This window comes from Biomphalaria glabrata, chromosome 15 (assembly GCF_947242115.1).
Source record: "Biomphalaria glabrata chromosome 15, xgBioGlab47.1, whole genome shotgun sequence".
NCBI classification, from domain to species: Eukaryota; Metazoa; Mollusca; class Gastropoda; family Planorbidae; genus Biomphalaria; species Biomphalaria glabrata.
This window is the reverse complement of record NC_074725.1, coordinates 18,544,486-18,663,469: the sequence shown is the minus strand read 5'-3', so window position 1 is coordinate 18,663,469 and position 118,984 is coordinate 18,544,486. Positions and strand designations below refer to the sequence as shown.

General features: G+C 35.1%; 2 protein-coding genes across 6 annotated transcripts; both read right to left on the bottom strand.

Annotated features, from left to right (window-relative positions):
- Nucleotides 1–10,642: 10,642 nt before the first annotated feature.
- On the bottom strand, nt 10,643–24,444 carry LOC106056386 (DNA replication licensing factor mcm7-like). The gene is made up of 16 exons (XM_013213101.2): nt 24,308–24,444; nt 22,047–22,126; nt 21,717–21,881; nt 19,435–19,565; nt 18,970–19,150; nt 17,984–18,121; nt 17,613–17,717; nt 16,691–16,768; nt 16,480–16,561; nt 16,212–16,343; nt 15,960–16,043; nt 15,560–15,771; nt 14,250–14,431; nt 14,015–14,098; nt 13,566–13,844; nt 10,643–11,134 (listed from the first exon to the last, which is right to left on the bottom strand). The coding sequence occupies exons 1-16, from the start codon at nt 24,336–24,338 to the stop codon at nt 10,927–10,929; spliced, it is 2,172 nt and encodes a 723-aa protein (XP_013068555.2). The 5' UTR covers nt 24,339–24,444; the 3' UTR covers nt 10,643–10,926.
- A 1,875-nt stretch (nt 24,445–26,319) lies between these two features.
- On the bottom strand, nt 26,320–109,820 carry LOC106056384 (myosin-VIIa-like). 5 transcript variants are annotated; one of them, XM_013213097.2, is made up of 50 exons: nt 109,692–109,818; nt 100,158–100,266; nt 81,176–81,243; nt 71,686–71,946; nt 70,311–70,495; nt 68,550–68,671; nt 67,793–68,049; nt 67,441–67,594; nt 67,252–67,328; nt 66,490–66,743; nt 65,248–65,458; nt 63,587–63,722; nt 63,104–63,210; nt 61,982–62,119; nt 61,136–61,381; nt 60,070–60,249; nt 59,680–59,775; nt 59,220–59,342; nt 58,628–58,735; nt 58,411–58,542; nt 57,156–57,179; nt 52,354–52,422; nt 51,512–51,721; nt 51,289–51,375; nt 51,053–51,148; nt 50,176–50,420; nt 47,848–47,965; nt 47,295–47,423; nt 46,919–47,092; nt 46,166–46,351; nt 45,719–45,760; nt 45,343–45,549; nt 44,329–44,537; nt 43,966–44,135; nt 43,556–43,743; nt 43,087–43,202; nt 42,514–42,668; nt 41,376–41,467; nt 39,369–39,430; nt 39,068–39,223; nt 38,223–38,328; nt 36,233–36,347; nt 35,496–35,582; nt 34,981–35,087; nt 34,685–34,803; nt 34,289–34,355; nt 32,845–32,961; nt 32,170–32,253; nt 31,534–31,653; nt 26,320–31,007 (listed from the first exon to the last, which is right to left on the bottom strand). In XM_013213097.2, exons 3-50 carry the CDS (start codon nt 81,191–81,193, stop codon nt 30,930–30,932), a joined length of 6,540 nt encoding a protein of 2,179 aa, XP_013068551.2. In that variant the 5' UTR covers nt 81,194–81,243; nt 100,158–100,266; nt 109,692–109,818; the 3' UTR covers nt 26,320–30,929. The 5 variants fall into 5 exon arrangements, with proteins under 5 accessions (XP_013068551.2, XP_013068549.2, XP_013068550.2 ...); XM_013213095.2 differs by lacking the exon at nt 100,158–100,266 and having other exon boundaries at nt 109,692–109,820; XM_013213096.2 differs by lacking the exons at nt 100,158–100,266; nt 109,692–109,818 and adding an exon at nt 99,398–99,794.
- Nucleotides 109,821–118,984: the final 9,164 nt, after the last annotated feature.

The window sequence follows — 118,984 nt, the reverse complement described above, 5'->3', positions numbered from 1 at the left end:
GTTGCAAAGGATTTTTCTAGTTTTCCTCCATCTGGCCATTCGATAAGTATTCCAGCTCCTCCATTTGTGGTGGCTTTATGGGATGAGCCATCCGTGTAAACTCTGATCCACTGATTGCTAGGGTAATTGGTATGTAGAAAACAGTTCACTATTTCCTTGAGCTCTGTTGGTCTGTAATCAGATTTTCTTTTTATGTTTTCAATATGGTCCCTTATAGTAGGAAGAGGGCTTTCGTCCCAGGGTGGAGATTCATTATAGTGTATCGAGGATTCCAGAGTAAATTTTTCAAGTTGGTGTTTCTTTTTTAGGTTTAGAGATTCCTGTATGAAATTGGTCCTTTTGAGACGGTTTTTTGTGCCAGTTTTGTGGATTTTTGTTCTGAGTGGGTGCCTCTCCAAGGTTTCCAATTTTGTGAATTGGGAAAGGATTTTTATTTCTCTTCTTTCATCCAGAGAGATCAGGGCAGCGGTTTCCTCCATAGCTCTTATGGGTGTTGTTTTGATTGCTCCTGTCATTATCCTTAGACCAATATTTTGAACCTTGTCTATTTTTCTAAGGTTGGTTTGGGCTGCTGAGCCCCATGCTGTGGCACCATATTCTAGTACAGGTCTTACATAACTGGTATAGGTCTTTTTCAGGATGTTGTGATTTGCTCCCCAATCTGTGCCAGCTAATTTTTTCAAGAGGGATAGTCTCTGGATGCCTTTACTCTGTGTTTTATCTATTTGGTTTTTCCAGGTTAGTCTCGGGTCATAGGTGACTCCAAGATAAGTAGGGCTGTCATTTTTTTCTAAAGCTTCCTTATCTAATGTTAATTTTATTGTTTGTTGTTTTGTTGACAGTGAGAATATGGTATATGTTGTCTTTTTTGTGTTAATGGACATGCCCCAGTCTTTGGACCAATTATTGAGTTTATCAAGAGCATCTTGTAATCGAAATTTCGATGTTCCTACATATTCTTCTGTGCTAATTAAGGCAAGGTCATCTGCATACATGCTGCTCTTAACTTTTTTGGGTAGGTTTTGATTTAGATCGTTTATGAATATTAGGAAAAGTGTTGGGGATAGGACTCCTCCTTGGGGGACACCATTTTTTATACCCACTGTGTGGCTTCTTTGTCCTTGCATGCAAACTAAGGCTTTTCTATTATTTAGGTATTCCTTTATCCAGTTGTACATTCTGTGGGATATGTGATGCTGGATTAGCTTGAGCAAGAGACCTTGTTCCCAGACTTTGTCAAATGCTTTTTCTAAGTCAACCCACACAATTGTTGTTGGTTTCTTTTCTTGAAAGCCGTCTTCTATTTCTTGTGTGATGAAGGCAATTTGATCTTCTGTTGATCTGCCTTTTCTAAAGCCAGCCTGGGCTTCAGTGAGTAGGTTATTTGACTCAAGGATCCATGTCAGCCTTCTGTTTATCACTCTTTCCATCAGTTTGCAGGTACAGCTAGTGAGGCTGATGGGACGGTAGCTATCCAGTTTATTTCTTGGCTTGCCGTGCTTTAGTATAGGGATCATAATGGCTTTTTTCCAGATGTTTGGAATTCTGCCAGATTTCCAGCTAGCATTGAATAATTGTAGCAGTTTTCTTTTGGCTTGAGGACCCAAGTGAAGAAGCATGTCATTTGATATTTTGTCTGGGCCCGGGGCTTGTTTTGGTTTGAGGGCTTTTAGGGATTCATCTAGTTCCTTCATTTTAAGATTAGTGGTCATTCCCAAGGAGTAAGCTGGATTGTTTTCTTTAAATTTATCCTGGATTTCTGAGTTTACATCTTTATTTCTACTTTCATTAATTTGTATTTGTCCTACGCTTTGGAAAAACTTAATGAATTCATTTGCTGCTTCTTGGCCTTTCAGGGGTTTGTTGTCCTTTTCTATTACTATAGGAGTTGTTCTGTTTTCTTCCTGGTTGAGACATTTGGCTATACGCCAGAGTTTGTGGCCATCTCTATCTACGTTTAGTTGTTCTGTTTTTTCATGCCAACTTTTCCTCATGGCGGAAAGGTAATTTTTCCTGAAAACTGCGTTAGCTGCTTTTAGATTTATGTTATTTTCTATACAAGGGTTATTTTCTACTGTGTTTCTGGCTTCAATAGTGGCATTGTGGAGTTGTTGAAGGTGATCAGACCAGTTGGGGATATAATCTTTTCTTGCTCCTCTAGGAATTGATTCCTTAGCTGCTAGGAGTATTGCTTTGGAGAAAGCTGAGAATGACTTATTAACCTGATTTGTTTTGCAGTTTATTGAAGTTGTATATAGGTCTGTGAGCTTTGAGAATAGGTGCCAGTTGGCTTTTTTGTAGTTCCATCTGGGGATGGTGGAGTTTTCTGATATTTTGAAGGAGGTATCGATACTGATCAATATGGGTCTGTGGTCGCTGGTGGCTAGCTGGTCTGCAACTTCTCTAGTGCACTTTTTGGATAAGTTGTCTGTTGCAAAGGCTAGATCTGGAGTGGTTGATGTTAGCCAGGCTCTTGAAAAAAAGGTTGGTTTGTCCTCAGGTTTATTTAGCAAGATAAGTCTGTTCTCTGCTTGCCATTCTTCAATTTCTTCTCCCCTGGCATTTAGGTCTGGGTATCCCCAGCTCTGAGAGTGACTATTCATATCTCCTAAGATTAGACAGTCTTCTTGGTCAGGTATTTGAATGTGGTCAATCTCTATTTCCTTGTCTGGTGGGAAGTAGCAGTTAAATAGATTAATATTTCCATCTGGGAGAATTAGCTTAGTTCCCATTATTTCTGATTCTGAGGAGTTTGGCATAATTGTGTCTGTGGTAGGGATATCATTTTTAATGAGGGTGAGGATTCCTCCTTTGGGTCTGATTTCTCTATCTTGTCTGATGCAGGTGTAGCCTCTAATGGAGAAACGAAGATTACTGTTCAAATGAGTTTCTTGGATGCAAGCTACATCAATTTCTTCCTCATGCAGAAATATTTTTAGAGCTTCTTTTTTCTTTTGGATGCCCTCTGCGTTCCATTGTAAGATTTTTAGACTTTTGGTCTTGGAGTGTTGGCCAGTAGTATTTACTTTCTTGTCCCTGCTCCTGGCTCCACAGGCAGAGATAGAAGAACCACCAGCTCGTTTGTGTGGGCTCCTTCGAGGCGGAGAGCCCGGCCCCCTACCTGCGCGGCGGGATTCCACAGGCAGGACGCCACATCTATTAGAATCGTTACTGAACTCCAACATAGATGAGGTTGCGTGTCAATGTGTTATGCGCCAGGAGGCCCATTGACTCCGACTTCAGCCTGCTTTTCTTTCTGGGTGTGCTCCCATAGCCTTTGATCAACCAAGATCATCTGCAAGGCAGCAGGTGTTTATTTTCGGAGTTTTCTCTCCTAGATGAACTGCTATCCCTAGCTAACGGGTTTCATCTACCCGGGTTTAGAGTTAGAGCGCCCTATACTCGCTTTTTGCAATCATTTCCCTGGATTTCTGAGATGTTTTTAGTAAATATTCTAACCACTGGAATACTTCACCTCATCCTCCATGACTGCAAACCAGTTGGTCCGCGGCTGTTTATTTGCTATTCACAGCTAACCCTTATATCTAAGGGTCTTTCCCCTATCCGCCACCTGGGGACGCGCTTGGTAGAAGGTGGTAGCTCCCCCAAGTCAGATAGGCCGATTTGGACTTAATCTGCACACTTCACAGAGTGCAGGTATGTAACGTGGACAAGTCTTGAACCAATTTCTTCCAAAACTTTAAATTTATAAAATATGGACTCAAGATCTACATAGGGATTTTATTTTTGTAGTTGTTGCCTTTATTTCTATTTATTCATCGAGTGCAAAGGAACGACTATAATTTATATTTATAACATAAGATTGCGAAGGTAAGCATTGAGTATGTAGCCTAATAAATATGTTTATATAAGGCTATACATCTATGGGTTACTTGATCTACTCGTAGGATCAAAAGTTATAGTTTGAGTTAATACATAATAAAATAATAATAATACATATACAGCTAATTGATGGACTTTCGACATATGCAGCTTTCTACCATTCGACACCTTCATTTTTATACGCACCTGAATCTTTAATATTGTATACTTTACATATATTCAGCCAGTTGTACTGATTAATGTCATTTTGCTTAAAGATGTCAAATGTAAAAATAATTTTAAAAAAAGACAAATTGGTGCATAGATAACAGAAATGCCATAAAATAAACAAAGAAAATTAGGCTTAATTAAAATTGGCGTTTTCCATTTTGAATGACAACCCAAAATGACAATTTTTTGTCTATATATTTCAGCAGATTTCCATGACTTTTTCGTATATTTTGCACTCTCAGGAGATTTCAAGGAGCTCCTGGTAAATCAGGAGGCTGCGGGAATTCTGTTATATGTTATAAAATGGTTTAAATTCATAATTTACACCTAGAATTAGCGCGGGTCCTTTGAAAGTGCGGGTCCCACTGCGACCGCATAGGTTGCATTGGCCTAAGGCCGGCCCTGCAAAATAACGCAGTGAGTCGACTAGCTGCATATACTACGACTACGTGGGTGTGACTAGTGAGAGACAAAGACTGGCTGGCACCACTCCCACCCCCCTTGCTCTCTGTTCATCGACAATTTAATTAAAAGTAATCTAAATAAATACCAAAATCCGTTTACGAGAAAATACTTTCTCACCATGGAAACGAAATCGACGTAAAATAAAAACAACACTGCCCAAGAAAGCTATTGCAGAGAAATACGGTATTAACAGGGGGAAATAATTTTGAAGAATATCAATCTTATACGGTGGTTTTCCTTGTAAATCTAGCACTGATATTTCGATGGCACATTGAATTAAGAGAATTCCAAAGTTCAGATCCTCTGCAGTGGACGTACAAATCACGAAACTATACCGGAAGTGGATGTTTTGCAGATTCAAGATTGTACAGTATATATTTTTTTCCCGAAACATAACCTGTACATAAAAAAAAAAAAGGAACGCATGGGTCTACCCTGTCAGATCTAGCGATCTAAAGGTCGAATGATGTAAAGGTCATCTGTTTCTATGGCCAACGTATAACGAAGATGTCATGAGGAATATTGTGGACTCGGTGGCGCCCTTAAAATCCCGAAATTAAATTTCCCCGTCTTCACCGAGATTCGAACCCCGGACCATTCGGTTTGGATGGCAATTGGGCTACTTTACCATTCGGCCACCACGCCCGCTATAAAAACATATAATATAGTTTTTATTGTGGTCTCTGGCTACTTTCATAAGACTTCATTAGTTTCGTAACAAATTTGGTCAAAAGAAGAAGCAAGCAAAATATGAAAAAAAAAAAAACTTTAAAAAGAACATATCTAAGGGGGAAGAAATCCGCTCTTACAACTATATCTCTCAATAACGTAGAACATATGGGTGTAGGAGAAATAACGTGATTTGTAACTAAATGGACAAGACCCTACATATTTAGCCATATCTGTTAATACTGAATGTTTAATTTCCCTTGTTGGTATCAAACAAAATAATTAATTACCAGTAATAAATTGACCTTTTTTATATTGATTCATGTGTTAGTAACGCCACTGACTAGTTGTGCAAAGTTTTCACCATACAGAATTGTTATAAGATTTGTAAAAAGAAATAACTCATTAGCTTCCATTTCTATTAATTCATACAGGTATCTATCAGACGACAATGAGGCAATTGGCTGGTCAAGCAAAGGAAAGCAGAAAAGAGAAACGACAAAGGAGAACCGAGTTTTTAGAAATTAAGAGGAGCTTCTGGAAAATTACTTTTCCAGTCATTTGTGTATTATTGGCATTGGTTGCTTTCATTGTATATGCGAAAACAAGGCCAAAAATATAATCTATCGAGTTCAATATAATGTTGTATTTATAAATAGGCATACGATTAAATAAATTATTACTTTCTCAGTATCGTTTTGTGTAGGAAGAAATCTATCACTTAAGTATCGCCTGCCACGTTGCTGTGCATGATGGGGGTTGAAGCCTGGTGCGAAAGCTTGAAAAGAATGTTCATGTATCCATAGTCTATATGTGCCCAGCCTTTTCCGGCCTAGAAGTCACATACGTTTTCCACACATATAGGCCTATCATGCCGCACCACAGAAAACAAAATCTACTCCAACTGAACCGTTCATTTGCAAAGATTTTTGGCTCGGTAATGGCCCCAACTGGGCCAGCCAATACTAACCACATGGGACCCATTCGCGGGATGAACAATGGCCGAAACGGGGTTCATTAGAGTTGAAATTTAGCTCACTCTCGGGGGGAAGGGCAGACAAACCCCTTAAAAAAACCTTTTGGGGTTAGTATGACTTGTGGGTCACAAGAGGGCCAAAGATACTTGGCCCTTTGGAGGGAATTAATGAAAGCCCAAACGGGGGAGAGTCTGGCACAATCAGGGGGCCCTGACAAAGACCTGATGGGGCCAGTGATGGGCAAACATTGAGGGGCCTGCAAGGGCTAAACACATAGGCCCCATTTGGGGGATGAACGTTGGTCAAAACAGGTGCCCTTAGGGATGCGTCTGGGCTCAGTTAAAAGGGGCCCAGATGACGCTCCGATGAAACCCTCATGGTGCCAGACCTGGGCAAACATTGGGTGGCCTGAAATCTCTTTTAAAACAAAAAATTAAAACCTGAGTCATAACTTAAAAAGTTAACGTTTCACTCGTCACAAAACAGGCGAAGATAATTCGAAAAAAAAAAAATGCGTATGTAATCCATTAACTAACTCAGCTTACTGGAGTTATTGAGAATGGACACATTTTATTGCTTGATTATTAGGTCTAAAACTTTTTTTTTTTTAAGATAAGAATTTGAAATAGCAAAACTAGGTCACGTGAACTGAAACGTGCAACGAAGTGGGTCAAAAAAGAACAAAGATAACCTCATTAGCCTTAGATCTAGCACGAGATTCTGAGTTCTTTTAGAATTATAAATATATTTTTTGACTAGACCTAAATAAATGACCAGCTGCATATAGGCTATAGCACATCGTCAGGCTTAGTCTATACGTGGGGGGCTAGGCCTATATAGGTTGATTTTCTGTATTGGACTGCCTCACGGTACAGTGTCAATGCATGTAACAGATGGTTACTGACATCTAGTTTTCAATCCATTTCAACAGAGAATGGGTTAGTTATAAGCCTTCTTTTGTTGTTGCTGTCCTGGGGGTACTGACTTACACGGTTTGCCAGTAATATCAACCTTTAAGGGGCCAGTGTCGGATTCCGATGAGAAAGTAGGGAATTGGGTAAGAAAGCACAAACATAGACGTACACAATTGTATTTGTTTTACCCAACCATCTCTAATACACCGTTGGGCAACTTTTTAAATCTCACGAAGTATCAGACCATTATAATGTAGGGCCTACCTATTAAAACACTTGTAGATTTACATAATATGCTAGATGCTATAAAACAAGCAATAAAAAAAAGCGTAATAAATATGATAACCACACCACAAAAAAAAAAAAAAAAAAGACAGGATCACATAGCATTTGGGCCCCACGATTTCCTGCTGACCTCTGCAAAACAACAACAAAAAAACAACAACACGCAAACTTAAACTGTATGGCCATATTAGGGATCGCAAAGACCTTCCTGAAATAAACGGTAGGCAGTCTGAAGTAAAGATGAAGAGGCAAGCTGCAGGCAGACAGAGAAAGCGACAGAAAAACAACAGCAAAGAATGGACGTCATTCACCAATCGTAAACAAACAACATTTAGCCACGTGGTTGTCTCTCTTCTATACAAATTACGTAATACACACAGGCTGTCACGTGACAGTTTTTTCCCCATTGTTTTATCAATATTATCAAGTGACTAAATGTTGTTTGTTTACGATTGGTGAATGAGGTTTATTGATTAGGACGGTCTATGAATGACAGTAAGAAAGGCAGTCAACAGAACATGGGTGGTGCCCCAACAGACTAAAGGATACCGGTAGGGGAAGGAGAACTGATTACATATAAAAGGTCCCGCACCGTAAAGGTAGTTCCGAATTCCCCCCAAGTCACGTGGTTGTGTGTATACAACGCGCACCGTGCTTAGTTTTAGTTAGTTTGTAGTGGGAATCTGAAGCGTTTTAAGTCAATATTTAGTGGTTTCAATTTACTTGTTAGCGCTAAACTATAATTTGTTAATAACAGGATAATCTAGAGATACATTTTTAAATAGTTTCAACTAAAACAAATAGTTAAACCTTTGATAGAAAGTACCGAAGCGTTGGCCTATAATCTGCCATACTGAGATCAAGATTTCTTGATCTACAATGAATGACTACACTTACAGTTCTTAGCATTCGGGTAACCAGTCCTAGAAAAAAAAAATAACACTTTCACCCCCCCCCCCCTTTCCTCTCTGCCCAAAAGTAAACAAGCTTGAACTTGAGTAGAACACTAAAAGTTGGACAGCAGACCAGTGTGTATTGGTCAGATAGCTCTAGGGCTAGTGTGTAGTCGATATGTCGACTAGTTGTTATAAAAGATAAAAAGACTGCCATGTGTTTTCCTTGTGCGTAATAGGCTTCAGTTGTTTAGCGAACAAATAACACATCTGATAGTCAAGGATAAATCTAGATCGACTCTTACAGTTACACATGTAGTGGAGTGGATACCTTTTCAGGAAACACCGGCCACCCCGATATCCACGTGACCCTTCCCCCTAGATGGCACCTTGTGTCCGCGCATAAAAAGGCAGACCAACGTGGGCACTGTCCATATGACCGGCATCTCTTGTCGCTGTAGTGTCCGTATGCTACTGGACCTACGTCGTCTCCACTCCCTGTTTGTGTCTTGTTCTACACCATGTGTTTATGTATGGCTGCAGGTCTTTAGTGTGTAATAAACAGTTTGAAATCGTCCTACGAGTTCCTTTCATCATTTAGAATTTAGTTGTCTTCTGTGCCAAACCCACCACACACAGGCCAAATGTGTCTTACCCCGCCCTTTCATTGTTAAATTTGGTTTCTTAGTAATAAAATGGATCTAGATCTATTTCGTCGACGCATTTTTGAAACTTTAATGTAACATTTTTTGAATTTCTTAAAAATGATAGAACTTTTAATAACATAATAATACATCAAAAAAATAATTCTTAATGTTATCGATGTGCATAATGTATTAACAATTAGCGGAATATGAAATACATAGCGTTAAAAAATAGCTGAAGTTTATGAAAATAACAATGTTTCAACTAATATGTATATTATCCCATATATAGGCCTATAAATATAAATAAATATATATATATATGTGTGTGTGTGTGTGTTTTGTGTAGTTTATACCAAGCCTTTTTTTTAATCTTACAAGAACGTTTGTAAAAACATCTTCTTCTGTATGTGAATGTATCATCGGCAATGTGTTTACGCTTGTTGTGGACTATAAAGGAAATATCATTGATAATTTAAAACCATCCTTAAACAGTTCTTGGCCCTTTATGAAAACATTCGTATAATTATTTGAACATTCAGGGAGTTCGTTGATGTACTCTGTATATTTTAAAATGTTTGTAAATGTAAAATTTCGTAAAAATAGAGGAGCAACAGCAATGGAAATATAGGAAGACAAGGCCATTTTCCTCTTTGTTGTCCAACAATCACGTGACTTTGGTTAAAGTAGGTCAGAAATACAGAACTACCTCATTGAGACACGGGGGAAAATGGTGCAAGCGAGGAACGACCCGACGTATAGGCCTAGCCTATATACTACTTGTTAAGCGAGCCTCTTTAATCTCCCATCACATGACGTATAGGCCTAGCCTAATATACTACTTGTTAAGCGAGCCTCTTTAATCTCCCATCACATATGACGTATAGGCCTAGCCTATATACTACTTGTTAAGCGAGCCTCTTTAATCTCCCATCACATATAACGTATAGGCCTAGCCTATATACTACTTGTTAAGCGAGCCTCTTTAATCTCCGAACACATATGATAGCCCAAACTGTGACCTTCATGAACTACACAGGCCTACTCGGTACTGAGGTAATTAAACAAAATGGTAATTTAAATATATAGCCTGCAGCTCATATTTTACCTTATATAAATAGCATTAAAATAATACATTAAAATTGTAAAACCACAATGAATTGGCCAAATCAAACAAGAACCTAAATTTAAATACTATTTGACTGTTTGGGACCCCATAAATTCAAGAAAACAGAGATTTTCATACATGGAATTAATTATAAATAGCTAACTTTTTGGTGTAATCTGGTTTATTTTATAGTTCTGCTATGCTGTTTTTTAATGTCACAGACCTATATATATATATATATCCACCCGTCTTTCATGAGACACGACTTCTTGAGCCAACCTCCAAACTAGAGAACTTAGATCATTTGCTGATGATTTGTTGGATGCTTTTCTCAATGTTGTCTCCACTGTCATGTTTCAGCCTGCTTTATGCATTTGGCATGCTAAACTTAGGTATCATTATATCAACTTTTAACTTTAAGACGTTTATCAGTTAAAAGCTAATTTGTCCAAATTTTGTTGACAAGTAATGAAAAAAAATTTCTTTTTTAAAGTCTCCGATGGTTTTTCAAATTTATATGTTATTGACATATTTGAATTCTGCATAAAAAGTTGTAATAATCATACCATTTTTAATTTAGATTTATAATTGATAAATTAGTCAATTCTTCACATCTATAACAAAACAACTTGAGTGAGAGAACACTTAAAACATTTATTCAAATGCAACTAGTTATAAAACAAAGAGCTAATATAAAAAAACTAGTTGGATCTTATTAATGTAGATTTTTTTCCTTTATTTCACATCAAGAAGTTTAACTAGAATGAGTGTTGGTACAATAAACTGAGTCACCAACATTGTGGGAACAAAGTATCATACTAAATTTGAACACAAGATGAATGAACATAAATAAGTACAAACCAGTACACTAACAAATTTCAAAGTAAATTTCAAGTGGTCAAGTTGGCAACATCATAACTAAATGAAAGTCAGCCTCGTTCTGGCATTGTTCACTTGCCATACATTAAGGTCCTCATACTCTTCAATACAAACATGGATCCTGTCTGGCTTGTAGCCTTTGTTTGTACAGGTCTCAAGGATGTCTGAGATCTTGACAGACCTGACTCCTGATGTGGGAACCATCTCTCTGATGATCTGGTAGATCTGATCAGTTGGATTTATACTCCTGAAAAAAAAAAGACATTTGAAATTCAGGGATGATTAACCCTTTCATCACTATGCAGTTGCCTACCAATAACTGCCCCATCCCTAACAAAAGGGGCATAACTCCGTATTTTGACAACATATGTTTTTTTAAAAATTCACAGAAAAAAAAACAACTAATGAAGCAAATTAAGTCAAATTTTGAAAGATTAAAGACAAATGGATAAAGTTTAATATAAACCAAAAATAATGCCAATATAAGACAAAAGTACAAAAAAAAATGTTTATGGAGCACTTGACGTTAAGCATGACTTGGAAGTGTCAGTGAGTTATGAAATTTAGAGAAACATTCTCCTTTACAGAGTCTTATTTGACAGAGATTACATCCATAAACAGTTTCATGTGCTCTATTTCTTTTTCCAAACTGTTTGTTCTTCATACACCAATGGCAGGCGCGTTTGTTCCCCACCATTCGAATGAGCCTATGTTCAAGAAGATCACTCATGCTAACTCCTTGAGTTGATGGTTGGAGATTGCTTTGCTTCCTTTTACGAACAATGTTTCCCTTTATAAGGGCTGTGCTTATCTCAAGCCGAAACTCTAGACGTCCTAGTGATAGGCTTTTGGGTCTGGGCCTGTGAGAGGTAGCATAAATGATCCAGCTGTTGATGACAGCAGTCTGGAGGAGAAATCGAAAAATGTATCTCCACCATTTGACAGATTTCCTTCCTACTGGATAGTAGGATGAGAGCTGATCAAATCTGTCAACACCTCCCATTGATTTGTTGTAGGTATTAACAGCAGATGGGACTTTCACTTGAAAGTTGCCACCTGGTCCTCAGCGAGTAATTTCAGCGGTACCTGAAGTGGTGTTGGTACTCAAAAGAGTGACACAACGTTTATCCTTCCAGGCTATAACAACAAGATTCCCTTTCTGCCTAACCATGACGTCACCCTTTTTAAATTTTTTTAATGCCTTGGGTTTGAGATCAAGAGGCCAACCTTTTCTGTTAGGTCTTATTGTTGAACAGCAATAGGTTTGCTGACACAAAAGGTCCTCTGCTAACTGAACTAAGCTAAAATAATTGTCCAAGAAGAAATGATGTCTCTTTCCTAAAAACCTTTCACCTAATTCAGTAACTATATAATGTCCAGTTCAATGAGGCATAGGAACCTCAACTTTACTAGTATAAATACTGAAATTCAACAGATACCCCGTAGATGCATCTGTTGCGCACCAGACCTTGATGCCCCAAGGGTTAGGTTTTCCTTTGATATACTGCTTCCACATGAGTCTCCCATTGAAAAGTATCATTGCCTCATCTAGGCTAATATTTTTGACAGCAGCAAATCTTGTAGCAATATTAGTCCTAATTAGGTCTAAAATAGGTCTGACTTTGTGTAGGGGATCATGGCCAGGGTGACCTCGAGGTACAAATGTTGTCGCATCGTTGAGGTGAAAATACTGGGATCGTTTTTCAAATCTTGTCTTTCCCATAGAACCAGCCACCCCATCAACTCTCAGGCGTTCATCTGATGCCCAGTACATTTTGTATTCAGGTAAAACATGAATACCCATAGTAATGTAGATATGAAACAGCAGCTTGATTTCTGAAGCAGTTGTAGGCTGCCATGCTCTGTCGACTTTGCCTTCTTTTTGTTGACGATAATTGGCATATAAGTTAGTTTGCACAGCTATATGCTCAAAAAAGTTTTCAGGTATTAGAAGGCTAAAATAATCAAAAGGAGTAGCATCATATGGTAGATCATGTGTAGGTCCACATATTTCAGTAAAATTCTCTACCACATCAGTAGTAGTAGCACTCCAATCTCTACTGTCATTGTTTAGATCTACTAGATCTAGGCAAGTTTCATCTTCACTATCACTAGAATCGGACCCAAATGGCTCCAATGAAATGTCAATATCACTTTCCCCATCATTATTTTCAGGTTCTAGATCTAAAACTTGTGTATTACCTTCGTAATCGTATCCAGTATAGTCTCTAAACATACTCAAAATATCTTCCATTTTCGCCCGATGGCAAAAAAAAAAAAAAAAGACAATTTTCAAAAATTCACAAAAAGTCAATCGTTTAAGCTAGAATCATCAAATAAGCATGTAAAAATAGCACTGTTATCGCTCTCTAATGTCAGAGTTAGAAAAGGTATAAAATAAATTATTAAAAACTCGAAATAGCGCCGGTAATGAAACAACCTAAAATCGGCGACTCCAGTTGTCTACCGGTAGAGGCGACTCTAGTTGCCAAATGGTTAATAAGCAATCACTAACGCAGAACTCGGGGGTAGAGCAAAAAAAAAAAAAAAAAAAAAAAAAAAAAGATTGTAACGTTTCTTCTTATTCTCCAAAATTAACAAAATAGAACAATATAGAATTAAACATTGCATGTACCTAACTAGTGTCAGTGATATAGAATCGACAAAGCCCAACTTACTTAGAGTGTGTATCATGTGTGCTATTTAGTGAATCTCTGGACATTTCCATCAGCCTCATGGCCTCATTGACATCTTCTTTCTCAACTGTGTCAGCAAGTCGAAGCCTGGCAAGGGCAGTTGACAAACGCAAGATGGCCAAAAGTGTACGTGCGGAGGTAAAGGTCATATCTTTGTTATTCCGAGCTTCCTTCCTCATTTCAACATATGCTCCAGTGATGTAATCAGCCAGCGACTCAGGCACAGTGGGACTTCTTGATTTGCACAAACTAATGTAACGTCTGATGAGAGGAAAAAAATTGGATTTTTACAGTTTGTTTAAAAAAAAAATGTATGTGAAATCAATTGAACTCATTGCACAATAGCGTCAGAAGAACTAAATATTTACACATTGATATAAGTTTATTATAAAGTTACGTCTATAAAATCATCTCTGAAAAGAGATCCCTACCTCATCAGTTTCATATCTAGTGGCTGGAAGGTAAGAGGTGGATGCACATTGTGTTGGTGGACATATGTGATGTGTTGAGCAAGCCTACAAAGCAAAAATTACACAGATGGAAAAATGAAAACTTAAAAATAAAGAAATGCATAAAAAAATAAAACAAAAATTGAACACAAATCTCAAGTTGTCTTCCAAGAAGAACACACACACAAGATTAAACTAAATGACACAAACAAGATACCTGAGATCATTATCCCTCTCTGGTTTGTCTTGAATCAACCAAAGAAGGTCAAACCTTGACAGCAAAGCTGCAGGAAGTTGAATGTTTTGCTCCACAGACTTTCGTGGATTATACCGCCCATAAGCTGGATTAGCAGCTGCCAAAATTGACACCCTAGCATTAAGACTTGTCATAATACCAGCCTGAGAAAACACAAATTAGGGATTATTATATAGCATCCAAATAGTAAGGCCTTATGATAACACAAATTGAAATAACTGGACTGGACATTAGGCTAAAATATTCATCCCCTTTGGCCACAACCAACAGCCAATCGAAAAGTTAGCATGCCTCTTTAGTAAATAACTTTACTAAATTATGGCCTCCTTCAGTCTCAAAGCGACTATGGTTCTGCAAGGGTGTAGCACTGGGTGCTGCAAACTGCCTTAGGGTCGCCAGATCCTAATTTTTCCTCAGGGTTGACTTCCGAAGCCTTTCCCATGATTAGGTATAGCTACAATCAGCATAGGTTTGAATTCAGAGTTTTCCTTCTCCAAACCAGCCATGGCTAATGAGCCCCTAAGCTATATTAATAGCTATTAATCATACAAACTAAGCCTGAACTCATAATGTGTATCAATAATGACACCAATCTGACAACTGAACTACTCTGCATGCCACAAAAAGAAGGACTCACTGTTTAACAAAATCTAAATAATTTGTGTTATAACTTACTGCTGTTTGTAAAGAAGTTATGACAGTTAACTATTAAACATAACAATGATATGATGAAATCTCAGGATTAAAAACAATTTAAACAAGGTTCTCCACACATCAATATATAATTGATTGGCTAATCTTTCTAATATAAATGACATTAAAATTGGTGATACAGATTCAAATAATTAAGTCCTTTATTGTGATTGTGAGTAGAGATGAATTTTAATTTCCTGAAAAATAAAAATGTCCTCTAGAAATAAAAAGTGTTAAGATGATACTAGTAAAAGTTTACATGTTTTTATAGCTTTACAGCTGTTAATACTTGAAATCATGCCTGATTCTCAAATAAATACACACATTCTTGATTTGCAGATGTGAGGAATATATTATCATAGTCAGCGTTTACAGTCAATAAATTGTTATCTAATTAAATCTCATTGAGTCTGAAATGGTAATTAGCTTTTGAATTTATTGAATTTTATCTCTTTACTTCCTACATAATTACTAGAATATATTTATTCTGTAATGGATTTTCAAATAGAATGACAGCAGTTGCTTTTATTAAAGTTCTTATAAATAAATGCAATTAGAAATTAATGAACAGTATTTACTTTGGCAATGGAGATGGTTTGCTGCTCCATAACTTCATGTATAGCTGTCCTGTCTGTGTCCATCATCTTATCAAACTCGTCAATGCAGCAAACACCTTCATCTGCTAATACCAACGCACCTCCTTCAAGCATCATTTCACCAGTGATTGGATCTTTCATGACAGAAGCTGTCAACCCAACACCAGAGGAACCTCTACCAGTAGTGTACTGACCTGATAGATAATTTATATGGATTATTTAAAATTTATGACAAATACTTCATACATATATCTTTAAGTTACAAGCTAACGCTTTCATTACATTATTTATTACCCTAAACTCTGATAGGCGATGAAACATTTTTTTAACAACAAAATATTGTACATAATTCTATTTGATTAATACTTTAATCCAAACTTACTGCGATGAGCTAATCTATCAATGTAAGACAGTAACTGTGACTTGGCAACACCAGGATCTCCCATGAGACAAATATTGATGTTTCCTAGATAATAGAAAATAATAATAATACAAAATTTTCCCAGTAAGGAAACTGGATTATTGAATGAAAAAAAAAAAAGCTTGAGTAATGACAGATTGGTATAATACCTCATTCAAATTTCAATTTTTGTTTAGACTAAATTCTAACAATGAAGAACAGGTACACACAAACCTCTTATTTTCATGCCTCTTGGGGACTTGTCAACTCCACCCACCAACAATAACAGAAGAGCTTTTTTAACATCAGAGTGACCATAAATTTCTGGGGCGATGCTACTTGCCAGTTTGTCATAAAAATCATCCTCTAAAATTAATCAACAGCTTCAAATTAATAGTTTTGTTCAGCCATTAACATGACTGATAAGGTTTATATTAAAATTTAAATGTATTCCATACTATTCCATTTCAAAAACTAAAACAAATCTGTAATTATTACTGACCAGCCACAAGTTTCAATTCTTCTGGTGTCAACTCTTGAACATCATTTAAATCATCTTCAGTTTTATTCATTTGTACAATTCTCTATAAATAAAGAAAACAAAAAGGAAAATTTTAAAAATGTTTTTAAGAATCAAATTAAAAGCAGATAAACAAAATTTAGAACTTATTCTCATCATCCAATGGTCTTTTTAAAATTAAATATATTTTTACATGAGCCTCAAGAAATGTATCAGACATCAGTCCCTGTACTATCTGTTGGAAGCCTTCACGCATAAGAGGTAGGAATATCTATGTTGAACCAGTTAAGAAGCATTTTCAAGAGAATATATCTAAATCATGTATACATATCTAGATCTTGCATAAATAGGTAATCATAGGGGCCACTACTTCAACAAAGCAATACAATTTTACAGAAAAATTCTTGTTTATTTACTTTGTCTCTGAAATTATTTTCATCTATCCCTTTAGATAAGTAAAGTACCCTTTTCAGACCTTATAATATATAGAACAGGTAATGTTTATGTGGCACAAAATTAACATGGGTGTCATGTAGCCAGCACAATGACCAAACACTTTAACTTTTGCAGACAAAAGCCAAGTACCCATTAGAGCTGGATGGACTCAGGGGCACCCTTAATATCCCAAAATTAAAAATCCATCTTCACTGGGATTTGAACCCTGACCCCCCCCCCCACCACTTCAGAAGCCAAGTATTTTACCACTCAGCCACCGTCATTTTTAAAAATAATTTTCTTGTTTGCTAAAAGAATAATTTTAATTTGATAAAGAAGAAAACTGAAACTCAGTAATCAATACAAGATGCTAAAGGTAGCCAAAAAGATGCTAAAAATGGTTCAACAGCAGCATGTTGAAGGATTAGTGAACAACATAGGTGACAGTTTAGTGGCTTGCTACATGTGTTTGAAAAAAGACCTAATCACACTTAATTTTCTCTGTTTTAATTATAATAAACCGGGCACAACTATTTTTCTTAATGTAAAAAGGAAAAAAAAAAATAAAGAAGATGAAAACAACAGCGACAAAACAATGAAGGGAATTAGGCATTCAATAAGAAGGCTCCCACTATAGTTACACTGATAAGGCAAAAAGTCAAGACTAGTTAAAAGGATACTCCTGTCACGCTAACATGATCTCCAGGCTGACACTTTCTTGTTGTCTCCCCTCTACAGTAAATGGTCATTGCTCTGGGAATATTGCCAACAGGAACTTGATCACTCTGAAAACATTGTGCATAAAGTAACAGCAAAACTGAACAAGAATATAGTGGATTTCAATCTACTCGGCTATCTACGCCTCTTCATGCAATATGCATACATATATTTATGTGTAACTAACTAGCCATCAGCAAACATTTTTTTCAAGAGCACTTGCAACGTTAAAATGTCCAATTTTTTTACAGTTTTAAAACTTCTTTCTTGATAATACATAATAATTCTTTTCAGAATAATGGATAATTATATTTTTTTAAAAACTAAAACTTACATGCTCTTGGATTTTGACTTCTTGAAATTTCACAAATTTAGAGCCTCTAGTCTGTAAGTAAAGTCTACCTCCTGATCTGTTAGTAGTACAGACTTGACTTGGGCACATTAAAAGTGGCATGAAAGCAGTACTGCTGATCTAATAACACAAAAGAATAAAGATTATCTTTTCAAGCTTTATGTGCTCAAAAAAATTGTCCAGTGGTGGGTAAACATTTTTAGAAGGAAGCCAAAAATTACAAAGAAAAATTAGAGAAGCAATAAATAAAATGCAGAAAGTAAGAGATTTTTTAAATTTTAATATCATATTAAACTAAGGAAATATATTAATTTGCAAATTTTTTAAAGTATAGTTTTAAAATAATTTGAAGGTAATTAAACTTAAACTGAAGTGTTCATCTATCAATCAATTTCTGACAGTTTTTTTTCTTTGCTTCTTTATTGAAAAAAAAAAATGCTTATAAATATATGAAGATGCAAATAATGCACACATTCTTTAAACACAAGATATTTGAAACACCAAATTACCAAGTAAATGTCAAGAAAGTCAAATCCAAAAGGAAACTTAAATTTATTATTGGATGGATATTTTGGGGACCACCCACCTGAGCCCTGACATCTGTTGGAGAAAATGAAGGCACATGTAATAATTCTTAGTCCTGCAAACAGTAGAACCCCAAGGAACCTAGTCCTATAATGTGTTACTTTTATTGCACAAGAACATAACGCTAAAAGTGTCATTCCCAGTAAATCCAATCAACATTATTTTCAAAACATTCATATGGACTAATTGCATCAAAGAGGCTAAAAGGAAGTCACTAGGCATCTAACCAGCATATTTTGTTTTCAATAAATAAATCCATTTTCATAGCATTAAACTTAAATATTAAAGATACAGCCGTTTACCAGCCTCCAGAGTATAAAATGCTTCTTTAGTAGACTTTAAAAAAAAAAAAAAAAAAAAAAAAAAAAAAAAAATTGACTTACTGGTTGATATGTTTCATTACCACAGGTGTCACATGTGTATGTAGCTACCACCATCATTGGCTTAACCTCGGTTGTCCTAGTCACAATGCCTTTTACAGAGACCAGTTTACCTATAGAACTAGCTTTTATTTCTCTGATGGAGGCAAACTTCTGAGCAGACGGAGCTTTAAAAAATATTTCACTGTGAAGAAACAAATGCTAAATAGTAAGTTTAAGCAACCAAAAGATGAAAGAAATTTTTTTCTCTCTCTTTACAAACTGCTATCAAAATCTAACTAGCTGCTAAGCATAAAAAAAGGATTTTAGGTAAACAGGTTTACAGTTTATTAAGTAAAAATTTACTGTGCTGAGTATTCTTAAATATTAGCTAAAGAAAATTTTATGTTCAGTCATCTTCATATGATTACTAAGTGTCAAGCTTAACAACTAGGCAACACAAAAAAAAAAAAAACAATATAAACATACTATCTTCTGATTAGTTCTGGTGGATATCTTGTTCTGGGATCTCTTGTGGCATCTGACTCCTTTGGGTGATTCTTTTGCTCCATGAGCAGCCTATGTTCAATATAGACATCTAGAGCATCTTTGTTTTGAACCTTAGGAAAAAATAAAAGAGGAAACAAATATCTTTCAGTTCTTCAAACTTTGATATTATTAACAGTAAGGGTAATTACACTTATGTAAAATTTTCTTTATTGATTTCTCATCAGATTTCAAGACCATACAAATTCATTTACTTATTGAAAAAATGAAAGCATTGAAGATTAGTTCATATATAATACTATGGGCTTATGAACTTTCGACATAAACACCTTAAAGGGTAAGGGTTAACAATGTCATGTCAAATGCACATATAAGTTAATACAGGGGTGGGCCCTTGTGGTTCATTTTAAACAAAGAAATGGTAATCAATTTTCGTAGGGAAAGAAGGAAAATGGTGTTGTTTCTGTAGCTGGAGAGAACATTGAAATAGTGCAAACTTTTAAATACATTAGACAATAAATTAAATTTTACTGTAAAATACTGATTATATATCAGCAAAATGGGCAAAAAAGATTATGATTACTAAGAAAAATGCCCTCATTCAGTGTTAGAAAAAAGTTGTTGGCAATGTTTTATCACGCTCACATCTGCAGTATTTTAAGTTTCAGTATCACTGCCAGGTATGGCAATTTGAATATTAAAAATAAACTTCATAAAATCCTAAATACTGCTGGTAAGGTCATTTATTTATAGCTTTTTTTTTTTTATAGCGCTACTTTCATGCTTGTAGCATGCTCAGAGCGCTTTGATCCAATCTCATTTGTGGACCAGTGGGGGGGGGGGGGGGGTATCTAGGAGTTGGTTTTCCGTGCTGCCTTTAGGCGCTCAGTAAACACAACTCTGCCCGAATCGGGTGTCGAACCTCGAGCCCCCTTCTAGGTAGCCAAGCCAAGCCAAGTTCAAGAGCACTTGGCCTCTCGACCACGCTTCATTGGTAAAAAACAAACCCCATTTGGACAACTGTTTGAGAAAAACATTCAGAAGAAAGCTGAAAAGATTTCATAAATAAAAAAAAAACACCCTCTGAGTCAGGATATTGTGATTTGACCAATTGCAAATACAGACACAAAAACCTTTGTTCCACTGGTAATCAAATCATTAAATACAATTCAACTATCTGATATAAACATTTCATATGTTACTTTTGAGTGAATCTGACTTGAATGTAAATTTTGTTTTCTATAGTTATATTTTTTTTTTGTGTCACGGACGATGGTAAGACAAATTTCCTTATGGATAATAAAGATTATTATTATTAACAATATGAAAACAAGATTTTAGTCAAGCTTAAAGAAGAATCCCATTTTGTCAAAGAAGTGTAGCAGCCTTGGAGTATGGTACATATTACTCAAAGTATTCAGGCTCTTCACTTTGGTATTCTGGAAATTTGTTTATAAAGAAGCAAAAGATAGGTTACTAAAGAGATTCCATAAGCCTATGGGCTACCATAGTACTTTGTACACTAATCCTAAATACACCTTGCCATTCCTCCAGAGGTGGCATGATTTGGAGTCAGCCCGTGACAATTATATGGTGGCACAGATTTGGTATGAGAGAAACCTGCAGGTGCTCTACCACCCCAGCAGGGGAGAAAAAGAGGTTGGTGAAGAAAAGTTTTCTCATTTCTGACCATTGTGATAAATCCTTCTTTTCTCAACAAAAGTTATAAATCTTAAAACAGTTGTCATCTCAGCAATATTAAGAAAGTCAAGAAAGTGATTTCATCTGAGTTGGTTGATAATATAAATTTAAATTATTTTTTTTTGCTAAATAGTGCAATTCAGTGGAAGTGCTTACTTGTCAGAGAGTGCAGACAAGACATCACAAAGTTGAAGCAAAGAAAGTGCTAACAATTTTGATTCTTACTACACAAGTCATCAATCTAGGTATAATATCAAACTTTGCAGTGACTAATATTTAAATCTTCAAAGTTGCTTGGGTACAAACAACAACAAAAAACTAAGGCACTGGGAATTTTAATAATAAAAATACTTTAATTCTGTCAACATCAATTGTATAAAAAGAACTCAAACAATGCTGGTTAGAATGACTGAGGTTCATTCTCTGAAAGGAGTCAATCAGATCACATTTTGGTGGAAGCCTTCAAAAAGTAAAGATGCACTATTCTATTTTTGAAATTACTAGGAGAACTAAATGACAGCCATAATTAGCTGAACTAACAAGGATATTAACAGAAGAATTACCTCCTTTCTTTTATATTCTGGTAGCAATTCATGAACAGCATCCCCAAATATATGAACATATCGTCTAGCATTTTCCACAATAGACTCACCCAGGTCCGGGTCAAAGTCTGCAACATCATCTATATTGATGGTTAATGCTATTTGCTCTCTGTGAGCTATATTTGTCTGGAAGAAATAAAAATGAAAAACATTTTGGCTACACAGACATTTGAGCCACTTGTAAAAAAAAAATAATAATTTAGTACACATCACGCAATCTTTTATTTTCGTTAAAAATAATTTTGAGTTACATAAAATTAAATATGTACAGACTGGGTTCATATTACTTACTAACTGATCTGCATAGACAAAGTCCTTTCCTCCATTGTCATTATCTTTATAGTACTCCTTTAAAAATGTGGTTATTTTTCCTATTTAAGAAAAAAAGGTTCCAAGAAATACATTTAACATGAAGCAATAGATCTACATTATACATCAGATATATATATTATATTGGAACTTTTGAATTTGATTTAAAAGCAGGCACTGGGACAATTCAACTTGATTACTTGGTCCAAAATAAACAATGTTGATCCTAGATATCTATAGACTACAGAAGTATAGACTGTGACAGTCACCAGTCACTAATCAACAAGCATAGCTGATGTGTAATGCCATAATAGTCTATACCACTTCACTAGACCTAGAGAATCTAGTAAAGCATAAAGGAATGTCCAAAAAATATATTTAATTACAATATATAATGTAGTATAATATAGACTATTAATCTATTATATAGAGTCTAGATCTAGAAATCTAGTCCAATATCTAGACTAAATCTAGAACAAAGAGATCACAAAATGATAAAAAAATAAGGACAACACTGCACTGATTGATTCAAATCTATTCACTTGATCAAGAAACATGTCTGGTAGCTCAATGAACTCTTTATGTTGTGTCTGATGGTTCTATTTATGTTTCTGTTGTGTTGTTGTTTTTTTATATTTATATATATATGAGAAAAGACCTCAAAAGAGTCCTGTGTTCTGAGTCTGAGGTCAATGATAGTCAATCTAGTCACAAATGTTAACTACAACCTATTCCAAACTCTAATTAAGTCTAATAATACTCTAAGAGGTCTATAGTCTATACTAATAGCGCTAGGGTCACTAGAGAAGAAGAGGCATTTGTAATGATTTGTAAAAATTTGTCATAGTGACTCCTAGCATATGGAACAAGGAATGTCTCTTGATCTTTGTGTCTTTCTGAGTATTTTATTAGGTTTTGTTTTTATATTTCATTATGGTTCAGTGTTTTATGTACATAATTAACATAATTGCTACATTACTTACTAGATCTAGATTTAGATCTAGATCTAAGTCTTCTATTCTGAAGACTCTATTCTAAATTTAGTGCTTTTACTAAACTAAAGGTCACTAAGACTAAGGTGTTACTCTCTATTCTAGTTCTAGAATCTAGTCAAATGTGAATATTTGTTTGTTATGAATCTCACTGCTCTATTTAGATTAATTTTGTGTCTAATACACTAATACTATCATACCTACTATGATATCACTATCTGACTGTGACTTTCTAGAATCCCTAGATTCTAATTCTAGATTAATCTAGATCTACTTAGACTAATATAGACTTGACTTTACTACCAAGGGCTAGGGTCTAATCTAGAGTAGATCTACATACAGTATCATACTTTTTTAAAATTATAGTGAATCATAGTGTTCCACTTCTTAATCGGTTTTCTTGAGTGAGTCTACTCTAAAGTCTAGTTGAAGGGGTCCAAAACAGAGGATGCATCTAAATTCTAAATCTGATATTTCTATTAATTTAATTAATGGCCTAACCAAAAGTTGAAAAAGACTCATCAATTCAATACATTACAATTTAAATATAATTTAATATAATTAATATGAATATGATGGGGATTCCATGAGACAGTTTTTCATTTGATTTATTTAGAATTAATACTATTAATTTAATTAATAGTCTTAATAGAATTAAGAATACCTAGAACTAGAATAGATTTATAGATCTATCAAATTATTTTATTATTCCTAACCCTAATCAAATCGGTATACCATCAAATCTATGGAATCCAATCATAATTTATCATAAACTATAATCATTGTGATTGTTGAACCACATAATCAATCTTTAATATCTTAGATTAGACTTTCTTAGTCACACTTAGTGACTTACACTTACTGACTTAGTGACTTACACTTAGTAAGACTTAGTGACGTCTTACTAGTCTTAGTCTTACTCTTAGACTTAGTAAATAAAAACTAGTAGTAGTACTAGAAGTAGTATTAGTCTTATATATTATAGATCTATAATTAATCTATATTAATTATAGATGTTCTAGTTAAGTTAGTAAATTACATGTAGTTGTAGTCTAGATCTATCATCTAGTTAGTAACATCCATGACTCATTGACTGTCAGTATCACTGTAACTGTACTGTGACCAATTAATTTTTGAGTTTTTAGTCTGTGTAAGTGTGTTACTTACTGGTTTGCCATAAATAATACCATGAATCTAGATGTACATTACCATATCAGGTGGATGAAACAACATTCATTAAAATATCCTAACCTTTTTCCGCAACATAATCCTTGGGAGCCATTGTTATTATTGAAATTCAGAATAAACAAAAACCAATGTAAATAGACAGTGGCACGGGATAACGCGCCAAATATTGGTCATGTGATCTTTACTTCCGTCAAGCGGCATTACTCAATTGCACCCCCCCCCTTATTTTAGCGGCCCTAAAGGGGAAAAGACGCTAATCGTTTTGTGTGAACTGTTTGTCCGTCCGTCCATCCCGTTTAGATCTCGTAAACTAAAAAAGATAGTGAAAATCCCACATCATAGTATTTTAGACCATTCAATTTCTGATGCAACGGCTACTTTTTATTTTATGAAAGTGAAAAATCTAATTTTTAAAATCAACTATGCAAGCAGCTTTTTCATAAAAATACACCTTTTTTTTACAACTATTCACTATTAACTATTAATAGTAACAAACACGGGCGGCTTTGTAATAAACATTAGCAAGGGAGATGGTAATTTACCATATTTTAAAAACATAGATTTTTTTGTAAAATAAATAAATAAATATATTGTTACAACATTTAAAGGAGGCAACTCAACGAGGTATGGGAACAAAGTCAATACAAAGTTTAATCAAAATAGATCACCAAAACAAGGACCAACCAAATCTTCTCGCACTTCCTCTTCCCCCAGTCATTTAGTCCATCCTCGTGCGCTGGTGCGCGGCCATAGAGTCACTACAGAACATGGTCATTACACTGCCCCCTTCTTTTGTCTGTTCGTCCCGAACTGACTCTGTTCCTCTCTCCTCTCCACAATACCGGTTCAACCGATCGACGTGTACCACCTTGCATTTAGTTCGAGGACCCCTCTGGATACGGTATACCACGTCGTTGATTCTCTTCACAATCCGATATGGACCTAATAGATCTCTATATCTAGAGACTGACATAGAAGAGATCCACCTGGTTACATGCGGCCTCAGAACGAGACAGCTGGAGCACACTCACAAAGGCCGCGGGATACACATTTGAGACCAAAAGAAAATCCGCTGCCGAGGACAGACGTAGACGGCGCAAAGAAAATCTAAATCGACCACCGGCGGACAATAGTTTTGCAAAAAATGTAGGTCACAGCTGGGGCTGCATAGCCACGGGAGATACTGCATTCCTCAATCTTCGGACTCGAAGACTAGCCTAATTATATCTAGATTTAGATATAAAATTAGATTTCCCAATTTCTTTAATCGCACTCTAATAGATTTAGATGCACAGGGTAGGCCTACTTTTAGTCTTTCGGAAGCGTGCTTAATATTTTTTTAATGAAATATGCACATTAGTAGGCTTACACTGGCGAAAGATGGAGACATCGCCATCCCCAAAATTATAAATTTGCCACTTTTCGATTATTATGCCTATTTGTAGGCCTACGCCTACCTAATTGTGTGATTCAGTATTGCGATTAAAGCTTTTGGTTTAACCGTTATAATTGTTAAAAATATTTTTCAAAAATATACCATTCATTAGTTACTGAAAAAAATGTAATCGCTCTAACAGAAAGTCAATCAGCTTCATCACCATCATCCGTCCCTTGACTTTCATTGTAGAGGTGCTGTGACAGTTCGCTGACCAAACCCCTCTATTTATCCCGGTCTGCAGCTGTTCAAGTCAAGTTGTATTAGATCTAGACAAGCCGACTCGCGGCGTAGCATACACCGCTATTTAGTGACGGGTGAACACTTCCTGAAAGACACAATTTTCGATATAAAATCTATAGCAAACTACAGTCTACGTATTTCCGTGAGCTTAGCCAAAGGGAAATTTTGAGTTTTAAACTCCCTCCAAAATTTTTGTGTGTGATAAACCCCCCTTTTCAATATAAGACTAAACCTTACAACAGTCACTTGATACGATGAGGGTAGCTAAGAGGGGTTTTGTGTTTAAAAACTCCCTCTAGAGGGCTTAAAGTTAAAACATCAATCACAACACACAGATCTACACAAAGCTAAAAATAAACATAAGAAACAAAATAAACCAGCAAAAAAAAAAAAAAGATTTTTTTTTTCTCATTAATATTTTTAATATTTCATAATGAAAAGTTGTTTCTGTGGCATAGTTTATTGCAAAACTGAGTGAAATCAGTTGAAGACATGTGAGCCCAATAGACCATTAAGAATGAGTACAACAGTGACAATGATTGAATGATTGATTACTTTACAAAGTGTGACATCAGTGACAAATGAGCTTACAGACAGATACAGAGAGGCTCCATACAATGACATTGAAATTGCATTCAACTTCTCAATAGTTGTTGTACCACAAAAAACTGAGCAAATTTTGAACATTGTTTTTTGTTTTCAGTTGGCCTGGAAGAAAGAGGAGAAAAAAAACAACAACTTCTGAAAGAACACACAAAGGTATACATGTTCTACACACAAAGGTATGTCCACTTTTGTAGGCAAAATAAGAAAAACAAATGTGTTACTTGACTTGGTACAAGATTATTGAACAAAAAAAAAAAAGATACAATGATCTTTTGGTCGAAACTTAACTTTGAACTGGTAAATAAACAACTACTTAAATGATAGAAACAAACTATCAACAGAATTTCCTAAGTTCATCAATGGCATGAGTCTGAATAAAGAAACTAACAAAAAAGCAAAACAAGATAACAAATTGAATAATTGTAAGGGAATGATGGGTACACAATAGAAACAAATAATGTACATGTTTAAATTAATGTCTTAGTTAAGTGTAAGGTCTTCAATTTCAAAACTACGATTTTATCCCTTTACTATCATCAGATGTCTAATATTTTTCTGTAGGTGGTGTAAACCCCCCCCCCCCCCCCTAAAAAAAGAAAAACAAGAGAAAGAAACAACACTTTTCCATCGCTTCTATTGTACGTAACATGAATCCATGAGAACTTGTAACATGAAACCATGAGAACTTGTAACATGAATCCATGAGAACTTGTAACATGAATCCATGAGAACTTGTAACATGAAACCATGAGAACTTGTAACATGAATCCATGAGAACTTGTAACAAGAAACCATGAGAACTTGTAACATGAATCCATTAGAACTTGTAACATGAAACCATGAGAACTTGTAACATGAATCCATTAGAACTTGTAACATGAATCCATGAGAACTTGTAACATGAATCCATGAGAACTTGTATGGTTACATTTTGAAAGAAATATAAGACAATGAAAGTGACCAGTGCTTTAATTTAATATTTTTTTTTTTAGACCCACTATTTCAGCATATTATTTTTACATTAGGCCTACTTTACTTTGAATATTATATCCATTCAGATCAAATTTCTTAACTAAGGGTTTAGGCCTATTGGTAGGATAACAGTTACGAAATAAAATGTTCTCTAACAAAACAAAGGCAATTTCTTTACAGAACAATAACAACACACCCAGGTAATTTATTTATAGAAGCACATTAACCCAAAGCATTCCTAATCTCTTAATCACTACAAGCAAAAGCTTGAATTCTCTCAGGTGTTAGGCAGTAGTGGATTAAAAATCTTACAAAGCAAAGAAAAAGAAAAGCTGGAGGAACAAAAAATAAACCTACACAAAAAGTCATTAACACAGAACCAATGACCCTGTAGGCCAAAAGAAGTTTGTAAATACAGACAGACAATAGTACAAGTGGAAAAACTTTGCATAATGTTTGCATTTTTTAAAGTCCACATTTGAAGAGTATCTGACATGTAGATTAAGGAAATTTACAGAAAAAGTTGATTGAAAAAACAGAACAAAACAGCCATATTAAAAATAAAGACCACTTGAACTAACAAAGGCACAGCAAAAAATTATATATGTAAATATTATATATATATATATATATATAAAAATATAATTGTATTAATGAGTGAAATGCTATAAGTGTATTTGTATATAAATTGTATAAAGTGTATGCACTTAAAGTGGGTTTACAAAACTGATAGGATATGACCAAGTTGTACATGACCAACTTGTACAAACACATTATGATACTACATTAAGAATGTCATTCAAGTCTTACTTGAACTATTGTAAATAAACTATACATTGAACGTTTTATAAATACATTCTTTTGAAAAATTAACATGAAATAAAACTAATTGGATATGTGAAGTCAGCTGTAAACATAATAAATAGAAAGTCTTCAGCTAATAGTGTAAATAATTCAATCATAAACATAAACAAAAGCTCCTCCTTTTGAGATCTTAGAAGTTGATATGAAAGATAGACAAGATTTTGCAAGCACAATTGTCCTAATTAATATTTAATACCCAATAGATTCACAATGGCTTGACTCAGGATTATTTCTCCAACTTTGATTTTCTATTAGGAAGATCAGCTTCTGTAGCTGGGTGCCTCAAATCTGCAGCCAAGACGCACAACTTCCCAAACATCACACATCATATCCCAATACTTGAACAGAAGTGGCTATAAAAAACAGACAAAAAACAAAAACAAACAAAAATTTGCCAGAGTCATTCAGAATGCACAAACCTTCTTTAATGCAAACATTGGGATGACCTTTTTTCTGTTTAATTTAGAAACCGGTACCAGTACAAACAATTTCTCACAGCCTTGACATACAAAATATTATGGAAACCTTGATTTCACAAAGTTGATAATCTCTTGTTAGTACCAGTTAGAACTTTTTGCATGTACATTAAACAAACTATTCACACACAAGTTTTGTCACACAAAGAGGCCAAAACTGGAACAAAAAATTTCTTTTAAAAATTATATATTAAAAAAAAAAAAAGATTCTTTCTAAAAAAAAATTGTGGTTTATAATTTTTTTTTGTTTTATTTTGATTGACACACATTTCTTCTTGAAAATATGGCTACATTAGGATTGTCACAACTCTTTGATAAATAAGATTATACAGTACAAAAGGAATAATTGGCTTAACTGGAAAATATTTAGATTAAACAACCATGTGTACAGTCACTAATTATATGCCAACTTTTCACTGGTAATCAATAAACTGAAAGATAAATAACTACACACCTAACCACAACGCCAATAACAAACTATTATTTGGCAATTTTATAAATAACATTACTGTTTATCATAGATATAACACAAAAAACAACAAAATAAATCAAATTAAAAAATGAAATCAATCATTCACTTCACTAACCATGAACAAAACCAACATGCTACTATATGATTGTTAAGCATGGTGGGTTGTTGGTAGAACAAAAGTATGAGAGAGATAAAGACATGAAGTTGAATGTTCCATTGAATCAAATAGATGAGAGATGCTGGTCAAGAGACAGAGCAATGCCATATATAACAGTGTGTTAACTTGGTCTACTTTGGTCCAACAAATGAGCAGGAATCATTCAATTAACTACCAACCAATAAAACAAATAAAGTAAGCAACATAACAACCAACTTGCCAGCAATTCAGATGCTATACCAACATTCTTGTCATCTATAAATAGCCCTCCCAAAAAGTTATTCAAGATTGAACTGAAACCTACTGCTATGTACTGGAATGTTTAAACAAAATAAATCAATAAATAATCCTTTAATTCTTTCTCTCCTAATTGACGATGCCAATGTTAAATAAAGAAAAAAACATGAATTCCCCTATAATTCGATACCAAATATAACATTTTCTGATAACAAACAAAAAAGTTATTGAAGTTTAATCAAATCAGGATAGTGAAATATAAATAAGCAAAATGAATAATTCTATCGGAACGAGGAAAATAATTACAGAGAGAAAGAGTTAAAGTCCCTCTGCCATCTCACTCAGCCCTCAGAACATAGAACTAACATCTTTTTACCAGAAGTAGAGCCTCAATTCAACTCCTCAGTTACAATTGATACAGTGTACATATTTATATAAATGATGTATGGTTAGAATAAGAAAATAGAGACTGTGTATCAAATTAGGGGTAGAAATAATTCATTGCAGTTGATTACAAATCCAGGATCATCATGTGACAATCAACATTTATTTTTAACTTGTAACAAAAAGTCTAACATTTTAATTGAGTAAGTAGAAAAGATTTATGTAAAACAATTGATAAGATTATTTCACAATTGATAAGATTATTGCATTAAATATAGATTGCCCATATCAGAATCATGATATATTACTGCTGTACAGTTTCACCCCAAGAGTACACTATACCCAATTATTGAATGGTTAATGCTAGGAAATATTGAAAAAAATGTTTTTAAAATTATTAATTTTAAAAGGAATGTTAAATTGAATACACTGTTTATAATATTTATATAAAAAATAAACATCATAAATTTTTGATTGAAATTTTCATGAGCCTTGATGGTCGAACTAATCAAATACAATAACAGGAAGTGGATCTCTTCCATTCATATAGGTTACAGGAAGAAGACCATATCCTTTGTCACAAAAATGAAACATATTGATCATATCTATTTATAAGTGGTAAGTACTATAGTGAATATGTACAGACACTTGCTGAGATGGCTCTAAGTATGCAGACACATGTACACTGAAAATCAACTTCCCAAAGCAGTACTTCTCAAATTTACAATGCATTTACACAATCCTATATATATGTTCATCCCTTGTGTTGGACACTTGTCAAGACAAACAAGCCTTCTATCTGCCTTTCAGTACAGTGGTAGAATGAGAGGTGTCCCAGCTCAAGGCTTTCTCTGTCTATTGAGATTGTTTAACATAAGACTAATGTAGGAAGTCAGCAGGTCATCCATTTTGTAGCCCTGCAGAGAAAAGAAATTGTATATTTTATCACACTGGAAAAATATTTAGCCCTAAACATTTTTTTTTCCTTCAAAAATTTATGAACATATTTCTTTAGTACCATTAGCAATTGCACAAGACATTCACATTTAGCTAACAAGCACTGCCATTGATAAAGGGGGAGATCTGAGTCTTAGTTATGGGCTTTTGTCATCCAGATGACAATGTCAATGTTTTTTAAGTAATTATTTTAAAGGATCCCTAAGACTTTTTTTGTTAAAAAGAAAAGCACACAATATCTTGCAGTGTACCTCTTTGCTGAACTCTAGGATAAGAAAAGCTGAAACACAACACAGAAAAAAAAACATGACAAAACAACACACTTAAAAGACAACCTTAGTTTACAGATAATAAAAACATTAGCAAAAAAAAAAAAAGCTTTTATATGAAATAAAAATATTAAAGGGATAACAATCCCCAAAGGTTTAAGTGGAAAAACTATAAAAAAAAAAGTCTTAATTTTCACAGTACACTAAAGCTACACACCATTGATGTTTCACACAACAGTTTGCTTCCTTTGACTAAATTACCAATAGTCATATGGAAATAGGTATTGCCGCTGCTCCAGTTGGAGATCTTTGAGAAGGGATGAGTTGCCAGTAATTCCTTTGGAAGGAAAAACAAACAGATTAGGTTTTTGTTTTTTTTACTGTCTTGGAAACTGATTTTTGCAAAATATAGTTTCTATTTATTTTTTTGATAAAAAATTTCAAAATTCATTTGTACAAAAGGAATGCCAATGAATGAATATCTAGTTTTTAAAGCTCACATTCTTGAGCTTTTAGGTTTAGAGAAGAAAGGATGTCATCAAGTAGTGATAATTATGACATAAATAAATCTGTCAATTTGTTAAAAATCCTTGTGAATAATCTTATTTTTTAAAAATTATTAAATATATAAAATTTAAAATACTGTATAGCTGGCTACAGAGCGCTTCATTTGAAAAATAAAAAAATAATAAACTTTAAAAATGTAAATCGTCAGAAATCTTCAGGTCTAACATTTCTTTGAAAGAAAAGTTAACTAAGTTTACACATGAACAAAATATTTATAAATGTTGAAAACTGTTTTGTTTTAGAAATATGGTGTAGTTAAGAAACAGATCTAAATAACAGAAAGTACCTTAGTTTGAGGATGGATCAAATTGACTCCATTTTTGTTGATAGCAATCAGGAGATTTTCTGGATAGTTGGGTTCAGTTGTTTGCTAGAAGCAATAAAAACAAAACAATGAGAAATACAAGTATAAGAAAGTACTTAGACGTATACTGGCATTAATTGATTAATTTTCCAAGTGTTTAATGTGCAAAGTTACTGTACTATGTAAGACCAATTCCTAGATACAGACTACACTCACTAAATAAAAATTGCATAACTGATATATCTCAGGTTGCTGATGAAACCATGGACTAAGTCAACTTTTACCATTTGTAAGGTCAAAAGAAGTGGATTACTCAATATTTTTAGTTATACTATACAAAACACAGAGCTAATGCTGAAACATAGAAGAAAGCCATTTGAAATTCTAGCTGAAGATTGGCTCTCTCTAATGTACCAGTAGTTATGTGTCATTATTTATAAGTTTTATGGTTACAGTTAATGCTTTAACAGCTGGCTTAGCAGGTTGATGTTACGGTGCTTTTAATGTTTAAAAGAACATTTAGAATGAAAACAATTTTCTTGTGTGTGTTTTGACATATTAATGTACTTGTGTTTCTGTGGGGGCTAAAGAATATAAATTTGAGATTTTTGTTTCTCTACAATAGTCTACAAGAACAAGCCACAAGAGTTGCCTCACCTTGACATCGAAAAATGCTGAACCAAAAGTTGGCCAGTTATAAATGAGTTTCAGGAAATCAATCTTGGCATCATTTGAAGACTTCCCAGCATCTTTATTGTAGTAAGCTATAATGTTCTGTTAGAGATAAATTAATGGGATGAATAAATTCTGTGCTAAATTGACTATTTCATTGTCATGTATTTTCTGTAAATAGAAATCTGCTAGTATTTGAACCCCCTAATGCTCTCAGACATTCTTGGTATGCACTAATCAGAGTTTATACAAACAGAGGAGCTGGTATACTAATAAAATGGGCTAATAAAGATAATCTAGAAAAGTCCATTTCAACTGGTGATCTTTCGAACAGCAGCAGGGCAGAAAGAGAAGCACTAGAGCTAGTAGCTACAATGCTATTGGGGGTTCCCAAGCACTCCGCACAGCCAGGGCAGTCCAGCAAGACCTGAAAACTCAGATGCTTCCTCTATAAAACAACTCAAGACAGCTCTTGTAAACCTAAACAACAGCAAGGAAACTGTAGTCCAAAGGATACCAGCACATGATGAAATAGAAGGCAATGAAAAAGAAGACATAATGGCCAAAGATGGGAGAATGACTGACCAATCGAAAATCCCTCTCTATGCAGAAAATGAAAAAAAAAACAGAGAGTAGAATAAATTAGAAATGGACCAGCTTTCATCTAAATTTCAAGCAAAAACAATGTCTATTACAAGTCTAACTTACATAGCAAACATACAATATTTTGTCTCAGACCTTGACACAATAGAATGACTCGTGTTCCAGAAGCTAAAAATAGAGACTAGTGAGATTAGCCCTTGTGGAGCATCACCAGAGAATGCTGTGTCCTTCAATGTTTCATACTCTATTGATTAGCCCCCAACAAGACAATGCAAGACAATGTCCCCAATAGAACAAAACTATATGGAACTGGAAATCACAGCGCAGTTCATTGTGGTTGAGAGGCCAAGTACGCTTGAACTTGTCTTGGCTTGGCTACCTAGGAAGGGGGTGCGAGGTTCGACACCCAACTCAAACAGAGTTGTGTTTACTGAGCATCTAAAGGCAGCACGGAAAACCTTCTCCCAGATACCACCTGCCCCCACTGGTCCACAAATGAGATTGGATCGTAGTGCTTTTAGCATGAAAATAGCGCTTTATAAAAGCAAAATTTATTTAAAATTTAAATATTGGATTACTGAACCCTCCAACATAAACATGAGAACAAAGAAGTGAAAAATTTACAGAACATTATTTCAGAGGTGAAAAAAAAATCAAAATAAATGAATTGCTTTAAGATTAAAATCTATTAATGAACACTTTTTTCTCAAATGGTGCAGTGTTTTCAGCTATTCTAATTTCATTTATGTTGTGGTTGTTTTAAAATGTATTTTTAAAAGAGCACAACAGAGCAGAAAAAAAAGCAAAAACTGAAATAAATAATTACCCTCTTCCAATCTTCAGCTGATTGAGCTTTCACAAGGTCTCCAGGGATCAAACGATTCAAAAATTCCCTGAAAACAAAATTTTAAAATATATTTTAAAAAAATACAAAAATTCCCTGAACAAAATTTTAAAAATAAATTTAAAAAAAATACAACAATTTAAACATTCCCTGAAAACAAAATTTAAAAAAAAAAAAAAAAAAAAATACAACAATTTAAAAAATTCCCTGAAAACAGAATTTTAAAATATATTTTAAAAAAATACAATTTTACACAAAAACAATCGCTAATAGTTTATTTTCAGAAAATATAACAAGACTTGTTTCGTATTGGTGATAATGCAAAAATGAAAAAAAAAATCCATGGCGCTCAGCCTGCCAAAAAGGAAAACAACTTACGGTATTTTGGTCAAGTTTGATTTGTCCTCTCCATTCATGACTCTGTAGATGGTTGCACCTAGTTGAGCTGCTTCCTCTTTTGTACAGCGATGGTAACCCCGCAAATATTTGGGCAGTTCCTAAAGGATGTAAGTGGCAAGTGATATCAATATCAGACATTAAAAAGCTTAACTCTACATTAGAAATATTTTACTATTATGTGAAATGCTAATTTAATTATAGAATACCATTATAAACAGTTCCTACATGAGAAAGTCTTACTGAAAGTCATCTAATGAAAGCCATCAATAACCCACCTGGTGGTAATGGAAAATAAGGTCAGCCTGGACATCTTTCCCTGGTACAGTTTTGATCCATAATTTCTTCATAAAGAAAACTTGGTAGGTAAAGGAGGGTTGTGTACCTGAATTACAAATTAGGATTCATTTTTAGAAACAAATTAATCATGAATTTATATATTTTATACACATGTATTATCAAATGGACACCCAGAAAGCACAAGCTGCAATAGACTTATAAGGACCTATAGACACAAACTCAAGATACTTTAAAAGTATTTTCTCTATTTTACTGAATAAGATATCAAAATACACTATTACTTTTGATACAAGATAAACCAGTGGTTTCTAAATAAAATATTACACTGTCCCCTCATTTCATGAATAATGTTTTCAAATGGCACACTTATATCTTTTTTGTACAGTTAATGCTTTAATATACTTTAATAAAGCTGCAGCTTCACTAGGTGCAGCTATGAAACAGTTGGGAAATCAGAGAAATAAACTATTTCATAAATGCAAATTTCCCACACCTTCTCTAGTAGGTCTAGCTTTACGAATCCAGTCTGTCAAGTGGCGTACAAAGTCAAAGAAGAAGTCTCCTTCGGGAACACTAATAACTGAAACAGTCAAAAGCAAATGTTAAATACAATATTAGAAAGAAACTTAACTAATGTTGTTGAACACTAAAAACAAAGTTTAGAAAATGGTGGCTTAGTGGTAATGCAGTTGAATCCTGGGATAGTGAATTAGAAATTTCTACAGATCTTAAGACATTTTGGAGCAAATCATCTTTTACTGATAATATCTCCCTTAGTTGTTATAGTGGCTTCAAATACAATAGTAAACTGCAAGCTAAATGAACAGATGAATATTATTTTTTTTTTATGTGCACTTTTTATTGAAACACTAAAAGGAGTTGTTTTTTTTCTATATTAAAAAGTTTAACTTGTAAACTTATAACCTTTTGTTCTAGAAAGGCAAAAATAAACAACCAACAACAAAAACAAACAAGTAAACTGTATTCTTAATCATAACACAAAAAAAGCTATAAGAATGTGTTAAGAAAAAACACAAACTATTTTTTTTTTAAATCAGTGAATATTTTCTAAGTCAAGACATTTGTGTTGAAACTTGGGTACTGTTGTGTCATTTAAACACTTTTTTAAATTTTTGTTTACATAATTAACTTATTGGATGTCACCTAGTTTACTGGAGGTGCTGTGAGGCATTTAGAGTTCTTACATTCAACTACAGTTCAAACAGTTACCTTTATCTACAATCTTGACAAACAAACTAAATCCTTCAGCAGACTTTAATCCCAGTTTGTTGGCAATATTCTGACAGAAATCTTTTGCTCTTGTGCTGGACTCTACCTCAAAACCCTGTCAGTTCAAAAGTGCTTTTTAAATAACATTTCAGTGATGTCAGATTTGCATAATTTTGATTTTTTTAAATAAAAAGGCACATTAGGAAATTTTGTTTGAGGTAATCATTCTCTCAGCATGTTTTGTTTACAACTAATTTTAACAAACAATTTATTTTGAGAATTCTATTTTCAAGTTTAAAAAAAAAACAACAACTGCTGTTAACTAACTGGTTCTAGGCAATGGCCATTTTCTGTTGCAACATTTAAGGATGCAAGATAAATGTTAAAGTTCTTAAAGAATTGAATATAATTTACAAACACACTATAATCAATATTTAGATAAATTAACTCTTTGGCTCCGTAATAAATTCGGAATTATTTGCCACTTTTGGACGGAATTAATTTTCCCGCCATTTCAGAGTGCGCTACTTTGCTTCGATATAACTTGTATAACTTTTTTATTTATTATTGGAAAATAATAAACTTGATATAGAATTAAAGAGAAATGGATGCTCTTTCCATTTCTTATGTTTTCTAGTTTGCAAATTATGTTGTTTTTGTAATTTTGGGTTTTGAATATAAAAATTAAAAATGAAAAACTCACCAACTGACATTGAAAATATCCATCCAAGTGCATGTTTAAAGAAATTTATTCTTCAAATTGAATTGAAATAGCTTTTTTTTCTCATTTTTATCCATTTGTTTACAGAACACCACAGAAGAAACAGCAATAGATGCAAAAAATAATAAACTGGAACTAATAATCCAATGTCACTACTTTAACGAAAAAGCCCATAAAAAAAGCAACACTCTTGGAACAAAACACTTTTACCCTAAAACTAGTCCAACTGTACAGCATATATATATTTATAGTATTTTCTTTTAAAGTTCTTCGTGTACTTAGTATATAAATATTCCTTCTAGTTGTGATATTCATGGAAACAGTCAATATGAATGTGTGGGTTCGACTCCCATCCAGCGCAAACATAAACCGTTCTCCCTGACCCAAAGTGTTTACATACTCTGTCTTTCTTTATAGTTATAGGTCTCCATTCTCTGAAAATGGATCTTATTCTAGCAGGGGTGTTCCATTTAATCCTATGGTCAGCATAGCTATTTATTTTGCTAACAAGACTATCAACAATGTGATTGTCAATGAAAAAAACATTCCATCTCAATAGATGCAGTTCTGACTAAGTCTAGGTTGACAACCCAATTTCTTGGTGGAACAAATCTGAAATTGTTCTGTTAGGTGCCTAGATATAGAGATCTACATCTATCTGATTAGATTTAGATCTAGATAATGTAGAGACAGCTAAACTAGTTCTAGATCTACATTGAACATTAGCTGGGGGTGGAGCTGCTTCATCAGCTGATAAACTTCATCATTACTAGACCTAGGTCTAGACCTATAAATTAATTTACTAGATCTAGATCTATATAATTAGATTTATCAATATCACCATCAGATGAAACAAAACCACTGTCATCTGAATTCTTAATACTTCTTTATCAAAGAAATATTTAGATCTACAAAGTTTATATGGCCTTGGTTGAAGCTCCATGTTAAAAAAACACGCACACAGAAAAAATAAATGTCATCTCTTTACAAACTTCGTACAAAATAAAAACACGTTAAATGAAGGAAATTCCGAATGTTTAGCAAAGGGAAACTATTCTAGATAAAAAATTAAGCAATAAAAAACAAGAATTGGAGAAATGGAAACGAAAAAAATAAATTTGAAATAGCCGATGCCCCCAGCGTTGGTCTGACTTTTTTCCCCTTTTTTAAAATCAACGTCCTGAGCGTTGTTGCGGAGCCAAAGAGTTAAAACTAGGTCTTCAGAGACACAGAACTGATATAAAAACAAACAACTAATGCTAGTTTCACCTCATCTGAGTCATCAGGGAAGTAGACTTTGTGTAATATCTGGGTTGTCTTGTGTTGAATAGCCTCTACTTCCACTTGGTGTGGAGGATACTTTCTGACACCATTCCTACAGGGGAGGACATTGTGTGCTTCATTAGTCTCTTATATTATTAAAATGCTGTTTACAAAAATATAGAATCTTGTATCCACAAATGGCAAAGTTTAATCATAAGCCCATGACTTCTAGAGCCAAAAGAATATCTACAACTGAGTAGGAACTATTTGGATGGATAGATTTGTCTTATCACACGTTAGTCGATAGAGCACAATACTGTTCTAACTGACACTCCCTCTTGTAAACAAGCAAAAACTTAGCAGGAGAATTCTGCACACATGGTAAACATATTGTTGTAACCCCGCTCCCGCGCTACACTAATGGTGCGCATCTGAGCACTACTGAACACACTAGTGAACGACATATAGAGACAGGAAGAAGGACTGTTGAGAGCCGGCTAAAAGTCATGGGAGTCTGAACAGTCTAGTGCTGAGTGCTGTCCTGTGTGATACTAGGAAACTGTGTGTGAGACCTGGAGCGACACTGGGAAGTGTGTCGGTGGTCTGTTCTGTGTTCTGGTATGAAGTAGGACTCTTAGAGCTTAAGACATATTACTCCCTGTGACTTTATAGCAGACGTCCAAGTCTAACTAGTAACTATTACTATTACTCCAAGTAACTATTACTATTTGTTGCTGCTTATACTAGTTATACTAAATAAATACATCATTTACTCTTGTCAACCTGTCTTTCGTTGAGTGCCTGCCTTAGAGAGTTACAACAATATGGTTAACTATTAAGTAATAAATCACCTCAAACATTTCTGCAGCCTGTTCAAACTATCTGCTGCTATGCCAATGTGAACTCTTGTGCGTAAAAAGGCAGTTAGTTCTTTGAGAAGATTGGTGCTTGGTGGGAAACATCCTGTGGCCAGCCACATCAGTTCCCAGCCTCTCTCTTCACTGACACTGAGACCAGAAATACAAAGAACCGTTACAGAAGGTAGAAGAAGTCATCATTCACAAAAATAAATAAATAAAAAAAAATAAGAACAAGCTTTCAAACTGATTTAATTTTAAATTGGTTAGAATGAATAATCTTATTAATGCTTACGGAGATTTGTTATCTGTAAGTTGCTTCATTAACTGGCAGTAAATTTCATCTCTTAAAATCTCCTGGTGTAAAAGAACAAATATTTATGTAGACTCAATAAAATGATATAATAAAAACTTAAAATATTAATACAAAGAAAATATTGATAGGGTTAGGATAGGATTGTTAACATCATTACTTAATGGTTCAAAGATTGTTAAAGGGAAACTCCGATTGTTTTTCAAATTTGAGTTAATGACATATTTAAATTCTGTGTAGTAAAAAGTTGTAATAGTAAACATTTTACCATTTTTTATTTAAATGCTTAGAAACATTTATATTTAATAAATTAGTCAGTAAATTCTTGACATCTCAAAAAAAAACGGCGTTCTATGAGATTTTGTTTTAAGCTAGTTCATACGTCACTTCCCACAACAATACTGAAATAGAAACCAGATTTGACAGTGACCCGTCAAAACAGCGTGAAATTTCCCGACAAAATAGCGCAAGACAAAATAGCGCGGACTTATATATGATGTGTATAAAAGTACCGGATTATTAGTAATTTGTATGACTATTGCGAGGACAACTATATTGATCGCCAGAGACGAGACCGCACAGTGACTCCAAGATTTCGATAACATAATGGAATGTTAGAGATCGTGTGCAGGACAATCTACTACGAACAAACAATTCAGTGGAGAGAAAGTACCATGCATTCAGCTGTCTATTGACGGTCATCACCCCAATGTGTACAATTTAATCTCTCACTTCCTCAGAGAACAGGAGAACACTGAGAACAAGATTCTGAGGTACAATGCTGGAGAACGAAGTAAAGCTGTAAGACAAAGTAAAGTACCTCCAACTTAACAAATGACTTGAAGCTATATTGCCAATGTACGGAAACAAGCCAGTGATGGAATTTCTACGTGACATTTCCTACAATTTAACTTTGTGAAAGTTTGTGTGTGTATGTGTAAATTTGACAAGTGTCTTTGCATGTTTTTACAGTACACTTTTATAATGTAAATAAATGCTATATTTTGAAGTAATTCATTTGACCTTATTATGATTTTTGCCTATTTATGTTTGAAGATATCTCAAGTGTTTTCTGCAAAAAGACTAAAATATTTTTTTTTCTGCGCTATTTTTGTCGGGGTACCAGATTTGACCAATCGTATCGCTTCATTCTTATAGTAGCTGTTAGGCTTAGTGACGGCCTAGTCCAGAGCTATGATACAGTTATATATATATATATATATATATATATATATATATATATATATATATATATATATATATATATGTGTATATATATATATATATATATATATATATATATATATATATATATATATATATATATATATATATATATATATATATACATGTATAGATAGATCTAAAAGCATTAGGACAATCAACTCGAGAAAAAGAGTAACATTTTCATCTAAGCCTCTCTCTCTGTCCTAAGCTGTAAATAGATCGTGTGTCTAACTGATTCGAACAAACTGGTCAGTGTAAGGCTAGTCGAGACTACGTGTAGTCGGTCATGACAAGACAACCAAGCGATAGTGCTTGTTGTGTTGAGTGGTCTGGCGTGAAAATACAGACTGCCTGGGTTAGTCAAGCATGTAAATCTACTTTTAATATGCATTTTTTCTTTGCTTACAAGATCCTAGATCTAACTGCATAGACCAAGATATATTTCTTTTACGAGAATGTAAACTTTGCTGTATGGTCTTCTGTTATACAATAAGTCAATAGATTAAAACACATTTGTGACGTCACATAGAAACCCGGTGAAAGTCTGTTTTGGATGCGCAGGAAAATTACGTCGGAAAAACATCAAATACTAAGTTATTATTGCAAAGAAAAAAAAAGAATCATATATTCATTATCTGTAAATCAAAACACATATTATATCAAAAATTGTCAAAACCATCAGAGTTTCCCTTTAATCTTTCCCCACTGAGTCACAAAAGACATACTGTCTTCTACACAAATTTGAAACATTACCATACTTACATTGGTAATGGGGCTGCTAAATATCTGGTCAGTAAACTCATTGGCGATGCGACTTCTCTTACTTGGGTGGTCTCCCATGTATTTTAGGATAGGTAAACTTTGGAGTTAAGAAAAAAACAAAGACAAAAAACTAATTTTATCCACAAACATAAATGAAAAGTCTGAATTGATCACACTTGTAGAAGCTTTTGCAAACCTGATTGACACACAAAGACACCATTTGCTAGACATTCTGAAATAATAATGAGAATCATGAAAGGAATAGAAGAAGAATACTCTGAAGAGCATTACTTTTTACAATGCTTATATCAACTGTCTGTCTAGTAAAAAGTTTGCAAATGTTATTTCTTCCACACCCAATTTCAGATCAAAGGAAAGAAATTATACTTGACTGATGTGGTGGTATAAGTTGAATTAGCCCCCTTATATACTTTGTAGGTTGCTGCTTTAAAGTTTCAAGCTGACAACAGATAACTAAAACCTTAAATTTTCATAAGCGATTAGCTGGTGGAGTGGTTAGTGAATTGGCTTGAGGAGTCCTTAGCTTTCGAATTCAGGTCATTCACTTATTTTTTTATAAATGCATTTAAAAAACAATCACTGAATACCCCCATCTTGGATGGCTGCCTGGTCGTGTGGTTTGTGCGCTGGACTGTCGTTCGGATTTATTGATGGTCGAGGGTTCAAATCCTGCCCGCTCCCATCCCCCGTCGTCCTGCGGGAGGTTTGGACTAGGAAGTAAACTATCTTCAACTCTGAAGGAACATCCGAAATATGTAAAACATTTTACAACAAACATCTTTCTCCCCTTATCCCTTTCCAACTGATCCAGACAAGTGATAGGGTCATAGCACATTGAGAAACTAATTGGTAAAAATATTTGTAATGGCACAAATTTATTATTATTAGCGTAGATCTATTACAAATTTAAATACCTGAGTGATCCAAACTAACTGATACAACTATGCTTAATATAAGCTTTGTTGTTGTTTTTTTTAAAGTATTTTTTATGTATTTTTTTGTTTAATAATCAAATGAAAGTATAACCCTGAGAAGGGATTTTGTGCAATAAGATACACTTTGAAGAAATTATTTTCTATTAACATTATCAGCTCAAATATTACAACAAAAAGGATATCCATGAAACATGCACAGGCATCTGTACTCTGCTGCTCTTTTCCAGTGAGTTTCTTCAGCAATGGTTGTTTCAATGGTTCCTTAGAGTGTCTCCAGAGTTCTTTGTTCTTCTGTTGCCTGTTTAATGTTCCCTGCAATGTGCGCTTGGGGGGTGTCCTAAACAAAAAAAGAGAAGCAAAAAAAACTTATTAAAATGAAATTCAATAAATGCAACATATATTTATAGATATACATTATCTAATTAAAATGTTTCTCATTGTTCTGTAAAAAAAAGAAACAAACTTGTATTTTAAAGTAAACAGTTTAGGCTTTGTGAATGAAAAAAAAAGATGTCTGAATTTGATAAATGGTAACTTTTGATTGGGACTTAATTTATTTGTATGTATTTTTTTCACTTCTTTTACATCTAAATTATTTATCAAAATCTTTCTTATATATCAAAGGTACCAAAATATAAAAAGTTCAAAACAAATATGAACATTAAAGCTCATTACTAATGGTCTGCTTAAAAAAAAAAAGAAATTCCAACACAGCAATTAGAAAGTTAAAAGAAAAGGGTGTATGGGGTGTCTACCTAAAATGGTCATAAGAGTACTGTTCTAACGTATGTAAAGAGGCTGATTTCTCAAGAGCTGCTTCATCCTCTATGGGGTATTGGTCATTCAGGTTGCCAGATTGAACAAACAGATTCTATAAAATTGATAAAAGTAAAAATTAATGAATTGTAATGAATTATACCATGTAATTTCTTAGAAAAATAAGCTTATTAATAATATAAAATCAAAGTTGTCATTGAATGCCTTTTAGGACAAATTTTTTGAATAAAAGAAAAAAAAATATTTCACACAACTAAAACACAATATCAATTAAATCTACACTATCAAGTATTCTGAAAAAAAAAAGTTGAATATTAAAGCATTAAAAAAAAAAATAAAACAATGTATAAGAAATATACACAACTTTATAAGAAAGAAAAAAAAAACTATTATAACATAGAACATGGCATTTCAAAGAACATATCACTTATGAAAGTAAGAACTCACTAAAATTTCCTGTGGAGGCTTTGTGATAGTTGGCAGCACATAGACACACTCTGCTGGGAAATCTCCTTTTTTATTGCTGTTGACATTTTGTCCAAAGCACCAGCCAGAGTTTAAGACAAGCTCTCCATTTGAAGCCTGGTCCAAGATGATCAAATCACCTTTCTTGAAGGACAGGAATGAAGAGTCTTCTATTGACATAAACAAAACAATATCGATGAATGGTCAATAATAAATGTGGTAAGTGTAGGGTACTTGTTAGAACTGGATGGATGACTAGTAAGTATTCTTTGCATTAGGTCTTGAAGTGTGTGTACGCATCACAAAGCAAGACAAATCACAAAAAGGTATGGCCATCAGCTATGTCCCTGTTACCAGTAAAGTAAGATGCATATAAGAATAAGTCAGCTGACCTGGTGAAATGTAGTCCTGGATAGCTATGACATATTTAGATCTTTTCTTGAGTCCTTCTAGGAAAGTGACCACCAGTTCCCTGATATCTTCAGCATTGGGTGATGTAAATGTGTACTCATCTCCCTTCACAGTAGCCAGTGTGAAACTCTGACCATGCATCTTGCCAGTCCTATGGACAAATGGTTACAAAATATACATCAACAACACCTAACAACAGTGCAGCAATCATTTCAAGCATATTTATCTTCATTTCTTTTTTCCCCTTGTCTAACAAAATAATCTTTTCTTGAAATCAAATCCTTGTTCTGTATGGTCCTCTAGTCTCCATCGACTTGCTTGTAATGGCTCTTTGTAGTACATACCTGCTGCTTGAGACTGCAGTGATCTCAGGGAAAGACAACTCTAGCAACACTTGTTCCTGGTCATCCACCACATAGACTCCTGTCCAGTTCACTGCAATGATGACATCATTCTTGGGCAAACTTGGGCCGGAGAACTTGTATGCTTCATAGAATCTTGAAAACAGCAATGGCCACTTGTATTTGGCATAGCTGACTATATCTTCTTTAACCTGCAAAAACACATTCATCTAGTACACAACATGATTTTAGACTTTCTGTAATAGCACATTCATCTAAGATTGCTAGTAACACAGACAAAACAAAAAGCCTATTCATCCTTGAAACCCTTAACTCTATGTCACTTCTATAACATAATTTGTACTATGAGTTTTACAGTGTTTGCAAATACTGACAATCTAAGGTAAGCTTTAGGATCAAAAATCAATCTAAAGGGGAGTCAATTCATATCTATTGTATCTCATGAATAAATGGCTTGAAATGGGAAAGAGCTAAAAAATACCATTGATCATCATGGTGATAACACATTCACATAAGTAACTTTTTTGGTGAGACAGTATGAGCTGGAGGAGGTTTTGAGGTTGTATTGTCTAAGTATATGGGTCTTTCTTCTGTCTCAAGAGACAAATAATGACTGGTATTTTAGCACCAGAGTTTCCTCTCAGAGACATATTCTTGGGACATGAATGAAGAGAGAATGGATTGCTCAAGCATCTAGGTCCCTCTCTCTGCCTTGTCAGTGTGATCCAAAGAAATGTTACCCATTATATTTGGCCCTAACTTAGTAGCAGGAGCTTCCAGAGGGAATATTATTGCTGATAGTCCCAATGCCCTAGGAGTCTGACTCCTGATTTTGATTTCTTAAAGTCTAAGTACAGTTGATTTGTTATTTATTTGTTACAAACTCTTTGTTTAGCATCTTTTAAGTAGCAGGCAATCCATGGATGTGTACCTAAAGCTTCAAAATAATGATCTATCTGAAAATATAAATGAAGCATTGGAACACAATGATGTCACCTTGATAGCTTCTATTCTTGGGTTCTGGAAGTATGGGCTCTTCAGTTTGTTGATGATGGCATTCACCCACAAGTTTGATGAATTTGTCTTTTGTATGTATGCATCGGGTATGTAAGAAGACAATAGACTTTGTAACCTCTGGGGGTCAATTTCTAGCTTATAGTCAATGAAATACTGCTGTGCAGCGATCATGGCTAGATCTTCATCCTGGCATTAAAAGTGAAAGCAATATGTGAGTACAAGTTTTGAAAGCAGAAGAGTTCATCATGTAAGAACACTTTGACATGTTGAAAACAAATTGTAAAGAATTAAACTGTACAACTTCCTTTCCAAACTAGTGGAATAATAGAAACAAAACAACAAGATGGTCTCTTACTTTATCACATCTGTATTCACCAAACTTGATTCCTCTTACAACCTGTGTTAAATAATTACAAATTATGAAAATGTATTACTGACAATTAGATATTTCTAGATAGTATTTTATGGTGCTTTAAAAATTATTTAAAAGGTTTGCATTAAAATCTGCTTGCTTAGAGCAATTTGAGTTCTTTGTGTCAAACCGCTACAACTACCATATTCAAGCTGATTTAAGTTTACTTAACTATTGGGATAATCTGCTTCATCTTTAAAAAATACATGAAGAAAAAATCTACAGCTTATCTTTGTTGCTTACCAAAAACTTGATGTACCAGTATATTTTTTTTTTTAACTAAAAAAAAAATATTTTTGCAAGACTTGTATAGCATATATACAATTATCAAGAGCTTACTTAGAATGAGAATGTTGACAGAATCACTGCCTTATCACTAAGACAACAAACCTGCTGGTAGATGAGGTGAGTTGCCACTTGATCTTCGCTGGGATCATGCCAGGGAGCAAAGATTTCCTTACGGAAGAACAGTCTCCATGGAGCATTTCTTTCCTGGGCACCTTGCTCTTTAGCATATTGCTCACACTGAGAAATGGCATCCATAACATGATCCCCTCCGCTGCCAAGTGACGACACCTGCATACAAAACACATTACATTAGTCAATATTTATTACAATATTTAAGTATTCATCAGCATGGAACAGTAAGTTTTAACAATAGCTTTATAGGAATAGTACATTTTTATTTTATTAAATTAGTTAGTATTTAAAGTTCTCAATAATACTGACAACATAGTTCAGCATCCTAAAATTTTGTTACTAGGTAAGGTTTTCTTTGCTGACACCTGTTTGGTATAAGTCTGAAGCATTGTTGGTATGTAGTTGGATTAAATGGTCAATTATATTTAAGAATCAAACTAGCTAAAAATTCACCAACTCTAAGTGCACAACTGTATCTGATTATTAGGCATGATAAGTTTATCATATGCTTCCATGGGCTAACAATTTTGATGCTGTGGTAATGTGGCAGTGGTACTTTGTATTCAAATCTTTCAAGCTCTCTTTTGAGTTGTATGACTAGATGAGAACATATTTTAATTGTGTGGTATATATTTTTACTAATTTAAACAAAAAGTCCTAGGTTACTAAAAAAAAAGAAAAGCTACAAAGAGTTCAAATAGTACAAATAAAAAATGTGCTTACTTTATCAAAAAGGGCAATGTAAAGAGAGAAGCCAAACTGATCCTTTAGCCCAATCTTCTCTGACAATTGCTGACAAAGTTCTCTAGCTGTGGTGGCAGAGTCTGCCAAAAGTGTTTTAGAGTTACTGTCCATGAAAGTGATAGGTAAAATAACTGGCTTCTTGGATTTGGTGGCCTGATGCGAGACAGGAGTAAACAAAAAATTGTCATTTAAAAAAATCATTGATAAAACAGGTTTATTTTGTAAAAAGTCCGTTATTTAACAAGGTTTTCTTCTTATGACTCATGTTGATGATGTCATCACCAGAAAAGAGTAATGTTTCATTGATATTTCTGTATGTAAGGAAAGTTGATTGCAAAAGTCTTATCATCCTTACCTGAAGTTCTAACCAGCTAGGGGGTTGATTTCTGGCACCATTGATCATGGTCCTTCTCAAATGGTCTTCACAATAAGGAGCATAACCAGGAGGACCGCCTCGAATAAAATTGATCAGGTAAGGTTTCAACTGCAAACATAAACCCTTAAGGTTAATTTTTGTTAAAGCAAACATCAACACTTAAGGTTATTTTTGTTAAAGCAACATCAACGAAAAAAACAACAATAAATAAAATAAAAATAACATTTGCTTCTTGTATATTTTAAATTCAGATTACTTAATTCATATATGATTCTATTTAAAATAAAGAATATACTTTACATTTTGTTTTTAGAAACATTTTACAACTGTTTATTTAAATTATTAAGCCTTTCACTGACAAGCAGTGTGTATATAGACATAAGGCATAAAAAAAAAGAGCTCACATCTCTGTATTCAAGCCCTTAACAAAAGCAAAGCAAAATAGCTACAATTATGCCAAGATATTTGTTTTCAGTGAGGAAGACAACTAAAAAAATGAGTTTAACTTTGTGATGGATGACTGTTGACGAACCTTTTCAGACGGAGGGAAACAGCAAACGCAGAGACACAACAAGATCCAACCTCTAGCATGGGAACTATTGTTGTTGTTGTTGGTTAACTGTTTACAGATCTGACAGTAAATCTCATCTCTGAGAATACATACAATCATAAGATATATATTAGTAAATTCCTTGGGAGATACATTTTGACTACTAATTTTTATCTTATGTAGATCACATTTAATCAGTTATTTCAACTAAATATGTATGTCTCCTAATATCTTATCTTATCTTATATAATACAGACGTTACTTCAAAAAAGAAGATGATTACGTCCTACGCGTCATGCATTTAGTCATGCATATTAACCAATGACTTAAATTCTGCCAAGTCACTGGTTTTCCTGGCTAGCTCAGGCAACCCATTCCATGCTCTAATAGCACTAGGGAAGAAGGAGTATTTGTACAAATTTGTCCTAGCATATGGGACGAGGAATGTGCCTTTATCTTTGTGTCTTTCAGAGTGTTTTATTAAATTTTGTTTTTGTATTTGAAGATTATGGTTCAGTGTTTTATGTATGATTGCTACTTTACTTTTGAGCCTTCTGTCCTGAAGGCTTTCTAAATTTAGTGATTTTACTAAAGGTGTTACTCTAGTCAAATGTGAATATTCGTTTGTTATGAATCTCACTGCTCTATTTTGTGTCTGTTCCAGTTTCTTAATGTTTTCTTGAGTTGAGGGGTCCCAAACGGAGGATGCATATTCTATTATTGGCCTAACCAAGGTTAAGTAACATTTTAGTTTTATGTTCTTATTTGATTTATAGAAATTTCTTTTAATAAATCCTAATGCTTTGTTTGATTTTTTTGTAGTTTCATCAATATGTGGATTCCATGATAGTTTTTCATTTATTATAACACCTAGGTATTTTGCGTTTTTAGTCTGTGATACTGGTTTGCCATGAATAAGATAAGTGGAATTAATTTGTTTTAGTTTTTTTGTTACTCTTAACAACTGACATTTTTCTGGGTGGAAAGACATGCTCCAATTTGATTCCCATTTCTGTAATTCATCTAATTCTCTTTGTAAAATATCTGTGTCTTGTGTTGTTTTTATTGTTCTATATATTATGCAATCGTCTGCAAATAATCTGACTTTTGTTCCTGAACTAATGCAATTTGGTAAATCATTTATGTAAATTAAAAATAGTAGTGGACCCAAGACTGTACCTTGAGGTACACCTGAGTTTACTGTTATCTGTGTTGATTTAGAGCCATTTATTATTACAGTTTGTTCTCTCCCTATCAGAAAGTCTTTAATCCACTGATGCAGTGGACCATTAATGCCGAAATATTTTAATTTTTTAAGCAAACTATGGTGGTGAACTTTGTCAAAAGCCTTAGAAAAATCTAGTAAGATAGCATCTATTTGTTCACTATTATCTAAACCTTTTGAAAAATCATCAATTAGTCCTATTAGTTGTGTTTCACATGATCTATATTTCCTAAAGCCATGTTGGTATGGTGTGAGGACATTATGTTTGTCTAAGTGGTTTATGATGTTGCTACATATTATGTGTTCTAGGATTTTACATGTGATGCTGGTAAGTGATACTGGTCTGTAGTTCCCTGGGTCAGATTTTTCTCCTTTTTTAAATAGGGGGGTGACATTAGCTTCTTTCCAGTCCTTTGGTACTCTGCCCTGGTTAAGTGAAGCCTGAAAGAGTATTTTGAACACTGGGGCTAGCTCATTACTTAGTTCTTTGAGTAATCTAGCTGGAATACCATCAGGTCCAGAAGCTTTATTTGGTTTGGTGTTGGCTAATAGTTTTTGAATTCCATTTTCTTGTACTACTATATCTTCTATGTTGTCTACTTGGTTCAAATTCAGTAATATGTCTTTGTCTCCTGGGGCTGAGAATGCTGATGCAAAGTATTTGTTTAGAATGTTTGCTTTAGTTTCATTATCATTATGTATTATGTTATGTTCATCTTTTAATGGCGCTACGCCTGTTGTTTCCATTTTCTTAGACTTAATGTATGACCATAGGTTTTTGTTGTTATCTTTAGATATTACATTGTTTATGTTTATGTAATATATACAGATTAGTAAACATGCATTTGAATTGAATTAAATATGAAAATAAATGTAATTAGATTATTCATGTTCATGCATCTTAGAATATTATTATATTAGAATATATTTAATTAATATTACTTTTAAAAAAAGAATGATATAAGTTATTCGTGTTCATGCATCATAGAATATTATCATATTAGAATATATTTAATTAATATTACTTTTAAAAAAAGAATGATATAAGTTATGAACAGCCAATAATATTAGTCTGTTGAACTGACCTTAGTTCTGGTCTCAGGATGCCATGTCCAATAATGAAATGAAGTTTTTCTAAATTGGACATTGGTCTGTCCTCTAAAAGTGCATTGCCACCACCACTGACTCCACCATCATAGCCATGCTGCAGCCTGTTGGCTACATCCTCTGTGATTTTAGACCTCTTCTTCAAGGTCAGGGACACTATCTTTTTTCGGGTGGATTTCTTGCCAGCATTTCGAGCATAAGGAACATTGGAAGCTTCTTTCTCCTGGAAAAAAAAAGGTATCTATTCTTAATATATCAGAAAAAGGAAATTGATTATTTTAACTCAATGCACAAACTGTATCAAAGAACGATGTGACCAAGTATAATAGTGTTGTTGTTTTTTTATAACTGAGACAAGGGAGGTGAGTTTGATCAGTGGACTAGACTGGGATTATTACTTTGGAAGATGTCCACCAGGTGAAAGTGAGTAGTTAATGTGGTGGTCCCATTGTTAGTGGAAACAGGAAATCTTTCACATAGACTTGAACTTACAGATTCAACTAACACCTTGAAAGTCAAGACTACAATTTAGAATGTTCTATATTCTAAGAAATGAAAAGCTTCAGATAAAAAAGGGGAGAAAAGCAAGTAATTTTAACATAGCTAATTGAAATAAGTCTTTTAATACCAATGTAAGAAACAGTGATGCATTTTCATAGTGAAATGTTTCACTGATTACTTTGACAGATACTACAAGAAATAAAGAAAACTTAGATAAGACTTGACTTTCTGATGTATTTACCCTGGAGCTGAGCAAATGTTTGGCCTTTGTTTTGAAAGTTTCAACCATCTTAAACAGAGAAGTGTAAAAAGAGCTTTGGGAAGAACTAACAATGTGATTAGAAAAATTCTCACCATTTCTTCTCCCATCTTCATTGCTTCCTCCAGATCTTTTTTGCTGAACTTTCTACCCAGAGTGGAGTAAATCTTGGTCATCACTGGAGTACTGTCCTGTCAGAAGTAAAAAGAAACTTTCCAGCAACTTTTAAAGCTGTGCAGTTAGCTTCAAGGATTCTCTGGTAAAATCTAAATGATCTGGATTACATAACCTTTCTAGCTCACCCTAAACTATGATGACACTATTATCTTACCTTTGTATCAGCAACTGAAGAATGATACCTTGGCTCTGGTAGGTCAGACATAAATCTCAGTATAACTATCCACACAGCCAGAGCAGCCTGTAGCACAGGTTAAAAAACAAATGATGTAATACACCAATAACAAGTCTTATGATTTTAGTTCACTTTCAGCAATGTAATTATCTAAATTATAAAGGAAATAAAATCAATGGCTTTCCTAAGACAATAGTCATACCAGCTGATCTCCTTCATTGCTGAGACTCAGCAAAGGCTGCCTCAAAGCTTTACGTATGTGTGTGTGTGTGGCGTTGCCCTGGAAGTACATAGCAGCAAACTTTGAAAACTTGAACTCAGAAACATCCATGTCATCCTCCACCAGGGCAGGAAGATCCATTGTGCTGTCGGCGATGTATCCATTGGAGTGAGAATTGTTTGGCAATAAACCCTGAAACATTTTAAAATTGTAACAAAAATCACAGCAACCATTTTTTTGTTTTTTTTTATTGTGTATGTGGGAGTTTATTAATTGCATTGTATACAAATTAAATTAAAATATTGGTTGGTCTGACTTTGCAAAACTGTGAACTGCAATTTGTTCATTTCCTTGACATTATTTAGAATATAGTTTTTTCCGGAAAGAACCAAGTGTCAGAGTCTATGTGAGAAACACTTTTTTTTGGTATGGATGGATAGAAGAAGAAAGGAAAACTAAATGAAAAGTAAACTTATTTAAAAAAAAAAGAATTCGTTCACATTGTCAGATAGTAAAAAAAAAATGACCAAAGGTTACATTGGCAATGGAGAGAACTAGTTAAGTTAGCAGGACAATGTTGCATCAGAATGATGAACCTAGCCACATCACAAGTGACAAAGAAGAATAAAATAGGTTTAATAACATTTTTAGGAGGTAGTGGAGTCTACCTTGTGCTAGAAGGCTAAACTACAATGAATATTATCAATGATCAGCAGATGAATTGTTTAGTTTGTTCTTCAAAGTGTTGAGTGTATTTTTTTTGTTTTGTTTACAAATCTATTATAATGAAACAGACTAGACAGATAAAACATTTCCAAACTTACTCCAAAGACATCAGGTGCTTGGTCTGATCTATTTTGACCTCCTTCAGTGAAATTAAATAGATCATCAACCTGGAAGGTACAGTTCAGTCATTTAATTTTTCAAAACCACAAAATCAAGGCGCATGCAAAAACATAGATTACATAGTTTATAATAGATTAAAAAAGGACAAATGTGGGGAATACTAAAGAAAAAGTTTAAACAGAATTAAATTTGAAAAATACAAAAATAATTCAATGTCTTTAAAAAAAAAAGAATATAAAATAAAAGATATATGATCTTCCTTTTGGAAGTAACATCTGTATTTTATAAAATATGATTCTAAAACATAAATTTTGTTATAAGTTTCGTAAAAAAAAATGTGCCATTTCTGAAATCAGTAATTGGCTCTAGTTTTTAGCCAACCAAAAAATTTAATTTGACCTAATTATTTCTTAACTATGAACCAGACTAAGAAGATTACTACTTGATTCTTGACATTTGCCTTCAGAACTTGGTGGCGTGTATTATTGGTTGTATGCTAGATTTTTTTAATGTTTGTTAACAGCGCTTTATAAATAGATTATTATTATGACCTTTTATCGGTTAAAGAAGCATGACAATTTTTTGTTTCCTTTGCCCTTTCTTTAAAATGCTTAAAAATATCCCTAAAACTATATTTGGCTCCAAGCTTAAAGGTAAATCCAGCACTGAATAGCAGACACTATTTGCTTCATTTACATAGGTCTGAGAGATAATTAAATATATAAGCAAAAAAACATGTCTAAAATATACTTGTATACAATGTGGTGATGTAATTTGTAGCTTACTTTAGCTAGGAATATCTAATATAGGTATTCCTTTAGTACGTGTGAGGGGCTATGGATTAGTCACCAATGCTGTGATTTCTATGCTGCCATACTTCATAGTTTAAATCAGGAAAACTAGAGCCAATACTGACTTTGAGAAAGTGCTAGGTCAGGCTTAGCTTAAACATATCAGCTCTAAGTTATGATAAATAACATAAAATATAGCTAGCTGGGGGAAAAGGTGTACACACATAAATGTTTTAATGTGTGTGTTTACTGACACACATATATGTCTAAAGGAAACAAACACACAAAGCAAGATTAAAGGAGAATCACACTGGCTAGGCCTTTGAGCAGGAGCTGTGTAACAATGGTACAAACAAAACAGGAAGACATAAAACATAACAAAAAAACAACAACATTGAAATGACACAGATGCCAGTCTTAACATGATCATTAAATTTCATTCAACATTATCATCTTCAACCATTTGAGACTTGAAAAGCAGTGATGCATTGCATGTCCAGGCTGTAGGCCACACTGAAAATGGTGCATAAATACTTTGTGATTTGGACATTCAGATTCAAAAGTGCTCTGCAATTTAGCAGGGGAAATAATAACCTATGTACCAATGGTGGGCCACCAAGAAAAAAATAGTCAAAAAAATATTCACGTGACTGTGACAATTCTGATCAACTAAGACACTCACTAAGAATGTGCAGTGTTGTATTGTACAATTAAGCCAAAAAGTTTAAGTTCTTTTCTTTTTATGTTGTTTTTTGTTTTTTTTTGCTTATAAAATGTTTGTACAAAGTTTTACATGGTTCGGATGTTCTTTCAGAGTTGAAGATAATTTACTTTAGTCCAAACCTCCAGCAGGATGACGGGGGAATGGAGCAGGCAGGGTTTGAACTCGGGACCATCAATAAATCTGAAAGAGAGTCCAGCTCACAAACTGCACAACCAGGCAGTCCTCCTTACTTAGCCTCTTGAAGTGTGTTCTATCCAGATATACCAAGTCCCTAGCAATAAATCCAAAGTGTGCTCCATGAACTTTCAAACATTTCCCATGATTCAAAGTAAGCTTTTAGGTCATGTCTCAAGACACTACTTACATAAGAAGAAAACTTCAGATTGATGGACTAATTATGTTTCAGTAACTAAGAAATATATTTATGTGATATATCTTAAGCAATTTAAACCAATCAATTTATTTAACATAGTAAAAATTACATACATATAATATACAAGAATTATACACAGGGTATAGATTAGGGGTGCACCGGATAGTCGCTCTGTCTCCGGCCAAATATTCTGCACTTTATCACTATCAGGCAATATCCGGCTCCAGTCAAATATCACTACCAGATAGTAAAAACTACAGTGTAGTACCTATATTTCTATTAATATTGTTAGGCGCCTCCGCGCTTTGTCTTTTCCAGATACGCCTAACGGAGGTAACACTTAAATATCGAAACAACACAGGCGAAAGGCAAACAATATAAAGGTAGTCGACGCTGATAAACGATGTCCAACAAGAAGTTTAAACTAAATCTCCATGTCAATAAAAATATACCAATATTCATAAAGTCATAATGTATTTTTTTCCCTTGTATTAAAACTTTTAGAAAGAAAGCTAATTTCATTGTTAATATATAAAGCAAAACCTTACCTTCTATAGTTGGTTTTCCTAATGCACTTAGATCTATATAACAGTAGATCTAAACACATATATCAATAATAGGCCTACAGACTACAATTAAATCTAACATTTAGAGTTCCTGCTGTTAATAAAATATCGTTTGCCACAAATGGATTAATAAATATATGACCTACTATGCTTCAGATTCCAACTATTAACTAACATCTATCAGTATTAAGCCCTTGAAGCCAGAACCAGAAGCAGTCTTTGGACTTAAAATTACAAGTCTGATGACCAGTTGTTGGTCAGAAATTCTTGAACACATACATCCAACCACCATACAAGCCAGATGAGAGATTTACATTAGTAACTAGTTAAATATATACTAACATATTTTACATTGACCCTCCAACATACAGCCTTTATGGTTGGTGGCCTCGTACATACACACAGACATGCTAATGCTACACAGATTAATTTCTGTTTATAAATACTGTTAATCTTTAATAAATCAATCAGTAACAGAGTTTAAAACAATAAGGTATATACAAGAAAAAAAAAAAACAAATATAGGTATGTTATTTAACAGTTTCGTAAAATGTTCAGCAATACAAGCTATTTACAAGACACTTAGGTATTCGGCTCCGGCCGAATATCAAATTTTACTATCCGGTCGTATCCGGCTCCGGCCGAATATCAAATTTTACTATCCGGTCGTATCCGGCTCCGGCCGAATATCAAAAAGTACTATCCGGTGCACCCCTAGTATAGAGTACTATAGATAGGTACATATATGGATCTGTTATCTAGCTTACTGATCATTTCTCTAACTCATGACAAGATGGTATTATTATTACACCAAACAAAGTATAATTGTCTAAGTATAGTACCATATTAGCATGTGTTTCCAAAGCAATGCCAGCTTTTCTTTTAGAAATAATAAGTGAAGTTCATTCTAAAAACATTTTTTTTAACATGTTTCATTGACTACCCAACAACCTAGACAACAGTTATGTGGAGAAGAAGAGACCAAGTACAGAGCATGCTGTTAATTGGGTCATATTAGTAGAGAATCTTTTTTTAAAAAGAAAACAAAATGATGAAAATAACAGAACCCTAGAGCTAACAACAAAATACAATAAAGGGAAAAAAATATCTTTGAGCCCATAACAAAGAAAGGCTATCGACATCTCGCATCTCATCAATTTTAATAAACTAGCAATTTACTTAGACATGAAATTGTTTTAAAACCCTTTCATTTCACAACAAAACCCAACAGGTGACATGCACATGTGATGAAATAGCCCTCAAACATATCAATACAGTAAAATATTTAATTGGGTTTTGCTGTGTTTGCCAAATAGCAAATAAACTACATTTATTAAGAGTATTTTTCCAAACAATATTTTTTCATATGCTACCAAAAAAATATCTGCATACTTAGGAGAGGTTTTCTCCATCTGTTTTAAAGACATTGAGCTAATCCAGATAGTGTCTTCTCTACAGATAACCAATAACATAATAAATAGTAATAGCAGTTCTCTGTCATATTGTTTTATAAAGTAAGAACTAAGCATGTTATGTTTTATTAACATGCATGTATAATAGGAGGCTTTGCCTAGATATGATCAGATATGGGTACAGATATAGACTAAATATGTGATTATAAAGATTAAGTGAACATATAGAACATACATTTCTCTACCAACTAACAGATCACCAAACTTGTACTCTACAATCGTAACAAACATATTATACACATAGAACACTGAACTATTTAAATTAATTGTCATATAGGGATGGCAAGCTGAAGTTGGGTTTTTCATTTTATTCATGAAAACAAATATCCTAGTTGGCAGCAATGAATGGAATTGAAAAAAGCTATTGGCCAAGATGGGGATACACGCAAATATAATGTAGGCAGGACTGGTGCTTAATGTTCAGACTTTAGTAAATTGAACTTACTTTGATATTTATTTTTAAGACAAAACTAAATAAAATCTTATTTCAGACCTAGAACAACTTGGGGGATATACACTTTGGTATTTGTAGCAGAATACTTATCAATTATGAATTGTTTTATTTTGCTTTTTTTTTCTTGAAAGAGTAAAAGAAAAGTAAAAAAAAAACAAAAAAAAAAACAACAACAAAACATTAATTTAAAGATTGAACTAAAAACAAAAATTCCAATCCCTTTTTTATATGTTAAAACAAAATTAATTTAACAAAATAAAAATAAAAAATCAAACATTAACAAAATGAAAATAATAAATAAATTGAACCTGTTGACATCAGACCAAACAACTAATCAACAAAACAATTGTGACATTTTGTATCTGCCAGAAAGAGCTGGTAATGTAAAAAAAAGTCTTACCACTCCATCATAATCAACTTCCCCCTACAAAACAAAAAGAAATTGACAACCAAAAAAAAAAACAAAAACAAACTACAAACCAAATAGAAACTACAAAAAGAAAATGAAACAAAATTAAAATAATAGAAACTAAAGTGTCTATTGTTTTCAAAGAAAATTAAAAGCAATGAAAATAGCAAAGATAAAAGTAACAGAATGAATCAATGTTTCTTTTTTTTTTAACTAAAATTATTTCCAGGAAATTTGTTTTACATATTTGTATTTGTCACAAAACATGTTTGAGTTGAGTCTTCATCAGAAATTGCCAGTGCTTTGTGAATTAAGTATCTAATACATGTTCTCGTCTTCTTGTCGGCAACCAACTGGACTAGGGTGTGGAATAGCTCGCATGCGATCCAACCCCTAGACAACAAGCCAGCACAACCACGTACTGCACATTTTTGGCAGTAATACTTCATAGACGACAAAAGGAAACAAGAAGAAAATATCACAAATATATAAATATGAGAAGGCGCTGCTTGTGCATTATATCACTATTGCTGGCTGTATGTGCAAGACATTAGGTCTTTATAGATATTTGGTGAATCCAGTATAGGCTCTGCCTAATGTGCAGTTGCTAAGTCTCATGCTTTACAGAAATCAAAACTAGAACTTTTGATTAGGACTAGGTTTCTCCCTTTAGTTTTAATATCAGAAGAGAATGTTTAAATAATAAAAGAAACAAAAAAGAACCATGAAATGTGGGTGGCATGCGAGACAAAGCGGGTCCTTGCAGTAAAAGATAAGAGAGATGATGATCTCATTCCTCATGTTGTTCTAAAAAGAATTTACTTAACAACGACAATCTTTATTCCTTTGGTTTCAAATCAAGCGCAACATTTTACTTTTTTTTCTCCTAAACAAAATTCAACATTCTGATACGTTAATATTTATAACAAAAACTACATCACATCAGACAAAAAAAACTGGTTTCTTAGAAATATATATAGCTAGCTTTTAAAAAAAAAAAATTAGCTCTACATATTTTATTAAAGGAAGAGAATTCAAAATTCTTTTGTTCAAAAAATGTTTTTCTGTTGAGTTTCCATTTAGAGTGGATACAAATTTTAACAATCCATTATTATTTTTTGTTTATATTTCACCATGATAAATCAGTATAACAGAATGTAATTGAGAACCTACAACTGGAAAGTAATTTTTCTAAACAATATGAAGAAAAGACAAAAGTAGAAACTAAAGAAGACATATGACATACCAGTTTAGAATCATTCACTGGGTCATTCTGTCGCCTGATCACATCCTCAAACTGTCGACTCTTCTGTAAGGCACCAATTTTCATCTGCTGCTCTCTCTCCTCAGCTTCCCGCTCTATCGCTATCAGACGTTCCTGAAAGTTGTGAAGAATTATTTAGACAATAGTTCAGGAAAAAAAAAGCTTAATCCTTATCAAGTCTGCTTTGGTATTTTAATACCTGATGGTGACGCTCTGCTTCTTCTTTGGCTTTCTTGGCATTCATCTTTTTCTTGAGGGCTGCTTCTTCTTCAATTCTAAGTCTCTCAGCCTCCATCTTCATATCAAACTGTAACACACAGGAAATAACAAGTTATATGAAACTGTAATACTGACAGAACAAAAAGTACATATATATTTTTATATTTATGATAAAATTGACTGATGGAGGTTGTATACAATAAAATAAAAAAAAATTAAAGCAGAGACGTAAATTTAGGTAATTGCTTTTTATTAAAAGGATTTAGTGTGTGTGTGTCTATTTTTAGTCTCCAAGATATTTCTTACATTTTATTCACAAATGCAACCAAGCATAAAATTTATAAGGCCAATAGCAGTGAAATCACATTAATATGAAAATCTGGATTAACCTGGATTTCTTTATTACTTTTCAAAGTATTTGGAAGAAACAGAGGTTGAGTGTGTATATTATTTATTGTTTGATTTCATTTTCTAAAAATAGTGTATGAATACATTTCTGATTTACATACATTCAGTTTTATTATACCATCAAAAGTAACACAATACAAACAGATTCTTTCTCATTCTCCTACCTCAATCTTTAATCTCCTGAGTTTCTTCTGAGCAATGATTGTCCTGATTGATGCCTGGATCTGTATGATAGCAATCATTCTCTTCTGTACCCACTGTCTGACAAGATAACCACGACAAAAACGCTGCAAAAAAAAATAAAAATTTTAAGGTAAAAAAATCATTCTATTTTAAAAGTGTAGCTGATTGCAATTTTACTCCCTACACAATGTGAAGTATTGCCAGACAAGAAGAACTGACTCTCTCAACTATACAGACATCATAGTGGTAAGGAAAACTATCATAATATGAACATAAACTGACAAGATTTAGATGTTTAGTTTTTCTCCATAGTTTTGTGTTTAGCCTCTTTCCTAACAAGACTCACACACTCACTTAAACAAATATTTTAAAGCATTTTTTTTTTACAAAGAAATTTGACTATAATAAAATAGAACATGGACAAGAATAGAGTTATCTAACCTGAACATTGAGGGCCCAGCCCCGAATAAAATTAAATCTGGCAGTTAGAATCCTGGACCTGATCATAGCCTGCAGACGCATGTATCCTTGCTTCATCTGATGACAAAATATGGTCAATAAAGATACATAATGGTAAAAAGATAAAACACAAACATTAAAGTAGTTTTGTTTTGGCAGAAAGCAGAAAAGTTTTAAGTGATCCCAAATACACAAAATGAAACACATTTTTAGATTCTTTAGGCCACTTTGTTTTAAGTAATAACATTATATATTTCTATTTAATTGAATTTTTTCTATTATTATATGCATAAAAATTGGAGATATAAAATTGTAATCACATTAAATATAGCATATAGCTTGCGTAGGACAAAAATGAAAAAGTGACAGTACCACAAGGAAACGCTTTCTGTCCTGATAGGCCCTAACAGTGGACTGTACAGTCACAATGCATTTCCTCATCTTCAAGAACCGCCTCCTGTAATGCCAAGACCTGACCATCTTCTGTATGATTAAGATCTTCTTGGTGAGCATAATCTCCCTTTGCTGCTCTAGATAAGCATCTTGTGCATCCTGTTGAGTAGACAGTGTCATTAGAAAACTATGTAGACAAATGCAAACAAATGACCACCTGATAACAGCTACAATACAAAATTATATTAACAAGTTGTTCAGATAGGTAAAGCTAATAATTTGACACAATAAGAACTACTAAAGTCTCTGTAACTGCCTGAACAATCAGATAATAGCATGTAATACATTACTTTTGAGTAAAGATACAGAAGAAAAGCATTGTGATAGAATTAAAAAAAAGCTCTGATTTCTGTATCAGTTAACCTGAAGTGAAGTATTTTCTATTTTACATTTCCAATAATTTGCTCTTATCTTATATAATACAGACGTTACTTCAGAAAAGAAGATGATTACGTCCTACGCGTCATGCATTTAGTCATGCATATTAACCAATGACTTAAATTCTGCCAAGTCACTGGTTTTCCTGGCTAGCTCAGGCAACCCATTCCATGCTCTAATAGTACTAGGGAAGAAGGAGTATTTGTACAAATTTGTCCTAGCATATGGGACGAGGAATGTGCCTTTATCTTTGTGTCTTTCAGAGTATTTTATTAAATTTTGTTTTTGTATTTGAAGATTATGGTTCAGTGTTTTATGTATGATTGCTACTTTACTTTTGAGCCTTCTGTCCTGAAGGCTTTCTAAATTTAGTGATTTTACTAAAGGTGTTACTCTAGTCAAAACTATTTGCTATGAAAATTCCAAAACCTAAAGTTTGTTATTGCTGAAACATTTAAATGTCTCATCAGCTTGGAAAGTTTCATTGATTTCACAATTCAAAGCTCAGTTTTTAAATGAACATATTATTACAAAAAAGAATATTCTGATAATCTGTTGTTTTTTATCTTACTTATGGAGGAAAATCAGAGCAACTATATAAACTAACCTTAAGGAAGACTTTAGTTTTTCCCAGCTGGTAGTCAGCATTAGTCAGAACAGCCATGCAGATTTTGTTGGAGGCTGCCTTACAGTCCTCTTTATGAGATGGCTTGATACCTTCCACCAGAAGCCTGTATCTGTCTACAAACTCTGCAAAATGATGCCTGATGGGATACCCAGCCCTTCTGATGCGAATGGTCTCCATCATGCCAGAATATCTCAGTTGTTTGCAACACAGCTCACGGTCAAAGAGCTGGGGGTGAAAAAAAAAATAATTTGAAGATTTTTATGCAGAAACATCAATAACTTTAATGTTAACTATTTCTAATCTGACACCACAGACAAGTTAAACTTTGATGTTAACTCTGTCATATACCTTTCAAAAGAACAATTTGGTTGAGCATTAGAAAAGATTATACTAAGAATAAGTAGCATTCAAAACTAAAATTCTTCTGAAATCTTTATTCTAACATTCAGTTTACATTTTCTTTTGTTTTGAAGAAAATTCTATAATGTTGAAAGCAGAACAAATTGTTTTGGCTGCTCCATCTCGTGCAATAAAAAATCCTATCACTTAAAAAAATGTCCACTTATTATGTGTTTTGCAATGTGGTTTCCATTAGAAACTAAGAAATTTTGAGTCTCAATGTCATTTAATTAAAAAACTTTTTACTACAGTAAAACTTAGTTCAATTGAGCTTGGATGTGTAACGCAGAGTTTGAGGATGTAGATGTAGAGTAGCTGTAATCGTAACCAATGGAACATTGCCTAACTACCAGATCTTTTAGTAGTCAATGTTTATTTTGGATGAGCTTCATTTGATTGGGTTTGACAAACCCATAGTTTTCTTACCAAAGGTTTCTTGTATTCATTCGGTTTGATACATCGAACAAAGAAAGGCTGACATGAGCTGAGAGTAGTCATCAGCTGTTCTAAAGATCTTTTGAACTGAGATGCCAGTGTTCTGGACTGCTTTCTAGTGTCTGTACCCTAGGATTTAGAAACATATTGTAAACATGTTAAAATTCATTAAAAAAATTTATAACTAAGTTTATAAAACGTGTAGAATGAAAAAACGACACTTCTATTATTTGAGTTATGTTATGGCGAGTAAAATGGTGTCAAATTGATAATCCCTGCTCAGTTTCCAAACTGAGGGTCTGGAGTTAAAATCTTAGAATTTAAGGAAGTACATGAGTCCAGTCAACAAAAAGGCCACCAGACATTTCAAATTTAAAGGAAAGTTAAGATGGTTGTTTAATGAGATGACCTTATGATAATCACTCTATCTGTGGGCAACAAAAAGTAAGGTGAATTTTTCATCATGTCACCTAGACATTTAATGAAGAAAATAATACTTCCTATCAAAACGTTTCGGGATAACTTTATTCAAATTGTGACGTATATTTCAATTAATTAATATTATAAATTCAATTTATGATAAGTACTAGCCGGATATTACCCGCGGCCTGCAGGCCTAAGTTTGGGTATTACTGATCTAGTGGATTGGATGTAGATGTAAGTCAAACATGGCAAATGTTTCCTTATCATTTTTTTTAAATTTTGTCCCGAAAATGAAAGTAAAGTGTGAAATTTGGTTTACCTGTTAGGCCAATATATTAATATTTAATATAAAATACTGTGAAAACGGATTTACCCGATTTGTTAATAGAGATATAATTAATTTTTTTTTTTATTTTTAGAGCCTTCCAGTTGTTTAAACATACTATACGGTCTCCGCCATGATCTAAGGAACATTTATTCCAAGTTTTATCAAGATTGATCAAACGGTTTTGATTTATATGCGGGACATACATACATACGCCTTACTTTCTGCTTTATATATTAGATGGTATTCAAAAGTTAGCATTCTGAGTGAAAAAAAATTGAGAATTGATGTAAATTTTGCTCTCTAGTAACAAGTAGAGCTGACATTTAGTGTTTTTAAAACAAAGACATAGAGTTTTCACTTACCATGGATAAATCTGAGCTGAATAATGTATTGATAAACTTGCTTTTAGAGGCTTGAATCAACTGGACAAGGTCTGTACTGAATGTATCCCTGTTTTTTTCCAGGAAACCTATCAACAAATATTGTGTATGTTATTTTCTGATTTGAGAATAGTGTAACGAGTTAAATTAGCTAGTGAAATGTGTGAAGTATAAATTTTTTTTTTCAAGTGAAGATGTCAATCATAAATAAGTATTACTTTTATAACCAAAGTAGTAACTGGTGATTTCTTAATGTAAATTGCTTTTACTAAAAAAAAAAGGGGTTTCTTTATGATTTGACAATTCTGACCAAGCTAGTGGATTGTGGTTGTCATTTGACCAGTTGGGAAAAGGTTTTAGATGATGGTGTTTCTAATTCCTGTTTAGTTTAACCATTCAGACAAACTAATAGATTGAAATGTCAAAGTTGAAAAGATCATCAATCCCCTAAACTAAAAGGTTTACCTCTAATATTATAAAAGACAACTCCAGCAAAATGTTGAAGACCAAAAGTTTGATTGACTGCAGCTTTGGGTTTCAGATAATTTGGGTTGCTAGAATGATACTGGTGAAGTTTGTTCAACAAGCTTTCATCTGTACCCTGACAAGGAAACAAATGTGTAGAAACAGGTGAAAAATCAAACAACAATTAAAAAAGATTTATGAATGTATTACACAACAATTGAAAGATTTATGAATGTATTAAAGAACAATTGAAAGATTTAACAATGTGTTAAACAACAATTTAAAGATTTATGAATGTATAAAGAACAATTGAAAGATTTATGAATGTATAAAGAACAACTGAAAGATTTATGAATGTATTAAAGAACAATTGAAAGATTTAACAATGTGTTAAACAACAATTGAAAGATTTATGAATGTATAAAGAACAATTGAAAGATTTATGAATGTATAAAGAACAACTGAAAGATTTATGAATGTATTAAAGAACAATTGAAAGATTTATGAATGTATTGTTACGAATCTCACTATCCAGGCTCTCTGCAAACTGCACCATACACCACCAACTTAAAGAACTTGACAACTCAGGGCTCCAAAGTAACGTAACACTTTAATAGTTGAATAAGTAACAGCCAATACTGTACAATTGGCAACACGTACACTGTACAAATATCTCTCTTGTTAATAGCCGTTCCGCCGTATCGACTCTTGCACTGGCCTCTCCGTCTCGTTCCGGGCTTGCACTGGGTTCAACAGTTCAGGACTGACTTCACACACTAGTCTCGTTGTGTCGGACTCGATCGCAGACCAAGATCAAGACGCCAGCCGTCTCAACTGTACTTGACAGTACTCCGCACTGAACCGTCGTAATGCTCCGTACAGAACCACACCGCTGAACTGTGCTGTAGTCGACCGGACTGTAGTGGACCTTCTGTCGTAAACCTCCTTTCTGAACCTTCTGTCGTGAACCTTGCTGTATTGAGCCCCTTTTCTGAACCGTCTTGACTGCGTCGCCTCCGCTCTTATATAGGGTCCCTACTGGCCTTCTCGAACCGGACAGAACGCCGCTCGACGTTTCTAGGTGGTCAGATGACTACAACTCTCGTGACGCTCCTGAGCTCTGTTCACGACGTCGATCCTTCCCGAACCGCCGTGTTGACACTTGTCTCGGCTGACCGTCGTAACTCGTCACGGTTGACCGCTCCTCTAGCGCTGGCCTAGGGCGATTTGTGTCGGCTGACTACACACACACCACTACCCCTCTCTGTGCCACCACCAAGTTTATAACAGTATTATAGAACAACTGAAAGATTTATGAATGTATTAAAGAACAATTGAAAGATTTATGAATGTAAAGGAAAATGTTTCACAGGTTATTAAAGCAATGTAACTTAACTTACTTTTTTTCTTCTTTTGTAACAAGATCACTAATTTTATTTTCAAAACGAACTGAACATTTTAAATGATCATTAAATAACAGTAAATTCATTATTTTCATTTTTAAAATATGAATAAAAAAAAAAGACATAAATTTAAGACAATTCTTTGGAAATGAAGATGATGTCTTAGCCCAAATCTCCAGAAAGATGATAAAGTGGCGATGGCTGGTAGGATCTAACATCAGGCCTAAAATATAATAAAATTGTGTTGCTGAAACCTACTTTAGGAAACTTGCTCTCTTCATCAATCAGGGCCAACATGTTCATGGGTTTAGCAGCTATAAGGTCCAAGGCATCCTGGTTGTCAACAAAGGCAATGTGCTGCCAGCTGATCCCTTCCAAATTGTACTCAGCCTGTTCCAGTTTGAAGATATGCCTGACGAAAAACTGCTGGAGGTTCTCATTGGCATAGTTGATGCACAGCTGTTCAAAGCTGAGGACAAGAAATACTTATATGACTTCACAGAAATCAGAAACAAATATCAACATTGAAACTCTTTTTTTACAATACATCTTTTCGATCAGAACTTTATGAAGGAACCTGGACACGGATCTCAAAAAACAACTATATGCGATTTTACTAGACATTTGACAGTTGATGTATATTGCTGAGAAAAGAATTACTAGGTTGTGGGCAACACTATGAAAACTCTAGTTTGACAGTTATAACTTTTCAAAGAAAAAAAAGAAATACATTTAAATTTGGCTAAAGAACTAGGTCTAGATACAACATTGGTTTTGAAAGGACTATCGCGCTCCTGAAAGGACATATTGCATTTGGAAATTCTGAATGTAGGGCATTATTGATTCAGAAGTTTAATAAATTAATGATCAGGATAATTTTACACATGAAAATTTTGTGCATAGTCTTCTAAGTCTAGATTTAAAAGCCTATCATTGGAATATTAAAGTGTAGTAGATCTATACATTGGCTTAACCAGGTTTTTTTTTCTGGAAGGGGTTGAGGAAAAAAATGTTCCATTGTTTTTTAATCAAACATTCATTAGTTACGAAGTGAAAACCAATCTGCATTTTTAATGCTTTTCTTTATAAATATCAATTCTATATTTAAATACAAACATTTTACTAAAACGCAAAAACCAAGTACAAGCACTACAATTAGAATATGATTTATAAATATCAAAAGATCCACTATATACATGTTATTGGTCAAAAAGGTAATGGTTTTTAGTAATCACTGAGTACAGGGGATAGAAAAAGAAACCTTCAATTATGTCTTTTAATAAACATAAAAAAAAATACACTGCAGTTAAACTTTTGGTTGTTTTGTTAGAAAACTAGATAAGAATTTAAGGATAATTATTAAAGAAATTACTGGAACCTTTAAATACCAATTTCATCAATATGCATATTCATATAATTTTGTCTTCCAAGAAAGGAAGCAGTACATGACACATGAAACAGTTTATTAAATATTTTCCAGCATCAGTTTTAAATGTTTACCTATTTTTATCGAAATTCTCAAATCCAAAAATATCCAGGACTCCTATGGATTTGCGGTAACTTCCTGTCTTTGGTTTGTAAATGGCAGAGTTAATTTTCTCCACAATCCAGACAAACATACGACCATAGATGCCTTTTACAAAAGCATCTCGAACATCAAGTGACTGCTCTTTGTTCATAGTATATGTGACACTTTCTCCTTTAGCAAATATTGTCTTTGTGGTTAATGCATCAATCAGGGCCTGAGAATTCACCTGGAGACCAAACATATTCATTATGAACTAATTAGATGAAATAGAGCTTAAATTCCATTGATCATTAGAAACATTGTCTAATATAAAATTAACATTGAAACATTATTAATTTATTCATAGATGAAATATGCAATGAATGCTGAATGTGACCATTAGAGGCATGAGCTAAAAATTGTTAACATAAAAAAGTAAAATTCACTTTTACACCCTTACAACAATGGCGCAAATGGATGTAAATCTTATCTGTTTCTAAAGGTATATTACTAGGATGTCTTGTGGTCAGCCTAATGACCAAGTGGCTTTACTTTCCCCAATCAATGTCAAGTACCCATTACTATTGCTTAAAAAAAACTTTTGTTCACTGAAATTTGAGCTAACAATCCCCAAGCACTTTATTATTCAGCCACCAATACAGGATGAAGTTTAAAAAAAAAAATAACAACATATTTTGATATGAATAATGAAAAGTGACTTGTCAATAATATGAAACAGAAGTGAATCACTTTACCTCCAACTGCCTGGCTACTTTGTTGATGTAAGAAATGTCTTGGATTTCTGTCGCTTCAATGTTGTCTAACTCAATCTCTAGCATGGACAAAACAGAAAATAACATATTACATTTCAAACCCAGAATGTTAAGATGTGACATGAGCTAATCACTGCCTTGTACAAGTCAGAGATAAAACAAAAGTCTCACCATTATACTTGACATTGCCGAGGTGCAACAAGGCAGACAGGACTTTCAGAATCTCCCAAATGTCTGTTTCATTGAACATTAAAACTTTCATGGCTGCCCTTATGTCAGAGAAGTCTTTTTTATCATCTCTACCTTCACAAGTGATGCTTCCACCCTGCAAAAGTTAACAGAAAAACTAAATCACCATTTAACAGAAAACCATAAATGTGATTATTCAGAAAACAATCCTTATTTAACCTAGTAACAGAGAAGAATAAAAATTACTGCTGAATTAAAAAAAACAAGTTAATACAGGTGATCATGCTGCACCCTTTAGTGGGTTATCTTGACTGTGAGAAACAAAAAAACACACCTGTATAAGATATTCATAGTTCATTGCATTCTGTAGTTCCAGCTTGGCCTTTTCCTCTGCAGACATGCCAGATAACATACAGTAGAATATATGGTAATTGCGCTCATCATGCATCTGACTGACAATACGAGACTTCTCCAGGAGGTATTGCTCTATTTTTGCTCCCTCTATCACTCCCTTGTCATTAAAGTGGATGTCTATATATTTGCCGAACCGACTAGAGTTATCATTACGTATAGTCTTTGCATTACCAAAAGCTGGAAAAAAACAAAACAATAATAAATTATAGTGAAACATTAGCAGACTTTTAATTTAAAAAATGCTACAGAATTTTTAAAAACTTTGTAGAAAAAAGATATTATGTCTAAAAGTTTTAATTTGACGAACATTGAACAGATACTGTTTGTAATAAATTAGTTATTTATAATGGGTCAGAGTGGTCCAGTAGTGCAAAGTTTTGAGTTTAAGTCCTAGTGTACTTTTATTCAGGATTTTGAAAGAAGTTTGTTAGGTACATGGCCTCAAATAAATAAAGTAAAAGTGATTTATTTATTGTCATTGCCAAATGACAGCTCTGTCAAATTGTTGGTCACAGAAAAGAAATGAACTGAACATTATCAGCCCTGTCAACTATTAGGTCTCAAAGGGAAGCTTTGCTTTTATTTATTGATCATGTTTTGATATTTATATGACATAGTTTCCCTAGTTAAAAAAAAACAAAACATTTTAGCCAGAAGGACAAATCTCAGACACTAACCTTCCATGATAGGATTAGCTTCCAGGATTTGTTGCTCTATCCAAGAATGTTGGCCAGATACTGCAGCCAAAAATTGTAAGATGAGTTTGGTGCTTTCTGTTTTGCCTGCACCAGATTCACCGCTGTTTTTGGGGGTTAGGTGAGTGGAGAGACAAAACAAGTTCAGAAATAGAAACTATAAATATTTAACAAAACTAAGTTTAATTAAACAAAATGACTAGCCTAATTCCCATGGATTCTATCTTGTAAGTTAGGTATTCAGGGTGGTTTTAAAAAGAAAACAAAAATGATGTAAATGAAAAGTCATACTAATGCCCAATGATATTGTACAATGGGATAGGTTTATGATATTTTTTTTTACACTTCCCAATACTCCAGCTTCACATAAGCAATAATGTAAAAAATGTGGATTGAGTTCTGGGACATTGAATGTGAATAATATTGAGTTCACTTATTTCTAAGGGGTACATGATCACTGCCAAGTGAATGCAAAGGAGTTTAATTTCTTATGCTTTCTCATTACACCATAATCAACCATTTGGCAACATCTGCCCAATAGACTAGAAAACCTTTACTGAGAAATAATCACTAAAACAAACCTTTTTACCAAACTACTCTTAAACTACTGTTAACTACTCTTTTTTAGATTAGTGAGATTATATATTTAATCTCAAACTTTTCAATTAACATCAGAGTAAGGAACTTTTATTTCAATGCAACAACGCTTTGTCTTTTAAGTTTTCAAACAAAATTAAAACATAAATGTATTTATCTCAAACATTGCTTAAATTTGTTTACAATGTCATAAAACTATTGACTGTGAGACTGAGAGATCACAAGAGTCTAATCAAATTAGAAGTAGAACTACAAAGACAGTTTCTAGACTGCAGTCTGACTGTGAAATGTCTTATCAGCTAGAAATACCTTGTAACACACTACAAAACTGACACGGATTTAGATAAAAGAAAATTAAAGCTTTCTATGAAATGTTTGGTACTATAAAGAAAATATTAAGCCACTTAATTCTCACAACTGCAGCAGTTACTGTCACACCATAATATAATTCTCTGATAATTGGATTTTGTAAGTTACAAACAAGAAATCTTGTTGCTGAAATAATTAAAGATCACAATTAAATGAGACCAAAATGGTAGAATAGCAAAACAAGTTCACCCACACAATGTCTGAACAGTTTTCCACTAAGAAATCATACTTATGTCAAGCAATAAATACATTTATAAACTAAATTAAAAGTCCAGAAAAATGCCTGCTAGCTATAGACTTTAATGATCTCTATTTGAAAAAAAAAAAAATTAATCAGAGGACTATGGGGGAAATAAAAATGTCTGTCCTTACTTTGGTTGAGGGATATGTACCAAAAACATGAAAGAAGCCAAAACTGACATAGCTGAGGAAAGCGATATTTCAAAAAAAGGAATGTAGATAGTATCAGAGAACTGACTAACAGCTTTAAGTGCAAATGAGCTGGAAGAAAGCTACAACCCTAGATACAAACAATACATTGAATAGACACAAACATAGGTACTTTGCAAAAATAACAGTGTAAGCTATTGGACAATAATGCTATATGTTGCTATAAGAGGAATGGGTGAAACAATTTAAAAAAATGGACCAATGGATGGCTTCTGGTAGAGAGAACAGAAGAGCACAGTAAACATTTCAGCTAGTCTTACAGCTACACCCAAAGAATCATCTGTGTGCCATCAGGAAGTTTACAGAATGTGGACAACTGGCACTGACCTGATAATAACACACTGATCATGCTGGTATCTCTTCATGCTGCTGTAGGCATTGTCAGCAATGGCAAAGATGTGTGGTGGAAGTTCTCCAATCTTCTTATCTCTGTACAATTGGATCTGTTCTGTTGTGTAGATGTTCAGGATTTCATAAGGGTTAACAGCTACTAGGATAGAGCCAGTGTATGTCTTGGGAAAGGAAATAAAGAACATTAAAACAATCTCTACAACTACTTAATGTAAGTAATCTAATTAAGTCATTTGTAATGAAGATGATGTGAAGCTCATTTGTTCCTATAGCCAACAGCTAACTAGGCTTTCATGTGACCAGCACAATAGCCAATCACATTTAATTTTCCCAAAATAATGTCAGGTGCCCATTCAAGTTTTCCTCCTTTGTAGAGTGTCCATAAAAGAGTTGAGCCTAATGTTTATTATGACTCTTTACCTAAAGGATAGATTTACTCAGAGGCCAAGCTCTTCACTGACCCCTATGTCTAAAGGTTCCCCTTCAACTAGATGGTCCATCAATATCAAATACTTTTATAAACAAAAAGGAAAAATCTATACACCAGGTAAATAAACATGTTGTAGTGAAAGACTCAACTTAGAGCTTAGAAACTCAGAAAATGCCTGTGGCCTATTTACTTAAACAAAAATCATAAAAAAAAAAAAAAACAAATACAACAGCCAGAGTTGTAAAAGTGGAGCTGCCAAACTTTTGTCCTAACCAAAGGGAAACAATACATTCCATAGGTGAATGATTTAGGTTTACACAAAATGAAATTAAGAGTCTACATGCAGACACAGAAAAAGAAAAGTGTCAGAACACATTGTTGTGTACTTCATTCTATATCTTTTAAGAGTTTCCTTCTTTTAAAATTCCAACTATTAAATCACACTTTAGTAATAGTCAAACATTTTTCATTTCTTATCAAGATGAAATTTTACACATACACATATAGCGTGACAACATATTTTATTTCAATTTCATAAAGATTATTTCATTAATTATTGAATTTATTGAATCTTTATATTTACTGTTAAAGCCCAGTGTTCAATATATGGGACTCATAGGAACTAACTTTTTTTTTTTTCTTATTACCAAGTATCAGTAATATGAAAATATTCCTAATATTCCATTTGAATATATAACCACTTCGTGATAAGGTAAGACACAATGTTTCTTTTATTAATATGTGTAAGTAATTAATAAGTACAGTATTTCATATGCATTTGTTATCTACTTAGTGTAAATTACACTTTAAACCCATTAAGTCATGGGTGACCAAATGGAGATGACGAAGACAAAATTGAGAACTAGTGCAAGGAGACATCATATGAAAATTGAACCATGTTTACGGCAACACTTCACTTACATATATGTGATGTTCCATATAACGTATAAAGAGATTCCTTAGAATGCCGGACTCATTCAAGTCTCCCAGGCTGATCATGTCCTGCACCCCTTCCACAGAGGTGCTGTGCATGTGACGCAGCACCTGCGACCCATCCACCCAGTGTTCCTGACCATCGTCGTCCAGCAGCCGTATCCTGCCAGAGTCTGAGGTCACCACTTTGGCCCCAAGGGAGACAGAGAACTCCCCGGGTTTGTCTGGTTCTATCCATACGTGATCTCCCTGAAAAGGCAAAATGTGGACATTTAGCTTACAATAACAACATGACTAGTTTCAAAGAACAATGTAGAGATTTATTATTAACAATATGGACATTTAGCTTCAAACAAACTTCATGGACCTTTGGTATCAAACAACAACATGGACATTTAAATTCAGGAAATAATATGGACATTAAGCTTGAGACAACAACATGGACATTTAGCTTCAAACAACAACATGGACATTTACAATCAAATAACAACATTGACATTTGGCATCAAACAGCAATGCTTTGAGTAACAACACTGATAGTTAACACTGATATTTAGCTTCAAACAACAACATGGACATTTACAATCAAATAACAACATTGACATTTGGCATCAAACAGCAATGCTTTGAGTAACAACACTGATAGTTAACACTGAAATTTAGCTTCAGACAACAACATGGACATTTACAATCAAATAACAACATTGACATTTGGCATCAAACAGCAATGCTTTGAGTAACAACACTGATAGTTAACACTGATATTTAGCTTCAGACAACAACATGGACATTTACAATCAAATAACAACATTGACATTTGGCATCAAACAGCAATGCTTTGAGTAACAACACTGATAGTTAACACTGATATTTAGCTTCAGACAACAACATGGACATTTACAATCAAATAACAACATTGACATTTGGCATCAAACAGCAATGCTTTGAGTAACAACACTGATAGTTAACACTGATATTTAGCTTCAGACAACAACATGGACATTTACAATCAAATAACAACATTGACATTTGGCATCAAACAGCAATGCTTTGAGTAACAACACTGATAGTTAACACTGATATTTAGCTTCAAACAACAACATGGACATTTACAATCAAATAACAACATTGACATTTGGCATCAAACAGCAATGCTTTGAGTAACAACACTGATAGTTAACACTGATATTTAGCTTCAGACAACAACATGAACACTAGGCTTCAGCTGGAAAGAAAAAAAAACAGATTAAGTAACCTCATATGACTCCTGAGGAAAAAAAAAAGAGACTACAAGAGAATACAAATGTGGGGCCCTGGAACAGCAACCACTCAGACACTCCAATTCTGTATCATAAAACAAGAATCTGAGTGGCACAGCTATCATACTGACATGACTAATTTGTGGCATCTAAACTGTGATAGCAATGAATTTTCAATGTGCTAGTGATAGGACTGTCAAAGGTGCTTGTTTAGCTGTGACAGATATTATACTGAATATGTCACAATTGTGAGGACATCATGCGCTTCAAGAGACATGGCTGAAACAAAATTTGACGGTGTAATGTCTGTAATAAAATCTAGGCATTGAAAGCTGTGAAAGTGACATGATTTTGACAGTGACATGATTACGAATCGTGACAGAAGCAAGATTGGCACATAAGCACAAACATCATCTTAATGACATAATTATCTGATGTGATCTATATAGACATGGTGATTATCAAAGCATTATAACATTATTGTATGATCTATACTGACATGATTGTGTGATCTATACTGACATGATTGTGTGATCTATATTGACATGATTGTGTGATCTATATTGACACGAATGTGTGATCTATATTGACATGATTGTGTGATCTATATTGACACAATTGTGTGATCTATATTGACATGATTGTGTGATCTATACTGGCATGATTGTGTGATCTATATTGACATGGTTGTGTGATCTGTGTTGACATGACTGTGATCTATATTGACATGATTGTATGATCTACATTGACATGATTGTATGATATATACTGAAATAATTGTATGATTTATATTGACATGATTGTGTAATCTTTATAGCTATGCTGATTACCCTCATTATTAGATGATTGTGTGATCTACATTGACTTAATTGTGTAATGAATGTAACTATGATGATTGTCATAATTATTATATGATAGTGTATTCTATATAAACATGATGATTATGACCTACACCTAGATCTAGTCCATGTATGTTTAAATAGAATCTATCACTCTACATTCATAATCTAAAAGTAGGAAACCTCTATATAACATTCTATACTCATAAAAAACAAACTGAAGCAATCGGATTAGATCTAGATCTTGTAGCATCGGAGGGTAATAAGAATTTTACACATTATTATTAAAAATAAATCCATGAAAACACATCTAGATCTAGTCTAGATATAGATAATCTAGAATATATTCTAGATCTATATAATATCCATAGATTGTTGATAGATCTATACTCTATATCCATGATCTTGTTACTCCAGAAATGTAATCCAATAGCTCTAATCAAAATAAATGGAAATTCACACCAAAAAATACGGTAAATGACTGTCACCTTTAGTCTAACGGCATACATGAGGTCAGGTCGATAGATCTAGATCTAGTCTATATACTCCTTAAGTATCACAAACTATGCCGTCGAAGACATTGGGAAGTCACAGAATTATCTTTCCCTGGCAGTGGGTTAGTGTCGTCTGTTCACCGGTGTTCGGCGGTGGAGGCTTCCCCTGCCCCCACTGTCGTGACAAACACTTGTAAAGCAAGGTAAATTGTCCTTGTCCTGCCTTTGTTAGCTGCCATATAGGACCAATCAAGCAGCTGTCACTGTCGGGTAGATGTGTCTCTTTATCGACTTGAAAACAATAAAATGTAGGGCCCCAAAGATAATAAATAGATTAGCCAGTTACACCCCCTTTTTTTTTTCTGCACTAGAATTCTTTAAAGGTCAAAGTTTAGCTTCATCACACGTTTGTCAGGCAGTTAATACAATATATGGACATTGTTGTTATGTATTAACGAGATATTGGCCATTACTTTTTAATCCATTGATATCCAGACAGCCCTAACTACCAGGCCAACCTTTCTCTGTTAGAAATGTATGCCAACTAAAGGTAAAAAGACTGGGGGGGGGGGGGGGGGAAACGGGGTTATACACAAGTCTACATGACCAACTTGACACAATTATGTGACAGGCTGATATGAAGTAGTCAGCCTATTATTAGTCTTTTTTCCCCCTCTACTGTTAAAAACTAGAAAGTTCTTTTTAGGGAAAAGGGGGCGGAGCGCTAAGATGCATTACAAGTAGGCAAGGTAAAGGTTATAACGTCTTCTGGCTGTTAACACGATATAAAAACATTGTAATTATACCATTCGTTATAATTTACTTGCTTTGTTTCAAATTAAGTTACCTAATGATTTGACAAGAGATCAAGTTTGGAGAGACATTAGCTTATCCTTCGTAATCTGTATTAGTCCGACTAGGTCTGCTATCGATCCTCGAGATAACAATAGTGTTTCATGAATGAATTGTGTAGACTGTTACGTTCCAGTGTAACCACGGTGTGTAGGCTGTATCTCTACAACGACAACAGTTATGTAAGCTAGCACAGGCGTCTGGCTTGGCGTGTTCTCGGAAAGTTATACACGCTCCTACTATCTAGATAACATACGACTTGAAGCACGGCTGTTTGACAGCATATTTTGAAAGTAATTCACGCTCTAATTAATAAGAAGCGATGCAAGCGAACGTAGGTACGATACGTAGATTTTACCAACTATATTACAATCAAGCTTTGCTATTTTTTTAGAAGCTGGAGAGCGATGTGTAGCCAGGCGATTGCCACGATTTTCACCGTCACCAGGGAAGAGTGAGCAACTCTTGGATGCCCCTCCAATCGGAAGGTGTCGTAAAGGGCCGAGATAGATCACAAAAGCTATGTTTGAGGACATCTTCCTATAGAGTACCGCCAATGAGTGATAGAAGAACCAGGCCGGCCTTAAAAACTAGGTAGCCGCCTAGGGCCTCCGATTGGTGGGGGCCTCGCATAGGACTAAAAAAAAAAACGTTGCGAAAACTATAGCAGAGCACTAGAACTCTACGTGTACTAGCCTAGCTCTTACTATGACTCAAGGTTTATTGACAAATGTTTAAATCTACTTACTAGACTACTTAGGTTAGAAGACCCTTGTTTTTATTTTATGAATAGAGTAATTATATGTTGCTATGCTATTTCCTATAGGTCCAAAAAATTCACTTTGCCTAGGGCCTCCAAATATCTAAGACCGCTCCTGAAGAACGACTTAAAGTCATAAACGCTTGCAGGAAAGCCTCTTTTGCAAATTGACCACGTGAGAGCCAACGCCCCCCTCGGCTTCAACACAAGTTTGTATCGAGGGCAAATACTGTCGTCAGGAGACTTTGCAATAAAGGCAGATGTTTTTTTTTGGAGACTATGGGTCATCTCATGGAAATGTAATAAATTAGCTGTGGTCGGAACAATGCTTTCAGTTATTGGCATTTAAAAAAAAAATCCAGATGATGCTATTAAAAACATTGTAATTACACTTTATTATGCCTTAATTTAACTAGGACCGAAATATGTGAGTAGCATTACAGCGAAAGCAAGATAAGGTTACTAAACACTACGGTGATACTACATACACTACATATATATCTATATAGGCATAGATAGATAGATAGATAGATAGATAGATAGATAGATAGATAGCTATTGGGTAGGATGATACAGGGAGAAAAGTCTGATCAAAAAGTAAAGATGACGAAGATTAAATATATATATATTAAATGTAAATAGATTAATGAGATTTGTGCAGAGAAGAGAGAGATAGAAAGAGGGAGAGAGGGGGGGGGGAGAAGAGAAAAAAAGAGAGAGACATGGGGGAGGAGAAAGGGGACATGGATAATGAACATTTCATAAAAGAACAGTAACAAAAGAGTAAAAAAAAAAACTAAAAAAAAAAAAAAGGTTGAAAAATGTGTGTGTGTGTGAGAGAGAGAATGAAAGAGAGAGTAAAAATAAAGAATGCTAGGTTTGACATACATAGAAAGAAAAGAGAGAAAAAAGAAAGTACAGCAATCAGACCACTGGAAGGGTCTATTTGGAACATGGGCACATAACTCCCTCAGAGTATCATTAAAGAGATGGAATCAAAACACACCTTTGTCTTCGAGGAGGTCAGAAAATCAAACAAAGTGGCCTTGTACCCGGACATCTCTGACCAACACTACCACTTAAGTCGCAGTCCCTTTGGCCATTACAAATGATGACTCACGCATGCATCCATCTCACTGATTAAGATTTAAAACCCTCGTGAGAGTCCTACGATGACCTTCTGAATAGTACCCTTCCGCTGCATCAGTCGACTGTTTTCTTTACAAGTTTCTTCATTAAGTCTTGCGTCAAAGAAAATTCAAAGAGATCTTAAATGATCCTATTTACACATCGCATTATGAACCAAACTTCCACTACTCCGAGAGTTCTGAGTCGTCTGCTATTATTTCGTTAGCAGATATCTTTTTTTTTTTTTTTTAAATCATGCAATCTGTTTCGACGCCATCAAACCGAGTTGTATCTTTAGTGATTGATTTCTAGTATTGGAAATCAAAACGTCAACAATCCTCATGTACCATGCAGTGCGCTATTGATTAGTGATGTTTATTTTTTTTTCCAACTAAGACATAAAGGAATAGATCCATACTGAATGGCACCGCTCGAAAGGGAGTTAATTAAGTCGTCTGCATCGATTACTTAGTCAATCCAAGTAGGCTACTATTGTGTGTAAAAAAAAACAACCCAACCTCCAGTGTGATTTAGTTCCAGCGCAATGTAACACACGAATACACAAAGACTAACCCATAAAGAAAGTCTTTACTCGTCGGAATTCATGCCAGTTAAAAAAACAACAACAAAACAGAACGATTCTATTATTAATGTGCCTTTAAAAAGGATCAAACTTACAAATGTCATTATCCATTTGAAACGATCAAATCATAACTACTACTTTTAGTGACCCTCAAAATGGAAAAGGCCATCCATCCAACCGTCACTTTTTAGGAGACAAATTCAAACTACTATTGAAAATTCAATTTGACCATCGCCTCCATCATGGTACGGCAACTTCATGCTCATAAAACAAACCCTTTACATGAATATGGTATGCACACAAATAGGCCTATATTCTATTTTTTCAACTAAGTAAAATATTTCCTCACTGTCTTTTCTCAAGTATTAAGAAACTTAAAAAGTAATTATAAATTACATTTCATTATCTTCATCTTGCTTGAAATAGTTGTAACGATTATTCAGACACCACTAAAAGTGTACAATTATGTAATGAGAATGAGATGTGTATATTTTGTGAATGTCTTGTTGCGTTTACATTTCGTAGCGAGGTAAATCTGATTATCGCCATCAGCGTGTTTAAAATATGATCAAATATGCAACGTCTATTTATAGCTCGCAGAAAGTTTACCCTTTAAAAAATTAAGCATGGAAATATGCACATATATATATTCATGTACGTATGAACCATTTTAAAAACAAAATTGTAAGGTAGTTCAGTAGCGATACGAGAATTTAATACACAATGTAGCAAGAGATAGTTTAGAGTGAGAGTGTGTGTGTGTTTAAATGTGTGAGTACGACTGAACCGTACTAACCGTCTACGCCTTTGCTTTTAAGCGGTCCATAATGTACCATTTAAAAACAAAACTCGAAGAAACATTCGACCTGAGTGCCTAAAGCTGCATCCTGTTTCCTAACAAGGAATGATGGTGAATGGAAATATCAAGAGATACTGACAATAGTAACGGCCTAATATGGTAGTTATTTACTATCTGACTAGTAGAGGCAAATTGAAATCAAATGAACTGATTAAAAGTGATAAACCACGCCCTTTGCAAAAAAAAAAAAAGATAAACATGACTCCGGATATTATTTTAGTTTCTGCTAATCCTAGTCAACTATTGATTGGAGAAAAACAAACATCTGCAAAGGGATAAAAAGAAAGATGTTTATTGGTTTGAAACAATTAACAACCAGAAGCGATTTTTTAATGACAGATTAATTACTTGCAAAAATGTGTTTTGAAAATGGCGAACAATTGAAATCTTCGTTTTTCCTATGATACAAGCTACCGATCCGAAACGAGCTACCGATCTGTTACGAGAAACCGATCTGATGGGCGTTACAGGGTGCTCAGAGACATATTCGAAGATACGACTAGTCTTGAAACAGAACTGGTGCATACGGGGGTCTCGCTCTGTACGAAGACAGGTGAACCCTGGACCGTGCTGTAAGGGATCAATCTCAGTACGGAGACTTAGTGCACAGAGGCTTACAAATGATACGCGTTACTTGTTTGACACGAGTTACTGGTCTGATACGAGAAACAGATCTGATACGAATTACTGCTCTGATACGAGCTACGGATCTGATACGAGCTAACAATGTTGTGGGCTTGAAAGAAAAGTGTCAACGTATGAAGTTCTCCTGATGTATTTGTCTAGAACAGATGATGCCAATATAACAATAGCGTCAACAGCACCCGAACAACGCACTTAAGTGTAACATAGAACGTATCAACTTCATACGGGCGGGCATGTCAATACTAGATTTGCCCTCATGGAATCTCTCATTGAGGAGGGGGGGGGGAGTACAAGTTACACGTATAACTTACAACTGACTCACAGCGTTTTCTTGAATTAGACTTGATTCACAAGCCTTCGGCACCTCGGCACCGATGAAAGAAGTCATTTTTAAAGTATCCTTCAATCCTTACACCCATCTAATTTCGCACATATTAATTTTAGAATCAGCGCGCAGTTTGGGGGGGGGGGATTAAAGTCATCGAACTTCACAATTAAACTTTGGCTTTGTTAATTATAAAACACTATCCATATTTTCCAGCACCAAGAAAAAAGCATCCAGAATTCATCCGCAGTCCAATGAAACGCAAAGTCAAGGGAAGAGAACAGCACGGAGGTAGATTTAACGAACACAATAGCCACGGATCGCAGATTATATATTTATATTGTACAGACTGCTTCGTTACTTCTTGCTACGATGACCAATGTGGAATAAATAGGCAGCGTATTATTGAAACAGCGAATTTCCAAGCAGCTAGGTGTATGAATAGAATATAGCGAGACCCACTTTCGGCAACACGGCTATTTCATTAAAAGTATCTCCAACAAGATCCATTTGACCAACGGCAGCAATGGTTATCAATAATGTATCGAAGTAATCGATGAGGGTATGAATGAAGAAAGGGTCTCTGACGTAGACCTTAGAGAGAGTCTCAGAGACCAAAGATAGGGTCTCTGACAGAATCTGACAACTGTAGAGAGGATTGACTGTAGAGAGGGAATCTAAGAGGGCCTATGACAGACTGTAGAGAGAGAGAGAGAGCATCTAACAACGACCTCTAGAGAGGATGCCTGACAGTCTGTCATTTTACTGCATCTAAGTACACATCATGCTTCCATTAAACTATTTAAAAAAAAAAACAAACAATTAGCCCATTTTTCATTCATGTTTAAGGGTCAAACATGACAAAAGATGGAGGATTAATAAGAGAGATAAGAACACGTTAAAGCTTGGCACCATCTGCCATGAGCAAACTGTGGAAAATCTGGAAGAGTAACATCAACTTCCAAGTAAAATTAAAGCTGTATTCTTCGCTAGTGGTCTCTTTACCAATACAATGGTTGTAAAAGCTGGACACGCAACGCTGATACTGAAATAATTCAAGCCTTTGAGAGCAAATGCTACAGAATAATGTTGTGTATCAGATACCAGGAAAAGAAGACACACGGGTTTGTACTGTTACAAGTCAACACTCTGGCTGGCAATGAGGAGAAACTCCTCAATACTGTAAAGAGACTAAAGATGGGATGGTTTGGTCCTATTGTAAGACATGACTCTATGTCAAAAGTCATCCTACAAGGTACAGTGGAGAGAGCACGAAGAAACGGTCGTCCAAAGAAAAGCTGGCTGGACAATGTAAAAGAATGGACCGGCCTTTCTCTTGATATCCAATTAACATATAGCTGCTGTCCGGGAAAAATGGAGGGGGTTTGGTTACGCTGTCACAGCTCTCCCACGACGAAAGTCCATGAACAGATGAGAAACTTAGATGCCTGAAAGGAGTCTGCTTGTTTCTTTTTAAAAGTAATATTACAGCAGCTTTAACTGTCATTATGACTTGACTTTCTCATCAAACAGTCAAACCTTTAACACTCACTGGCTTACGCGTTCGTAGCGTGCGACTGGGTGAAGGAAATCGGAAAATATTTATAGCAATAAGCCAAATTACGAATACCTGCGATATTTACAAGCTCGCCATAAACAAAATTATCAACAAACAACACAAGAGACCGGCACCCCACCAAGCCTGCCCCCCCCCCCCCAAACTGCATGACTCACCTTGGATAAGATCACCATGGCGTGTCAGGAATCCTCCTCCTACCTGAGAATGCTAGTGTATCATGTACCTGGAAGAAATAAATAAGAGACATTCAAGAAAAATACTAAGTATTAGATCTAGAGGTTTTTATTTAGTTTTAAGCAAAATATTTTTTAAAAATACTTTAAAAAAAACAACTTATAAATGGGGAAAGAAGTGACATTTATAGCTATATATCTCAAAACTATACAGTTTGTTTCCGCTTTTCTATATTTAAAAAGATGAATACCCACTAATTAATTCATGTTTTGTTAAGGATAATGAATACATGTGCACAATTTCAACTGGATCCGAGACTGGGAAGTGAGGGAACAAAATGAGTACCAGACAGACAGACAGACAGACGGTGGGAGTTGATAGAAGCTTCCTAAACATTGATTTTTATTAGCAAAGTTAATAAGCATCAAAAGAATCTAGGCTGCGGATTCGTGGTCGAGGAACTAGAACCATTTGCTTTTTTAAGTGTGTTTCAATGGGTGTTTTCTAACTTGTGAAACACATACAGACAATTCTATATTGTGGGGGAACTCAATACCACGGAGTGTACGGATGAATAGGAAATTTCAGTATGAGTCGAGAGTTTGATACTCTTTGTGTAAACTAAATTATGGTATATAGTTAAAGACTAAAAAGTAAAATATGATCATAGAGGGAACTTACAAAGTCAGTATTTAAAAAGAAAATATGGACATAAAAAAAAGTTTTTGACTTTGTCAGTATTTACATTTCAGAATACACTATAGAAAGTCCATAAAATCTCAGTTACTTATCTTTCTACATATATAATTCTCTTCATGGCTCAACCATTCCTGACACCACCAAGAAATCATGGAAAGATCTCTTTTATTTCTGCAAGTCGGACTAGAGTTACCCCACGTAACTAAAGCGGCGAAAAAAAGAAGGGGGAGGGAGGATAACAAGTAGTATTGACCCGTCACTAAATAGCAGGGCCGGACTTAACCATTGCAGGGCCCTATGCGAAACGGATTGCGCAGGGCCCAGTTTGGGTAGGGATACGGATAATACGTGAAAATTAAGAGTATTAGAAAATAAATTCGTCTTTGCATTTTATTCATTCTTTACTACGTACAGAATTACGAGCCTTGCGTGTAGCGAAGGCATACAGTATATCATAAAAATTCTATTTCCTGCATAGATCACGCTCAGTAGCAAGAATTACCAAATGTTTCAATCTATCTTCAAGAATTGCTGACCTCAAGTAATTCTTATTAGTTTTAGGCGCGAGAAGCTTCTTTCACCAGATTCCACAATTACAGGTATTGTAAAATGCCGTTTTTTTTTTTAATCGCGCGTAGGATTGGCGTTTTCCTTGTTGAATGACACCTCAAAATGACAATATTTCAGGAGATTTTTATGAGTTTTCAAAAGATTTTAATAATTTCCGGAGATTTCCAGGAGCTGCCGGTAAATCAGGAGGCCGCGGAAAATCTGCTTTAAGTTATAACATGGTTTAATTTAATAATTTACACCTAGGATTGGCGTGGGGCCTATGAAAGTGCGGGGCCCACTGCAGTCGCATAGGTTGCAGTACCCTAAAACCGGCTGTGCAAAATAGCGTCGTATGCTACGCCGTGGGTCGACTAGTATAAATCTATTCGATAAATTGACCATGCTTATACGAGTTAGGAAAAGACAAAAAGGTGAAAGGAGGGAACGGGAGAGTCACACCAAATAAGTTCATGACTACAATTTATACTACTGAAGAATTTGTAGGTTATAAATATTCAACACACGGAAAGAGATAAACTTGACTTTATCTCAACTGTTTAGTTCCTAGTAGGGTGACGGTATTCGGGTCTCGGTACGACCAGTGGATACTAGTTGAGATACAGTGTCTTCACCTATTTACCACATACTTATGATGCTATACTATGATGACACAGGACGGACTTTAATCGCCCTGTAATGTCAGTTATATATTTATGGGGCACTCTTGTGCAAGATACTGAGACAGCAACAAGATGTGCAACTAAGGACATTGATCTGAAGAAAGCTAACGAACTGTTTTTGTTTCACTTACATGAACTCAAGTGACACAGTGGCTTGTAATTGTGTACTATACAGTAGATGATATAACAGAGGGACACTAATGCAGCCACAAAAGTATAACTAACTGTTCCAATGACATGACCACATGACTGAGGGCATAGCGAACTCCTAGATATTTAAGCGTATTTATTTCCTTGACACTCTCGTGTTTACCTAGTTAGTATCTGACTTAGCTACCTCTTCCGACACTTCAAGCTTTTTGTTTTTTAAAGGTACAATTCTCCTAAATGTCAATAAGCCAGGTGAAGTAGAGGCAAGGCAGGCCATCAGTCCTAGTAACACAGGAACAATGGTATCTCACTTTCAGTGTACTTCAAGAAATGTCAGGCAAACCAAAAGAGCACAGCGAAACGTCTTCGTATCTCCGAAGCTTAAGCAGATATGAAACCCACGACTTTTGGCTTGTCCGTTACGTTCGCCAATACTCAACCACAGACATCCAGGATTATTTTTTTTACATAATTTTACTTGATAGATAGACATGTATTTAATTTGCTAACAAATCTTCTATTCAAATATGTTCTATCAGCATTTAATATACTAATTACTAATAACTACTATTAACATAATGTTGTTTTGTGGTCTGTATGGCAGATTTTATACCATTGCATTCTCCTCATTATATTGAACAGACTATACTCTGACTAATTACATTTGCCATGACTCCCTTGCCATGGTCTTCACTCTTGGCTTTCTAATTAAATTGTATTTATTTATGTGTGTGTTTCCATAGTTACTGTATTGGTCTAGGCTATGTTGACCATTGTTAGGCTGTTAGACAAAGGACAGGCTCTACGCATGTCAGATACAGTTAGGTTCGGTAAGAATAGTGATGTGCAGAATACAAGACAAATCAGTCTAGGCATCTATTTCGATAGCATTCGCTGGGATTGAGTCGTGACAAACGACAGCAGCAACTCCACCCTTACAGCTCTAAACGTTGTTGAAACGTACAGGGCAGACTTATCTACTCATTTGTGTTTGGAGTCACTGATAATCAACATTTGATTCCATATTTTACAATAACAATATTCTTACAAGCTGTGACGTTATTCTAAATCGGCCTAAATGGCTTACAATATGAGCTATGTATAACAATGTCCCACCCCTTTGACACAGGCTGGAGGAAGAGACCTTTGGGGTCAAGCATTGGGCTTACGCTGTGAATATCACTTTTGGGACTCAGTTGTAATCATGTAGATTGTTTCTATATTTCATCATGACGTCTACAAACGGTTTAATCTTATACACGTGACGGTCAACATATGACAGACCTCTAAAAAAAATTATAGATAACTCTAGGAGAAAATATGACAAGAGGAAAGGAATAAGATAAGAAAGGCCGATAAGAAAGAATGAAATGAATAATTAATGAGAAGCCCAAGAAGATGTGCGTGTCCATGTGCCCGGTGAGATTTGTACACGTAACACACGTAACACAGCAGGTGTGTGTAGTAGGGTGGCCTGCTGTGTAAGCCGACACACATCTTACTCCTAACGGGGAGCCATCGAAAGTCTCATGCGCAGACAAAAATAGATCAGATTACATCTTCATTATAAATTGGGGAAAAAAATCTACCGAAAGAAATTCTTGACCTCATTTAGTTAGAGATCGACAGTTGTAATGATCCTGGCCACCGGTAGTGCTTAATGAGGGTATTCTAGAGGTCGAAAAAAACACACCAACTTTTAATTACAAACATCTTTTAATCGTGAAAAAAAAATAATTAATAAATATAGTAGCCCTATAGCTATGTAAACATTGACATTTTATGTAAAAAAATATCTTTCAATTATTGACCAGAACTGAAGTTTACTTACAAAAATAACATTAATTGTCAATCCAATTTGACTGTAGTGTTGTTGTTTTTTAAGAAGAGATCTTTTCACCCTTACGTGAACACTACATTTTTAATGTATTGACCACTAAATTTAATTTACCGTTACATTAAACGAAAATAATGACATCTTCAATGCTTATTAAGCGATGCATTTACAAATACAGACTTCTTTGAATACTACTATTGACTACTAGGTCTAGGTTTAGACATAAAAACCTACATAAGAAATAGAAATAACCACACGACCACAGCCCTTCCCTGCTGCATAGTATGTACATGTGCCTGGCAGGCGTGCATATAATTTCGAGGAGCACATGAAAGTCCGAAACTTGGGCGGAGTTGAAACTTAGGCGAAGGATAAACTCCAGTTATGGGGCCAATTCTTTTATTCACACAAATATATAAATGCACCTACAATAGCCAACCCTTCTGAATGTACATTTGATATATTTAACCCAGATTTACTTAAGCCCAACTACTTTAGGCCACATGACACCCTCGTTAGCCGTTGGCAATAGAAAGAGATGACCTTTACATCATCTGCCCTATAGATAGTAGGGTCTGAAAGGGGAACTTTCTTTTTTTTTTTCACTTTACTTTAAGCCATTGAAATCAGGTAGGGGTTCCTAGATTGATCTATGACACGGTCGAACAACGAACATATTTCTTATAGAAAAATAAAAATAATAAAATATACACTGCTCATTGCATACTAGACAGTCCATGCATTCGCTTTATGAACAAAGGGGGATAATCCAAAATGCCATGTTATTATGAATAGACGTGTTATTTATCTCCCTTATATATCCTTTTGTGTGTGTCCATAACGCAGAGAGAAGAGAATATTCATGAGTTAAGAGCGGCTGAATATAGTGTCAAGAGAAGAGAGAATAGAGAAAAGGGGGGAGGGGGGAGTATGATAGGAGCACTGTGGAAAAAGAAAAGGAATATGCTTACTCCTCTCCCGAGTCTAACCTTTGATTCAAGGGTACTGACTTCCACAAAAAATATAACAAGATCAATAACATTCTCAGTAAAATATCTAGACAAATAGTTAGGAGATGGAAAAGACAGAAAAAAAGAGAGAGAGAGAGAGAGATTCAGAGAGAGAGAGTGAGAAAGAAAGAAGGAAAGGCGAGAGATTGAGAAAAACACTAGCAAAGTGGATCTGACGTGATCGATACGTTAGTAAAATTTAGTGTGACATCTACTGATGCCTGTTCAAAGTGTCCATCTAGTAGACAGTACCAGTACCACTGATGTGTTGCTTGAGCAGTCCTGTGACCACAGCGTGATGTCGAGCATTCTAATAGAAACAAATACATGCATTCAAACTCTCCATATTCCCATCCTCGAGTGGCGCTCACACACAACAAGTCCAACGGACTTCTTGTATGAATAATTCCATTTGATACCCAACAAGCTGAAAGTGCCATGCTTTACCCAAAAACAAATATTCAATGTCAGAGGGTAATGGACCGATGATGCGTCTAGATTACGCCTTTGAACAAATCTCAATCAGAAAAAAAACAACAGCTAAACATAAACAGACACAAGGGAAGAAAACAAGACATGTTAGGGTTGCAATTACAGAGTTCATGTGCACAAATCTTGTTCTAGGAGACCAGACTCTAAATCAATTAAAAACATCAGCTTTCATCGTTTTCATTCTCTTACCATCTCAAAAGTCAAGGATGACAGAAACAGACTCGTCATTCCTTTGTTATCTTGAAGATTTCATTCTTCAGGAAAAAGGGAAGTATAGTCTGGGGTTTTATTTTATGGAATGGATGTGTATTGTGACAATATCGTTAATTTAAAATATCATTTTATTGTTTTGTTTTTTTTTTTAACACAGCCGACCTGTTGAATTAATCGCACTATTGTAAGCATTCCTACTGGATAATACAACTTATTATTATTGGTATTATTACTAAATAGCGGGCTGCCGAACAAGCCCTTTCAACGTGTATGCTACCAGGCCAGGCCGAGAGACTAACCCCAGGGGGCCCATCTCTAAGCAAACTCTTTCAAGAAATGCTAAAGATCCACTGCACAAAGAGTTTTTGTTATCTGATGCGCCCCCTCTCCCTCCCATTTCCAATGCTTTAGATGCAGATGTCCTATTAAGACCTTACTACATATGTCCTATCTAGACCTACTACATATATTCTATCTAGACCTACTACATATATTCTATCTTTACCTTACTATATATATATATCCTATCTAGAACGTACTACTTATGTCCTTTTTAGACCTTACTACATATGTCCTATCTAGACCTTACTATATCTGTCCTATCTAGACCTTACTACACATGTCCTATCTAGATAAGCCCCGCTGACGTTTACGCGCTCACCCGGTGCCATTCTTACTACACGAGGCCAAGGCTGAGTCACCGTTCGATCAACAGACCTACCACACGAGCTGTGGTGGACGTGGCAATATCTCCCAATCAACAGGTCCCTATGCGGCAAATACATTTTATGAATGTGGTCTTTAAGCGTATTCTCTCTCCTCTGTCCTAACATCCAAGCCAGCCAATATTTCAAGAGGACCTGTCCGCACGCATATAGGGGCTATTTGGGGGATGGTGGGGTGGAGAGTTCAACCTAAACAAACGGTTCAACTCAGAATGATTCAAAGACTTCCAAACTGAATCTAATGTACCGAATGACAACGTTACACTGTGTTCTATAGCGTCATTGATTTTAAAAGGAGTGGAAATAACATTACTGCATTTTCTATTATAAAGTTGTGACCTACATCACTCATCTCACCGCCCCGCGGGCATGTTTTTTTTTTTAAATGACAAATCTAATCTCTCTTCCGTAACATCTTAACATCAATCCTTTTTTTTTTCTCCGGAAGAATGCCTTTGGGGGAGGGGGAGTACGTGCACATATATTGTTATAATAAGCTACGGCTATATCAAACGAGGTCAAAGTTTGGCGTTGATTCCTAGTTGAGTAGACCTGTTTGTTTCTGTCTCACACGTACTACTATATTAGAATGTATCTGTAAACTATGACTAATCGAAGTGTTGGGATATGTTATCAAGTACTGTAAATAATAACCAGTATATAGTATACAGTAAGTGGATCGTCCGAACAAGTCCAAAATAGCACTCCAATAATAACACTGCCCAGGGCCGTTCGATTTGTCAATGTCTTAAACTATGTCCACATTTTATACATGCAACAGTTGGCTTACTCGCTTCTTCCCTTTATCTCTCCACCGCCCCCCCCCTCTCTATCGCTTTCCCCTTTGGCCAGCCCTCCCCGCCCATTATCGTAAGTTGAGTGTATGCGCGTGAAAGGCCGAATGAATCATCCCAACACTATCCAAGCAGATCGTTAGATCAAGGTCTGAAGTAACCAAGCTAGCACTATCTTTTAGTGTTGTTGTTTTAATGTCGTCTTCACTGGGACTTCAGTACGAACGTTGAGGCAGTGGAGAAACAGCGGCACCACGGGACGTTCAACTCTCTCAACAGTGTTTTTTTTTTAACTTGACATCGTTGTGTCATTGGTTCATAATTGGAACACTTTGTCAAGTGATCAGACCAACCAGAACCCAGTTTGTAGGCGAGGATGGGACGGCTTACAAAGAAAAAGGGGCTATCTCAATAAGAGATCAATGAGTTAACAATGCGGGTTCCGTGGGGTCTAAAAAAAAAATGGAAAAGGATTAGTTTTAAAAAAAAACAGTTCGTATTGTGACGGAATTAAATCTTGAAGTTTTGTTTTGATGTTCTGTAAGCAATTCTCTACACGCACTTGTTCATTATCACGGTGGTGTGTAAGAGGGGCGGGAAGAAAATAGTACACAGCAAAACAGAAAGGAAAATAAGATTGACAAGACAAATAGATAGATAAAATTATATAAATCTATAGCTAAAGAGACTGATGAAACGCTTGGCTTCCGAACCGAAGGTCTCGGATTCGAATCTTGGTGAAGACTGGGATTTTAAACTTCGGGATCTTTGGGCGCCTCTGAGTTCATCCAGCTCTAAAGGGGCACCTGACATTAGTTGGGGAAAAGTAAAGACGGTTGGTCGTTGTGCTGTCCACTTACGCCCTCCTAAACCGTGGGCTACAGAAACAAGATGACCTTTTTACATCATCTGCCCAATAGACCGCAAGGTCCAAAGGGGGAACTTTACTTTTACTTCTATAGCTAAAGAGACAGAGAAAAAGATCGGATATTTCATTGCTTGTGACTACAGCTACTTAGCAGAAGGGATACTATATAATCATAATAATATGTCCATCCTGTGCCTAAATGTTTGCGACGGAAACAATTCATCAAGTAAATGTATGCATGCATGGCATTTATGTCGCACAACATTGTCATGACACCGTGTGACACGTGGCCGCTCCCCCCAATGCCCCAATGTTTGTCACGAGCAAACTGACCCTCCCTTCCCTGAGTGGACGGCACCATAAGGACAACCCACCCCTCTCTCTTCAATCTCTTTTGCCCTGTTGTAATCCCAGTTTTGGCTGGACCACAAACACACGCACTGTTGACTTACGTGCACTTTTTGCTGGTCTGGGAGGGGGGAGGGGGCATGAAAGGGCCGATGTTATTGTTTCCATTGTCCCAGTTCTCCACTCGGACCTACTAAACACACACACACACACACACTTGCATAAAATACTTTAGACCAAAATAGGGCACAGGGTGGACGTCTGGAACAGCGCTTGACTAGCTACTGAAAGTCATGGGTTCAAATCCCGTTCAAGTAAACAATTATTCACCAGGGATTAGAGAACGTTCTGGAACCCCCTAAATTATTATTGCATCCTTTGTTCAAATGAAACTCGGTTGTTGCATCAGCTTGTAAATCGGTCAATCCAGTGAATAGTCTAAATTCTCCAGGCTCCACCGAAACCAACTGTATATGGTCTCAGATATTATTTGTTCTATAACGGACCGATGGTCAGGCATTGAAAATATAAGTGGACTTCCGACCATGTTATAAATCACACTGCCCAGAAACGTTCGAAAGATATTTTATGTTAAGCGGCATATTTACTAACACTAATTCTTTTTTTTTTTTTTCAATCTCTAATCCGCTCAACACATATTTGCACAGTAAACATAAATGTTGGATCGATAACAACACAAACAGCATTCCTTAGCACTGCACCCCTTCTCTCGTCACAGACCATGACAGTGACACTTAGTTCATTCAAGCGAAATATTGAATGGACGGGAAGTCCTAAAGTAAAGTAGTATGTATTAGGATGAACCTTTGTAAGATGCAAGACTTTCATAGCTTCAAGATTGGAATTATGGAGTTTGGTGAACTCACAATGTGTATCTGCTTAAGAAACACACACACACATACGATAATGTTTTCAACAAAGACTTTTGTCAAGTAAAACGACCGAAACGCTCATAAGTACAGAGGTAAAGCCCTGCCACTCTTTGTGACTCTTCATTTGATGTCTAGGTTTCATGTTCTAGTAGAACCCTTTTATACTTTTACTATTCAAATATACACAAGAAAAAAAGTTCTGCTGAAAGGATTTATCACACTTGGAAGACGTTTTGAAGCCTTACTGGATGACGTTCTGAGATCTTACTGGATGACGTTCTGAGATCTTAATGGATGATGTTCTCAGACCTTACGGGATGACGTTTTGAAACATTGCTAGTTTTGACGTTGCGAAACCTTGTTGGATGACGATTTGAATCTTACTGGATGATGCGTTATCTGTCTGAGGACATGTCTCGCAAATCTCAATCGACGCTCGGTCACAACCTCATTAAGTGATCAACTCCCAATTCAGCATTGGATTTCTTTGTTTGAAACCCGATCTCTGTAACTTGACTCCTAAAATCGTGTTCATTAGAATACCGTTTTCAAAACCTCACTAAATGCAGTTTTGAAATCTTACCGAATGACGTATCATCTAAATCAGTGATGCCCAACCTAATTCGACCCGCGGGCCGTTTTACTTTCCGACACTCGTCTAGCGGGCCACATGACTGAAAAGTTACAAAAACGAAATGAAGTTGTTCTGAAACTATTTTGGTAGAAACTTGTGGATTTAATACTTAGCTAATAGGTTATTGGACAATTATCTTTGTTACGTGTCAGAAAATAGCTTCATTTCTCGACTTAAAATGTGAGTACCAGTGTAGGTAGCTTAACCACCGACTCATTTTATGGTATCTTTTCCCCATGGATCCTCCAATCTCTAGGCGTAGTTTAACACTCTTTTATTCGCGACACAAACCAAGAATGCCGCCATATTTATTTAATAATGCCGTTTTTATGTTGTTGTTTTATTAAACAGCCCAGACACTTTCTTTCTAAAATAAATATGTTGGCTTATTAACATATTCAACAAAAAAAGTACAGACAGGTTCACTTTTCCTGGTAGATTCTACATTCAGAGTTCCAAAGCATAAACACACAAATGTTAAAGATCATAATACCGATCCACCGGCGAAAAAATGAGGGCCCAAACGTAAATAAAGATACATTTTTTCAACCTTTTTTTGGAAGGGAGATTTCTACACTTTGTGCCGACGATTCGGTGGGCCGGATGGAACCACATCGCGGGCCGGATGTGGCCCGCGGGCCGTATTTTGGGCATCACTGCTCTAAATGTTGGTGAAGAGATTGGCAGACGGCTTGAAAGTGAAGAAATTAAAATTGCGTGATGAGATAACGAGAGCTAGATCTATGTCCCGTGTTTCAAATGTTCCATGCGTTGGTACAACTGGTGTTTCAATATCGATCAATAACATTACGACAACAAACATGGCCGATGCTTGACACCACCCAGTAATTTATGTCGGATCAAACTTCCGGGCGAGAGGCAGGATAGCTTCCTCGTTTTTTTTAACATAAAGGTACGTGAACAAAATTAGCAACGAAGTTGGAGAATTGAATGAAGAGATTGTAATGTTCTTTTAAAGCATGATTACTGTAACTTTGTAAGGACGCGATTAGGAATTGGACGCGAAAAGTTGTTTCATCAAAAGGGTGCAAGTTTGAGCTTAGCGACATTGACGTGGCAAAATAAAAAATAAGACTGGGATTTGAGTTATAACGAAAGTAAACAGAATACTTTTGGGCGGCTTTAGTGAGACGAGGTTTTTACTTCTCTGATATTTACATATTGAGCTTAACGACATTCTTTTTCTTCTAGCCAGCTTTATTGCTGCTGAGCTGTGAGCTTTTTTGCAGACTGCCAAGGAAAAACAGTGTGCTGTTTTCTTCAGTTGTTCAGCACTGCCGTACAGGGTGTTGGTTATGTTGGACTTTAGTGGAAGTATGGTCTGCCTAAGGTGGATGGGGGGGGGGGGCATTCAAAGAGGATATGGTTTACGGTTTCAAAGGGGTGGGCGCAGTGTCTGCAAAGGGGGAGTTGTGTGGAGTTTATTTTGTTCCGGTGGTTATTTAATAGTGGTGTGTGTCCTGTTCTTAGTTGGAAAATTGTAGATTGTTCTTTGCGGGGGAGGAAGTTAATACTGTTCAGTTTGTTAGATGCTTAACGACATACGACAGTTGCCTTCATCGCATGTATATATGTTGTTAAAGACTGAATGTGTCTTTGGTGTGTAACAGACAAATACTGTTCTGACACGTACGTGATGTAATATAAAAAAAAACAACAATAACAGACACTTGATGACGTGTGTAAGGTTATAATGTAATGGCCATGTACAAACAATGGTGTACCCATTTGTCTCCTATGTGCTATAATGAAATGGCATTAAACGTTCCCTCAGCGTGGACTTGCAGTTTCAGAGAAAGTGGAAGACCAGGAAAAAGTTTAGACGTCGTGAATTATGTTGTACACCTAGCAGAAGATCACCTGCAAGATTTGGTCGCGACACCTGCTGAGTAGAAGCAGAAGGGTGAAGCTAAGCAAGTAACAACTGATGGCGGAAACTGTCAGTCACACTGTATACTTTGGCTACACCAGTAGATGACGCTTTCGTGGATAATTTAGTCCTATTGTTAGAAGAGATTTCAGTCACGAATGAGAGAAGAGAGAGATGCTGAAATATCCGGGTGTTGGTTGTGGCTACTTTTGGGATAAAGAGTTTCCTACGAGACATTGGCAGGTAAAGTAGAATAAACTCACAACGGTCATATTTCTCCTGATGTCAGATTGACCGACCCATTTTTGAGATGGGTGGACTTAGAAAGGCCTTCAAACCCAGAATAAATACTCCAATTTAATCCAGGATGCAAACTGAAGACATTGGCTTGGAAACCAATCGCTTAATTTTTAAAGTTAAATACGCCCCATTGTCTGTAGGTAATGTACTTAATATCTAACTAGTAGATTCTCTGTTGGTTGTACGCTGCCTGAAAATGTACGTCAGGTGAAGTCCTCGCCAGTATATCACCAGCGCCGCAGTCACACCCTCCCACATTGACAATACTGTCAAAAGCAAGTACACATTCTGTCAACAGTAAGTATCTGACGTAGACAGGTAAAGCCGCAGAGATACAAGTCAGTGACGAACACGACATCAAAGTCACCGACACCTACAACTTCATGAGTCATTCACAACTCGCAGGAAACCAGAAACACCAGAATGAAAACAAAATAAAAGTTGGATAGACGAATTTGAAAAAAAAATACCAAGGGCAATAAAGAGATATTGGGAGCATGGATTAGAAGAGAGAGGGAGAGAGGGGGGAGAGAGAGGGGGGGAGAGAACCTAGAGAAGAGGGTAGAGATATGAAAAACTGTGAAACATAACAGATACGAGAGAGAGAGAGGGGGGGGAGATGAGGGTAGAGATTGGTGAAAGAAGAAATTTGTACAAAGTTTACTGTTGGAGTCCAAATGAAGATGTGGCCATAACAATTAGATCTCGGTACAAGAACTCAGTTGACGGGGATAAGACAAAAAAAAATAGATTGTCGTTACGCACATTACAGAGCAATGTCAAGTGTAAACCAGTTGTAAGTTTGATAGAGTTTACACAAGAAGAAAAAAACAACAACAGAAATAATGTTTCGAAAAAAAAATTGTACTAAAACAAAGGAGGAGAGAGGGGGTAGGGAGGCAGAGGGAGGAAGGGCAATGTGCACAGTTCATTAGATATATTTCTTGATACATATCTCTAGGTTTGAGCATGAGCTTACGAAAGAGAGCATGAAGAGAATGATAAAGTTGACTCTCTAAATAAAAAAGGCTGTCTGTCCAGACTAGATATTCTCACTAGTATTCTCATTATGCCTTTTTTTTTTTTTTGGTATTTCCCTCAATCGAAATAAAATCAAAATTAAAAGTAATTCCAATAATCTAAACCAAATTAGCGAAACAACGGAGACTCCTAGGTCAACTAGGCAAGTAGAAAGTCAAGCCAGCCCCACGACCAAGTCATTTATCACTAAGTACAGTGTCTGGGCCACACCTTGGGGCTTCAACTAAGCTCCTTTAGTTCACGTGATCAAACTAGGGCTCACCTTACAGTCATCCACACCATTTAAAACACGATATCAACATCTAGATCTGGGTGTTCTATTCTACCAGACGTGAGATGTAGGCAGGATGGTATCCATTTACTGTATCACAACATCTAGATCTAGATCAATCTGACTAGGTTGGTTTTAAACTTCCCCTAGACGCCACATAGCATTTTTTTTAAAGATTGTCCAGTCGAAACATTAAAACAAAAAAACAGTGACGAAGGGAATTAGTGTTACCCAACATGTCGGCGGCCATTGCAGGTCAGTCGGCCTCACACATTACATTTCTGGCTCAAGAAACAAACAAAATATTGTGTGAATGATGCTTGTATAAACTAGCTCTAGGACGACCTGAGGTGCTCTCCATCCTTAACTGCCAGCGACAAACACATCGTTTTAAAAAAAAAACAACGTTACATCGAGCACAGCATAAGACAGGAAAATTATTTCTGATAATTTGATTCTAGAAAGATAAGACTTAGAGAGCAGAAACTGCCCCCTTTCACCGTGCTTTACGAAGAGTTGACACTCAGATCAAAATGTACACATCCTTTTAACAACAAACGGTTCGTTTTCCGAAAACCTTCAGAAGACGTTGCTTATATGTCGAGGACGAAAAAAGGCGGGATTATTTTGAAATTGAGGCGTTTAAGTAACTTTGTGATTAATGTTGTTAGTATTTTTACTTTGAGCAGATACAGGGCCGCCTAGCACCATACCTAGTGATGGTGACATTCTTCACTTTCTTTAAACATGTAACAAAATATTCGATTTATCAACTCAAGAAGAACAGAAACTTGGAACTGCAGATGTATTTCTGGTTTACTCCAAACTTTGAACATGTTATCGCTGGCATATTTTAATACTTCTCCCCAACTGCCAAATCAGTGCACATAAACGTCCCCATCTTTCAGATGCTTACACTGACATGCATCAGTCATGTCTTTTGAAGCTGGCAAGGGGAGTATCGCATTCTCTACCCCGGGCATGTATCTCACGTCTCATCTGATAATCGCTTAATCTCACCAGACACGGTAACGTAAGATCTCGGCTAAGTGGAGGGGGGGGCGAGGTAAATAGATCTTTTGAATACAAGGACCACTGTAGGCGTAACTCCGGTCTTTATGTCGGAGTGGAAAGGATTTATAATAGACGAAAAACAAACAGCAAGCCAAACAAACACGTAATTATGTATATATTTTTTAAATTCCTTTTGTTCAGACGGCGTTTCTCTTTCAATCTTTTCCTCAAGCAGTAACCTGGTTATTGATTCTATGACAAGTGTTGCATACTACACGTTGAATTGGCATACTCCAACTACTGTCCAACAATCTGTGTCTACGTAGTATGTTAGATCTCAAAGGACAAGCTTCATTAAAGCTATAAGTTACAAGTATAGGACAAAAACCTTTTCTGTTCATATGCAATTACGCTACTGACTTCTTCTACATTGCCAGGAAGTTGATGATTCTATCACATTGGGGTATTCATCTTCTTCATATACCCGCCAAATTTAGCGTTCTTTTTTTTTTTCTGTACTATCGATTCTTAGATTTGACGGCAGCACCCCTCCCCCGTCCCAATCCTATTAGGGCCCACGTAGACAAAGAAGACAATATGAGGATGATAAAGACCAAAATACAGACATGGTTCTATGTACTTTATCAACTTCCTGGCAATGTAGAAGAAGCCAGTAGCATATTTACATATGAACAGAAAAGGTTTTTGTTCTATATAGAATGTACATGTATTGTTTTCTGGGCTAGCAAGAAGGGCCCTCCCTATTAATGTCGTGACGTGTTTCAACTCGTTACTGCTATACTTTTGTTTCCCAATTAATTATTTTAATTAGAGTGAAACGACTAAAGGATGCAAAGAGGATACGAACGTCTACTCGATACAAACACGAGTTTCTGGTTTCCAACAAGAACTTACAGTTTAGTATCAGCGGCCGCACATTTAGCATGAGTTCTTTTCTATGAATCGAACATTTCATTGTAAATATCTTTAATTCCTATTTTTATACTGCTCCGTAATACTACGGTCGTAAAATATGCTTACGTGTAATTCAAGTCTCCGACACCTAATGGTGATATGAACCTATTCTTTTCTGATGTGTGAACAAGGATGTAATGAATTCAGCACAACGGCATTAAGTCCTCCTACCATACATACACCTTTTTGGATGTTCAAAAGAACATGGTCGACATAATAATTTGATTCAGAGACATCGTGAAATCCAAAGTGAATATTTAGCACACAAGACTCGAGAACCCTTGTTTCATCACTGAAGTTGGTTAGATGTGTTATTAGACTTACTAACAATACAATGCCTACTCTATCAACTGGATGTATTCTGTAGCATGTTGAATTTAAAATCTTGATGAACTATTAAAGGTTGTAAATATTAAACTGCGTAAATAGACATAATATAGATCTAGAGACTTTAAATAACCCGAATAGAAAACAAGCAAAATAGAAAAATACTTTAAAAAAACAAACAAAGATTAATTAAGTGGAAGAGCTCCACGTTTATAGCTATCTATCTCAATAATGTAGAAGTTATTTCCCTTTTTCGTTATAAAAACATATATCAATAATTAATTGACTAATTGGTCAATTCTGTCATTGATTTATGTTTTGTTAGGTACAATAAATAACTGTTGTTTCAACTTGATCCGAGAATGGGTTTGTGATAAACTGGGAGAAAAAAAACGAGTGGTATGTCTAATTTTCATCGTCATATATACGTACTGAGAAAGTGTGTGGATGATAGAGACATAAGTAATCGACAATGATTTCAATTCCTAAAAGAATTTTCCAATTTTTAGGGCTTAGGAATCGTACTAATTACCACTTGCTGGACTTAGAATCGCCCACTAATAACGTATTTTTAATGCTTAGATTCATTTCTATTATTAGTTCAACAGTTCAACTAATTTTTTTTTATTAGGTTTGAACAGCGCTTTCAGATATTTAAGTTCAGCCTACCCACACATTTGATTGAACTGAATCACTCTGTGATAAGTAGAAGCTTCACGTTCAAAGTAAACTAAAAAACCAGTTTGTTTGTTTTTACAATGAGATAAAAATCTACACGTGAATAGCGGGGAGGGTAAGGACGGGATTTTAAATGTCTTTTAGCTACAACTAGACATTGGAGAGTTTCTCCCCCTTACATTTGAAATCTAGCATGGGAACAAGCCTATGGGTATGTACTGTTTCTTCGGGTTCTAGGCCGAAGTAGACCAAGACAGACGTAGATCTAGGTATATTTCTCAAGTAGACCCCTAGTTATGTGTAGTCAGTAGACCCCTGGTTAGATATGAAGTCAAGAGTAGACCCCTGGTTATGTGTAGTCTGAGCTCATTCTGTGACTTTGTAAGTAATTCTCACTAGTGCCAACGTACTGTGAACGTCCATACTTTCGTGAATAACAGTTTCACTGCCAATAGTACACGTAGAATCATATTCAAGATGAAATGCGAAGATTTAAAAAATTAGTCCAGCAAATTGATGCAAGAAATTAAACGTCTCCCTCTCCCCGGATCTACTCAACAAAATGTCAAGTTTAAAATGTTGGTTTCTCAATACCTAATGGAATAAAAGGGAAAAAATAGGCCTTATAATGTAGTAAAGTTTCCCTTTCAGACCTTAGATCTACAAAGAAACAGATGGAAAGGTCATCTCTTCTGTGGCCCACGGTTGACGAGGGTATCATGTGGCCAGCACAACGACCAACCGCCTTTACTTTTACCCAACTAATGCCAGGCACCTACTAGAGATGGGTGGACTCGGAGGCGCCCTAAATATCCCGAAATTAAAAATCCCAGTCTTCACCAGGATTCGAACCTGGGATCCCAAGTTCGGAAGCCAAGTGCTTTACCGCTCAGCCACCGCGCCTCCAGACACAAGTTATCACAATAGATATTGTTTGCTTATAATTTACAGAAGTCCTTTCAGAAGAAGATTAATACTTGTTATGCGCTTATATTCTGTTTCCTTAAGAAAAACTATTGGTTCAACTATATAGCATCATAAAATCTAACATATTTCAATGTTTGAGTTTGAGTTTTTGGCACATCGGCACAATTTAGGCCATGTCGTGCCCGTAATCCTTCACCCTCCTTTACAAGAGCTAAATTCCATACAGTTAAATCATTAAAAACAAGGTCTATTCACAGTTAAAATAGTAAAGGTAGTAACAATTTAATAATTAGTAAAAATCAATGTAAAGCAACGGATTTGTGATTATTTTAGGTGGAGTCTTGTGTTTAAGACAAGACAAATTCCTGGAGGTAGCTGATTGGATTTTCAAGGTTCTGAAATGGTCAATCAATATACATTGCAGAAGTTCCTTCAAAAAAACTATCCATGTGTTAATGTGGTCGTGAATGTTAATTGGACTAAAATCTGCTAAGTCATTGGCTTTCATGGCTGATTCAGGCAACACGTTCTATGCTCTAATGGCACTAGAGAAGAAGGAGCACTTGTACGAATTTATCCTAGCATGTGGAATAAGAAATGTGCCCTTTAACGACACACTACACTATTCCCATGACAGTAACAACTTCGACCGTGTATAAGTGCCTAGATCTACCATCTATTAACTTATCAATCACGAGCTATTAGAGTAGGAAGCTATTGAAAGGACATAATTTGCTCTGACAAAAATCTGGCCAGGATAAGACAACCGACAATGAGAAACATAATGTGGGACGATGATTTTCACGATTTTCGTCAAAAGATGTCTAGTTTGAAAACCACCTAATTAGAACTAGTCTAATTGCGCTCATTTTGTTAGGTCTTACCTTTGAAAATTGTATCCGTTATATATAAGGAAAAAAAAAATCTTTTCACTCCATTGACTAGGTGAAATCCACACTTCTTAGTCTAAATATATAATATATCCAGATAATTACACGTATTCAAGGTAATCACGAAAGAAAATGTCCATCATTTGAAATACAGTGTCAGGAGTGGGGAGAGAAAAAAGGCCAGACCAGAATTCCTACACATTAAAATGTCACACCGTTACACACCCATACGACGGGAGCACACACAGCTTCGGAGAAAAAATAAACATTTAAAAGAATTGACCAGGCGCACCGGCTTAAAAAAAAAAAGTTTGTTAAACTGGTTTTGGTTCGACAAGAATTTGTGCCACGTTCAAATTTAGCATTCGACTCAAGAAGGCTGGCCCCCCTCCTCCTCTTCTTCTACCTACCTATCTATCTAAACGTTGAATGGGCGTCTTAAGTTATGCGTCAATAAACAAGAACAACTAACAATATTGTCCTGAAGTAGTTCGTATCATGCTGTGTGTTCAACAATACGAGGAGGGGAAGAGGTTGAGTACAAGAGGGTACTTGGTATCTGACACACCGGTACCCCCAAAGCAAAAGCACACAAATAACCAGGTTAGAAGAAATGGCTCGTGATGTGCAACAGGGTGTTACCTCACCGATCAGAGCCGTGCATATTTCAACACACACACACACACACAGACACGCACGCACTACAAAGACACGGGGTGGAGGGGAAGAAAATCAGGCCAAGATTAAGAGTCACCTGGTTTTGTTAAGATACCATCCAGGAAGACAGGAGCCTTGTTCTATGATACAAGTGAACGAGGGTCTGAGGTTATCGAGTAGCCAAGATTACGTCAAGATAAAGAAGTCTGAAACAACAGCAATATCAGCATTCAAACCATGTTAGTAACACAAAACTAAAGACACTAATTTTTTTTTTTTGGTTACATCATTCACAACTTATCTGTTCATCTTATACAGTAAAGAAGTTACTTCAGACAAACAAAAAAAAAAGCACAATAAAGGTCAGTCCATTTAGACTTAATCAAACGTTAAACCAGTAGTTTCACAATCCAATGCAGTGAGGGAATTTTTTCTAAATGGGAAATGAGCGGCAGTTGCAGCATAAAATAACACTGTAGATTGTCTCTCTTAAACATATTTCATAGAATTGCAAAAAATAAAATAAATAAAATAAAAGTATGTCCTGTGCGGTGACACACTTTTCACACAGTGGCCGTATAAACTAGACGTTTCTCAAACTGCTAAGGGTTCCGACCCCCCCCCCTTTTTTTTTTGTCAAGACGTCGACCCCCTAGCGATGTTTTCAGACTTTTAGTCATGTCGACCCTCAGACCCCCCTCCAATAGTCTGACAAGAGTTGTCCTGCATTTTGAGCCTTAGAACTCATTCGCCTGGCGTTTACAACGCGCTGTTTCTACGAGCAAGAAGAAAGCACTTCACACAGTCTTAAAAGCAAAACGACAGGATTATTTCAAGTGTGACAGAAATATTCTCAGTTGTTTTATCAAACAATTTTTTTTCCAATTTCCTTCGCGTGATTCCAAAATTTCTTTATGATCAAGATGTGGGTTTTAGAGAGAAAGGGGAGATGGGTAACCACGTCGACGCCATTCCTGTCAACATTAAACACCATCTTCCTCCGCTCCCAATTTCCACACACACACAGCGTTTTAAAAATTGTTAAACAACTTTTTTTTTAAAAAAAAAGCACATTCTATAAAGAAAAAAAATGAAACACTATAAGAAAAGATTTTTTTTTAATTATTCAGTTCTTGCTAAGCTTGGTGATTACTAAATTTCGGCAATCACTGAAACTCTTTTCGCCCTGAATCAATCACAATGTAAGATTTGGTTTCCTCCTCCGGTATTTTAATATATTGATTTTGATTTACCTACTTTTTTTCTTTAAAGTGTATAATCAAAGTTTTGTTGTTTTTGGAAGGAAGAAAAAAAAAAGAAGGGGTGGAGGGTTAAACCAGAATTGCACTGACATCAAATGATGCAACATACAGAAAAAGGTATTGTATGAATACACAATGAATAAAATATTTATAGACGTGTCTCACATTTTACAAGTTTGAGAATAGCTGGAGAATGTGGCTCAAGAAAGAAGAGGGGGGGGGAATTCCCCTTTCAGACTTTGCGATCTATGGGGTCATCTGTTTCTGTGGCCCACGGGTAGCAAGGGTGTCATATGACCAGCACAACGGCTAACCGTCTTTACTTGTCCACAACAAATGTCAGGTGCCCGTTAAAGCCGGGTGGACTCAGAGGCGCCCTAAAATCACGAAATTCAAAATCCCAGTCTTCACCAGGATTTGAAACCAAGCGCTTTACCACTTAGCCACCGCGCCTCCAGATCAAGAAAGGTTTGATAGAAATTTAGACTCAACACCGTGGCCACATCCCCACTCTACTATAGATTTGAGGGGAAAAGAAAAAAGGTTGTTTATGGTGCTACATTGTTTTTGTTTCAATCATTAGCTTGATAGCTAACCGATCTAGGCAGCCAAATGAATGTAATGAGCACCGATCGATAGCTCAGCTAGTATTGTGGCTACCAAATATGGTGTAAACAATTAGTGGGGGGATGGGGGGGGTGACAAGTAGCAAAGAATTGTCTAAATGACCATCAACTTTTTGTGTTTTAGTTCGAAAGAGAGTTGCTCTGCATCGTTGAACGTAACGCTCCACCAAGCATCGTTAACACCCTATGTCTACGTCATCAACAAATAATGTGGAGTCAAGTTCTCTTTCTTTCACCTCAGTGAGACCCCTAGCACTCTTTCGAGCAGGCAATGTCAAGTTCACGTGTTCTTAAGGCATCACGGGCCTGCCACAATGACCACACGGATTCATCATACCAGACAAACGTTAGCGATGTCAGCACCCATTAAAGACTTGATTTTCGGGATCAAAAGTCCTTGACCTTAGCCAGAATTTGAGGCCATCACACAAACAGCCCCTCCCCCCCCCCCGGCCAAAAACTTAATGTATTTTATCTTATTTGTTTTAAAGTGTCGGATCAGCTTCCCTCGAGTACCTGCTGGCCAGTCGCTCAAAATAAAGTTAAAAAAAAAAAAAAAGATATACATGCGTAGACTATTCTTGAGGTAGGGATGTGGTGGAGAGCAGGGTCAAGTAGTATTCCTGTCACATTCAACCACGTTGTCACAATGAGTGACTTATTTCTTCCTCACTTCAATATTCAGAGCAAAAAAAAACAAACAACAACAAAAAAACACGTGAATAAATAATGTCAGAAAGATAACTTGAATTTGAGCACATAGTAATGCTATTAAGTCGCTAAATACCCTTTCCAAAAGTAATACAAGTTAATATAGTCAAAGAACTGAAATCTTTAAATTAAAATCACAATTGAACTCCGTATTCCCTTCGAGCTTCACCCACGCCTTGCAACCAAACGTCCAGCAAAATGAGAATATGTCCTTTTTAAAGTTGCGTCCTGTATCCGGCAGGCACTGGCCTAAATTATGACAATGACCTCTGTTGTTTACTGCAATGGTCAAACTAAATCCTTCATATCACATTAGTTCACATCGATTCTATTTACCGAAATGAAGAGGGGGAAATGTCCCCATTGTCCACAAACAAAACCTTATTCTCCGTAGTTTCCCAGTAATGGGTGTGTATAACTAAGTTCTGTTCGCTAGAAGACATAAGCCTACTTTTTTCCCCCCTTTGATTTGTTACTGCTGTTTGACTTGGTTTTACCATTTCACTACCATTTCCCTCTACACTACTCTACAGCATCGTCAGACACTGGAGGTGTACCCTAGAAATGCTCCAGCTTCAAAACATGGCTGAGATACAAAAAAAATTAATCATCGTAACTTGCGTAATGTGTGCCCCCCAATCTATCTCTCTAACAACGACGATGAAAACAGAATACGGTATGCGGGTTACAATAGTCTTGCTAGTGACCCCAATGCTGCCCGCCACTGCACACCAATTGTAAGCAGCGCGAGGCGAATACTTCCTGAATCAACACTAAAAAACTTGGAACCAAAGCGACGAAACAACAGCTCGGACAACAGTGGGAGAAAAGGAGAAGAAAAAAACAGGGGGAGGGCAGAATTGATTTAAAAAAGAGAAACAAGAGATTTAACCCTTGACCCCTGCAAGTTTGATCGAATGAATAGAGACCTGGGACGAGAAGCCGGATATAAAAGACTATATCACACAACAATATATGTTATTTCAATTCAAGATATTTCTAAATAAATAAAGTAAAAGCGACAATAGCTGAGAGAGTTCATAATACAATTGAGACTACTATGATTTATCTGTTTGTCCATATCTTTTTTTATAAAAAAAAAATAAATTCACATGTTATCAATAGGAGACTAAGATGCAATGAGATTTTTTAAAAATAAATACTATATATATCACATCGTATTGATTTTCTATACTGAACGGACACATTCAGTATATACTGTATATCATGTCCTATAGATTATATATACATATATATATTTATTTATTAAATATACATCGAACTTTCTGACTTCTTTTGGGGAAACCATGAAATCATGTCCAAAATCTCCAACATTCTTTCGGGACTTGCTGCACTTTTGAAACTCGTGCATCGGATATAACAAAAAGCATACTTCTAAAATACATAGCCTGAAAAGAACGACTTGAGTGTTATAATAGTTCTACATCAAACGTGTCAAAAAAAAATTTCCCAAAGCAAATGCTCAATGACTGTCTTTGATGATCTTGTCGTCGGTGATATGATTAGGGGTAAACTGGCTATAGGGAAATTTTGGCAAACGCCAGGTGAGCCGGCATCCAAATAGGCTGGTAGGCCGACGCCGAAAGTGTTGTTTGGAATAGGCCCATAACAGTATAAGTATGACTCGTAATACAGCCAAAGATTGCCCAATGTCCTCTTACAAAAGGGGCCCATAAAACGTCACGACTGGCCTTCGCATTACAATTTACAAAAGATCTTCCGTAATAATTGAATTGCCCTTATCCGTGGTAAAGCGCTTGGCTTACGAGCCGAGAGGTTCTGGGTTCGAATCTTGGGATTTCCAAGAACGGGATTTTTAAGGGCGCGGTGGCTGAGTGGTAAAGCGCTTGGCTTCCGAACCGGAAGACTGGGATTTTTACTTTCGGGATCTGCAGGGCCCCTCTGAGCCCACCCAGATCTAATGGAAAAATGACTTTAGTTTGGTCGTTGTGCTGGCCACATGACACCCTCACTAACCGTGGGACCTTTACATCATCTGCCCCATAGATCGCAAGGTCTGAAAGGGGAACTTTACTTTACTTTTACATATGATGAAGACAGGTACGAATGGTAGTCACCCAGTCCGCCCCTGGATATGATTGTCTACAACCAGCGAGTCAGATGGCTGGACAGTAAAATTATCAATTATATTTTACACGTGAAGAAGACAGGCTATTCGTAACGTTTTCTTTATACGCTTTTATTGTTTTGGTCGTGCTCAAATATTCCAATCAATGTTTAACCTACTAAAAAAAGATATATTATGTATGAGAATAGATGGCCCGTAGTAAGTAAGTATAGAAAATGTTATACTCGGCAAATAGTGCTAAATGGGCGAAAAACAAATCAGGAAAAAAAAAACACATTAAACGTCTCGGTAACACGGGGAATTAAAAAGAAAAATCAAAGATAAGAATGTTATCTCCACAAATAGAGAACACAATTCTTCTGTGCTCAACACATTGAGAGGTAGCAGTAATATTGATCAATGTTTCAATTTAAGTGGGTTGAACTCGGTAAACTCTTAGCATAGTCCAGACCTTCACTCCTGGTAACAATCCCAAATACCCCCCTCCACGCTCTTGACCACTCGGTTATCCAGCATTCTATTATTGGCTTCTATGGCAGGATGTATATTTAAGTATTTACTTCAAGTTTTGCGTTGTTACGCTGGCTTCTGTTTTGTCACTAAGTTCATTTGAGGGCAAAAGTCTCAATGCGGTTGATCGTTGTTCTGACCACACAACGCCCACATAAACAATAGCAGTAGAAATTGATGAACGTCATTTCTCGTGTCCTATCGGTAATTCGGTCTTCAAGAGTAAAGTACCTCTTACTCACGGGATATTATTATTTTGTAATATAAAAACAGACTCACGTTTTAGTTAATAAATGGCTTAACATTTAGTTGAAAAATGTTCTTTGAAATTAAATCCGAGATTATTCTCGTGAAGGCTATGTATTTATTGTTTTCGTACGTGGTGTCTACAAACTATTTGGTTTTGTCTATAGTAACTACACTTTTTTTTTACCCGGGGACCCTCTTACACAGTCAAAACTAGCCCACGGACCCCTAAGTGAAAAATCTACATAAATGCATAGAATATAAATCAGTTAGTCAAATAATAGTACGTAATAGACATATTAAACAGTTGATGAGTATTGAAATAATACAATCGGATACAATGGCGTTTAGCGAAGAAGTTATTTTAATTGTATACAATTTTCATATTTCTGCAGACCTCTTACGGTCGTCTAACGAACCCCTGGGGGTCCGCGTACCACGGTTTGAGTACCACAATTCTGTACATGCATTACAAAGTATGCAAATAGAGCTGTTTATACAAGTAATGATGGGAGCTCTCTGTCTTAACAATTGACCATATATCAAAAAAATATTTCAAAATTGACATTTTCGAAACGAAAGTGGTAGGCCACTTTATTTGTATATAGTAGCTACAGCCAAAAAAAAAAAAAAAAGGGAATTTAGAATATTCAATTTTTCCTTTTGTTTAATTTTCTTTATTTAACTTCTCTCTCCCCGTCCTGGTAAAAGGGTTTTAATGGATTTAAGGAAGGTCCAATATAGACAGAACTTTATTTTTTTATCCACTCCAGCAGATCTATGGATCTGGATCTGGACACCCCCCCCCCTTTACCAGCAACGACACAAGCACCATCAGCAATGCCAAACTCTTAAATTATGACATATACAGAATATATGGCAGTGCCTATGTAGACAAGTTTATTGTCTAGGGTTGGCTGAGAAATAGAGTTATTAGGAATACATTATGAAGATACTTTTTAACATTTTCTCCAAACCATGTGCATCCTCCACATAGTCTCGAGAGTCACGTTATATTTCCATTTGTACTTTCAATCCCGACATTAAATCAAGACAGTCTGTTCAATCTATTGAAATGTTTCAATATGTACTTCATGCATGCATCAATCATGACAGTCAACATCCACTCCCGTAGTTAGATGTACTTAAACAGCAAATGTAGATTTCAAATACACTTCCTTTCCACTTTTAATCCTCCCTTCCTTTTTTTTTTTTATTGGAAATTTTTTTCCCCTTGCATTGACATTAAACACACGTTGAAATTGACACATCATGTTTGCATTTCAGTCTACGCTAATAAGCAGTATTGGATGTAATGGGTGATGAGCAGGAAACACGATTTTTGAGAAAATGAGATCAACTTTTTTAAAATTTTGAGTCTATCCAGCCCTGAAGGTTGAGATGGTCATAAAACCTCAGACCGCTAAAACAGGTCTACTCACATTCACCTAGATTTATCCATAGACTAGGTCTCAATAGACAACATTAAGTAAGGATCGAATTTCTATAATATAGTTTATGGTCTCAACACTACAGAAATTATACACTTTAACAAATACAAATATATATAAATAGAACAAGTATAAGGTCTGAGCCATATAATACTTTAATTACTGAATGATGAATTACATTTCATAGCTTAAAAGTAAGTACACACAAATGCAAGTCATTTCAGGTATTTTTCAATTGTATAAATAAAGATATTACAAAACAATGTTGCTGTTTTTTTTTAAATGTTGCATGTCTTTTGTAAAGAACAAAAATTAAGTACCATAAATATCAACTTAAAATTATCATAAAACTAGAATTACACATGAATGATGTTAAGCACCTTTTAAAAAGCCCCTTAAAAGCTGTCCATTTATCTGTTTATTTTGGGACAAAGTACTGATGTGTTATAAATGTCCCCTTAAGAAGCTTTACTAAAGTGAGGAATAATAATCTTATAACATTAGGCAGTGAATACATGATCTTGTATATTTTTTATGTAATTATCTTTTTTTTTTTAAATTAAAGTAACTTATATTTTTAAAATATATTCACATTATTTAAACAATTACTGACCACTTAAATGCTCCACAAAGACACGCAGAATATGATTCATGAAAATGGGCAAAAAAATATGTCATGTAAAACTTCTAGCATTGAAGCAGGTGAATTTATTTTTGCCTATCAAATTGTAACCATAACATATCTTGAGATAAAATGTTTCACAATCAGTATCATAATACTTGACCACATCTCTGTATAAAATAAATATGCTTTCCAGAGAATATGGTGGCTGACTACTGGATTGCATAGTCCAAAGTCTTACCTTTGAATGCTAATTAGGTAATTTTACAATTATACAGGTTGACTAACCCCAAGAGCATCACCTGAACCTGCAACACTTATAACACAATACCTTTCCAGAATAGTATTCATAAATTATAACAGGTCTAAGAATGAAGTTTACAAGTAAAAGGGAGGTACACTTTGTCTAATACACCCTCCAAATTGTTTTTTTTTTTTTAGGTTTGTTCTATAGAGAAAATTGAAACGGGATATATGGTTGGCAAAAGGCTACCAACATTTGCTATAATAATTTATTGACATATTATATATGGTCATATGAAGGCTCATAAAATTCTTATATTAGGAAGAAGATTCGTATCTGCCCCCTAAAATCCCAGTCAACTTGTAAAAGAGAGAGATACAATTTATAAGCCAGCAAGACTACAGTAGATAGATTGATTACATTAACTCATGGATACACAAGGACAATAAAATTAATTTTGAAGAGAATTTGTGTAACATCTGTACAAAATCAAGATGAGATATATGATTTTTTTAAAGCCTAAATACCTCAATTTTTTTCACATGTAAGAATTTTTAAATTCAACTTTAAAATTTTACCAATCATTTTTCTTTAGCACAATTTCATGCTTTTATAATGCTCAATGTAGTATGGTCCAATCACTTGCATAGACCGATTGGAGCGCGGGGGCTGGGGAAAGTTTTCTATGATGGCTTTTCAACAGCAATTTAAAAAACCAAAAAGAAAATAGTGCTCAACTTGAATTCAAACTCAAGGGCTTTTAAAGCCTCTTAGATATTACATGCTAGCCACTGAGCTAGACAAGTGCTTATGAAAATATAGAACATTTTACAGTTATCTATTGTTAGTTTCGAATTTTTAATGACAACCTCTACAAAAGGCTTACGAATAATTGAATAAAATAATTGGAACAATGAATAAGGTGCAAAGTTTCAACTTGATTACTTGATCATAGAGAATGGGAAGTGGGAGAAATGAAAACAAAATCTGAACCAAACCGTTTACACAGAGAGTGAATTTTAGATTAATTGTCATTGTAGCTGTTGTGTTTGTAATGTTATTACAGCGCCTTGAGCCTACATTTTGTTTGTTAACAACGCTTTAAAAATAAAATTATTATTATTTTATTAATTGATATAGATCTATGCTTTGTAAAAATAAAAAAATAATCAAGTATTACATAACACTAGCCACACTAGTACTAGATCTAGATCTAGAATCTAGTCAACACTTCAATAAAGTCATTTTATTTTATAATCAGTAACGATGTAGATTCCCATATAACTGAAGGTTGTAGATCTAGATCTAACTAACAATTTGGCTAACGCGTATAGTATCAAATCTGATCAATGAATCATGATATCAAATCATAATCATGTCATTAAATGCCATTCAAGTCATTATCATTCATGACCACAAAATGATTTAATTTTTAATGACAATGTTTTAACGCCAACGATAACCTAACCGTACAAGAGACTTTAACAGACTTTAACTTAAAATTCAGGCAACCCGTTTTATAAATTTATATTTCTATACTAGATTCTAAAATCTAAGTTATGGTTTGGTGTTAAATTTATTCAGTATTTTAAATATCGAGGGTAAAAAGCGGATAAGGACTAACTCTAATAGTCTAATCATGTCTAGAATAATGCCGGTAGAGTATGAGCGAGTTTCTAATCTATTTTTAGATTTTTTTTTCTTACTTTTAAAAGGAAGAGGTCAACGTTAAAAAGCGACAAAAAGTATTTAATGAATCTAATGCTAATGAGACATAAAGATATGGAACCTTATTATAATACTGAGTCCCGATGAATCGTTTCAATAGTAAATAAAATAAAAGAAGTACCTTAATTTAGCAATGCAAGTTTTAATCCTTCGTCATGTCATGAAAGAACACTACTTTCGGAAAGTTATAAATTTAGATGCCGTCACACCCAGTGGAAGGTGTACGAACAGCAACACAGTGGAGAGCACTTCCGGGTTAAAAATAAGTTGACGTCATTTTTACCGAAACCCGTTTGATGGCAATGATTTTAAAAAAAAAGAAGGGGGGGGGGGGCTAATGTACTCGATTGACAGATAATCTAGTTAGATCCACAGGATTTGATAAATATTTGCTTTTTTGAAAACATAGTAGATCTAGATCTTGATTTAACTTTTTTTTTTAAACAATATGGGACAACCCAAAAGTCAAAATCATATAAACTTGTCTTTTATGAGACCGCCAAGAAAATAAAGGGAAATTATCGATCTTTTACAGTCTTGTTTATTAAGACTGTAGTTACGTTTCTTGCGAGCTACAGATTTATTTGAAAATGTTTTACATGTTTCGAATGCTCCTTCATAGTTGAAGATAATATACATCCTAGTCCAAGCCACCAGCAGGATGACTGGGGATGGCAGCGGACAGGGTACGAACCAGGGACCATTGGGTTGACCGATCGACATACCGCACGACCATGCAGCCAGGGCCGACCTTAGGCAAACTAGGGCCTCCGATAGGTGAGGGCTTCGCTTAGGGAAACATTTTTTTGTATTAAAGAATAAATAGCAAAACTTTTCCGTCCTTCATCTCCATTCCGCATGTGGCCCGCAGTTTGTAATTTGCCCACCCCTGCTCTAGGCTACTGAGGGCAAAAATAAATAATTAAATTTGTAAAAGGACTAACAATAATAAATCTGTGCGATTAGAAATATTTTTAATAATTATTTTTAGTTAGCGCAATTTCATGCTTTTAGCTTTCTCAATACGCTATGATCCTATCACTTGTCTAAACTAGTTGGGAAAAAAATGGGGGTGGGTGGAGAGAAAGAAAGGGATAACTGTACGAATATTGCCGTGATCGCAATTAAATGCATTTTTTTTTTAAAGTTGAAAAACCTGAATTCGAACTCGAAGGATCAAGCCTTGTCGATCTAACACACTAACCAATGTGCCAGTGGATCGCTTATGAAAATAGAAGGTTTATAGTTATCCATTCTTAGCTTCAAAGTTTAAAGCGACGACTAACAAAATATAAAGGGGGGCTAATTCAATTAATACCAGAAAATCAGTCATATACAATTTCTTTCCCTTGTTCGATACCAAACAAAATAATTAGCTAGCAATAGTTAATTAACTAATTGCTTTTTTAAAAAAATGATTCTTGTTTTGTCAGGTAAACGAAATAACTGTGCAAAATTTCAGCTTGATCCAAGATCAGATGTGGGAGAAATAACATGTACAAACGTTTTACCAGACAGACATACAGAGTGAGTTGATATAAGCTTTGTAACGATAATGTCACAATTATTTTTCTACAAACCATGGGAAATATATTTTCGAGTGAATTTTTTTTTCAGTCGGGTAAAAGCTTAACTTGTTTTTTATTTAGATTTAATAGATAGGTATGTCCAATGCTTTTTTTTTTTTAATTTTGTAGAAAAATAGGTTGTCATACTCAGTGATGGATTGCCTAACTTTTTAACTACTAATAAATTAATAATAAACGTTAAAATACAAGAAAAGTAATATTTTATTCCCTACATTGAAAAAGGTGCCGGTACGCCGTACCGATGCGTAATTTCACAAAAAAAAAAAGCACTGGAGTCATTGGTCCATGATAAAACAAATTGGAGTTAATTATTAGTCATAATTTTTTTCCAATTAAAAAAAAACAATAACTGACAATTGCAAAGAGTTAAATCATGTAGACCTATAGGCCCACTACAGTAGAGCCCAGGGGCGGACTGGATATCAAAATCGGCCCAGTACAGCCCATAAATTATAAATCATATGATGGGCCAATATGTTCTCAAAATCATTACGTTTTTTTTTTTGTTTAATGTATCGATAACTGTATGCATGCTCTATATCTTTATAAGAAATATAAGCCTTATATGTTGCTTTTTAGTCGCTATGTTTGTTTAATGTATCGATAACTGTATGCATGCTCTATATCTTTATAAGAAATATAAGCCTTATATGTTGCTTTTTAGTCGCTATGTTTGTAGGCCCTAAAAGGATGAAACCTACTAATAGCACTTTCTACGGTCTAGGCTGTTAGGCTACATTATTTCTGAAAATGTGTTAGATTAAATTAGTCAGTGGCGTAGCATCCATGGCGCGAAGGGGTTCAATGAACCCGGGCCCACAAGCAACAGGGGCCCACAGCTGTGGTGTAGTAACTATGTCGCGAAGGAGCTCATTACGCTAGGGCCCATGACTCATGGCCAGTTGGGGCCCACATTAGAACATTTATTTGTTCATTTGAAAGTCGTTTAACTCTGTTAAGAAGTTGTAAAAACATTGACTTTTAAGACACTATTACTTATATGCAGTTCTAACTGAATCAAACTTTTTGACATAATTACTTTTTAAAGAAAAGTTACGATCTTTACATTGGTTGCCTTTACATTTAGATAACTCATTTTTTGTCACACACTAAATTTGTCTTATTGGCTGGAGAGGAGCCCATCAAGATGTTCTTGGACTCGGAGTACTAGTGTGATATTTACTTGTGTAGCAGGCAGTGGTTACGTCCTATAGTCCTCGCAGTACTGGTATGATATTGTGTAGCAGGCATTGGTTACGTCCTATAGTTCTCGCAGTAGGCTACTGGTGTGATATTTACTTGTGTAGCAGGCAGTGGTTACGTCCTATAGTCCTCGCAGTACTGGTATGATATTGTGTAGCAGGCATTGGTTACGTCCTATAGTTCTCACAGTACTGGTATGGTATTTACTTGTGTAGCAGGCAGTGGTTACCGTCTCTGGCCATCACCTAAATTAAAATTTAACCTAACACTAATAGTCCAATATTTAAACTACATGCTTACATATTACTTCCTAATGTGTCTTAAAACAAATAGATATTAATTAATAATATCGTTTTATCCCGTGTTTTTAAGAATGTGCGCTTATGATTTATGATACTGTCTCTAATTCAGTCACAAGAAGCACCGGCACTTGATTTCCAACATCAATTCGGTCCAACACCAAGCCGTGTTCATGCTATCTCCCATTTACCTCGAGCCTGTCTTTATAGTTATAGTTATAGCTATGTCTAATTCAGTCTCTTCTGTTTGTGCTTTCACCCAGACTTCTATCACATTGGATAAATTGTTATGCTCCAATCAAGAGTTATACCACACATGCGAGTCAGCACAGCTTTTCAGACGCTCTTGAAAGAACTGGATATCGCTTTAGTAAACCGTTAAAACGTTTATTTACAGTGAAAAAGGTCGTTGAGTCTTCATGCTCATACCGAGGATGGACGAACAAAGATAGACTTGAGTAATAAATAGAACTGCCTATAATTAATCTTGTTTTAAGAAGCACACATAACTGAAATTGGGTTACATGCCAAAATTTCGTACAACAAAGTAGCGCTGACAAAATGGTGTCTTTAAAATAGCGCAGAGGAAAGAAAAACGCGGACTGTATCTCATATCAAATATGCCTTGATCTATAAATTATATTTATCTGGAGGCAGCAGAGGTTTGAATTCTGAGTTTTCCTTCTCCCTCGGGCAGGAGAAACTCGTTAGCTTTAGGTGGCAACCAACCTTTAGTCCTACACACTAAGCTTCTAAACGTTATCACCGACAGCACCTCGGAGGTGGGAAAGGGGGGGGGGACTGGGTGCGCGAGACAGCTGGTAGATTGGTCATGAGGCCATACTCTCCAAAAGCACTAACTCAGATTTAACAATATCTGTTTCAGAACAGAAAAGAAATAAAATAGATTCTGGAACCAATATGTTAGACACATGCAGATCTAGGTATTGTAAAAGACTGAATCATTTATTTCAAAAACAAAATGCTGCACATATTAGAATGACTGGTTGTTGACACGCAAGTCCTGGGTTCGATCCCTATACTAAACAATTTTTGACAAAGACAAATGAAATATAGATGTTAAATGTTTTCTTGGAGGTTCAGCGAGTGCCGATTTAAATTATTCTGACAGCGGATTCAAGCGGTGGTTGATTTTGAAACCAATACGATGCAATGCCGACACATTCACATCGTAGGCCCTATGACCTCAAAACCATCCATTCGAAGTTTGTTTGTTTTCTTTTCTAGCGGTGGTTGATTTTGATACCAATGCGGTGCAATGCCCACACATTCACATCGTATGACCTCAAAACCATCCATTCGAATAACTTATTTTTTTAAAAAAAGGTACGATCTTTACATTGGAATTTCTTTACATTTACATTACTCATTTTTTGTCACACACTAAATTTGTCTTATTGGCTGGAGTGGGGCCCATCAAGATGTTCTTGAACCCGGGCCACGGGTACCTTGCTAAGCCACTGAAATTAGTATTACATTGTAGTCTGTAAAAGATGTTTTTAACAAGAAGCTCATATAGACCCTTATATATGAGAATATTATAAAACCTTTAACAATTTAATGTGTACCATAATGGCATTCGAGGCCCATATGAGTACCGGCCACCGGGCATTTGCCCAAATGCCTATATAGCCAGTCCGCCCCTGGTAGAGTCCCTAAAACTTGTCTAATGTGGACAGAAGGGCACACGAGTCTGCGAAAATGCCGGGTTGTTGAGAACTGTGCTTGCTTATAGAGGCGTTCATTCAATGAGAGATTACCATAAGATTATTCATAAATACAGCTGGCCTAATTTACTAGATAAGACATCGTCAGAAAAAAAAATGTGTTTCACGAATGAAAATTAACTATAATCATTCATTTTTTTTTTCACTCTCAAGGTGTGGCTGAGTCGTCACTGAGTGCAGAGTTTTAAGGGCTCTACCGATAGAATAATAATAACACCAATCTAGGGGGTGTGGGAAATGACATCATCAAAATCTGTTTATGGCAACTACACCTGACTTTGTTTTAAAATTAATAAATTTATTTCTTTCAATCACTGTTTCACAAATTATTTCTTTAATGGAACACTTCGAACAGTCTGAGTATTTAGCGGCTTACGCTAGTCCGCTTTATCGTAGCGTAGGCTACCAGGCCAGCTATCAGCCGATTTTTGTTACTGATTATGCTCTGTTATTATTAGAATACTTTTACTATTATTATTACAAAGCTTATATGAACTCACTTTGTCTGCCAGCAGTGCTGGATTTACATATAGGCAAACTATAAAAAGTACAGCAGCAGTTCTGTCAGGGGCCCACCCAAAATAAGTCCGAATGCACTTGTCAAATATACTTAAATATATCACTCAGGTGTCCATAATTTCTGTCATTTTAAATATTTTACCATTATTTTATAGAAAAAAGACGTTTAATATCTCATCAGGATTTTTTGAGTGAGCCGACAAATGAGACATTTCTGAATTTTCAACTAGTATATAGGCATACAGTCACAGTAGTGTGTTTGTTTTATAATTGGATTGTTGACATGTTTGGCAAATACAAGGCTTATGCAAGAAATAATATTAAGGAATAACTTTTGCATGCTAGGCATATTATTCTATATGTTTGTCATTCTCTGAATCGTATAGTTGGTGGTGCAGTGATTAACTGCAGTAAACTTTGTTTTTTAGAATTGTTTATATATATATATATATAGGCCTATATATATATATATATATATATATATATATATATATATATATATATATATATATATATATATATATATATATATATATATATATATATATATATACCTATACCTATATATCATTTCTTTTAAAGATCTTTTCACTATAATTCTTAACTGTATGTAATTTAAGTTAAACCCTCTAAATATCAGAAAAAATATATATGTAATATTTAGTACTGACATGTGATATCTGGATATTGGGCCCGTTATCTCAAATAGCTTAAGGGCATTTTCAAGTCTAAATCCGGCCCTGTATGTCTGTAAAAAAAAAATAAATATATGTTTTTCTCCAACACACATTCTCGTATCAAGTTGTAACTTTACACAATGTGACAATTATTTATAATACCTAACAAAACATGAATCAATAAAAACAAATAGTTAATTCATTACTTGTAATTAGTTTGTTATGTAGATACATCATGGGCGTAGCCAGGGGGGAACCCCCCCCCCCCCGAAATGAAATCCCCCCCCCCCTGGGAAACGAAATTAAGTGACTCATTTTTGCTTTCATTTTGTTTATTTTAGGTGAGATTTTAATACTAAATCATCACTTACTACAGCACAGCCGAGGGGTTTTTGAGTTAAAAACCATCTACCAGGGGGTTTTAAGTTTAAAACCCCCTACCTGGGGGTTTTGAGATTTAAAAAAACCCTATCAGGGGGTTTTGAGATACAAATCCCTCTACCAGGGGGTTTTGAGTTTATAACCCCCAACCAGGGGCTTTGAGTTTAAAACCCCCTATAGGGGGTTTTGAGTTTTAAACCCCCTACCAGATGTTTTTGCAGTTAAATTGCCCTCTTCTATAAAACAAAACAAAAAAAGGATTAAAATCCACAAATTTCAACAGCACAGTTAAGGAAAATTTTGATTTTAAAACCCCTCCAAAATTTACGATAAAATTTACGATAAACCCCCTCTTCAATATAAAAAAAAAGCAAATTACACACTCAAAATTCTATGAGCGTAGCCAAAGGTGTTTTGAGTTTAATTCCCCCCCCCCTCCAGCTAAAAGTTAAAAAAAGCTAAAAAGTACCTATTCAATATAAAAAAAAGCAAATTACACACTATAAAATCTGTGAGCGTAGCCAAAGGGGTTTTGAGTTTAAAACCCCCTGCCAGCTTGGTTTGAAGCTGAAAACTACCTCTTCAATATTTAAAAAAAAAAGCAAATTGCGCACTATAAAATGCTATGAGCGTAGCCAAAGGGAGTTTTGAGTTTAAACCCCCCTCCTCCAGATGGCTTTTTCTTTAAAGTTTAAAACCCCTCCAGATGGTTTTGAGTTTAAAATTCCCCTACAGAGCGTTTAGAGTTGTAAACCTCTCCCTTCAATATTATTTTAAAGCAAACTACAGTCACCAAATTCTATGATCGTAGCTAAATGGGGTTTTGAATTTAAAAAAAAAAAAAAACTCCAGAGATTTTTTAGTTTAAAACCCCTCAACAGATGATTTTGACGAAAAAAACTTTCCTTTTCAATATAAAATCTAAAGCGAAATACAGGCGTGTAATTCCAGGAGCGTAGTCAATAAAGGTTACAAATTTCTACCAGTGGCTTGGGCCCCATTAATAAAGTGTGAATAGTCTTCTGCCGAAATTGAAAAACACTAAATGTGGCTCAACAAAGATGGCTAAGACATATTTTAGGAGTCAGTCATAGAGATCGGGACTAAATCAAAGAAATCCTATGCCGAACTGGGAGTCGACCCCTTAGTAAGGTTGTGACAGAGCGTCGCATGAGGTTTTGCGGGACATGTTCTCCGACAAAATGAATTACGCAAAATAAGAGTAGCGGAAACAGCTTGCCGGAAAATGCGCCGAACGTCGCGAGAGGGTCTAAGTCAGTAAGAATAGCACATTAGGTTTTTGAAATAAAACTTTTTAATAGCAGGTAAATGCTCTGTAGATACCTCAGAATATGCATTTTTTTGGCTTTCAAGACGAGAAATAGTGCTCGGCGGCGGGGCTTCGCCCCGCGCTGGGGGAGCGCTGCGAGCTCCCCCAGACCCCCTTGCTAGCAAAGGAGGGGAGCCTACACGTTTTCCACTAATTGCGAGAAGAATCTATTCTAGGGCACATTAAGCGTCTTCCGAAAGGGTCAGAATGTAATAAAGATTAATATGTACACACACACACACATTTTTTTTTCGCGGGGGGGGGGCCTCCCCAACCCCCCCCCCCCGAAAAAATCCTGGCTACGCCCATGAGATACATAGTTTGTTATGCAGATACATGCTAGGAAAATTAATCCTTCAGTATTAAGCGACATGGCTAAACAGGCTACGAGGGTTTTTTTCTCCATGCATAATTGTAGGCCTACGTTTTATTTCTCCTACACCTATTCTCGATCAAGTTGAAACTTTCCACAATTATTGATTGTACCTAACAAACAAGAATCAATTTTAAAAGATTAACTAATTAGTCAATTTATTTCTGATAAATTCTACATTATTGAGATATATAGTTGTAAATATGAAGTTCTTCCCCTTAGTAGACGTTTTTAAAAAAATCGCTTGTTTATTTAATGAAAACTATTTGCAAATGAAAAAAAAACAACAAACAACATATTAATTATAGAATCTAGTTTTCAAGTATGAAACAAAATACATTTGGAAAAATGCATGAACGCACTTTATAGCTAGACCCTATATATATATATATATATATATATATATATATATATATATATATATAGTAGAGTCACTATTGCGGAGCAGGCATGTTTGCGGAACAGCTCGTCGAAATTAGTTAAAATCTACTTTATTTTAAAATTTTCTGCTAAACTACTGTAACGGTACTGCGCATGGTCCATTTCTCTACATTTCCAATATAAGGGTTTTCCTTTCACAGCAGAAAATTAATTTTGACTCCAGGTTAAAGTTGACAGGTGTGGAATCGTCCATTATTTTTCACGTACCAGGAGAACCGCATAGGTCAGGGCTTAAGGCTTTTTAAAAATGATAATGACATATCACCTGCATGATACACCTATTTTTAGGTTTATAAATGGATGTGAAAAAACTTCATGTCGTAGCCATCTACCAGGAATTTGATTTAAAAAAAATTGGGAGGTGTTAACCTAGTTTTTACCTTTTTAAAGATAGTCACAATTGTGGAACACTATAGATGTCATTTATTTGACCTGCGCATTTAGCTTAATATTTACAGTGATTTAGATTATCAGAATTTAAATATGAGTTTGTATTAGTAAACATACATTTAAAAACATTTAGACAATAATATTACATATAATATATATATTATGATTACCAGACGTCCAGCAAAAAGAGGACAAATCATAATATCAAATAATATCATATAGGCTTATATAACAAAATATAACGAAAAAGAATTAAAGAATAGTGGAAAATAAAATCTTGTAAGGAAAATCAGGGTAGTGTGACGTCAATTAAATTAAATAGGTAAAGAATTAAAAGATGACAATGTGTTGTCTTAAGCTTTAATAAAATAAAATTAATGTAAAGGATAAGGAGTTCAAGTATTATATAAGACATATAAATATATGCTTTATATAGGCTTTGTTCCGACATTTTTACCGTGTTC

Excerpts from the sequence above, each read along its gene's own strand:
- LOC106056386 (XM_013213101.2), bottom strand. The coding sequence starts at position 24,338 with ATGGCTCCCAAGGATTATGTTGCGGAAAAAG. Across the intron at positions 21,882-22,046 it reads TTGTCTATGCAGATCAGTTA|ACAAATATAGCTCACAGAGA; the intron begins GTAAGTAATATG and ends TATTTCTTCCAG. Across the intron at positions 15,772-15,959 it reads TGATAGATTAGCTCATCGCA|GTCAGTACACTACTGGTAGA; the intron begins GTAAGTTTGGAT and ends ATTATCTATCAG.
- LOC106056384 (XM_013213094.2), bottom strand. The coding sequence starts at position 74,304 with ATGTATGCCGTTAGACTAAAG. Across the intron at positions 66,744-67,251 it reads AAGTAGCCAGGCAGTTGGAG|GTGAATTCTCAGGCCCTGAT; the intron begins GTAAAGTGATTC and ends TTTGGTCTCCAG. Across the intron at positions 51,376-51,511 it reads GCAATGAAGGAGATCAGCTG|GCTGCTCTGGCTGTGTGGAT; the intron begins GTATGACTATTG and ends CCTGTGCTACAG.